The 128,519-nt window shown below is 47.2% G+C and overlaps 1 protein-coding gene and 1 long non-coding RNA gene across 4 annotated transcripts; one reads left to right on the top strand and one right to left on the bottom strand.

Moving 5' to 3' along the window:
• Positions 1–8,616: 8,616 nt before the first annotated feature.
• Positions 8,617–105,160, bottom strand: Gfod1 (Gfo/Idh/MocA-like oxidoreductase domain containing 1). Of its 3 annotated transcripts, none has more exons than XM_075969794.1 (2): positions 104,234–105,160; positions 8,617–14,786 (listed from the first exon to the last, which is right to left on the bottom strand). In XM_075969794.1, exons 1-2 carry the CDS (start codon positions 104,484–104,486, stop codon positions 13,867–13,869), a joined length of 1,173 nt encoding a protein of 390 aa, XP_075825909.1. In that variant the 5' UTR covers positions 104,487–105,160; the 3' UTR covers positions 8,617–13,866. The 3 variants fall into 3 exon arrangements, with proteins under 3 accessions (XP_075825909.1, XP_075825910.1, XP_075825911.1); XM_075969795.1 differs by lacking the exon at positions 104,234–105,160 and adding an exon at positions 103,818–104,204; XM_075969796.1 differs by lacking the exon at positions 104,234–105,160 and adding an exon at positions 102,636–102,704.
• On the top strand, positions 20,219–22,886 carry LOC142848148 (uncharacterized). Its single transcript, XR_012910379.1, has 3 exons — positions 20,219–20,458; positions 21,090–21,515; positions 22,766–22,886. It is a non-coding gene; the product is annotated as an uncharacterized LOC142848148 (long non-coding RNA).
• Positions 105,161–128,519: the final 23,359 nt, after the last annotated feature.

Raw genomic sequence — 128,519 nt, 5'->3', positions numbered from 1 at the left:
CCCTCTAATTGTCTGTATTTCACTAGAATCTGTAATAATCTGGAGGTTTTGGTCTCTAATTTTATTCATTTGGATCTTCTCTCTGTTTTTGTTAGACTAAGGATTTGTCAATCCTGTAAGGTGTGTATGTGTGTGTGTGTGTGTGTGTTTCTCCCCCCCCCCCAAAAAAATTACCAGCACTTTGGTCAATTCTTTTCATCTCCTTTTCATTCATCTCTGGCCGGAACTTTTCAGTTACCTTTTTGCCTCCTTCATGGGTGGCCAGAGTTCTTTTCTGTCCCTTTCTTTGGGACAGCTCTCATTTTTCTTACTCTGGCCCCATCCTTCACCAACTCACAGAAGCAGCCCCTAGTCCTCAGCCATCTTCCCTGGCGGTGTGGACATTTTAACAATGCCACTTCTCCCAACCCACTAACGCGAGATATCATTTTGGTTTTGTATGTGTGTACTTATCAGTGTTTGTCATTTTTATTGCCAAGATCATCAGTTGTTTGGTTAAATTGAGTCCTAGGTTGTCGGTTTGTTTCTTTAAAACTATCATGACTAGGGTTCTTTTCTGGATTTCTTTCTCAGCAATTTTGTCATTATTTTAAAAGTTACTGATTTGTGCTTGATTTTATGATGTTGGCTATGATTTGTCATATATAATGTATAGTGTATGTTCCTTCTAGTCCTAATTCTTTTCGTTTTGATCATTGTTAATTTTGATTGAATGCTTTTTTTGCATCTATTCAGATAATTGTGTGGTTCTTAGCAATCACTGTGTCAACATGATATATATGCATCTCTGTTCTCAATGTATAATATTTTTGATGTGCTATTGCTAATATTTTTAAAGTATTTATTAATGTGTTCATTTATATATGTATGTGTATGAATGTACACATGTGTGGGCATATGCATGCTGTGATTGTTCTGTGAAGGTCAGAGGACAACTTTCAGGAATGTTCTCTCCTTCCATCACAAACGTCCCAGAACTGAAGCTTAATGTTTTCACTGATGAAGTGAACTTCTCCCACTGGATCTTTTTAAAAATCCAGTCAGCAAGTCTGTACATTTTTTTCTTGAGATATTTAATTCATTCAGATGTAAGGTTGTTATTGAAAAGTATAGTCATACTCTCATCATTTTTGTTGTTGTTGTTTTGTTTTGTTTTTTTGGGAGACGTGGTTTCTCTGCGTGGCCCTGGCTGTCCTGGATTTGCTCTGTAGACCAGGCTGGCTGTGAACTCAGAGATCCACGTGTTTCTGACTCCCAAGAACTGGGATTGAAGGTGTGTGCCACCATTGTCTGCTCATCATTGTTTTTATTGGTTGTTTTTGCGTACGTTCCTTTCTTGCTTTATTGTCTTTGTAACTTGGTACTTTCCTTTCTTGATAAAGGTTGATTCTCTTAACTAATTAAACTTTTAAGGTAGACTTCTTTCAATAAAGCCATTCATAACAATGAGGTCAATCTAAATTCTGATTTGCCAAAATGTTAAGTAAGAGAAAACGAAGGGGCCACAGGGCAGTGTGTGCAGTGTACAGCATAAACATTTGTGCTTGTGCAGCTTTAGAAACAGAATACAAATCACCGAGGAGGGTTACCTATAGAAAACGGGAATGTGGGGCTGCAGAGAAACCTCAGAGGTGAAGAGCTTGCTGCTTTTCCAGGCGACCCAGGCTTGATTCCCATTGCCCACATGGTGGTTTGCCACCACCACCTGTAACTCCATCGCCAAGGGATCTGATGCCCTTTTCTGGCCTCCATGGGCACCTCTGCTCACTTGTGTGCACCTACCTACCCACAAACATATGTCTGTTTAGTTAAAGATAAAATTTAAAAAAATCACTAAAAAAAGAAAGTAGGATCACATTTCTGGGATAGAAAGGATTTTAACTTTATTATGTGTTTTGTGCTGACTGAATTTAATAAATCATTGTGTTATTTGCATTTAAAAATTTTAACTCTTGTAACTTTTAGTCTCCATTTTCTTTAATGTTTAATATTTCTACTAATTTCAAGTTTCATCTCTTTTAGTATTAAGTTCTTTATTTGAATTTTTTCTCATTTTTATATAAGCATGCAATGCCACAAACTTATTTCTTAGTATTAATTTTTTGCTATATCCCATAAGGTGGTATGTTGTACTTTGAAATTTATTTACAGAAATTTAAATTTTCTTTTGATTTCTTCATTGATTTATTAATCACTCAAGAGAATATGCCTAGTTCTGATGCGGTGTAATAACCAGGCTAGCTTAATATGAAATAGTAAACTTTAATGAGCTTACAACACCAGGGATCCAGCGATGAAACTGGAAGTACAAAAGGGGCCGGAGGGCCTCACGCCCACCAGATTTATACGTAAACATTAGCCCGAGGCGAACACGCCCCCCATTGGACTGGGCTTCCCCTACATAGTTCCTATACTTAAACAGTTTTCTAAAGTTCCCCTTGTTTAAGTTTTCTAGTATTATTATATTGCTAATAGAAGAGATACACATGATGGTTTTCATTTTAAATATTTTCATAAGTACATTATTATTTACACATTACTCAAATTATATATTATAAAATTATACATTTAATTTTGATAATTCATACATAAATATGCCATACTTTGGTCATAAAAAATTAATTTTTATTTTGTTTTTCGAGACTGGGTTTCCTGTGTAACAGCCTTGTATGTCATAGAACTCACTTTATACACCTGGATGTCCTTGAACTCACAGAGAAATAACTGCCTTTGTCTCCCCGACTAAAGGTATGTGCCACCATGCCCAACTTAGTTTTTAAATTTTTTTTAGACATAAAAGAACTTTATTTTTTCCATTTATTTATTTTTAATTAAAAATTTCCACCTCCTCCCCTTAGTTTTTAATTTTTAAAAATTTATTGAGACTCATTTTGTGACCTAAGATATATTCTATCCTGGGTAATATTCCTTGTGTAATGAGAAGAATATCTTTTCCACAACTGTTGGATGTCACATTCTGTACCATGTTTCATCTTAGCCAGGCTGAGAAGTGGCAGAAAGCCATGTTCTGTAAATGTCTGTTTGGTCTGTTTAGTCTGTAGTATAATTTAACTCTGATGTTCTTTGTTGACTTATGTAATCGTTTTGGGTTTTTCCTAAGTCCATTGATAAAAGTGGCTGCTTAAGTTTCCAATAGTTGTATTAATTAGCATCCATCTCTTCCTGTAGATCTAATCATGTGTTCAAGAGGACAGGGGCTAGGGAAAGAGGTGAGGTGAGGAACCAAAGAAGGCTGGGAAGGAGATCCATCAAAAGCAGGGAAGGGACCATGCTTACTTTGTTTCTCCATGTAAGATGAAGCGAGAGGGTACAGTTTGTGTCAGGTGAGCAGGAAACAAAAAAGGGACTTACTAAAACGAGCTCAGTTTATATGGGTGGATTAGATGCATGGCTGGATGGGTTAGATGCATGGATGGATACATGGTTGGATGGATTAAGTGCACAGCTGGATGGATTAGATGCATGGACAGATACATGACTGGATGGATTAGATGCATGTCTGGATACATGCTTGGATGGATTAGCTGCATTGCTGGACACATGGCTGGATGGATTAGATGCATGGACAGATACATGGCTAGATGGATTGGATGCATGGATGGATATATGGCTGGATAGATTAGTCGCACAGGTGGATGGATACATGGCTGGGTGGATTTAGATGTACAGCTGAATGTGTTGGCTGCATTGCTGGATTCATGGCTGGATGGAATAGCTGCATTGCTGGACACATGGCTGGATGGATTAGATGCATGGCTGGGTGGCTTAGCTGCATTGATGGATGCATAGTTGGATGGCTTAGCTGCATTGATGGATGCATGGTTGGATGGATTAGATGCATGGTCAGATACATGGCTAGATGGATTAGATGCATGGACAGATACATGGCTGGGTGGATTAGATGTATGGATGGATACATGACAGATGCATGGGTGAATGAATATGACCAAGTAAAATAGTCTTCTTGCAAATAAGGAAGATTCTGGATGTCACAGGAAATCTAGGAAGACAGGAGATCTAGACCTATCCAGGGACCAAGTTAGGGAGTCCACGAAAAGAAGCCAGAGACTCACCTGACAAGCTTCCGGTTTGAGGATCAGGCCCGCTGTGCTGGGAACTTCCCCAGAAATGTCTGGTGTAGGAAGAGAAGGGAGACGAGAGTGACAAGCTTGTGGGCAGGTTCTCTGAAAGCCGAGGAGGGCCAGGAAGCCCTGGGAATGCCAAAAGACCCAGAACCAGGGTGACAGGAGAGGGTGAAATGGCAGCCTTTGTGTCCTTGCCAAGTTTGGGGAATTCACAAATAGGAAAAGCAACAAGAAAGGCAGGAACACAAGAGACGTCACTTACTTAAAGCCCAGTGGGAGACACTGGACATTTTTCCGTAAATGCCAACAGCTTGATAGCTTCAGACAGCCAGATTTCATAGATTTCCTGCAGAAACTCCTCTGTCATTCCTTCTCATCGCCATCCTCCTCCTCATCCAAGCTGTTCTTAGAGCCTGCTGTCTGCAAGGGGCTCTTACTCCACATCTCGTGTGGCATTGGCTTATCTTCATAGCCTTCCATATCTTGAATGGCTCCTCTCTGGCCTTTAATCTGCTGTCTCCCTTCCCATCCATTTTTACCCTTGCCATGATACTATCATTTTGCTACGGCCCATCCCCCTGCTGTCCTGTTATTGCCATTCCTCCCCTCTCCCCCTCCCACACGATCTGAAGAGTGCTGTCCTTTCACAGGTGGATTCCCACGCAACTGCTATTTTGGGGTTAGTTCTGTCTCCTGCTTTGTACCAGAAACCTGAGTCTCAATCCCAGACTCCTCATCTTAGCACACAGAAGAGCCACCTCACCTGTTGGCAAACTTGTCCCAGATGGAGCCCAAAAACACAGTGGGTCTCTAGGCTTACTGTATTCCCCAGGGTGACCTAGATAATAGATATGCTTGGCCTTTTCTGGTGGGAGAGCTGAAGTGATTAACCCTTTCCCAAGAGAATTAGTGACCTAGAGGTGGTTTTGACTGAGCCTTGACTTTGGACGCAAGCTCTGTCCATCAGCTGATCCACACAGGGTCATCTGGTGGTTCCTCCTTCTTAGGGCGTCAATGGCCAATAAGAAATGGATGAAGATAATGGTATAGACACACTGTGGTTTTTATGAATGAGGCCCATTGATGATCAAGAAATGAATCCATCTGTACCCACTTGTTAAACTGTGAATTGACACTTCATGGGGTCACCTAACTGATTATGCTGGCCACCAAAACACAGCAACAGTAAAGGTTTATCAATGTGCTATCACCAAAACTCAATTCAAAACCAAGTCCAGGGGTTTTGAGAAGTACTTGCCCATGTAGTACCTTGTAACTTTATTGCCTTGGTTCTGAGCATACAACATGTGTACTTTATACAGAAAGTGCTGTCGTCATGCTACATGCTACTAAGGAATGCTGTTCAGAGCTCTCAGCTTGGAGCCAAGGTTGTCCCGTGTTCAGAACTGCAGTGCATCCACCGTGCAAACATTTCTGCTTATAGAAACAGTGGTTTAAGTACAGAAAAGGCGACTTTTAATGTCTCCTGCTATTATCATCCAGCAAGTAAATATCAAATTAGTTTATCTTTGGATTGGGTTGTAGTCGAATTCCAGATTGCAAAAATCAGTTTGAGTTGCTGACTGGAGTCTTGTTAAACATCATGAAATGTGGGCTGGCCATTACAGATTATCTCGTTGTTATTCCTTATGCAATAAGTCTTAATAGCTATTTGCATAGCATTGACATTGCCTTTGATATTTTAAAACATTTGAGGTGTGTGTTATGGGGTGTGTGTGTGTGTGTGTGTGTGTGTGTGTGTGTGTAAACATGCACACAGATTATGTACCATATCATGCATGTGGAGGTTTGAGAACAACCCTTGAAAGTTGGTTCTTCTTTTCTACTATCCACATGACCACTCAGGAATCAAACTCAGGTCACCAGGCTTAGCAGTGAGCACCTTCATCCACTGAGTCATCTCAGCGGACCCTGTGTTTGGTACATAAGTTACCCAGGAATGATTTAAAGTGTATGGGAGGCTAGTCTAGGTTCTGTGCAACACCATGCCATTTTACAGGAAGGACCCAAGCACCCGTGGGCTTGGGCATATGTAGGGATGCTGGACCAAATCCCCCTTGGACACTATGGGACACCTGTAACTGCCCTAGGCAATCTCCCTTTACGTTATTTCATCTTCTGTTTTCACGGATAACTGAAGGGGAAACGTGTGGTTTGATCCAAGGCAATCTGAATCTGTATGTAATTAGGAGATAAAGGTATTTCTGTAATTAGCACATTTTAGAGGAAGTCCAGACGCACCAGGTTAGAGTTTGTGGGGTTTATCTTGCAGACCTGTGGTTGGGTCTCAGTCTTGCCACAAAGGCAATAGCTCAAGTCACCTCTCAGGAATTTACCCAGCAGCTGCAGACTTCGAGATAAGAGTCAAAGGAAGCCCAGACTTGAATGAGCAGGCAAAGGCATTTGAAGGGTTTTCACTGGCACCACCTTTCTGGGAGCAAGGTTTGGTTCCAGAGAGCTTTAAAGCTGTGTTCGTGACTTGGCACAAACTCTGTGGAAGGATGCCTTTTTCATCTCATCTAGATGTCTTGAACAGCCTTTCAACAGGGGGTGGGACAGAGTCTGGGGAGACCCAGGCAAAGGGACCTTTTCTGCTCAGGCAAGAATAAGGCAGACATGATTCAGTAAGTGGGACCTTATTGCTTAGTGATTTTCCCATTTTAACACAGATTTCCACATATATGTAATGCACCATAAAATATGGCAATATGGTGTTCTTAAATGAAACCAAGCAGACTTGTCATAATAGATATTGAAATACGGGATGGTGATGATGATGATAATGTAGATTAATTAAAAGGCAAGCCTGGTCTACTTAGTGAGTTTCAGGACAGCTAGGGCTATGTAGAAAAACCCAGCCTCCAAAAAGTTAGGAAAGGAAACTAGAAGGTGAGGCTATTTGTAGGGCTGGGATGGGGTTGACAGACAGGGGAGGACACACGGAGTTCCCATTTGGCCTGTGGGGAACCTGGATGGGGTGCTGGAAAACTGGCTATGGCATAGGGCAGTAGTCAAGAGCCTGGAAGCAGTCCTAATGTGGTCTGTGGCTCAGCATGAGGCTTGGCCCTTGTGGACTGCAGATTCTAGGACGTGTTTCACTTGTTGGCTTTAGGTGGTTTTTTTGTTTTTATTTTTGTTTTGGTTGATGTTTGCGGATTTGGGAATACGCGAATACTGGTTGAACATCCCTAATCTGAAAATCCATAGCCAAAATGCTGTAGAGTTCATCACGCTGGCGCTCAAAAGGTTTCAGATTGTTCAGGTTAGGAACGCTCAGCCTCTATGATTCTGGTTTACAAAGCAAGAAATGATCCCAGTTTGGGAGCAGTGAGCATCACACAGAAAGCCCACAACCTGAGAAAGAATAATTTGCTCCTAGGCTGAAAATGTTTAGAAGTCCTTAGGTTTGCAATGTGCATTGAGTGCTGGTACCCAGGATAGTTCACTGGGAGAAGAGGGGAGGCTGGAGTCTGTCTCAACAAGCTCCACCATTTGGGCAAGTGGCCCTTTCCCTTTTCTGCATGGCCTTAATTAGGAGTGGCGAGGGTCACTAGAGAATCCTAAGGTGTGGTAATGTACCGTACTCGGGTGTGTGGATGCAGAAATTTGCTGAGGGAATGGGTGTGTGTGTGTGTGTGTGTGTGTGTGTGTGTGTGTGTGTGTGTGTGTTGGCATCTGTGAATAAGGAGGTTTTGGATTTTGTGGTCCTAATTATCTTTTTGAACTGTTCACGTAAAGGGAGGGTGCAGACCAGAAGAAATGATTGTGCTCTTTCTGCTAAGACACAGCAGAGGGAAGGCCAAGCCCATCATGAGACTCTGTGCCATGCAACATTTCCAGTTAAGATGAACTCAGTCCAAATGGCCACTCTCAAATGCTCCTAAAACACAAGGCAGACAAAGATGCTCTTAAGAAAGCTTGTCAGGAAGTGCCTTTTTTTTTTTTTTTTGGTTTGGGGGTTTTTGAGACAGCATTTCTTGTAACCCGGCTGGCCTCAAACTTGCTTTGTAGCTAAGGATGGACTTAAACTCTTGATTCTCCTGTCTATACTTCTGGAATACTGGGATTATAGGCATGTGTCACTAAACCAATTTCATGATATTGAATGAGAAAATTCTAAAATATGGTCCTCTGATGTAAAATCTGTGTTTTTATCTTCCCTGGTCGTCTCTCTCTCTCTCTCTCTCTCTCTCTCTCTCTCTCTCTCTCACACACACACACACACACACACACACACACACACACACAGCTATGCATACATGCCCAAATCCTAGTCTCTATTTCAACAATTTCAGAATAATTTGAAGCAGATTGATCCAGTACATATTCAACAATTCCCACACCTTTGTAGCTTCATGAATGCTAACAGAGCCTCACCCCCAAACCCCCATCTCAAATGTACCCCCTTTCTGTTTCAGAGCCCACACACTGAGCTGACGCCCAAGTCAAGAGCATCTGGGGTTAGAAAAACACGACCAGGCAGGAATCATCTCTTCTTTAAAGACTTTATTTGCCATGTTCATCCTTTTTCCCACCAATGCTCATCCCATCAACTCCATTCATGAACAGCTGAAAGCACTGTTGGCACAGCCCAGACAGCTGGCTGGCATGCCTACCCCAGACCAGAGCATCGTACAGACATCAGTGGGTACCATCGACTCAGGCCACCTCCATCTCCCTAAGGGTTTGCCTTGAAAACACTGAGCACTGTTGCATTTCCTCTCCTGTATCTTTTAAATACCTTTTAAAATTTTCTTTTTTTTCATTTAATAATAGAAAACAAAAAGTAAAACCTTCTATAATTTATAAGCTATCTTTTGCTATCTAACATTATATATAAAATATAGACTCTGTTTTACTTTATAACACACATCTTTTCCCTTTGATAAATAACTTTAAAATATCTAGTATACATGCCTTGACTTTTTATATATACGTTTGGTTTTATACATATACATACATATATACTCACATTTGTAAAACAATAAATATACCCTTGACAGTGACAACCAAACCAATGCAATTTTGGTTTTAGAAAAAGGAAATGACATACTATAAAAGCACCAGGCAGCAAACAAAGCCATAATTGCTAGAAAGTTCTCCCTCCCCTAAACAAGGGGCAGGGCAGAATAAAGAGGCAGGGTAGGTCATGGGCTTTTACTTCTTCGCCTAGGCTGTCACTCGGCACTACAAATAAGCCATTGCATTTCTTAGAAGCTATAGGGCTCATTGGACAGCCTAGCCCTTGTGGTGGCTGCAGGGGACAGCAGAGAGCTGAACAGGGCCCAGGAGACAAGAGTGGTGTGGTGACTCCATGGCCGTGATGGCTTCCCTGCTCCACTGGCCCAGGCAAGCTTTGATCGCTGCACTAAGCATCAAGCATTTCATCTATAACGTTCTCTTTATCACTCTGTTCTCTGCTGGTGTAAACAAAAGGTTGCAGCAGATTTGAGAGTATTCAGTAGTGCAACATGTCAGTAGCCTGGAGGAGAGCCAGAGGCTTCGTTGGCTCTCTCAAGAACTCCAGCAAATAAGACCCTGATGCAGGGGAGAAAAGGCCAGTGGGGTCGGCTACCTTCTCTTTACTGATGCCGCCATTCACATCGCCAAGCTCCAAGGAGACCACCAACCTCTCACTTTTACAGAAGTACAAGGCGGCATTAACAGCTCTGCAGAGAAGTTCTGGAAGCCGCAGCTAAACTCAGAACATGGCCCAGTGTGGGCCAGCAGAACATCCTAAGTGCCGAAGACCCTGGAGCCACCCTGCAGACTCCTGAAATGGTCCCTTCTTCACCCCCTTCCCTTGCCCAAAGGAAACGAACAGGATGGTCTGGCAGGTGTTAGTTTCTCCAGCTAGTTCCCCAGTGTCATCACCCTGTCCTGTAACCTTCAGGGATTTGGTGGGCAAAGGAAATCACCAGTGGGTGGAACAAGAGTCATAGGCTAGTCAGGGTCAAGCTTCATATCCACAGCAGGCAATGGTGGCAGAGTGGGCCTCAAGTCCTCCTCCAGGAGTGCATCTGACTCTGTGTCCCCTAGCCTCCATAAAGGCGCAAATTTAGAGATGACCCTGCCGCTATAGTCACAAGGTTTTTGAATACTTTCAAGACACAGCTGAGGACGGGTGGCAGAGAACGTGCCTAGTATTCACAAAGCCTTGGCTTCTGTCCCTAACACACACACAGTCTTGTAGCATATTTTGTAAAATACGGGCGTATCTGTCACAGCTCAGTGAATACTGTCCGGTGCGGGTCTGTGCTCTCACCCTGGCCTCTCTATACCTAGCCAGACTGTCGGGATGCGCCTCCCTTCCCTGTGTGTGGTAGCCCTAAAGGGGCAGTTCAGTCAGGAAGAAACTGAGGCTCGGGAAAATGGGCTTTTCAACCCTGAGTCTACCACGAAAGAAGGAGACAATCTTGGCCATTACATTTCTCTCTGGGATTTCAAAGGAAGAACCTGACAGCTGCCACCCTGATGTCCTCTCATGTGTATTGGGTTGACTTTCTCCTCAGGGCATCCTTAACAAAGTCTAGTTCCTCCAGTACACACTGGGAAAAGAGACCAGATCAGAAACCTAATTTATAGCCACAGGTCAAGTTCAATAGCTTCAGTCACTGGACAAGACGAATAAGAGAGTGTTTAATGGAACGACACACACAGCTTCAACCCAAGTCCCAAATAAACCCCGAAGCCCTGCTTCCTGGGAAAAGACGTCTTCCTATGTTACACTCAGCACCCCCAGCAACAAAACCCAAGGCCAGCTATCATAGCCAACAATGCTTAGAAAGTTCCCAGTGCCCAGGGTGGCTGAGTCATTCACAATTAAAAATCAACATAGGAAATCCATCTTAAAAGAAGCTGAGTGACATTTCCACTTGGGAAGTGGAAGACCAACCAGCTGCTTCTGTTGGCAGCTGTAATTGTCAACCTGCTGGCAGGACATCACATTTGCATCCTGCTCAAGAAGGAGAGTGCTGTGGATCTCAGACCATGTCTCTTACAGTTGCTCCTTGGGGTGGGAGCACGCCCCCTACAGGGCTTCATGAGAAATGCTTTTCCTGGCAAGAACAACAGAGGTACACATTGTGTTTGCTCACTCATGTGGCTTTGGGCATGTTACATCTTCGAATATACAGAGAGGGAGTGAGGCAGTACCCAATACTATTTTATAGATAATAAGATGATGCACCTTCAATACTCTGCATTCGGTGGGAAGGCCAGGTGACGCTGTACCTTGAGTGTCACAGGACCTGACACTGGGGGATGTGCTGCCAAGTAGACAAAGGAGCTTTGAAGGAACCCCAAGATGCAATTTTACCAATGAGGGGAGAAGTCTTAGAGGAACTGATAGTAGCCACAGAGGAGTTCTAGACTCCAAACTTTGCAGCTAAACCTGGGGCATTCCCAAACCCTTGCTTTAAAATCTCTGGGAGTCCAAACTTTCATATATATCAAGAAGGAAAGGGGGAAGTGAATAAAAAAGCCCCAAACAGCTTCCATTCCACCAAGCCTTTAAACCATGTAAAAGAAATTAGGAGTGCCTGGGTTGCTGCCAAGACTTAGATCAAAGTCTATTTGCAGAATGTTGTCAAAAGCTTGGGATTCCAGCCTCACATTGCTGCAGCTAATCAAGAATCTGCACGTGGGACCCCAAGGGCTGAAGGAACACTTCAGAAGCCCCTGAAACCATCTGTTGTCGTTCTGACATTCAGAGAAGCCCCTGCCTGCCTCTCCCTCCTGTCTCTACCTCTACCCCATGCCTTCCAATAGATATAGTTTCAGTCCGCTTCCTCTTTCCCATGCTGCTTTCGAAGAATGCATACTTTCTGCAGCCCCTAGCCTCAAATGAGAGCTTTGGTTTTAGACCCGGCATGTTTATCACAGAGATCAGGGGCCTCTGGAGGGAAAGCCCCCAATATCATGGGTGAAGGAGAGAAACAAATTGAACTCTCAAGAACATCTACTTAGATAAATGACTTGGAGAAACGAACCCCATGGAGTCATCTACCATGCCCCGATTTTACCTTCAGTCACAGCTGTTCAGGGTAGCTAAGGGGGATTACTCCCTAGAGAGCAATTTATGAGAGAAAGAACCCCCCCCCCAAAGTCTATGATGTGGCCCTGTGCACAGACTCCCAGTTTCAGCTGACTGACTTTACCATATTGCAGGAGGGTTCCTAGCAAGGCAACACCCGCTAGAAACCTCCTTCCTGCTGGAAAATGACTGCCACTCCACTGGTGTGTGGCTTCCAGTATGGCGGTGCCCAGGAATTACCAGGGAGGAGCACTGGCTGTTCCGGGCAGACAGCTTCCAAGGACTAGTCTATGTATCCAGCCTCAAAACTACCACACCGGGTGAACATTGGCGAGGTCAACCGAGAAAAAGAGAAGTCCCTGTTTTCAAACTGGATGTGATTGACCAGGCTTGAATTTTAAAGACTGTTTTAGTGATGTTTGAGGATAGCGAACATTTACAAGGGTGCATCTGTAGACTTGGTCTAAGCTAGTACTTGGCCATCTCTAGTTTCACACAGAGAGTAAAATGACAAGGGATCAGGAGAGGAAGTAAAAGATGCCCCCCCCCCCAATGTGAACCTTCTCCACCTATATATACCCCCTCCTGGGGATCTCAAGCCCCATTTTAGAAACACTGAGAATATAATCCCTGTTGGCTTTTTTTTAATACCTAGTCAAGTTTCCAGCTATTGGAATCCTGAAAATCAAGGCCAAGGGTAAGGGAAAGAGCCTGACTCTTCTTAAGAGAAAAGGAGTCTATGGGCATGAAGCGAATGGCTTCCTATCTAAACTCACAAATGTCTAATGTCTTTCCTCCTAAATGTGTTTCTTCTGCTTGGCAGCTGGGCTTACAGCAACTCTGGGGCTGGGCTCGTGTTCCCTTCTTTTGGGGCACTCATACTGCGACACCCAGGAATGTAGCTGTCCTGACCCAGGCAGGCAGCTACAGTCAAGCCCACGCTATGTGTGGCATTCTTAGCACTGCTTAGACAGCCTTGTGGCAGGACGGTTTGATTGCCACTCGTGCTGGTTCCACCCCCTTCTGTCTGTCATCTGGGGTCACCTCAGGCGTACAGATTACCACTTGTTTGCTCTCCATTACAGACGCCGCTTACCAAGTAAACAGCATTGAGCCAGTTAGGCCCTAATGCTTCCTAGGACACAAAGCAAGCAAGGAAGCTGAGCACTTTGCTACCAAGTACTTTTCCTTCATATCCTTAAAGTAAAACACACAGTGGCTTCCCCAATGACAACTTTCTCACCAGCCCCACCCACCTCCTCTACCTCCCTCCACCAAAAAAAAAAAAAAAAGCAAAACCAAAAACCCCTTTGAAGACATTTGATGAAGTGCCCTCTCCTGCCAGTGGGGGGCGCTGAAAGAGCCTAGCTCCCACTGAGCTTATCAGATAAACAGCCTTGGTTTGCAAAGACGGCCACGGCGGGTGGATGAGGTAGGGCGGGGGCGGCCCCTCCTTGCTTCTCACAGTAATGGACTACAGAGGTGCTAGTTATACCCCCTTCCTTTCACACGTCTTCCTGAATACGAAATCTCGGGCTCACCACCACCTTTGATGGGGCCCTCTACCTAGGATGGGGACTACCTTCTTACGTGCCGCGCATTCATGCTGCCCCTCCCACAATCCCCACCCACGGCTCCCCTCTCCACAGTGCATTTCCCCCTAACTGGCACCATGCAGCAGGTCGAGTCCACCAGGTCCCAGTGCTAACAGTAGAGGGACATCCTGCTTCTGCGCATGGCCTCGCTGATCAGGTAGGCGGGGCTCAGCTCTGGCTCCTCGGTCATGATGGCAATGTTCTGCCACTCTCCAGTCTGGCTGGACCTCTTAATGGTGTCTACCACGCAGAGAGCATACAGGCAGTCGTCGAAGGTGGCGGCCATGGTGAGAGGCCGACCGTCCCACGTGCGCCGGTCATCCTGATCCTGGAAAGCCTGGCGCACTGCCTGCATCATCTTCATGGTGCCCCGCAGGTAGGGCGAGGGGATGTCGCTGAATGCCTTCTCGGGCAGCAGGGAGTTGCTCACGGATGTAGTGTCCTGCAACAGCAGCTCCTGCTCCGGGGCGCTATTGCGCTGCCCGTAGAGGTCGGTGCCCACTGCCAAGAGCCGCCCTGCAGAGCCCACCACGGTCACGTCCTGCTTGAACTCTCCAGGAACGTTGAAGTTCAGGGTAACTGTGCAGCAGACGCCACCCTCCAGGACCATCTGGAAGGTGCAGAAGTCGTCGCTGGTGATCTGACGGATGCCCTTGATGTGGTCCGTCTGCTTTACAAAGGTCTTGAGCAGCCCATGGACTTTAACTGCCTTCTGGCCAGTGAGGAAGGTAAGCAGGTCGATGATGTAGGTGCCCACGGAGTGCAGGCCGCCACCGCCCATCAGGTCGTCGCAGCTCCAGTTGTACTTCTTGCCCAGCAGGCTCCCGCTGTGCACCTGCACCTCACACACCAGCAGCTCGCCCACATAGCCCTCCTCGATCAGCTGCTTCATGCGGACGAAAGCTGGCAGGAAGCGCAGCACGTTGCCCATGATGCTCATGAGCTTGGGGTAGTAGTGGGCTGCTGACATCATGCGAAAGGCGTCCAGCGGCGTCGCGGTGCGGTCACAAATGACATTCTTGCCTATGCCTGAGGAGAGCAAAAAACGGTAGATCAGTATGCTGTAGAAGAGAGAGCCACCCCAGGGGAGTAGAACCCTGTGTCCGTTTTCACACTCTTTCCTAACATATAAAAGTAATTCATCCTATGGCCTAGCATGTACAAGGTCCTGGGTTCAATCACCGGCACCACACACACAAATCCATCCTACATATTTCAATGTTACTTGAATTCTTACCATTAAGCTATTGACATTGATCTAAAGAGTAATGCTTAATATACTATATCGCCTGCCTGCATTTAAAAATATACTGAATTTCGAAATACGTAAAATGCCTTATTTGATAGTTTTACAAATGTGTAAAGAATAAGAAATGTTTATTTGCAGCTGGGCGATGGTGGCGCACACCTTTACCCAGCACTTGGGAGGCAGAGGCAGGTGGGTCTGCTAGTTTAAGGCCAGCTTGGTCTACAGAGAAAGACCTGGGACAGCCAGGACTGCACAGAGAAACCCTGCCTCGAAAAAAAAAAAATTCATTGCTTACAAACTGCTTTTGAAATCTTTAGTTACACAGTATCTTTTTCTGTGTAAAATATATTTCACTAAAATTATCTCATAGGTAAAAGTTATCAAGTTTATATGTTACATGAAGCTTTAATAAAGCTATGTTGATAAAAAAAATAGCCTTTTCTAGAGAGGAAAGAGAATAATAGTATAGAACCAGGGTATGTAAGTTCAGGTCCTAGACAGAGAAGGCGAGTCCCAACGTGAGGATGCGCTTCCTTGGGAGGAGAGAAGGCTGACATTGGGGTTCACGCTGTAGCCCAAGCCTGGCCTGGACACAGCAACCTTCCTGCTTCAGCCCCCGGGTCTGAGATACCAGGCACGAGCCTCCAGACTCAACCAAATGTGTCTTAATGATACTCTGAAAGCTTTGTGGCTGTTCCTCCCCCACCCCACCCAGGATTCTATTCAGAGTTTAATTTGCATTCTGTTGGAATGGTTGGACTTGGTCACTGGCAATGCTTAGTTGAATATTTTTCTCATGCCATCAAGAGCCCGGCATTCATTTCACTTTAGGGGTGGGTAGTACCTGCTTCCTCTTCCATCCCTATCTGTCTCTGGATGGTCTTATTGCTTTCAGCCAGCAGAGCTTGGCCAAGTAAGAATGGGCATCCCACCATGTCAGTAGCACGATGCCTCTTGGAGCCCTTTAGAGACTAACTGCTTCTGGGTCTGGAGAAGAAACAGATCAAAGGAAGAGAGAACCACAGAGACTGACACGGGGTTTATTCTGCAGAAGCCAGGAGCCTGAGAGGAGGAAAAACTCTGCTGGACCTGGAGAAATGGCAACCGGAGTGTAAGCACACAGACCTGCTAACCAGCCAGGTAAGATGTAGAGGGAGCTACCAAGCCGATGCATGGCCTGATGTATGTAGACCCTCCGCTGGAGATGTGGTCACTCAAGCTGCAGAAGAGAGAGGGACCCCAGGGCAAGGGGACTCTGATGAATCATAAACCCCAAACTCACTTGTCCAGACTATGGGTTGGACAAAATCTTTGAACTCCTTAAATAAGCTGAGTTTGTGGCAGCCCTGTAATTATAGATGCCTGAATAGGGGGTTTCCAGGACCAGAAGTCCTCTCATTTCCCCACTGGACAAGTTAGCCAAACAGAAGTGATTGGCACAAGGGGGGAAAAAACCACACAACAGATAGCCATGGTTGTAGTGTGAATTCTAATTGGTTTTAATAATAAAATCCAGAGTCAGATATTAGGGGGATAAAACTGAAAGATAGAGAAGCAGAGCATCCAGCTGCTAGAGTTCTTTTTACCTCTACCAAATCCTCAGACGGAAGAGGGCGAGATTCTGTCTCCCTGAATCCTCAGATTGAATGCCATGAGCTCCTGTTTCTCCTGCCTTATATTCCTCTCTTTGTCTAACCATATCCCTTCCTGTCTCCACCTCCTTAGTGCTGGGATCAAAGGAGAGTGACTCTCAAGTACTGGGATTAAGGGTGTGAGCCACCACCACCTGGCTCTGTTTCTCTTTTAGACTGAATCAATATTGTGTAGCCCATGGTGGCCTTGAACTCACAGAGATCTATCTGCCTCTGCCTTAGGATTAAAGTGTGTGCCACCACTGACTGGCCTCTATGGCTAACTAGTGGCTAGCTCCACACTCTGAAATTTAGGCAAGTTTTATTTGTTAGATCACAAACAAAATATCACCACACATGATCTTTCACACGCACACCGAGTTGTAGCCCTCAGTCCCAGCATTAAGCATAGAGTGCCTGACTCTGCTTGCCAGTTCCATCTGGCAGTTTGGCTGTTCCTTCTCTGAGGATGGAGGCTCCGGCAGTGGGGTGAGGTAATGATGGCTTGCATCACCAGCTGCCATCTCCATATATCACACAGTGTTCTGACAACAGGTTCGTGTTGCCAAAGGACAGATGTGCATGTAAACAGATTATCCCTACGATGATGGTGACAAATACTGCCAACATCTATATTACTCCTGTGGAGCATGGGTTCTGGCAGATGCTAGACCCTACCGCAAGTTCCCCTGAATCAAACAATCTCTCTTGCACGTGTGAATGACACTTTTGGAAATGTTTTCTAGTATGAAAACGAAACCAATCCACTTCACCACATATACCCCAAATGAGCCATGAAAGGGCAGCTGTGTAGATGAAAGGATCCCGAGGAGTGTTCTGGAAAACGGAGGATGAATATACACAGAATAATATCCCATCCCCAAATCTGTAGATAGATCCTCATGGGTACAGCATCCTTCCCATTGGGCTATCGCTGCATGCCGTGGGTTCCCACATCCAGTAAGATCCTCAAGAATATAAACTTGATGTTGTCAATGGTATGGTCATAGCCAGAGTGTCCTGCACGCATCATACCCAGCCCTTGGCCTGCAGTCTGTGACAGCCGTGCTTTGCAGATGGGGTTTTGGTAACACCTTTGTATAGTCTATCCTTGAACATTGTAAGCAACTTCTAGAAATCAAAGAAAAAAAAAATCCAAAACACAAACAGTTGCTGCTCCAAAGGTGCTTTGTACATTTTATTTATAGAGCAAAAACCTGGGAACTGCATAGGTGACCAAGAATGGATAAGGAAACTGGACTGCAGCCTTCCAACAGAATAGCGAGCACCCGCAAACCACAAAGACTGTTCAAGGACACACAAGATGACTACGAGGCAGTGGTGTGTGAACAGGCTGCATTCAATATGCTATGACGCCATCGCCCTTGAAGGAGACAGAAGCATGCATTGGCGGGGAACCCTCACAGTGGTTTACTCTTAACTCTGGTCACTAGAGTTTTGCAGTCTAGAGGCTGAATGAGGGCTTGACACAATCATCGTGGGTACTCTCTCACTGAGCTGAAGTACTTCCAATTTTATCTGTTCTTTTTTGCCTGCAATGATCAGGGGGAAAAATGCCCCTTTTTTTGGTTTTGTTTTCTACTCTTGAAGGGGACAGAGAGACTCAGAGTTATGGGAAAGAACCCTTATCTCTTGGACTCCTTGAATTTGCTAAGTTTCAGAGGCTCAGGCTCTGCACATGCTCCCCCCCCCCCCCACTCCAGCTGTTAGACTCTCTTTGCATGTGGTGCTGGGGGGTGAAATACAAGGTCTCTTGGCATGCTAGGAAAGACCTCTGCCAGCAACCAATGCCCTACCTCCCTTCATTTTTTTTGAGGCAGGGTTTGGCTAGGTTACCCAGGCAGAACTTTAATAGCCCCGTTAGCCCACTGAGATGGAAACTGTGATCCTCCTGCCTCAACTTCTCAAGTAGCTGGGATGAGAGAGCTGCATCACCAGAGAAAAAGCTGTTTTGGACTCACCATATGCAGTCAGACTGTGCCTTCTCTAAGGAAAAAAATGGGAGAGCCATTGCCACCACCCCATATTCTTGTGGCAGTATACGCATAAGGTGTAATAGCACACCTCATAGCGAATGCATCTTCCCTCAAGGGCAGAGGACCCCGACCCTGGGAACTTCCAACAATCTCCCAGAATATTCACACGGCAGTGAACTCAACAAAGGCCCTTGGAACACATGGATTCCATCTCTCTGCACACACAGGAAGGGCAAAGCGGATGAAAGGCAAAAGAAGTGGCCAAGAAAGAGGCATTTGTGGTTTTGCAAACCCCAAACATTTTGCAAACACTGGGAGAATTCCATCAAAGTCCTCTGGTGTTCCCAGCAATGGGATCCGGCAGACATTCTGCATGCCCACTGCAGCTGGGACCAATACTAGCCACCCCGTGACTTCACCCCAGTGGCTGGGGACTGCTCTCACAGCTCCAAACTCAGCTGGCTCACTGAGAGACCTGTGCCCATGCCCAGAAATAAGTAGCTTGGGATACTGCCACTTCTGTCCATGTGGTTCTGTGTGACCAAGAGTTAGTGGTAGAGAAGACATCTTGGTCTTCTGGGGAAGGCTTCTTAACTGTCCTTTTCATGGGCTTCTGTCCTTTGTAGAATGATGCAGACCTTAAGACAGGTCTTTGGAGACTTCTGTATCTAACCTAACTTCATTTATAGGACTGGAACCCCCACCAACAAATAAAGTGAGAGCTACATGATCATTAAGGAGAAAAATAGGAACCTCCCCCTGTAGGCATGGGGCTGAAACTGGGAGCCTAAAGGATGGTAAACAAACTCTTGGCAGGAGGCAGGGGTGGGGGGGTGGGGGGTGGAGGAGTTTTTCATCAAAAGCAGAAGCTTGATGCCCTCCTAAGGTCCCTCACACTTTCTTCCAGCCTGCTGAGTGTGTTTCCTGTCACTGGGCTAAATGCCCATGGCCTTCACAAGGAATCGATGCTACAGATGGAAGACGTTTCCAACTGTACGATACTAAAGCCTTCTGTAAACAGCTGTTTCCCTCATCTCCTTCATGCTCAGAATCTCCAAGTTGTGACTGAGTTCTGACTCAGGTCTTGACCACCAAAAGACCAGAACTTCTGTGGGTCATCCTCCATGCAAATAGTGCCTACACAGCCTGGGAACCTAGGCGAGGAGTTTCCCATGGACACTCTGGGAAGAGACACCTACATTCTGAGCTCCTGGGGAGCAGGCAGAGGGTGGTGGCCACCCAGGAACCAGAGTCATCCAGGCAAAAGCAGCCGGGATCTTTAAAGTACCCCAACCCCACAGCTACTGCCACTGGCATAGTTCCAGCTACGCACCCCCTTATCTAATCGGGTGGCATCTTCAAGACCAATGCCAGGTTCCCAAGCCTCTTCCTGGTCATCCCACTTGTGCTGACGGTCACTTATGATCTGGAAGTCCCAAGCAACTGTTTCAGCAGACTGGTAAAACCCCCAAAAGACATTCCACCACATGGGGTTTCCTCCCCTTGTCAGAGGATATAGAGAAGTTATTTCTGCAGCTAACTCCTTACCCTAACTTATACCCTGACTCTTGACCTTTTCTGCAGGAAACACCTTTTCCTAACTTATAGCTGGACCTCCAACACTCCCAGACCCTGGGACCAACAAGTGAGGAAGATGGACAAGAACTCCCAATCCAGTCAGTAGAGGAAAGAGGAAACCAACGAGGCAATGAGTGATTATTACAGGATGCAGGCCATCCAAGAGATGAGCAAGCAATGCAGTACAGCATGAAAGAGGGGCTGTCCAGCTGTTTTGGACAAGTGAGAAAGCTCTCTGTTCAAGAGGTAACATTTTATCTGGGTTCTGAAGCTTGTGTAGGAGTTTACCTATTTGACCTTAAGATGATGTCCCCTTTAGAAATGATCTAAAACAGAGGTTCTTACTTGAGATCCTAGTAGCCATCAAATCTGGATTGTTTACAAAAACACTGTGCCTATTGTGAAGTGCAATTTTCTCAAGGTTAGACTCATTAGATTCCTAAAAGAACCTGTCATTCAAAAATGATTGTGTTGGGGGTCTAGAGAAATGGTTCAGTGGTTAAGAACATGGATTTCTCTTCCAGAGGACCTGAGCTCAGTTCTCAGCACTCCGTGTCAGATGGCTCACAACAGCCTGTAACTGCAGTCAACCCCGGGGGCGGGGGGGGGGGGGGATTTGACACCTCTGAATTCCATATATACAAATTTTTGTTGTGTTTTTTTTTTCTGGTTTTTGTTTTGTTTATTTTGAGACAAGGTCTTACTATGTAGCTCTGGCTGGTCTGGAATTCATGATGTAGATCAGGCTAGCCTCAAACTCACAGAGCCTCACCTGCCTCTGCCTGCTGAATGCTGGGACTGGAGGCATGCATCGCCACACCCAGCCCTAATTATTTTTTTTTTAAATAAAGTCTTTTTGTTGTTTTTTTTTTAAAAGGTGAAGCAGAACCAGGTCTTGAAGTGAAGGAGACAGTGAGGAGCGAGAGCCAAAGTCCTGGACACCACAGATGCCAACCTCTCACTGTCTGTCACCCAGAGGTGGGACAGGTGGCCAGCTCCCGCTCACAGCAGTTCGCCCTTTAGTCTAGCCCAGTCTCCATCCATCCTTTCTCCCTTCTCCCAACTCTTCGCTGGCCCTGCTCCACCCCCACCTTCAACCCTCCAGCCCCCCCCCCCCCGCCTCCCCCACATACTTTAAGAAGTCAAAACCTCAACACAGATGGCTCGTCCAGTCCCCCTCCCTGCCCCGACCCCCTCCCTACACAAACTCCACTCCTCATCTGCCTGAGCATCTGACAGAAGCAACTTCCCAATTCAGAAGACTCATCTGATCCTGAAAAAGAATTGACACTGCCTACAAATAGTAAGTACAAGGGACTGGAGAGATGGCTCAGTGATTGAGAGCACATACCGTTCTGGCAAAGGACCTGAGTGAGGTCTATCCGTAGCACCTGCATGGGGCAACTCACAACTGCCTGTAACTAACTGTGGGGTCTCTGATGCCTCTTGACCTCTGCAGGCATCTGTAGCCACGTGCACATACCCTAACCCCTGACACACACGTAATTTAAAATATTTTTAAAAATAGCAGCCACAGCCTTGAGTTAAGCATTCACTTTCTGCCAGAGGAGCGTCCACGCTTTTCCTGCACTTCTACTGTCCAGCCTGTACCAATCCCAGGAGGCAGACACAAATACCATCCCCTTCTTACAGATGGGACCTCTGGAGGTCACCAGTCAGATCTAGGATTTGAACTGGAGCCCATCTGATCTTGTACACAACCCCTGTCTCTGAGCACCCCAGTTTAAGACTGGTGTGGTGGTTCTTTGCAAGTTGTACACCCTGCTATGTGTTCCCCATCATCACTGGTTATATGGAGGGGGTGTCTATGCGTACAAGCAATGTCTGCAGCATGCAGCCCCAAAGGACGCTGGGAAGAGAGTGTGTGACTGTAGTGAGTGAGCATGGGAAATCAGGACAGAGGGGGCTGGGGAGCCTCATGCAGAGCTCGGTGGCATTGCAAGTCTCAGAGCGACTTAAGTTTCCACCCTAATTCTGAACTTGAGATGGAAATGGGTCAGGGTGACCCATATTCAGCTCCTTTGTCACAGCCCTGGGTGCCCTCACTGGGCTCGGAAAGAGGGTCACCACTAATGAAAGGAAATGAGCGTGGCTGACAGTGATGGGGTTTGGAACTGAACTGAAGTAGCCGTGTAGACTTGTCTACACTGGACGCACCCCAAGTCCAGAGTATGTGTGTGTGTGTCCCCACCCCTCCCCCCTGTATCCATTACAAACCCCCCTCCATGGAGGCAGGATGGAAAGATGATGGAAAATTCCAGGGACATGGGAAGGGCAAGGGGCCCTCTACTCTGGAGTCTGCTTGGAGCCCCTCACCAGCACAATTCACAACGGTTGCCTGCACACAAAGAATACTTATGTAGAAATCCTGATAAATAAGAATGCTAAAATATCAATAAACCCAGCTCAAGGCCTTAGTGGAGGTAACCTGAGGAAGGGCTTCACACCTTGCAAACAAGCTTATTAATGTGTTGATAGTGGAGAGGCTTTAGCTTCCTGCACCCCGGTGATCCAGAGTTCACCCTCTTACAGCCCCTCAGGTGCCGGCACCTCAGGAACCAATCTGCGATTCCTAACCAGAAATAACTGAAATTCCACATATAACTGTTGTAAAGACAGTGACCTGTGCCTCCTTCCAGAAGCCCACACCTGGGTAAGTCGCCTTCATTCCCTAACACCTTCCTGTTGACTTGGCTTCTGGCATTTACTAAAAAATGCCTTTTAATAACTCTAGCTGGGCTTCTTACTGGCTCATCCTGAAATTCTTTTCTTCAACAAAGCCAAGGATGGGGCTTAGCCCAAGCTAAGATCTCTAAAGGCAGACTCCTCAGGACTCGTTGGCGGCAGCACAGAGCGGTGTCTCCGTGCCCAACAATGCCATGACTCCAGTCCGTTGCCCCAGTTCCCCTTTGTACAGTTTCCCCTGTGAGAAATAGAAATTTCCTATGCTGTTTCATGGACATTACCATAGCAGAATGAGTAGCAGGGATCATACCCCAAACGCCAAGCATCTCCACGAGGCTACGGTAACACTGAAAATGTGCTGTTGAAAATCTCCAGACAGCTCCTCCCAGCCTGGACATCCTTCCAGCCTGGACATTCCCAGATGTTTCGTTTTCGATGTGAAATCTCTCCCTTCCTCTGTGGGCTCACATGTTTGCTTGGAAGGTTGTGGAACTTTGGGAAGTGGGACCGAGCGAGAGGAAGCAGGTCATGGAAGGCCTTGAGGTTTATAGTGCACTTCCGCTTCCTGTCTCATCTCTGTTTCCTGCTTCTTGGAGTTCTGCTTGCATGCTCCCTACTGCTATGCATTCCTTTCCTTAATGGACGGAATCCCCTCAGACTGCTAACCAAGATAAACCTCTCCTCCCTTAAGTGGCTTCTGTCAGGGATTTGGTGGCAGCAACTAGATGCTGCTTCTGGCCTAGGGGCGGTGTGAGAGAGGTGTGGAGACAGCAGGGGAGTCTGCCAGAACCAAGCTCTGAGTAGTGGCCAGGTCCCCAGGTAGGCGGATCTGGGGAAGAATTCCATGCCATCAGGTTACATATGTGGACCCGCCTAGAAGGGCAGAAAGATGGAGGGGTGGGATATGGAGCCAGCCAGGACTGTGAACGCTCAGCAGTCCTGCTAAGTAACCAGATGATGCCTGCTGAGCCTGAGTGGCCATGATGCTGGGAGCAGCCACTCATGAGTCTTGACCACCATCCCCCACTCAGACAGGACAGAGTCCAAGGCACCAGCTGGATCCCAGAAACAGAGAAAAGAAAAGTGATGACAGCCATAATTTCCTCTATCAAAGAAGTCACTCGGGGCAGTGATGAAAGGTGGGACAAAAGAGAACAGAAATGGTTGGATTCCATGAGGGTACCAGGTCCAACAACAATTTCATTCCCCTGCCACGGGTGGAGGGTGAATTCTCACCGCAACTCCTGGTGTCTCCAGAGGCCCTCACAGCCTTTAACACAAACTACCTGCTGCTTGAAGCCAGTGTTGTCAAGAGAAACACTATCCTCCCTGTAGGTAAGAAAGACCATAGACTTCAAATTAGGCGACATCTCAAAAAAGGGAGGCTGGGGTAGAGCAGCTGCTTAGCATGGCCTTCGCTTAGCACGGCCTGGCCTTCGTTCCATCCCCAGGACTGAAACAAAAGCAGTAATAAGCCAGGAGTGGCCAATGGCTCGTACCCATAACCCCAGCACTCAGGAGGCAGAGTCCTCACAAATCTGAGGCCAACCAGGCCTACATTACAGAGTTAAGACCCTGTCTCACAAAAATAAAGAAGAGGAGAAAGGAGGGAGGCTGTGGCAACCTTCTAAGGATCGTGCTTTAGACAGGAAATCTGCGTATATTTATCCCCAAAGGTGTTTGGTTTTGTTGCTGTTTTAAAAATGAGACATGTTATACAGCCCAATTGACGGGGGATGCTTCTCTGTAGGCTGTGAATATGTTTTACTAACATTGCTTAATAAAGAAGCTGCTTTGGTCAATAGCGAGGCAGAACAGAGCCGGGCCAGGTGGGAAATCCAAGCAGAGATACAGGGAGAAAGAAGGGGGGAGTCTGGGAGAGGTCAGCAGCTGCCAGAGAAGCAAGATGTGAGGTAACAAGCCACAAGCCTCATGGTAAAATATAAACTAATAGAAATGGGGTAATTTCAGTTGGAAGAGCTAGTTAATAATAAGCCTGAGCTAATAGGCCAAACAGTTTGTAATTCATATTAAGCTTCAGAGTGGTTACTTTAAAAGCAACTGCGGGACTAGGTGGGATGAGAAACTTCTGGTTTACACCCAAGTTTCTGGCCTCTCTTAAAAAGTGCAGTGCTCTGGAAATACTGCTCTTCTTCCCCAGAGCCCCCAGCATAACATGGCAGATGGCACATGCATCATTAGTTCTGCCCAGTCCCCCTGCATGGCTTTTCCTATTGAGGTACTGCTCTGCACGATGCTCCTTAGCTAGCACTCACTTCTCTAGATCAAAAGTTCAAGTGGGCGAATGGGGTCCCTCATAGGGGTCCAGTAGGCTATCTGGGGAAGAATCTGCCTCTGAGCATAGTTAGCTGTTGGCTAAATTTGGTTCCTTGCAATGATCAGACTTCCTGTTTTCTTACTAGTGGTGTAGCTTCATCTGGATCCAACATCCCTGCCACATGCCCACATCCATCTGCCCAATGCAGATTCTGGAGGCTAACTCCTCCTCCTCCTGGCCATCTGACTTCCTCTGGAGCTCTGGCTAGTTGGAACATTCTGCCTTAGACGCTTCAGTCAGATCAGCGATCGCCACCCATGGTCTCCTTTCTGCCGCTGAGCTGGTCAAGGGAGTGCTACCGAGGGGCAGAGGTCATCCTAGAATGCTGTCTTCCAGTGACTCCCAGCAGTCTGCTCATTTGCACCTCCTGCTGGGAGCTCTAGACAGCTTTGGCAGCTGCCAGCGTGGTACCCCTCCCTGTGTCTGTCTTGCACGCCTTTCCCAATGCTAGCTCTTGCGGGAGCTGTTACTCCATCAGAGAGACGCGGTGAGGTACTCCAGGGTTTTAAAAAGAACCTATTATTAACCTATTATTAGTCTCCTTGTTACCAAGGTGACTGTGTCCCCACTCTGGCTCGCTCCATACAGCATGAGCAGGTGCGGGGTGGGGCAGCAGGAGGAAGGAAAAGAGGACTCGAGCTCCTCTGTGCCCGCAAAGCACCACACGAGTGTTATGCGACCTGTTTCTGGCAGAATGGGGGGAAGATGAGGTTTTGCAGATTGTGACTAAGACCAGCAATACACACCAAGTCCATGCTGCGTGGCAGGGTTATGATCTCCGAGCCCTATGCTTCTCATTAATTTTTAAAAAGAATTTTGTTTACATTCATCATTTACTGGGTGCATATGTACCATGGCATAGTTGTGGAGGTCAGAAGACAACTAGGGGGAGTTGGTTCTCTCCTCCCGACTGCCAGTCAACCCAGGTAGTTAGGCTTGGTGGTAGGTGTCTTTACCTGCTGACCTATCTTGTCAGCCCCAATGGCTCCCATTTTCTGGCTAGACAGTGGCTGCCTGAGGGAAGGATTTGTACCTCGGGGCTGCCAGAAGCATTCAGGAAGAAGTTCCCAGCTCATGAGATGGGGGTGAGGGGCCACAGAAGTGGGAAAGTAAGAAGAGGACAGAGCTTGCCCACAGCACAAGAGGGCCGTTGCTCTCTCTTCCTGAGGTCAACTGTCTGATTACTCCACATCTGAGGCAATAAACTGGCCAGATGAACTGAAAGATTACTCTCAGGGAGGAGGGTGGCTGAGGAAACCGGCCATGGTGGTGACAGGGCTTCACAACAAACACACACCAAGGCTCTGCCTTCTACAAGTCAGCACTCACTCTCTTGGCCAAAGGTGCTATGTGACTTGGTCCTTGCCCGAGGCTTTACCTCAAGGCTAGGTACCACAGAGTGGGGGCATTGCTGGGTCATGCTCATAACACCTAGGGCAGCAAGACTCATAATATTGCAGGCCCTTGCAAGAACCAAAGTACCTCAGGTGGTCAAATCCTACCCAAGGAAGTGAAGAACCCTCATTCTCGTTCCTCAGTCAGGGGAGACAGGTGACATACACGGTGAGGACCCTGCTGGCCTTACACCCTCTGACCCAAAAAGATCAGCGTAGCTAGGAGATGGCCACAATCCCCTCCCATAGCCCCAGGCAAACCAGAGCCCGAGCCACTCATGACAGCTGGGGATAATTATCAACAAGCCACCTCCTAGAACACCTTCACCTACATTGTCCAGTCTGTGACCAAGCTCAAAGACAGTCATCCAAGGGTGTGTGTGCATGTTTGGAGACCCAGGAAGAGTCATTTGGGGAGTGTGCCCTACCCCTCTATCTTTTTGGAGACCCAGGAAGAGTCAATTGGGGAGTCTGCCCAGCCCCTCTATCTCCTTAGTGTGTTGGGATGTACCCACCTAAGGTTCTTGGTAAAAGGCACAGTTTCTATATGTTAGGTCTCACAAGAGGTCCGAATATCCAGAAATGAGCTCAAGCTGGACTGCAGAAGGATTTCTGTTTTAGATAAACGCCAGCCTTCCTCAGGAACTTGTGAAACAGGTTTTTTGTTCCTCCCAAAGGAGCCAGTTCCCTTACTTCTGGCAGAGGGGACATATGACCCTCCAGCTGACATATACCTGTGGCACTTAACAGTATGTCAAAGCCCATGCTGGCCTCCGGGCTCCCTCAGCATCACAAGTACCTGGTCCACAGCAGCATCCTGGCCTTTGAGCCTCTGGCAGCTACTCCTCCTCTGTCTAATCCACAGGATTTGCCCGCCCACACTCCTTCTATAGCTCTTCTTGGTCTATCTCTTGCTATTCTCTCTCTCTCCGCCCACTCTTGTTCTCTCACCGTGCCCCATTCTCTAGCTCTTGTTATCTTTCTGTCACCATTACTCTCTCCCACAGCCTATGTTCAACCTGCTTTCCTTTCTCTCTGCTCTGGACTCTTCCAGATGCCCCTGAATATTTTCTCTCTCCTTGTCACAGTAAAAATCTGCCCCCTCAAAATGGAGTGGTCATGTCAGCAGTTTCTTTACCGTTCCCTCTCTCACACGCTGTACCCTGTATTGAAGCCAAGCCAATGGCTTTCTTCCCCAGTAGCCTTTGCTGTGAAAGCGTGGGCACACCCATGGGTTTGCCCAATCACGGATCTCACCTGAGCCGGATACATGAGGAGAGAGGGAGAAAGGTGGAGACCATGCTGACCGGGGGCAGTCATAGTGCCTCATTTGCAGGCTATGGTGGCAGGGATGCTAACAAGGGCTTTGGATGCTCTGTGCAAGCACCACTACGTGACACAAATTCTATCCATATTAGTTGAGGTTCTTGGTGGGTTGGGGACTGTCATTCTAGCCATTCTCCTGCCTCCTGGAGATGTCTGTAAAAGAACCACCCCCTCTTTAAAAATCCCAGTCAGCTAAGTTCAGCCCTCTGGCCTCTGTGTGGTCAACTAAAACACTCAAATACCACGTTTCCTAACTTTCTAGAGCCATCTGGGATTGGTCAGGGGAAGCACTGCACACCCACTAAGAACCCAACATGTGCCGAGCAGTGTTGGCACACGCCTTTAATACTAGCACTAGGGAGGCAGAGGCAGGCAGATCTCGGTGAGTTCGAGGCCAGCCTGGTCTACAGAACAAGTTCCAGGACAGGTTCCAATGCCACACAGAGAAACCCTCTTGAATCCCCCTCCTAAAAAAGAACCCAACATGCAGAAGACAGAATAGAGAAAAATGGGGCCACATAATACAGGCTCTAGTTTGCAAATGCTGTAAGCACAGCCACTGGACACAGAAGAAGCTTGCTTGGTTGCTACGTGTATAAAGTTAAAGTTATCACACCCATTCCTAAGGGCTGCAGTGAGCACAGGGCAGGGGCAACCGACCCGAGGCACAGAAAGGCTCCTAATGGCCTGCTGAGGTCAATAACGGATGCAAATAAAAACTGCACAAGTCAGCGTTTACTGCTGGAATTCAAAACAAGTCATTGGCTGAGCGCTAAGGGAGTGACAGTGCAGAGGATGGGGGGGGGTAGGTCTGTAAATCCCAGGAGCTCCTGGGCCCGCCTGGCTGCAAAGACAATAACAGGTGGCCTGCAAGCTCCCTAAGAGGCCAAAGAGGGTGAAGTGAACCACGTATAAGAATTACACACGGTAACCAATGCCAAGTTCACTTTACGCTCTGCAGAGCCCAAGCAGAGGCTTTGAAAGCTTTACTATCTGTCTGGAGTAGCCACGGGGAGGCCAGGCTGGCCAAATGTAGGGCAAAGGTTGCCCATTAGCTGCTTCTGGTAAATAAAGGAGGCTTGGCTAGCTATGAGAGAGGCTGCTGCTTAAAATTGCTCTGGCTAAATCATAAAACTCAGCTTGGGTTGCTGCTCATGATTCGATCTGTTTTGAGGTGGGGTCTCCGGCAACTCAGGCTGGCCTGGAGCTCCCTGTGTAGGGAGACCTTCCCATCCTCCTGCCTCTACCTCCCATGCGCTGGGATTATGGGCACACACCCACAAGCTGTGTTTGTACTGCGGTGCAGACTGAGCCACATCTCCAGCCTGAGATTTGGGTAGGGATGTGCTACTGTCCTCTGTGGGCAATAATTATATTCTGCCAGCCAAGCTCAGAGCCTGAAAAACTGAAGGTGCGGAATGGCTTGAGAGGGTTTTCACAAAGTACTTGACTCCTGGCAGCCAGGAAGCCAGTTGATATCTTCACTCCTGTAGCCTTTATCTCTTAAAGGGACAGCACTTAATTTTCCCCCTGAGGTGAGGGTTTGGGCAACCCTAATCATCCAAAGGAAGGCAGAGCACCTGAGGGAGCTGAGATGAGACTCATTGCCCTGGTGGCACTGGCCAGAAAGAGGCCTGGCTGTTTTCTTTTGCAAGCATTTCCAAGCACAGCAGGCTGTGTGATGTAATAGTCCCTAAAACACGATGTGCCTGGGCTTACATGGCCCCAGCAAGTCTCCTTCAGAGCTAGAGCAGCCTGCAGCCCTCATGTGACTTGTCAGGTACAGAGGACCTTACCTGCAGTTGAGGAAATGGGGTAGGAATAGACTTTTTAAAACTCATTCTCTCTCTCTCTCTCTCTCTCTCTCTCTCTCTCTCTCTCTCTCTCTCTCTCTCTCTCTCTGTGTGTGTGTGTGTGTGTGTGTACACATGGATGCATGCCATGACACACATGAAAGTCAGAAGATACCTTGTAGGTTCCATTCTATCCTGCCACCATCTGGGTTCTGGATATGGAACTCAGATCCTCAGGCTTGGTGACAGTCATCTTGCTGGCTCTGAAATGCCATTTTTGTTTATTTATTTTTATTGTGCTTGTTTGTTTGTTTGTTTGTTTGTGACAGGCTCTCTTTGCATAGCACTGGCTGTCTTGGAACTCATTCTGTAGACCAGGCTGCTCTGGAATTCAGATCCACCTACCTCTGCCTTCCCTGAGTGCTGGCAGTAAAGGTGTGTGCCACCACACCAGGTCTGGAGTGACATTTTAATACTTTTTGATCCTTATGATGCCCTGAGGCCCTTTAAAAGAGGTCAGAATGAGAAAAAGACAGGCTCCATCCCCAGAGTCCCAACAAGGCTGTAATGCTCTCTTGCATATTAAAAGGCACAGTAAATAGGGACTAGAAACCTGTATTCTAGAACATTCGCTGTCACAGCACCTACCCATCAATCAAGGCACAACAGCAATTTTTTTTTTTTTAGAAAGGAGGTCATTTTATGCCAGTCAGTACTTCAGTTTACCCCTACCGTGATATTTGAGTTTTACAGAGGCTCTTTAATACTTACTGGTAATTTATAATAAAACTGGGAACTTGGCTATGAGAAGCTTAGCAATGAGTAGAGCTCCAAGGAGGTGTGAAAAAGACGTAAAACAATGACTGTGTAATGCATGGGCCCCTGAGGTGGGAGTCTGATGGGGTTAGTGCCTTCTTGACCTCCAAAATAAAGTTTCCTGAGCTGTCTGGTACAAAGTAAAATAACCAGCTACCCCTTGGGTGGGTTTTTAATATAAAGGAAGATAGAGAATTTTGTTGTAAAACATCTTGAATTCCTCTAGAATTAGTAAACTTCTTGGCCCATATAGTTAAAGTTTGATCATAACTCTAGAATTTCCCACCATAGCAAAAGGCAGACCCAAGCCCCAAGAAGAAGAAGCCCCTAGGAGCTGTTTAGATGCAGCAGAGTTTACATTCCAGCCCCTGGGGTATCTCACAGCTAGAAGTCTCAGATAGGAATTGTGGTATTGGTCTTGTCTTCTGCATCTGCTAACCAACCAGGCACTGCTACAGATAAGCTGTTGCTTAGCAACTGCTGCAACCCAATGCCAGGGGAGAGCAGAGAAGGTGAGTGTTGGATGTAAGGTTGATGGTCTGATGTCAGGCATGCGTTATCTCAAGATAGGACAGTCAAGAAAAATTCCACACAGATACCTGCTCCCATGAGCGTACCGTAGAAGAGATCAGGCAGCTAAGAGTGTCCCTGGAAACCTTCGTCCTCAGTACTGTCCTTCACAATGGGAAGAGTAGCTGTGATGGGAAAGGCCCTTGAAGATCATCCTACCTTCATGATGAACATGGAGTCCACAAAGGACTCTTACCCTGCGCTTGAGCTTAGAAAGAGAAGCATTGCTCTGCTTTTATCAGTGGTTTTGTGAGAACTGACAGGATCGTCCAGTTGGTTCACTGAATAGTCATGTGCTTGCTATGTGCGTGCTCAGACTCTACAGGTCTTAAACAGTGCTGTAGGTGGGGCATGCAGTGGGCAAATCAAAGTACCTGAAATAAAGCCAATCCAAGCCCCCTCCCATCCTACCTCCACCCCTACGTCTAGGACTTAGGTCCTACAACAATTCCGGGTATGATGCTATACACCTGTAGTCCCAGCATGTGGGAGACAGGTCTAAAGTTGAAGGTCACCCTCAGCACAAAGCGGGGTTTCATGGCTAGCCTGGACTATGCAAAACTGTCTTAAGCCTCTTCTACCAAAATCAAATAAACAAAATTCTAAAGAACACTGGCTGAAAATTGAAGCACTGTTCCAGAGAAGAATAAGATCTAACAGTCGGTACGAACAGCACCATGTTGGCAGCTTTCTGTTTCCGTAACAGAGAGCTGAGATGAGCGACTCATAAAGAGAAATGTTTGCTTTGGCTCCAGCTTGAAGGTTTCAGCTCACGATCAGTTGGTTCCGTTCTCGAAGCCTGTGGGGTACATGATGCCAGGGATACATGGAGATGTAAGGCTGCTAATCTCATGACTGGGAAGCAAAAGAATCAGGGAGAGGAAAGGCCTGGAGACTATCCCATTATCCTCCTCAAGAGCATATGTCCCAGTGACTAGGCCCACCCCATGAGCCAAACGTTATACACTGCCCAGTTCCGGGTATTGTGTTATAGCAACACAAAATGGACCAAGATGGGGCCTGTGTTTTTAGAGGGAATTGTTAAAAATGGATTAAATAGGAAAAGGGCATATCCATCTGATGACAGGCATGGTCTTCAGCGCTGTCCTCAAACAGGAAGCGCAGGGTAGGAAATGAAGAGTCCATAAACCCCGATAAATTATTACAGCCTTGCCATAGAGACAAAGGGGGGCAAAACTAAAGGCAGAAGTTCCCACACCTTAACAACCAGACCCTGACTATCTGGAGCCTGACCTCAATGCCTCGAGATGTTTACACAACTCTTTAGAGCCTAGCTCCGAGACCCATGACCCTTACCCCAATCAGCCAATCTTAGTAGAAAATGGGAGCTGAAAAATTAATTATGTGATAACATTGCACACTTCTCTATCCGGATAAGGACCCCATAGAATCATGAGACAAGATCGAGTACTTTCTCTTAACTGTGGCAAAAGAAGGCCTATTCCTTCCCAGAATCAGTCACTACCGCCCTGTCGCTCTGCCCACCAGCTATAGCTCTGTCTCTCCAAGTGGTATATTTTCTTTAATAAATTTTCTCCAACTAATCTTTCCTATACTTTTCTCCAACTAATCTTTCCTATACTTGTTCTTGTCTGGTGAGATCCCTCCCCCATCCCCAATGGCATTTGTCTCCTACAGGGGTATCTTGTTTTTCCTTTCTTGTAATGTAACACGAGGTTCCTGGCTTAGGCTGGCATTCAGGTACTAGAGAAGCCACACTTGGCCCTGGGAAGGCAGATAAGGAAGTCAGTCTCTTCCTCAGCTTCTAGCTTCCTCTAGATAAGCATAGAGAGTAACATCCTGATTAGCAAAGCCAGCTTACCTAACTCTGACGCAGAAATGGCAGCCCCCTTCCACTCGCCCTAAAGAATCCAAAAGGACGCGGTTTGGAGACCTTGCGACCTCCTTCCCCTTCCTTCCCACCAAAGAACCCCCCCCCCCCCACAAATGTTTCTGTCCAATGGACAAACCCCGGGGAGCATAAGCAATCATGTCTGCTATCTGCCAAACACCGTCCACCAGCCACTGTGCCAAATGCTTCATCTTTGATCGTCCCTGCAGTTAGATCGTTGTCTCCATTTTATGCGATGAAGACAGAGGTCATATCTTTTACCCTGTGCCACATCACAGAACCCAATACAGTAGCCAGGTCAGAATCTGAACTTGAGCAATGGGGTCAAGGCGTGGGGGTGGTAATAACATAGCAGTACCATGACCTGCAGGGATAGGGACCTGTTCGTGGGAGCTGGAGCCACCCTCAGTCCTACTGAGCGTGAGAAAAAGATACCTCCCTGACAGGATGGCTGGCATGATAGCTACCTCTGAATCCAAAGCCTTCCTATCTCCCATCTTCCCTTGATACCGGAGACACACACACACACACACACACACACACACACGAGAGAGAGCTTCTGGGATAGGAATCGGCTTTCTTCAAAGCTTCCTTATCTGCCTGACTTCAGGCTTCTTACTGGAAAGCTAGAGACCACAGAAGACTGGACCCAACTACAGACTCATCCACACACCTGGACAGAGTCCTGCCACTCACTATGATCCTCAATTCCTCTTCTGCAGGAAGAAAACAACACACTGTCTCTGGTCACCGAATGATCTTCAAGTGCATTGAGTTCCCCTAAAACCCACTAACTCTTATCCTAAAAGTTACCGACGTTTCTCACTCCCTCCCTGACAGAAAGGGTGTATAGTTTTCCAAGAGATGTTGGACCAAAAACACTTAACGGTCTACCCTGCCCCCGTGCATGTAATACATTTGTGAGTCTTCTGTGTCTCTTTTTCTCGCTCTGACAGTTTATTGTAAAAATCTTTCAGACTGGAGGGGACAATTCCTTTTTGTCCCTACAGTCTTGAGGTAGTGTATGTTTCAGAGTGTCAATATCTTAATAATCCTAGAACCTGTGAACATTCTTTTGTGTGGGGGGGAGAAAGGGGACTTTGCAGATGTGATTAAGGCAAGGGTCATGAGAAAGTAACAAGCCCAGATTACCCAGGTGGCCCACTGTAATCACGGTGCCCTCCCCAAGAAGGAGGGGAGAGATGAGCAAGAGTAACCAGAGGTTATAGAGCAAGATGCTGGGATGAGCTCACACGGAGGTCATAAGTCAAGATGGGTAGGCAGCTGCTTGAAGCTCCCAGAGCAAGCCCAGTCTGCCGCCATGCTAAACCTAGACTTCTTACCTCTGGAATGGTTAGAGAGCACATCTTTACTGTTTCAAGGACACCACACCTGCAAGAGCAGCCGGAGGAGAGTCAGAGGTAGATATGGGGATGTGTTGTATCAGGGGAGGGGTGCTCACCTCACAGGAATGGAGAGGGAGCTGAATGGTACCAACCACAAGTGTGCATGGTGGCCCTCAAAGACCCACACCTGCAGAGTCACGGAGAGGACAGGTGTCAGAGAACACTCCAGGGAAGGGACAAGGGTACCTGAGACAGGCAGCTACCTGGACAGGGGCTAGAAATAGGTCAGGGAGCAGGCTTCCAGAACCATGGTCTCTGCACCTGAGGACAGCAGCCTGCTGTGAGAAATTGCCCCAGACTTCCCAGGTGACCTTTTGCTGCTTCTTTCACTTTCAGTCCTTGGCATGATCCTGAAAGGCTGGAAGCTATATCAAATCGTAAATCAGAGAGACGGCTGGGGAAGGCCTGAGGCCCTAGTACCAAGTGGTGAACAAGCATCTGGCTTCATCTGATTCTTGGCTAGACACTAAGCCAAAATAAGAGGGCAGGGTGGGAACAGGAAACACATCTGGCCAAGGGCCAACAAAGGCTCGGGAATCCTGAAATGGCAGTGGTGGCCTGCAGCAGAGGTGGCAGGAAAGACACATGGCCACTGGCATCCCTCCAGAGTGCCCTTTGATGAGTCTGATGAGTTTCAGGACAGAAGAGTGGGCTTTGGCTTTTTCCCCCTTTAATACAATGTATTTTATATGAAAAGGAACCAAATGCATTTGGAACTAAATCTAAACTCTGCACTGATTATTGCTATTGGGTTTTGGAGCTAGGATCCCATTATGTTCCTCGGGTTGCCCTGGAACCGCAATGCAGCCCAGACTGGCCTGCAAATCTAATTTCCCATGCCTCAGCCTCCTGAGTGCCGGGATTACAGGCCTTTGATATCACCCCAGTGTTGTATTTATTATATTCTCAGTGGTGTAGTGAGGGGAGGGGCATGAGACAGGCCCTAATGTACAGCTTAGACTGACTTCAAACCCACAGCAAACTTCTTGTTTCAGCCTCCTGAATACTAAACTTTGTATTAATCTCATTTTTATTGTGTATGTATGTGTACCTGTGTGTGTGTGTTAGAGGCTGATGTCCGGTATCTGCCTTCATCACTCTCCATCTTTTCCTTTTATTGCACTTATTTATTTAGAGTGGGCGGGTGATACACGCCACAGCACGTGTGTAAGACGTGAGAGGACAGCCTGTAGGAGCTGGTTCTCTCCAGCCATCATGCGGGTGCTGGAAATCGAACTCAGGTTGCCAGAATCAGCCACAAGCACCCTTACCCATCAAATCATCTCACAGGCCCTTATGCTTACATTTTATAGTTTATTTGTATGTGTGGACATGTATGCACACATGGAGGTCAGAAAAGGACAACCGGGTCCCTCAGAACTAGAGTACAGAGGCCCTCGTGGAATGCCAGCCTATTGCACAGGTGCCAGGACTTCAGTCTTCATGATTGAGCAGTAAGGGTCCTGAACCGCTGACTCACCTCTTAGTCCTACCAGCTTGGTTTTTGAGGCAGGGTCTCTCAATCGAACCTAGAGCTCACTGATTAGGCCAGACTGACTGGGCTGCAGACTCCATCACTGCCTGGCTGACCTAAGCCCTGAAGGCCCACACCATGGCACCTGCTCTTTATGTGGGCACTAAGACTGAACTCAGGTCTTCATGCTTGCACAACTAGGCTGTCAGTGACTGAGCCATTTCCTCAACCCCCGCATTCAAATTTAAAAAACGGAAATGTTTGGGGGCTGGAGAATGGCTCAGCAGTTAAAAGCACTGGCTACTCTTCCAGAGGACCCAGATTCAATTCCCAGCACTCACATGGCAGCTCACAACGGTAAGTCCAGTTTCAGGGGCTCTAACACCCTCACACAGACATGCACACAGGCAAAATACCAATACACATAAAATAAAAATCAATTATTTAAAAAAAAACACAAGTTGTTTGTTTAGAGAGAGAAGTCAGAATCTAAGTCACATCCTCAGACACTCTGTCCTTCAAAGGACACATTCCCTTTTCTCCGTCCTCAACAACATTGCAAAAGAAAGCAAAAAGCAGCTGGGTGGAGGCACAGAGGGCAGAAGCTGGGTGCTCCGCAGGGGACGAGCCCTGCCACGCTGGCTACTGCCCTGTGTGTGTGTTCACTGGTCCAGTTTGCTCTGTTCTGTTTCCACGACTACAGAGGAGAAACGGAACTCTGACCTCACGGGCCTTGTCTGAGCACTGAAGGACAAGTATGCCCTGTGCTGTCCCCAGGCACTTGGTTCCTATCAGTCGGAGGTTTGTGGCAACTCTAAATTGGCTGAATCTATGCCTGGCATTTCCCCAATAACTCACATGGCCAGGAGCAACTATATATTTTTTTAAATTTACACTTATTTATTGTGTGTGTGTGTATACCGGTGTCTGTGTGCATGCATGCCATAGTATTAATGAAGGCCAGAGGACACCTACGGGGAGTTGTTTTTCTCTATCACATGCACACTAGGAATCAAACACAAACCAGCACACTTGGTGGCAAGTGCCTGTACCCTTCCTGAGACATCTCTCCTGTCCTCAGGAGGATTCTCTCTCTCTCTCTTTCTTTTTAAGCAATAAAATATTTTTAAGTTAAGGTACAAACAGGTTTTGAAATTCTGCTAATATGATGTCTCTTTTCCTTCGTGTATGTGTGCATGCACACCCATCAGTGTCTGTTCGTGTCCATATCAACGTGTGTGCTCACAGGCCAGAGGCTAGCTAACCTCAGGTGATCTTCCGCAGAAGCTGCCTCCTCCCTTAGTCTCTTCCTCCTGTCCTTCCTGAAACAGAGTCTCTCACTAAGTCCCAGGCTCTCTGACTAGCCTTGGCTGACTGGCCAACAAGCTCCAGGGACCCGCTCTTGTCTCTCTGTCGATGGGATCACAAGCATGTGTCACCGTATCTGGCTTTGTAAGTAGGTGTGAGGGATTGAACTCAGGTCCTCGTGCTTGTACAGCCCAGCAAGCCCTTTATTGACGAAGCCACCACCCCAGTATGTTCATTTGGTAATGACATCAGGTCATTGCTTGACAGACTGCAATAGACTATAAATAAAACTCTGATAAGCCCTAGGAAACAAAAACAAACCAAAATCTTACTATGTAACTTGCTTTATGGTCATAAACAGTTTACTGCACTTCCTGGAGCAGAGCCCTAAGTATCCCCGAGATAGGCCTATCCTAGACAGTTGTCCCATGCTCCTGGCATTAACTAACACCTGAGTCAGATCTGTCATAAGACTCACTTCCCCTTTCAGTCCTGGGCTGGCGATGCAGGAATCAGGAAAGTGCCTGGCCCCGGAAGTCTACGTGTGTTCTCCTTTTCAAACATATCCCTTTGGCATATTAATATGACTTTTATTTGCTTGCTTGTTTGTGAGATAAAAATTCAAACTATGGCCCAGGCAGGCTTGGAACTCAATCTTGCTGACTCAGCCCCCCAAATATTAGGATTGCATATACCAATCACCTTGTATAGTTATAGATCTGTTCACATCTTGACTGGAGTTGTTATTTGAATGCATGTTTATAAAAATTCTTAAACTGTCCACTTACTACCTTATATTTACCTGCATGCAAATTTGCCTCAATAAAATTATTTTAATGTTCCTTTGTTCTCAAGCATGCACTTGGCATGTTTAGCACAGGATATTCCCTGTCACTGCACAAATTCAGCATCCAAGGAGTTCATATCAGGCGTCAAGTTTTGATTAATGGGCTTTCCCTGAACTCATAAAGGAAAGTCATTTAGAATCTCAGTGCCTGGAGGCAGAGCAAGGTTCTGTGGAACAATCACACGCACACTCATGTACACATGAAATATACATGCATGCAAGCACAGGCAACAGATTCTCCTACTCTTATTGGCCATTACCAAGAGTAACACCCAGGTGGGACCCAGGCGCAACATCCAGAGACCTAGGGCTGTTTCTCTGTTTAAACCACCACGAATGTACCTGAATCCAGTCCTCTCTATTCCTAGCATAAGACAGGAGAGTTAGTTCCAGGACCCCTGCATATTTGGAAGAGATGCGCTAGCCAGGTGTGGTGGTTACACACCTGCAATCCCAGCATTCAAGAACCTGAGACAGGAGAATTGCCATGAGTACTGAAAGCCAGCCTGGGCTAATGAGTGAGTACCACATCAGGCAGGATATAATATGTGGACCTGTCTTAAGAAAAAAACTAAAAAATAAAGTAAGGCCGGGCAAATAGCTCAGTGGATAAAGTGTTTGCCACACAATCCTGAGGACTAGAGTTCAGAATCCCAGAATTCACATAAAGACTGGATAAGACACCCTAGCCACCCGCTATCTCAGCACTGGGGATTAAGACAGGAGGTCCCAGGGCAAGCAGGCTAGCTGAAGCAACCAGAATTGATGAACTCCAGTTTCAGAGGGAGATCTTGATGCAATAGGATAAAGTGAAAGGCAATGGACGAAAACACCTGCTATCGACTCCGGGTCTCCACATACGTGAACAGCACATACATGTGAACATAAACACACAGAGAGATAGGTAGGCTGTACAACCACTTTGGCAACTAGACACAGTTTCCACCAGGAATACCGAGTATCTATTCAAAAGCTCAACAATTTCACTCCCAGGACTTCACTAATGGAAATGAACGCATCCAGCCACCGAAATGTGCACAGAATGAAGCTGGACCTGCGCCCCCCCCATCATGTGCCAAAGGGATAAATTTATATAAGAAGAAGAAAGCATGAAGGGGATGGCTGATATCTTTGACAGTTGCTCTTTCAGAGAGGCCAAAATGATATGCTGTCAACAAGGAAAAGCAGCAATAAAAGTAGGAAGCAAACTCTTCGATTTCTCTATTCCTGAGCCCTGCTTTGGTCTTAACTGCAGACTACTGTCTCTCTCTTAGATTTTAAGGAAAGAGTCTTGGAGGACCGGGGAAAGGCAATGTCTGGAGTTAGAGGAAGCAGAAAGCATGGACGCGGAGGCCTTGAATGAATAACTCTTTCCATAGGGCCGGGTGGGTGGGGAGTATGGTTCTAAACACACCCTATGAGCACCCCATTAAAGACCATGAGATGACTGAGGTTTCTCTCCATCACTCTGTATAACAGTTCCTCATTGATTCAAATGCCGGGGGTGGAGAAGGAGAGACAAGAGGATTCTATCCAATGCCTTCAGCAAGGATTATGTTTCCCTAGCAGGTGTCAAAGCGGTGGGGGTGTCAATCACAGCACCATCCACTTAAGTAGCCAAGTACTAGGAGAGAAAATAATTCCATGTGTTGAGTTTCTTCCTGTGAAGTGAACGGGGAAAGAGCCAAGATCTCAGACTATAGATGTTAGACTTTGTGAACACATGGGCCCACTGTGCCCAAATAACAGGCATTTAAATAGGTAAAGCACAACAAAGGAAAGAAAAATAAAAGACTACCAGAGAAGGGAGGTGAGATGAGCTGTGTTGTTCTGGAGTATAAGACAAGGACTAATTTAGACCCTAACTGGGGAAAAACAGCCATACATATACCGCATCTCCAGCACAAATCAGAGAAATGAGAAAAGATAAAGAAAGGGAACAAAGTCTATACTCCGAAAACTAAAGTCATTGTTGAAAGAAACTAATAGTGTTAATTGGGATGCATAGTGAATAACTATAATGATATCCTATGTCAATGAATCAGAAGACTTAGTAATGTTTCCTGAGCTGATTGACACATTCACCGTGGTTCTTACCTACCAACTTGCTTTGTGCAGAAATTGATTAAAATGGCTCTAAAATTCACATGAAAATATGAAAGATGTAGCAAAAAATAATCTTGACAGAGAATTAAGGAGAGCTGGGTTTTGTGATTTTATAACTTACTACAGAGCTGCAGCCAAAAGATGAATAATAGATCCATAAAAGAGAACTAAGTCTATAAATGAATCCTAGCTTTTATGCCCCCCCCATTTCTTTCATCATTTCGTGTGTATACGCATGTGGGTAAGAACAATCGATTGTGTGTGTGTGTGTGTGTGTGTGTGTGTAAGGCCAAAGGGCAACCAGTGCAAGTCCATTCTCTCTTTCCACCATGTGGGTAGGGTCTCAGGATACCACTCAGGGGTTACCAGGCTTGGTGGCAGAAGCCTTTACTAATTGAGCCATCTCTCCAGCACCCAGCAACTGATTTTTAATAAGGGTGCAAAGAAAACTCAGTGGAAAAAGAATAGTCTTTTCAATATATAGTTCCGGTAAAACTGGGTATCTACATGCAGAGGAACAGCCCGATTCCTTCCTTACACCGTATGCAGAAAAGTACTTAAGACGGACCAACAGCCTCCATATAAGAGCTGATGCTCCAAACTCTTGGAGGAAAACGTAGTAGTAAAATTTGAAACCATGGGTAAGGGAAACCCTTTTTAGACTTGACACCAAATACAAAGGAGAGGGAGAGGGAGGGAAGGGAAACTGGGCTTTTTCAACACAGGAAGTTTGTACTTGGAAGGACAGCATCAGGAAAACAAAGCAACAGGAGACAATATTCCCAAGTTATACATCTGAAATGGAAATAGTGTTCATAATATACAAATCCTTCTATAATTTAATAATAGTAAGAAAAACCAGATAAAAACTGATTGAGTAAAGGGCCCAAGTAGATGTCTCCAAGAAACACCTAAAAACAACCAACTCATTTGTGAAAAGATGCTCAACCTTCCTAGTCCTTAGGAGAATGCAAATCAAAACACAATGAGGTACCAACTCACGTCGACTAAGGTGACCAAAGCCACAACCACAACCAAAGTAACAAGAGTTGGCCTGGCTATCACTAGAATATCCAAACCCTGCTGGCAGGAATGGATGATGGTGTACTTACTTGGGAAACATTCCAGCAGTCTCTCCAAAGGTTAATCATACTATGGCTCTCTGGCCCATTCATTGCATTCCTGGGTGTATATCAAAAAAGAACCGAAGGCTACACTCGAGCACATACTTGCATGCTAAGTGTTCATAGCCACACTATTTATTGTAGCCAGCATTTGAAACCACCCTGATGTCTACCAGCCAAGGAATGCATAAACAAGACAGTTTATCTATGCGGCAGAATTCGATCAGCCACAGAGAGGAATGAGGTGCTGATGTATGCTACACCATGGATCAATCTTGGAAATGTTATGACATGTCCAAGGCTGTGCACACTCAAAAACCCACATGTTATGGGATGATTTCATTTATGTGAATTTTCCAGAGCTGGCAAACCTGTACAAACAGAAAAAACTAGGGTTTCCTAGGATTTCAATAGAGGGAAGTTGAGAAAGTAGTTGACAATGGCTATAGGGTTTTATTTGGAGAGGATAAAATGTTCTAAAGTTAATTATAGTGATGGTTATAAACTGAAAACTGATTGGGGTATGGCACGGAAAAGTGGAAAGTAAAAGATAAAACACATATAGCAAAATATTTGAGATTTTTCACATCTGTTAAGATCTATTTTTATTTTATGAGTGTTTTGCTTGTGTATATGTATCATGTGCATGCAATGCCCACAGAGGCCAGAAGAGGGCGTTGGATACTCTGGAACTGGAGTTAGAAATATTTGTGAGTGGCCATGTGGGTGGTGGGAACTGAACCTGGTCCTCTGGAAGAGTACCCAGTTCTCTTAACTGGAGCCATCTGTCCAGGCCCCATGTTTTCATGATTTTTCTAAAAATTGTAGGATGCTAAACAAAATAGTTGGAAATCAAAATCTAATTCTAAGTGAAAGTTGAAATAAATTTCTATGAAGTGAGAGATGCTGACTACCGTATAATGCACAGGAGAGGGCTCTGTGAGTACCATATAAACAAGCTGAGGGGCTCCCAGGGGAAGGATCTCCTCCAAGTGCAACTTTTTTTTTTTTAGGGGTAAGGATGTGAACATGAGGCTATGAATCCCAGGTTGATTTCAAAGTCACCATCCCCCTAACTCAACCTCCCAAGCGCCGGGGCGGGGCAACATGTGTGCACACCACCAGGCTAGCCCTTTCTTCTACCTCGGAAGTCACAAAGTTACTAGTTTAGCACACATGTAAGTCTGTCCCCTTCTTGGAATGGGGGGAAATCACAGACAGACCATGAGAGAGCGGGACTGGCCTGAGCCTTTCACAAGGGCATCTGTAAGGATCCGTGAGACCCTGTATGATGAAGCTTTTTAAATCCTTGTGATTAGGGCGCTGGCATCTAAAATATGAAGGCCTCAATCCTGGGTCTACTTTCTCGCAATGACCAAATAAGAGATTTTAGTTTCCTGAGCCCCAAAGGGTAGCCAATTGGATTTTTATGAGCATGTAATCATATAAACATGTGAGATATATGTGTGGCATTCAGACTATCCCTTGGAAATCTGGTGCCTATTTTACACGTATTGTGTGTGTGAAGGTGGCCCACTCAAGGGCTCAGGAACCACATGTGGCTCCCAAACTGCACAGCACAGATGAGGACACAGGCCTGTGCTATGTGGCCTTGGAGGAGGCGATAAAGCGGTTCAGGGAAAAGACCACCACCCCAGAAGTTGCTCACACATCATCTCTGTGGTGACTAAGGGTGCCGTATCTCCCTATTCTAGAAAGGGAGTAGTGAGAAGGGGGAAGGTTGTGCCCAGGCTTTTGTGGGTTTTTTGTTTGTTTTTGCTTTTCTTGCTGCAATCCCTCCTTCTGTCATTACTTTTCTCCAAGTAACCAGGGTGTAGAGGTCAGGGATGAAGATGAAGGTAGATGGTAGGCATAAGCTCACCATCCCCAGTCTACCTTCACTTCAAGCCCTGTCATCAGAGGCCTGAAGGATTCTGGGAGGCCTGAGAAGGCTGCTTCCTGTCACTTCCACCCCCTGCCCCCAGCTTCTGAGGCAGCATCCTGTATCTCCAAAGAACAGGCCTCCTGTTCTGCTATTCGTGGCATTCTCTGTTCTCCCAACTGTGATATTTTGGGTCCTTTCAGCAGGAGGTGGGGACGGGCAGGGGTGGAAAGAACCCCCGAATGTTCTCGCACGGACATCTGGTGCTTGGATTTTGCTGGCTCCAGGGACAGCATCATAAACCCACTAACAGTAATTGCTTTCCTGTCTGCCTCCGTTTCTAGTGGAAATAAAATGCCTCTCTAGCTAATGGAAAATGAAACGCCCGTGCACTGATTTACCTCCTTATGTAAGGGCCCTCGGCATCTGTTCGCTCCCCTCCCCCGCCCCCGTGCCCCCATCACCCTGCCCCTGTCTTATTCAAAGCCCTTAAGGCCTCTACATGAACAGCGGAACAGGGATCCAGAAGGGCACCCTTGTGCCTCCAAGGACTGTAGAACCCACCCTAACCTGTGTGGGTGGCAAGGGAAGAAGAGGCAGGCAAAGGGGGAAGGGAAAAGCGAGGCAAAAGCCCCTCTTTGTTCTAAACTCATGCTTCCAGGAATATTTTGTCTATCCTGATTTGATGTTAATATACAAAGACATAAAAAACTTTACTGGCTGTTCTCCTCCAAGTTCAGCTGCCTGGTAAACGGGTAAATAACAGAAATCACTGACACTGAGGTTCAAGAAAAGGTCCTGATGTTAGGTTTAATACTATGGTCACGGAGCCAGGTGGTGATGGCGCACACCTTTAATCTCTGCACTCGGGAGGCAGGGGCAAGAGGATCTCTGTGAGTTCAAGGCCAGCCTGGTCTACAAAAGTGAGTTCCAGGACAGCTAGGACTGTCGCACAGCAAAACCTTATCTTGAAAAACAAACAAACAAGTTCCAGTGACTGCCCTGTTTTAGGTCTCACCACAAAAAGTGGTGGCCAGTGAAGAGACACCCCCATCCCTCCTACCCTTGGCTATCTATCCCCTACCCGCAATAAGCTGCTTCCTGCTCTACTAACAAAACTGCGCATTTTTTTTAAGCTGTCAACAATAAGAACTACACTTCCCAGTTTCCCTTGCAATAAAGAATGACTGTGTGACTAAATCTGGCCAGTAGGGTGTGCCAAGGCTGACATATAATTGTCCCATGGGGCAACCCTCCAGCTCCCCTTTTCCTGTTATGAATTCTACCAGGAGTGAGGCCATATTGGACCCCAGAAGGCAAGGCAACACAGTATGATTGTGGAGCAACAAGACAGAATCCTGATCACCAATGCTATGGAGCTGCTTGCCATACTGCTCACAGAGGGACAGTGATGTGCAAGAAAAAGTGGGTTTGGGTCTGGATTATGGGAGCTGGAATCGTATCCTTGGGTTTTTGTCTGCTGAAGAGAATAAGGGAGGACACTGTTGAAATGGATGATCCCCCACCCGATTTGGCTTCCTCCCTCCAGCCAGCATCTGGCTCTTGCTACCTTCTATCCTGAATGAAGAGTCTTTCTTTTCCTGACTCCTGAGATGCAGAGACTCTCATCATCCTCACGGCCTTCTTCATCCCCATCTCCCTCTGCTCACGAGAGCATCCCTCTTTGACCAGCCCAGCTCTGGCATTTGGAATAAAGGTTCTCATTAAAAACAAAGCCCTTTGTCAATGTCTCTCTGGCCTGCCTTTGAGGCACTCAGTTAAAATGACCCAGACAATAAGTTTATCTTGAAAGCTAAACCTTCAGAGCCAACACTGGGTTTTTGTTTAAACACCACTTTCTGCGCATCTCTGAAGTCAGAGCAAGCGTGGAGGGAAATTGAGATCAAATGGGTGCAGGGAATTGGCTATAACAACAGGACTCACTGGGTACCTTTGTCCGAGTCACTGGGTTTCGTCAGCAGAGAATTGCAAGCACAAGCCCTTTGTTTAATGGAGCTGGCGATGAAGTAAGAGGGCAACTCCAGCCCCACCACCCCTCTCGCCAGCGCACCCAACTGACTTTTGGAGACTGATCAACCAATGAACACAAGTTCACCGAATCTCCTCTTGGGTCAGCTCCCAAAGGATAGGAATGTTTGGCTCGGCTCCCAGAAAAAAAATAAATAAAATAATTATAAAAAACAAAACAAAACGCTGAGGCTGCCGAAGGTATGTAAGAAATGGCTCCTTCCCCACTGAGCACGGCAGAAGAGAGTGGCCTGCAGCCCTGTCAAGTGGCATTTGTCCTCCACGTGGGGAGTGCCTGTATGAAATGACAAGTTCTCTCTCCCAGCTCCGGAAATAGCCGCCTGATCAGGACACAATTGAATGCAACCTTGGGCCAGGCTGTGGCGGGCAGAGGTTAATGTCCCTTCCGTCTGAGGGCAGGCCCCAGTTCCAGTTGTTTTGTTTTGACTAATTAAATTTGCTGCACAGCATAGCAAGTGCTTTAGCTCGGGTGCGGAGGCCAAGGGCTTTCCCCCCACCCCATCTTCGCTGTGATATCAGGTGCAGGTGAGACGGTGGGCACATTTGGCCTCACAACCAACATTAATTTCAAACAGCGAGCGGCTTTTGTCTGCTGTGCTGCTGGCCTCTCAACGTTGGTGTTGGCCTGTAAGGACCTCCCAGGTGGCAGACAGAAGAACAGCCCTGTAAAGGAGCTGAGGTGAACCACTCAGGCCCCAAAGGAAAGTAGGCCAGTGGGTCGAAATAAGATCCAACCAGAAGCAAACAAAAGAGCTAGTACACATAGGTGCTAATCAGATGCCCAGCACAGCCCTCAGGCCTCTGCCCTCCGTGATCACGGCTGACCCACTCGCAGGGCCAGAATAGTTCTTTGTTTTTAAATTTGTTTATCTTGGAATGGCTTGATTGTTTTTAGAGAAATGGCATCGCCTCCTTTTTCTCCTCCTCTTCCTTCCTCTTCTTCTTCTTCTTCTTCATTAAAGCAATGCAAGCACATTTGAAGAAAATTAAGATAGTCCCCAGCACCCAATCTAGAATCTAGCACTAGGTTTCTTAGCCACTGATCCATCTCTCCAGCTTAGCATCAGTTTTCTTAAACTGTGATTTCAGTTACTTCTTCCTCCATGGACACCTGGGAAGTTGGAGACATTTATGGGCAGAAACAATCTTAAAAGGGCAATACTACATTTTTTTCCCTAATAAAGAAAGAGGAGTCTGTTATTGGAACTTAGGTAAGTAAGAAACCGACGGAAGAATCCGCAGGATTTCTGTAACCATATAGAGATAGACATGTCCAACCAGTCTATCCCAGGATAGCTGTGAATGGGGCCCAACACATGGTGGATAACAACACCATATCACAGTGTCACAAGGCTGAACAACCTCCCCTAACGCCACCCTGAGATGTCTAGCTTTCTCTGAACTGACAGGATCCTGAAGGCGGCGGGGTACAGGTCACAGTCAACTGAGGTCATCAGAAAGGCTGGTAACAGGAGAAATAAAGCCCCCAAGCCCCAGGGGTTTGAAAATATTTTCCTTGGCATTCTAGCGAGATGCCTGAACTTCAGATAAACGTCACAAGCGGTGTTGGAATCTGCTCTCCAACAATGCAGCGGGCTCACCCTCTGTGCTTAACTGGGTTATCAGACTTTTTCAGGAAAGAGTGTACCTCTCATATTTAGGAAATCCTTACAACAACAACAACGGTTGGAAAGAAAAGGCATCCATCACCCTGTCGGCTGGCAGGAAAACAGTGGAGGCCGATTTACAAGCTCGGGTCAACATCACCAGGCTCCTGGGATAGACCTGGGTAGGCTTGACCAGAAGAGAAGCAAACGAGGAAAAAGAAGCAGAGACCCACTCTAAACATTGACCCTGAGAACCAAAAGCATCCTCTGCCCCACTCTTCCCAACTTCCCCGTGGCCATTGGCTGTGACAGCAAAGCAAGACTCAAGGACACCACAAAGAACCCTGACAAAATTTCGTGGTGACGCCGTAAGTTCATTCTAGAAGAGTGAAAAAAAAAAGCTACAGACAGCCTAGCATGGATGTAGCCCTCATGTTCACTGTCAGTGCTTCCCAGAACAACTTGCACCAACAGAAGCAGGGTGAAAAGGAGGAGAGCCCAGGCAGAGCAGCCAACTCTAATCCTGACAGGATCCGCCCGAGGCAGCCGGGCCTGCCTCCTCTGTGTGAACATGAATGGACACATCATGGTCATTCTCATCCAGCTGCAGTCACCATCAGAGAGACTCCTACTTTCAAGACTGCTGGCATCACAGAGGAATCAGCTGAGGCCACAACAAGAACGAGGTAGCGGCATGGAAGTGCAGCTCAATAGGCCCTTCTTCTCACCAAGGGGCTGGGGCCAGGCCTTTCTACGGCTAGCACCGGCAGGGTACCTGTGAGAGACCCGGGTGAAGCGCCAACTTCAGAGGCCACATGGCAATCTCAGGGCACTAGCTGTACAGTGTGTGTGTGGCTCCGTGAGCACGGCCATCCTCAGACCCTGATCTGGGAAGCCGTTGAGAGTCCTGTCTGCTTCAGAGAGCGTGTGCTTTGAGCACTATGACAGGGTCACAACAATGATAGCTATGGTCGTGTTTGCTCAGCATTGCTCATGCTTGAAAGGCCCCAGTGACACTCACTGTCTTCACAGGAAGTGCAAAGGTGCACCCCTCCCCGGGAAAGCCCCTCACCCAGACCATCACATGAACCCAGGCGGACAATGGAACGGGTATTTCTGCCACTAGACAGAGCCTTGCCAACACATCCCCTCAAATGTCTGCATCTAAGATATATGCCCCTCGTGCCTGATATCCCCCCTCATTTTGTCCAGCACAGTATTTGGTGGACATCTGCCGACAGTATTCCAAACTTCCATGGTTTTCTGGGGAGCAGGAAAAAAGGAAGAGAGAGGATGTTTGTCTTACACATCTGCCTGGGGACAGACACCATGGACTAGGTACCCACTGCTTGTCTCTGGCCCACAGTTCTCTCTCCTCTCTCTCCTGCCACTCAGCACTCGAGCACAGCCAGAGCTGGCACTCATGATGACAACCAATAAGCGTATGTTCCCCATTCAAGGGTAATCAAAAGACAAGGCCTGATCTAAGAAAAGCCAAAAAAAAAAAAAAAAAAAAAACCCTTGCTAAGGGATAGGACCCATAGGGCTATTTGGCTCCAGCAGGATTAAAAGGGCTCCCCTACTGGGTACGGCTCAGTCCTTTACTCTCCTCCAGTAAGGTAAGCCCAGGATGGTACAAGCAGAAAAGACAGGGTATTCCTTACCAAAACAGGTGTAGAGACCACCCCCCTCCATGGAAGCAGTGACCCATCCCTTCAAGGCTGCACCTGTTACTAGCTCCGGGGCCATTAGACAGCCTGGCTGCCATGTTAGACAAGCCTGTGTACAAAGCAACACAGTACAGCCAAAGGACAACCTGGTAGATGTGACACACCCCCTGGGGGGTTTGACCAAGCAAACCAGGTTCATCTGTGGAGCGCCCTCTGGTTCTGTCCTTGGCACAGAGTAGCAGGAGCAGCAGCCCGCTCGGATACAACACAGCACCAAGATGCCTGCTAGAAAGCGTGCAACACAAACTGCACACAGAACGGTCAGGCCCCTGCAATTCACACAGAAACCAGGGCTGGTGTTTTCTATCTGCCGGGCAGTTGCTGAAACAACCTTCTCTGTTCTCAGAGGAGATAAGAACGTGCTCTTCCCAGACACTTTCCAGGCAGGCTTTTATCTACCACCACAGAGCTGGCACTTCAGAGCAGGCCAGTCCATTTCCCAGCCGAGCTAAGTAGCATGAAAATATTTCTAGGGACTAGGACATGTACGTGCATGCATGTGCATATGTGTGCACACACACGGGGAGGGGGGGAAGCTTTAATCCCAGCACTCGGGAGGCAGAGGCAGGCGGATCTCTGAGTTCCAGACCAACATTGTTTACAGAGTGAGTTCCAGCACAGCCAGGGCTACATAGAGAAGCCCTGTCTTGAAAAGCATATAAAATAAAATAAAATAAAATTTTCTCATGTCCTCTTAAAGCCAGTCCTTTCCCCCTCCCATCTTTTCCGGGACTTGAGCACACACATGGTTATAGAACATGCTTCACTATGAGAAACTTGGGCTTTCTCCGCCACCCTGCTTGCCCTGGCTTTCATCCCCTGAGCCCCTCATCTGAGGCAGGGGGGCCAGCTCAGCCTTCTCAGTGGGTGCCTGAGACCAAGATAGCACTAAACCTACACATGCCCTCCTTTTGCCTACATACATATATTGCATCCACGACAAAGCTTCATTTGTAAGTTATCATATGAGATGGCTAGACGGGACATGTCACACCCAGAGTGGTACAGAGTCAGATGGTGTGAGTTTCCATCACATTGCTCAGAATGGCACACAATTTAAGACACGGTTTATTCCTGGAATTTTCCATGCAATATTTTTGAACTGCAGCTGACTGTAAATAATTCAAAGTCTAGATTCGGGGGGCCTGGAGTGAGGGGCCTACAGTACTGGAGAGCTCCCTAGCACTCTGCTTGGAGATTTGTTACCCACTTCTGGTGGCTGAGCCAAGCAAAACTGTTCCTAAAGAACGTGACAGCTGTTCAATGGCCCAATTGATTAGACTTGGCTCTGAAGACAAACAGACACTTCGGCTCAAGACACAAGTACTAGTGTTGTCGGCCGACAGGGATGGTGCCATGGGTACAGCCGGCAGAACTGAAGGTGGCGGGGCACTCACTGCCTCACACACCTGTCATACAAACACCCGGGACAATGACAGGCTCCAAACAGGAACAAAACCAGGGACACTTCTCATAATTACAGCAGGAGAAGAATTGCCGGAACAGGGCCCTTTCAGCCACGGCCTGAATAGCCATGTCAGTTGTCACGTCATTGTTTAGACAATAATAGACATTTGCATTCGGAGCCTGCTGGGAAAAGATTAAGCTAAAAGAGAATAGCACGCCTCAGTGTAGAGCCGCACGTGGACACACACCCCCAAAGACACGTACTTAGGTAGGAATCCATTCTGAAAGACGTTGTCCCTTTAACACACGGGAGGATTTCACAGCAACATTTATCAGTCCTAGTAGGAAACCAAAGCAAAGTGCGAGGAGAAAGAGACCTAAGGCTCAATTCCCCTGTCTCTCCTCCTGCTAGACCGGGGAGGAAGGTGTTAGTGTCCAGGTAAGATGAAAGGTATCTGGCTTACCAGACCAAACTCAGCCCCAGGCTGGACTACGGCTCTCATTTTGGAAGCTAGCCATTTTCCTACTTCAACTTTATACATCTAAGCACCTGCAGGGGACAAACAAGACCAACAGATAGGACGAGGTGTGAACCAAAAGTGCAATCTCGAAGGCTGGTGCTGATGGGAGCAGACCTGTTGGGGGGAGGGTGGGGTTAATTGTGCCATTTTCATTCATCATTGCCCTCAAAGGTGAACTGGCAACCCAGACTGGCAAGACCAGGATCGGACGCAGAGCACATAGCTACCAGGAATGTCTCCTTTCGTGGAGGCTCACTTGCTTTTTCCAGCCGTGGGTTTGCTCATCTTTTCAACAGAATATACTCAGTTGTACAGAATTAATATCACAAAAAGGAGGGGATAAATGTGGAGGATTAATGGATACCGAGGAGCTGCTCGGAATTCAAACCTGGGCCACCACTGTCAGGAACCTCCCAAGGGAGTGTGTTGGTTTCATCTGCCACCTCTGTTCCTTATTTCTTATTTATACTTGTCACTTAGAATTGTAAGATGTTAAAGCTGGCAGCATCTTAGAAATTTAGCTGCTGGGACTCATGTTCAAGTTGAAGATGAAGTCCCAAAAGGGATCCGTGTCCCCAACCACACACCTGGCCAACTAGCAGGACAGCAGTGAGAATCCAGACTCCTGAGCAGGGCTCTAGTTAGGGCTGTCGTCACCCTGGGAAACGGCTCCGGTCTTAGTTACTTTTTTGTTGCCATGAAAGAATGTTGTGTTTCCTGGCTGGACTCTTCAATATGGGCACCCCTGCAGGTGGTTCCTGGCTTTGTGACTTTTCGAAGTTCCTGTCCAACAGAAGGTTTGACACGGAGGACAAACAAGCCCTGACTACCATGTCAGGCACCCACCACAATTGCTCATAAAGAAAGAACTTGGTAAGAAAGACATGCACGCATTTGAAATGGTGACCTTCTCTCCAGAATGGCTGAGATGGGAGGGTTGTCGAAAACTGTGATTGGAGACCTGGAGTCAAGATTTCAAGGAGAAAGCTGACAATTACACAAGCCATTACTCCTCCCTAGGGAGGGAGGCTGCCCAAGAAGGCTGCCATGCCTACTCCTAGCTAGAGCTCTCCCACAGCATGTCTGAATGGGCCACTTTGCACACTCCACAGCTACCACTGCCTCTCCTCTACAAGCTAGCAAGAACCAACACCCCCTTTCTGCCATTTCTGCCAACTATTAAGGTAGAGCCAGACCCAACCTTTTCAAACAACCTCTTATTTACCATCAGCCTCCTGAGTCAGTGTATTGTAGAATATAGAACCCCAAGTTCTCATATCGGCCTCCACTCCTCTTCCTTCTCCTTCTAGCCTCCTTGCTAGGATGGGAAATCCTCCTGTACTCTGGTGGCCTTTGAGCTTCTATCACTTCCATCTGGAACCTGCTGTCCCCAAACACTCATGCCTCATGACTCGACTCCCTTCCCACTTCCACCTGCCAGTGTTGCCCCAACACCTCAACCCTGTTGTTCCCTATGACCCTCTTAACTGCATGACTTTTGGTCCCAAGATTAGCTTCAGCAGAGGGAGACAAGCCTCTCTTTAGTGTGTATCTTCATCCTTCTAGAAGATGAGCAAGCATCATGTGGTCAAGACATGGCCTGTCTGTTTCAGGGTTCAATGTGTGGTTCAGAGAAGACATTCAGAACATGCTTCCTGGCCGTGTGGTTCAGAGAAGACACTCAGAACATGCTTCCTGGCCGTGTGGTTCAGAGAAGACTCTCAGAACATGCTTCCTGGCATGTGTGCAACCCCTTTCGTGCTTTGAAACTAGATTTGCCCAGGAGAAAGTTCCTTCCAGGGGGAACCCAAGGCTAACAGGCCCCAAGCTTCTTTGTACACACACAGCTTCAAGTCTGAATGCACATCCTCCTGCCTTTCAAAGGTGACAACAAGCCGGGCAGTGGTGGCTCACGCCTTTAATCCCAGCACTCGGGAGGCAGAGGCAGGCGGATCTCTGTGAGTTCAAGACCAGCCTGGTCTACAAGAGCTAGTTCAAGGAAAGGCTCCAAAGCTACAGAGAAACCCTGTCTCGAAAAAACAAACAAACAAAAAAACAACAGTGACAACAAGCCTGGGTTGTACAGCAGAGGAGGCTGGCAGGGGCCTAAGAACATAGAAGCAGCCATTTACTTTGGGGATGGGGGTGTTGGAAGGTTAGGGGAAACATCTAGGTTCCTGGATATCTCCTTAAGGGAGGAGCTCATATTTCAGGCCTTCCAGATACAGCCAGCTGAAAGGGCGACATGCTAGGCATCTGGACGAGAGAGAAGAGTGGAGGAGAGGCAGGAATGAACTTGGAGCAGTGCACTTCCTCTTTTCCCTGAGATACCTTGAACTTGCAGCTGAAAAGAATCCAATCAGAGGGCAGCTCTTTCTAGTCCTAAGTCTCTAGAGCAGTGGTTCTCAATCTTGGGTTCACAACTCCCTTAGAGTTAACTGACCCTGTCACAGGGGTCACCTAAGACCATCGGAAAACACAAATACTAACATTACAACTCATAACCGTAGCAAAAATGCAGTTATGAAGTAGCAACAAAAATAACTTTATGGTTGGGGGTCACCATAGCATAAGGAACTGTCTTAAAGGGGTCGCAGCACTAGGAAGGTTGAGAACCGCTGCTGTAGAATAAACGCAGCTGGGTTTTGGCTTAAATTACCAAGACGTTGAGTCATACAGCTGGCTGATGGCTCACTGTCAACAAAGGGCTGGTTTCTCTAAGTCTTTGAGAGGAAGTAGGCATGGGTGTGCTCTTTTGGTGGGACTGTAATGTCACACTGAAGAAAGCCTACAATGCATTTCAAGGTTTTTTTTTTAATTCCATGCCCAGTAACTGTGTTTGAAAGAATCAATTCTAAACAGGATGCTGTAAATCACACAATTATATGAAAATCTATTCATATATGTACTACATAAAGTCAGAAAAAAAAACCTGAAAACAACCTAAGTATCTAAAAATAGGGATGATGATGTACGTAAAAATCCTAGCCCAATGCCTGGCCAGATATCACATTTGCATTTTGAACCATTAGAGGACATTTTTACCACCATCTCTACTTGCATTTTCAGAAGGTCCTCATCAGTCTCCCCATCAATTTTCTCAACCTCTGTGTTTGACAATTGCACAAGAACCACGGACCACCATGGACCTTTCTCTCCACACATCTACTGCAGTCTTTGTGAGTCTTCACCATGAAAAAAAATCCCTAATTTAAATGGCATTTGTTTTATTGTTATTGTCATTTTAGCATCTGTGGAGAATGTATATATGTACATATGCAGGTATGTATGCATGTGTGTATTGTGTATGTATGTATGCATGCATGCATGAATGTTTGGACTTAAACTTCTGATCTTCCTGCCTCTACCTTAGCGTATATGTGCTACTATGCACTATGCCCAGTTTACAAAGTGCTGGAGATCAAGCACAAGGCTTCTTGTATATTAGGGCTCAACCCTGGGATCAAACCCAGGGCTTCTAGCATACAGCTGAGCTCATCCTAGCTCATCTACAGTATTCTGCAGAGATAAACATTAACAGAAGCAACTGCTTGGGCTATTGGGCTGGAAGCCAGATCCGTCAACAGAGGTTTCCCAATGGAGGAGGGGGATGCAAAGGAGTTTTCTGGGAAACCATGGCCTTCTTCCAGAGCTGTCAGTCAAGCACATCTCAATTTGTAATGGAAAAGACAAGCGATAGTTTCTCCCCTAGGAGGCACAGTGAGCTCAAACATGAAATCGGGGGCGATACTTCCTTTAAGGAGAAATATATCCAGTGAAGGAGGGAAAGAAATCAATAGAAAACTACAGTTGGTTAGGATTTATTCCCTTTTCACCTACACACACACACACACACACACACACACATGCACACATGAGCATGCACACGTGTGCCCTCGAACACGCCACGCACTGATACACAGATGCACATACATAAACACATGTACATATGCTCTCCATCCCTTTTCATCAGGCCTTTCTTTCATTTAGGCTGCCATTCGGTCTTTAGAATCTGGTGACGATAAAATGAACAAGAAGCTCCTTCGGATGGCAAAGTAAACATCCCCAAATGATCAAGAGGTCCATGGTATACAAGTCGCCAGGCTAGACTTTTAAGAGAGATAAGATAAGCCAGGCATCTTTAATATCAGCCCTGGGGAGGCAAAGATGGGGAAATCTCTGTAACTGTGAGACCAGGCTGCTCTATCTAACAAGTTCAAGGCTAGCTAATAAGACCCTGTCTCAAAACATAAAAAAGCAAGAAAGAAAGACTGAGCCAAGAGGATAACCCTAAAGATGCAGAATGACGTGGCCGGAAGGGACAAGAGACCACACACCCTGACAAGGAGCAAACTGAGGTTCATTGAACAATTTCAGTGTCCCCAAACTGCTATACGGACACCTCTCTTCCCTCCTCATCCACAGCCCCACTCATCCCTTCCCTGTATACTCCACATCCCTACTTGCTCATAATTTATTTTAAATAATGCCTTGAGAGCACAGGTGCAGACACTGCCCAATGGTAGAGATGCCTGTGTTTCTACACCACGACCCTTCACAGAGAACCACTAGTGCTCAGAGGTGGACGAGGCAAAGGAAGAGGAAAGGAAGGAGAAAAGACTCAGGTCGTTTCTATCTGGGTGGGAAGCCTGTGCGAATCCAGATACCCAGGACTGGTTTCTTTGTCAAACAATAGACTCCCCTCTCCCTCCTCCCACCAAGGCTGTGGGAACCAGGGGCAGGACTTCCCAGCACAAAGTTTCTCTTGGGGAAAGAGCCTGGTGGGATGTCTTTGCCTGGTTTGGCGATGCTGGAGTTGGGGCTTCAGGAAAGCTTTGAGTGACTGTGTGTGCTGAGCAGGCACATTGGAAGCAACACTTGCAAACCCGTGTGCCTTAACTGACAAGTCTCAACTGGCAAGCCCATGTCATTTTAGGTACACATCCTCAAGGTGGAAGATCACAGTCGGCAATGAGCACGGTGTACAGACAGTGCCTCATGCCCAAGGGTGTCAGAGATACCCCTGCAGCTGGATTGCTGGACACTTAACCAAGGGAAAATGAACGTCTGTTCTCCTTACAAGATAAATGATGGAAAGAAACCCCACGTAGCACTATATATGAGATTAAATAAGGTATTTGACACAGAGCCTGATATGGAGAAAATAACATGCAAATACTAGGGCCAGGGTGTGGTTCAGTGGTAGAGCACCTGCCTAGAACACAGAGAAAGGCTGGGAGGTATGGCTCAGTGGTAAAGAGCTTGCCTAGAACCCACCAAGGAGGGGTTTGGGGGCACGGGTCTACAATGGAGAACTTGCTTAGCATGCACAAGCCCCAAGGTCCCTATCCTACCACTTCAACAAGCAAACCAACTCCAGAACCTTGTCCTCCAGCACTGAGATTGGAGTCCTATTGCCTGCTGAAACTGCTCACAGAGTTACACAGACCTGGACATGCCCGGGGAACAGAATAATTGATTCGGGTATTGAACACTGAGGAGGTAGATATAAGACTTGCAGGTGGCCAGCCACCTCCCATGGGTATCACACGTCACCCTGAGGATGTCCTCAGAGCCAATCCATCACATGGGGGGTGGGGGGTATTCCAAGGGCACCCAGATGCGGAGCCATGGATATTCAGAAACTAAGAACACATTGAGGCCAGCTCTACTGCTGTCTGGAGTGTACACTCTTCCATACCTTGCACCATCTCCCGTGAAGGGACTTCATGAAGTATCTCAGAGATGAGCCCTTCCTTTGAGGCCTGCCTGCTACCCGAAGTAAAACCATCTCCACAGATGGCCATTCATGTTATCCTGAAATAATGAGCGATGGTGGGCTCAGACAGTCAACACTCCATCACTGAGCTGAGATCTAGGAGCCATTCGTAGACATGGATGAGAACACAAAAGCCAGACAAGGTCACTTTCCCAAGGCCCTAGAACGGACCAGAGGCAAGACTTAAACCTGGGTAGTCTGGGCACAAGAGGCCATGTTTGAGCTACTGATTAGGGATGATTTTCTCCAGGACTGAGCTAAAACGGGCAGAAGTCAGAAGGGCAGGAAACGGCTCCAGACCCCATCTGGAAGCTGTGAGTTTGTTAAAGTTCTTTCTGGAGCAGCTGGAGAGAAAAAGCATAGTCAGCAGCCCTCATTCAGACCTGAAAGCTTTAAGCTCTCCATTCCACACTGCTTCCTGACGGCCAGATATTATCTAATTCCCCAACCCCAGCCCCAGAAAACCAAGCGCTGAGTGGTCTCCATGTAACTCTCAAAAGAATTAAATTTAAGGTGACAGCGTGTTCACCAGTTGTTCCTTGAAGGAGGAAAAAGACTTAGACCTTCCAGCTCTCGTACAGCAGGGACAACCCAAGGTTTTGGCTGAGGTTTGGGCCTCTGTTATGTGGCCTCACCTCAAATCTGCAGGACACAAGAAACACCTTCCTGAAGCCCAGGAGGCAGGTTGAGGCAGTCTCTCTCCTGCTCTCTTGCCTTCTTTTTGGTTCAGTGGGGCCTCTAGGAATGTTCTGGATAAAGAAAGCCACTTGCCCAAGGCTATACACACAGAATGGTGGGACCAGGCTTGACCTACAGTGAAGAGAAACAATTGCCAGGAAGCCAGAGAAACAGCTGTCAGTGGGGATTGGTGTCCCCAACACAACACCCATTGATCCTACTGTTGCTGCTCTTCTATGTCATGTAGACTACCACAAGAAAGTGTGAAGAGATCTCAAGCCTGGCCTGTTCCTGTCACTGATGGTGGCATCTCCTCCATCCTTGGGCAGCCTGGCAGGATACCAGTTCCCACCCATAGTTATGACTTTGTGGTCCAGGGGGGATGGATGGACGGGTGGACAGATGGACGGATGGACAGATGAAAGGTTCTCAAGGGTGAACTCTGTAAATCACAGTAGTTATGTCAAAAGTTGAAACTTAGTAGGATGGTGCCTCCAGTCACCCTCAAAACGGACAGGGTTATAGCAGAAAGAGAAATCCCTCTGAGAACCCAGAAGCAGAGATCTGGGTCGCTGGAGGGGGCAATCACTTGAGCTGGGCACAGAGTTTTCAGGCAGAATGGAGACCAAGAGAGAAGCCTGGTAACAGAGCCATTTGCCAACTGCTTCCGAGTCTCCTCGAGTTTCTTTTGCTCTGGCAAAGGCTGGCTGTGTCTACTGGGAAGAGCACGCTGTCCGAGTGGCAGCAGACAGACTCTGTTTCACTGTCTCTGTCTTGGGACACATCCCTCACTTCTCTGCCCTCCCATCTTTGCCTCTGTGAAGCCCTGTCTATGTCATAGCTGTGATAAACAAAAATGCACGGCAGAGCATCTTTCTGCAAACCAAGAGGAAGTTGGCAATGCCATAATGCGTTCTGACGACCCGCTGGACACGGCAGAGCAGCAGAGGTGACAGGGGACCATAATACGCCGGTCACCTCCAAGTCACACTTTCGAGGCCACACACTCTTCCCAGAAGTCAAGACATGTTTACCCCAAGCCTCTGAGAGAGGACATGCCTGCAGAAGGGCTTGGCTCTCAGAAAATCCAACACCTTTGCAAACATTTGACAAGTGGGAGGGGTAAGTGAGAAGATGGGAGGGAACCAGAAGAGTTTAAAACATAATGATAAAAAAAAAAGCAAAACAAAATAAACCTACCACGGTTGCAAGCTTTTCCTGTGTCTTTCTGAACTCTGTTTGCATTTTTTATGGCTCCATTCATGAATGTCACAGCCCATGGGCTAATAAAAGCTTTACCCCACCCTCTGCCAGGCCTGGTGCTTCCTTGGACTTGTGCATCCAGACTCCAAGCATCCCTGGCTGGTACCTTTCTAGAGTCCAAGGAATCTTTAACAGGCCCCAAGTCACCAGGATAAGCCTAGTGACACTGTGTCCACCAAATGTGGGAGAGAAGACTATGTTTTGAGAATAGCTCGACCAACACAGAACATGACCAATCCCGATGGGAAGCTATCCATGACACCCTTTCCAGAGGCTGCTACCCCTTGAATGAGAATTGAGGCCTGAAAACTCTCCCAAGCTATTTGCACATGATCAACATCTAAAGATTGGTAGGGCTGGGTACTAGTTGGCTTTCTCAACTTGGCACAAACCTAAACATAGCCAAAGAGGGGATCCTAACAGTGAAAGTGCCTCCATAGGACTATCCTATAGGCAAGTCTGTGGGAGTGTCATCTTGCTTAGTGATTAACATGAGAGGGCCCAGCTCTCTATGGGCAATGCCAGCAGGCTGAGAAATCCAGTAATCAACGTGCCTCCATGGGCCTGCTTCAGTTCCTGCCTTGAGTTTCTGCGCTGACTTCCCTGGATGATGGATTGTTATCTGGATGTGTAACCCTTTCCTCCCTGAGGGGCGTTTGATCAGGGTGCTTTACCATAGCACTAGAAACCTAAGATAGACTGCGTACCTTGGAGATACAAAGTGCTGATGGAAACAAGTGGATCTCTCTCTCTCTCTCTCTCTCTCTCTCTCTCTCTCTCTCTCTCTCTCTCTCTCTCTCTCAATGCCTTACATATTTTGGGCAGGCATGCTACCTCAGGGCTGTATCCCCAGCCCCAAAGCAGCCTTTTCCTATGGGCTGCATTTGAGTTCTGAAAACAACTTCAGAAAAGAAAGGGGATGGCCGCTCTAGTCTCAAGTGGTCCTTAGGAGGCCAAAGTCCTTTCTGTGCCTCTCAGGCTCACATCGATCGTCCCCTGCTCTGGTCCTATTGACAAGATGTGAGTTTCCCTCAGCCTGGAGAGACACTAGGCACAGTGTGAGGACCAGGGGCGGAAATGAGGAGAGGAGTCCACCCGAGGCCCTTGGGGCTAGCAGTGGAAACACCAACTTGACATTTACATCTTCCTGAGGGCTGATCTCAGGCGCCAGGGCGGGTATATGTGAGCTGCTCACTGCCTGCGCCCTTCACACCTCGACTGCTAATGAGGGCTGAGAGCCAAAGTCTTAAAATCTGAAGCCAGCACACAGCTCCTCTCTCAGGAATTCCCAGCGGTCACCTGACCTGTGGGTGGCGATGGTGGAATACTGAGCTCTCATTTTTAAAAATGTTTTCCCACTTACATGCATAATCTCATTTATCATCTTTGTGTTTTCTTATATTTACCCTGTCACTCTTTTGTGTGACCGTCCATGTATGTGTATATGCATTTGTGGACAACCTCAGCTGGGAGATGTCGGTCACCTTGGTTTTGGAGACAAGTCTCTCCTTGGCCTGGTACTCACCAAGTAAACTACACTGACTGCAAGTCCCCAGGGATGTATCTGTATCTACTGGGATTACAAGCCCATACCATTGTGCCTGGCATAGCTATGTGGGTTCTGGGGGATCAAACTCAGGTCCTCCCGCGTGTACAGCAAACACTTTACCGCCTGAGCCATCACTCAGCCCTTGTTCATTACATCTCGGGTTCATTAAGCATTTACACTTCTAATAATGGATTTTTGTGACCAACACTTCTATAGCACAGTTCGCCATTCTCTTTCTGAATGCCAGAGCCTGCTGAGTTCCTGCTGGTCCTCCCTCTGGAGGAGGGGACTTGCTGATTACTCACACATTCTGGTAACAACCCATGAAGTACCTTAAGATGGATGGAGGGCTGCTGGTCTGATTTTGTTCTGAACTGGTTAAAATGCACTGTGTTGAGCATTCGTCCTCTTAGGCACATGAAAAAAAAATGGTACCAAACATTTTCATTGACACCAGGGTCCCTGAACATGTACCAACTTGCTGGAAACTCATATAAAGTCCTAACAATGTGGACCCGAGTCATCTCTCTTTTTTAATTTTCATTTTTTCTGAGGATAGACCAGGCCTCACCCATGCTAAGCAGGCACCCTTCCACTGAGCTGCATTCCACTCTCTCAAGCTGTGTTTATGAAGCAGCGTTCAGGGAAGGGGCAACCAAATGAAACATTAAGAAAAGGTGCCAACGAAAACTTAAACACAGAGATCTGTCTGTAGAAGACAAAAATTAGGGCTCTCCCTCACCCCCACAACAGCAAAGCCAGGGAGATGGGAAGGTGGAGTTGAGAAATGTAGGAAAGGGGAGATAGGATAAGTAAAGACTTCCTAGGGTCTCTTCCATCAAGACAGGCTTTCAATAACTCACACAACCTTGGACTTATTAATAGGTCTTAAAAATCACGTAACCCTAATCCACCTTGTAAGATGGAACATCAGAGAGGAGACAGTTGAAGTGGCCCCCATGTAACCGAGCAGGGGACCCAAATCCAGTGCACCAGCTCCCATGTCGGCCCTTCTTGCCCCACACCACCCACAATTAGTGTCATGGACCCAAACAATTCCCTTCTGAAATAAACGACACAACCCCAGTGCCGGATGTTGGCCATCAAGGAGTCATCTTTCGGGTCACACAGTTTATGTACCAGTCCAGCCTGGTGAGGGACCCAGACTTTCTTCCACCTGGACCTTCCCAGGCCTAGCTAGGGTGAAGCAGCTTGTGAAACAGCTCAGCCACATGTCTGCCCCAGATCCCTGCATGCCTGCAGAGTCCATCCTGACACTCCCAAAAGCCTGGCTCAAGTCTCACAGCCCGTTCCCACAGCTTCACCTACTATGACCATTCCCCTGGTACACCCAGACCCTCTCTTCCTGTAGGTGCAGGAGGAGCTCCCTGGCTTCTAGGTCAGTCATTCCCAGCGGGGCTGGCACTGCACCGTAGTTTCTGAGCCACCACACAGTCGGATGGCCAGAAGTCAAAACAATGAGCCCAGGTGAACCGTGTGGATCTGTCTAGAGGCAGAAAACAGTCATTGCCTGCCCTTGTCACTGGATTTTAACCCTGGTTACACGGTGTCTGTTCTAAAGAAGCGAGTGACTTTGGAATAGAGCAGAAGAGAAGGCAATACAAAAGACCCATTTCTGCATCAGCCAATGGTGATGCTTCTGCTAATGTACTCTTTCAGGGAAGAAAGAGAAAATAGTAAAAAGAATATCCTGCCCACCTTCCTCTCACCAGCACCTCTTCTATCCTGAGATCGCCCCCAGCTTCTCATCAGCACCCCTTCTATCTTGGTTTCTCCCCCTACCTTCCTCTCACCAGCTCCCCTTCTGTCCTGGGCTCTCCCCCCATCTTCCTCTCACCAGCACCCCTTCTATCCTAGGCTCTCCCCCTACCTTCCTCTCACCAGCACCCCTTCTATCCTGAGATCTCCCCCACCTTCTCTTCAGCACCCCTTCTATCATGGGCTCCCCCCACCTTCCTCTCACCAGCACCCCTCCCATCTTGGGCTCTCCCCCCACCTTCTTCTCACCAGCACCCCTTCTATCCTGAGATCTCCCCCACCTTCTCTTCAGCACCCCTTCTATCATGGGCTCCCCCCACCTTCCTCTCACCAGCACCCCTCCCATCTTGGGCTCTCCCCACCTTCTTCTCACCAGCACCCCTTCTATCTTGAGGTCTCCCCCTTAAGGCTCCAGCCTATCACGTCCCACCCAGCACCACTGCTCTTGCTGGAGGGGCAGCAACAGGAGGCTGCAGCCTGTCCTCACACCCTGCTCTGCCATCGCAGCGTCTTCTCTCACACTCTGACCACATCTTCCACCAAAGTGAGGCCACCGGGGAGGGAAGGCCGGCAACACAAGCAAAACAGCACCTCTGCCGCCACCCACTTCCTCTCCTTGTGTCTGGTCAGAAAATGCTCCCCAGAGAGTGCCATCAGTCACACACGGGCATGTGTTGGCTCGAAACATTCCACACAGCAGCCCTGTCTATGTGGATCCTACATTGCTGGTCTCTCCTCAGCAGCACACAGCAGCCCAGCTGTGCGGCTAGGATGATGACCCTTGCCTGGGGTGCTCTTCGGGAACTGGAGGCCACAGACCAGTGGATGTCCAATAGGGTGGGTGCAACAGGATAAAAAGGCCTGAAATCTGTCTCCAAACAGGGCACGTTTTGTTTGCAGACTTAACCATTGAGCTAAAGATACCTACCAACACACACACACACACACCATAAACACACCAATGAGTAAATGGCTCAAATAGTGGCACAGGTCTGTCGTCCCAGTCAATAGAATTACAAGTTCAAGGCCTACCTGGGCTACAGAGTGAGTGAGTACAAGGCCATCCTGGACAATTTAGTGAGATTTTTTTTTTGTCTCAAAAAGAAAAATAGGGGGCAAGTCGATGGTGACTCAAGCTTTTAATTCCAGCACTGAGGAGGCAGAGGCAGGCAGACGTCTGCGAGTTCAAGGCCAGCCTGTTCTGTAGAGCTAATTCAGAGGTAAGGTTGTCCTAGAAACCAAGAAAACCCTGTGTTAAAAGGAAAGATGAGAGAGAGAGAGAGAGAGAGAGAGAGAGAGAGAGAGAGAGAGAGAGAGAGAGAGAGAAGAAAGGAAAAGAAAAAAATAGAACTGGGCATAGAGTTCAGTTGTCAGTAGTAAAGTGTCATCCAGCATATATGAGGTTCAATTCCAGGAACTGAGAATAAGCATCATCTACCTATTTGAAATTTCAGATCTTAAGTTTCATATGCCTTAAATACTGTCTTAGTAATTTTTCTATTGCCATGACCAAAACACCATGACCAAGGCAACTTATAAAAGAAAGAGTTTAATTTGAGGTTCATGGCTCCAGAGAGTTCGAGTCCATGACTGTCACGGTGGGGAGCACGGCAGCAGGCAGGCGTGGTACTGGGGCAGTAGCTGAGAGCTCACATCTTGATCCACAAAACACAGGCAGAGAGAACTAACTGGGAATGGTGTGGGCTTTTAAAACCTCCAAGTCCCCCACCAATGACACACCTCCTCCAACAAGGCCACACTGCGTATTTATTCTCAAACAGTCCCACCAGCTGGGGACCAAACATTCAACCCTAAGCACCTATAGGGGCCGTTCTTATTCCGACCACCACAGACACCCTTTCATGTCAGGATATGCAAATCTAAATTCTAGTTTTCTGGCCTCTGTAATCTTATACACAGGTCACTTAACCCACTCTCCCACACATAGACACAGCTTCAATTATTCAATATCATAACCAATGTTGCAATAAACAACTCTGCTCGAGCAGCTAAGTAAATTCCCAGAAGTCGATTTGCAGTGGTGGAGGGCAGTGTGATTTCCACCTCTGACAACTATTCCTACTGCCCACTTGCCAGGCACCTACTTCATTATTCTGTGGCTTTATCTTCTCCATTTGTAAATGAGGGAAAGTATTGACTGGCTCTCCAGTTACCCCTATAAATGTCTGGTGAGCCTAAGAAATAGGAGGACGATATTCCTGTGGGATGTTGTGTCAAAGACGTTGTGTTAGTGCAAAACCCCAGCTCAAGAACCCTGCCCGGGTCCGCTCACACTGATAGCCAGAGGGAAGACTTCTGATCCCATCAGTCTCAGGAGTTCAGTGTGGGTAAGCCTTGTGCGTCCAGAATCCTAGAGGACCCCACATTTACTCCTTCCAGACCTGTTCTGTGAAAACCGTGCAGTCATGAGATAAGAAGAAGAATGAGGCCACCCCGAAGGACAGGTCGAGCAGGGAGGATAGGTCAATAGCCCGCCTTCAGCTCCCAAGTTTGCCCCGGATTTCTGCTGCTCTCTCCTTGTCCCTGCACTGGGACATATCTTGACACACCCTTGCTCCTCTGCAGGAGACTGGTGTGCAGAACAGTCTGCAGACTGGAGCTGTTTTCTATCTTTATGGCCCACCTGGGAGCCTCCAGCCCACATAAACACTGAGCCCTAGGAAGGCCACTACTCGGAATGAGGCAGAGAAGCTGAATTTTTCACCCTAGTTTCTTTTGATTAATCACAACGTAAATGGCTATAATGACAATCTGTGGCTAGCAGCTCCTGCTGGGCAGAGCCATTTTACAGGTTCCTAGAGTGTAGGTGGCTTTTCAGTCTAGATAAATCAAGGTACCTAAAAGAAGAACTCAATTAGCAACCCCACCCTTTATTGGGTGACAAGATCTTATCCCAGGCTGTCCTTGAACTCACTAAGCCCAGGATGCTCTTCAAATTCTCCCCCCCACACACGCAAACCAAAAATCATAAAAGCACACATACACAGGGAGATTAAAGAGAAAGGAAGAAAGGAGTGAACAAAAAAACAAAATGAATAAAGATCACCTGCCATTTCAAATAGACCGTGGTGTGCTACAGGCCTGAGAAAGCCTGGCAGCAGCAGGTGATTGTCCTCGGGAGGCCGAGTTCATAGACACTCAAAAATTCAGCTCTTTGATTCAACTTCTCTACAACATCAGCACAGGCTTAGAGTCTGTTTGTCTGTCTGCCAGTCCCAAATAAACCTCCACGCCTTCCTTTAGTAGACATGAGACACCCTGTTTGCAATTCCGAAGTTCCATTTGAACTTAAGAGATTCCAAGTGAGTGACGTAGGTTAGGCTTTGCCAAGCATTTTCCACGTGCTCGGAGGTGGATGAAGTACCACGCATGGACTGTCTCCTCCAGTCTTCACAGAACCATCTGTATTAGACAACAGATTCCCTCTTTCCAGCGAGCACTGAGCTGTGAAGTGTCATTGTCTAACAGAACCAGGGTTTCTCAAGGCATCAGCCCCCCACCCAGAGGTCCCCATAGTCCTGGCTGTAGGATGCAGACTGGGCAGCAGTCGGGGTAGGAGTTCTCAGGGTGACTTTTAAGTTAATCCGTGGTAAGGAGAGGGGCTATGACTAACCAACCAGAAAAGGTTCCCAGTGCCAGACTGGCTCAGAAAGTGTCCCCAAAACAGAAAACAAGACAAACAAAAAGACTATCAAAAAACAAACACGGCTGGGTTCCAACCAAGCAGTCGAGTATCAAATGGTGAGGCCAAAGAAAAGGAGCCACAGCTCTGTGCATCATACAGCTGCCCACATCTGCAGGGCAGTAACTGCACAGTGAGACATCACAAGCATAGTGGCTTACCCTAAGAACCGCAGAGGACAGAACACCAACCAATGAAAGCTGCCTTCACTGACGTGGCAGGAATTACTGCTGGAAAATTAATGCAACCAACCAACATGGACTCCTCCAAGATGGACGCCTCCCTGCCCTGCCCACTATCGTATGTCTGAGGCTTTCCTGAACTGTGTACTAATTGAGCTTAGTTTCTCTCTACTGTGGTTTCACCAATCACTAGAATCCCTCCATCTGAATAAACTCCAGCTCGCCTAGCATTTGCAAGGCCCTGGCTTCCATCCCCAACATCACAATGTAAAGACCGAGAGTCTCTCCACAGGACCAAGCCTGTGTGGGCAGAACTCAGAGCCATTCCACAGGACCAGGTCTGGACAGGCAGTACTGTTTGCACCCAGGTCTTTCCAGTCCCCGTCCGAGACCATTACTGCTGGCCAGACATTGCCCTCCAGGCTGAAATGAAAAGACTCTGGGTTCTAGAAATCAATGAAAATCGTTCCAAGGAAGGTAAGGCCACCACCACCACCCCAGGTTACCTGGCATTCCTGTGTAGTTGAAGCCCATACCACAATTACCTTAAATCCTTTACTATTAGAGCACCCTCCTCCCGGCCCATCGCTCCATGGATCCTGGATGATCCTGGATGATCACAGGCGTGCTCCATGGCTGCCCACAGAGCTCTCTGACCAGCTGTCCCCATCTCCAGAAGACTCTGAGTTCAGACTGCTCCTTTCCTAGGGCTGGCCCGGTCTGCTGGAAGCAAGTTTGCTAACAGATGTTTTCGGAAGTCAAAACCGGACATGTTTCCTATTAAATCAGAGAACAGCTTTCAATGTAAACAGTGCTGGGGCTTTTATCCAAGCCTGGCTGGCTTGTTTCAAGACACGCAGAACCCTTGAAACACTTCAGAATAGATGCTTCTGCTGTTATCTCTTACCCACATCACCCTGGTATGTGTCTGTTTTGCGCCTGACACATTCTCCAGTCTTCTGAGCCTCCTCACAGGAAGACAGGAGCCCTGGCAACTATTGAAGGTCAGGGTGAAGAAGAAGAGCTGGGCCTGATACAGCTCAGCTGCTGAACGTACTCCAGTCATAGGACCCGTTCTACAGTCCCTACCTGCTCGGGCTGGTTTCATGGTGTCACTAGCCTTTACTGCTAAGCTCTTCTGAACGCTCTCTCCATAGGCTGGCCTAGTAGGACTTGCTTCCTCATGGACTCTAAGATACATTCCCTCTTTCAGCTCTGAAGTGCTATAAGATCCACTATGACGTCAGCTCTTCATCTCTGCAGCCATGCTACCTCTATAGACCTCGAGATCTGGACCTTCCTTGTTTCTGAGCTGCTGAGATTTGGGATGAAAATGTCCTGTAGGAGCAAGAAATCTGATATTCTTGCAAATGGCAAACCTCATTCAAATGACATAAAGCACACAGTACTACATGTCCCACAGATAAACACCTAGCCTGTAGAAAAGAAGGAAATATCTGAGTTTAGAGTTCTTTCCGATTTCATGCTTTATGTATAAAAAGTCTGCTATTTTATGAAAACTGCTGAGAGTTCTTGAAAGACACAGGAGCCGGGGAGGGAGAGGATAGAGGGAGAAGGAGAGGAAGAGAAAGGGAGCAATGAGGCATAGTACATGTATTCCACAATCATGACACACACATACATATGAGAGAGAGAGAGAGAGAGAGAGAGAGAGAGAGAGAGAGAGAGAGAGAGAGAGAGAGAAGTAAGGTAGAGTATTCCACAATGGATGCATATTTCAAAGCAATACAGCATGGCCCAGCAACCCCCATTTCTAGTCACATGCTAAAGAATCTCAGTCATCAGTCTGGAGACCTCTGAACAGTGCTGAAATGAAATGCAGAGTGCACAGTCAAGACATGAAATTAGTGTGGATGAACGAGTCCACAAAATGAGGTATAAATAACGGGATGCTGTGTGGCTTGCTTCCTTGCTCTTTTGGAGGGTTGGTTTATTGTTGTTGTTGTGGTGGTGGTGGGTGTTTTGTGTTTTTTTTTTTTTTTATTTTGCTGGCTCTGGTTGGCCTCAGACTCACAGAGATCCACCTACCTCTGCCTCCCACATGCCGGGATTAAAGGCATATGCCATTACATCTGTTCACATAGTCTTTAAAAGAACATTTTTGGTGGGATTGGAGAGATTGCTCAGCAGTTGAGGACCTAATGCTCTTGTAGAGGACCCAAGTTTGGCTTCCAGTATCCAGTTTTACAACAAGAATGGATACCATAGGCACCTGTATTTATATGCATACACACACATACACACATACACCCTACTAGACAGACAACCATACACAAAATTTTTAAAAACAAATCTTTTTTTAGGGACCTCTTGATACTCAAGACAATGAGTGGACAAATTGGGGGACCTGAAGCTAAGTGACACAGGTCAAACCCCAAAAGACAGGTACCATACTTAAAGGTGGGGTTACAAGTCAGTGTCGTAGAAAGACTGTTTCCAGAGGTGGGGAGTGGGGGGGGGCAAGAGGCAGGGCAGAACAAAGGGGAGAGGCTGCTCAAAGAAAGCAAAGTCCCCACTAGACTGGAAGAAGCTGCTTATGTCTTTAACATAAAGAAGCAGTCTTTAACGTTCTCACCACAAAGGTGAGAACATCAGGTGATGGAGACACTAATTAGCTTGACTGACTTTTTCGATAACGTATACAAAGATCAAAACCATGCATTGTAGCCCATAACAAAAAAAAATCTTAGAAATAACTTTATCAGTAGGAAGAGGTGTTATAATATGTGTGTGTATGTATGTATGTATGATTTGGATACACACACACACACACACCAACCAATCCTGCTATGGCAGCACTGATGTCAGTAATAGGATGACATAGGGACATCTGCATCCATGAACTAAGACTAAACACAGTAAAGACAACAGGCTTAGTAGCTGCCACAGGGGGCACGGGTGAGTAAGGGGTAGTGGGTAGCATTCCAGTGTCCAGGGCTGGCAGCCTTAGGATCTTACAGACACTCAGTAGACCCTGTCTTACTAGGGGGCCAGACTCCCTGATGCTTTTAAGTTTCTCATGCTTCCTGTTGGGCAAGGAGGAAATAATATGCATCTAAATGAGATCTCCAAGTCACCCTGACTGTGAGCTTCCTCAATGGTAGTATTAATATTCTGTCCTTACACTGTGTCCATAATCTGAAGAGACTGAAATCCTGTCTAATGCATCTCTATATCCAAATAGCCACAGAATTAAAACAATCTAAGGCTGTTGTTGCTGCAGACTTCCTAGAGCCAAGAGCATATATCTCCTGTCCTTTGGCAACACCCTGGCTTCTGTACAGCCAAGGAGCAGAAGGGAGAGTGAGCAGGGTCTAGACTCCCGCTAACAGACCTGCTTTGCATTGCCCTTAATTTTGTAGAATCAAGGTTTAGTCTACACCAAGGACTCCACGTGCCTCTTAGACTCCTATACCCTGGACACACATCTAAGCTTAAAGAGACCAGCAATGTCAGGCCACATGGGGCACAGCTTTGCCGATGTGCCCAACAGCAGACCATCTGAACCTCTGGATTGTGACACTCATGTGTAGATCTGATCGCACAAGACAGCACCCCTAGAGAGTGGCAGAGCATAGAAGCCATGGAGAGATGTGTGCCAGTCAAGGGGGAGAAGCAGGAGGAACGGGAGTTCAAAGCAATCAACTACATAATGAGTTCAAGGCCAGTGTGTATTACATGAGATCTTAACTGAAGAGGGGGAGGAGGAAGAGGAGGAAAGAAAGGAAGGCCGGGTATCCATTTGTTCAGCTATATAAAGCCGAAAATTATGTGGGCAGTGACATAGGACAGACAAAAAAAGAGGGGCTCAAAGCCACCATGCTGGAGCTGGCATCTACAGTATTGTCTGTCCACTTTGCTGACAAGGCCAGCTGTGTTCGTGGCCCAACCTGGCCAAGAACCAGAAGCTAATGATGCCACAGCCTGACTCCAGTCTAGCAGGGGCAGGCCTTTCAAAGACCTGAATTGTTACATTCAAAATGCTCAAGCATAGGTCAAGAGTGGTGGAACACACCTTCAATTCCAGCACTCAGGAGGCAAAGGCAAGTGGATCTCTAGGAGTTCCAAGTCAGTCTGAACTACAGAGAAAGTTTCAGCCCAGCTGAAACAACATAGCAAGACCCTGTCCCTAAAATGCATAGACAGATAAATAAATCAATTAAATAAATAGCTCAAACACGTATCTGTTTACCATAGCTTCCAAAACTGTGCCCTCGAACTAACATGCCAGCTGCCCCTGCAGGACCAGAACAAAGCAAACACAGAAGTGAAGTGTGAGCTTGGGGGTCACGTGGGGAGCTGACTGGGATCACACAGTGGCCCTGGGCTTTAAGCTGGAAGCAACGCAGTGCAGGAACACAGGCTTTCTGAGAAAGTCATTCAGCGCAGAAGAACCTGGAGTGCATGTACAACCAGACCAGGCCTAGAAAGTGGGGAGAACAGTAGCCAAAGGTCACACCACACTGGTGTGGCCATCTATGAGTCTCAGAGTGACCTTCATGTGGGCATGCATGCATAGTCATGTGGGTACATGTATGTCCAAACATGTGTGTACATGTATATGTCCATGTCTATAGAGGCCAGATGGTAAGCTTTGGTGACATTCCTCAGGTACCTTTGCTTTTTGAGACAAGGACTCTCGCTGGTGTGGATCTCACTCAGTGAGCTGGCTGATAAGCCAGCCAGCCCCAAGATCCACCTTTTTCTGCTTCCCTGGCATTGGGCATTACAAGTGTGTGAGTCACCGTGCCTAACTTTACATGGGTTCGGGGATCAAACACAGGTCTTCATACTTCTTCCACAAGCACTTTAGAAATGAGCCATCTCCCCAGTCATCATGGTGGCCTACTTAAACAGTGTTATCCGTCAGACACACCCCCACCATGGGCCATCGAATCCCATCGACCCCACAAGTGCACACGTCTGTGAGTGGCAAGGAAGCCCTGTGTGTAAGTCACTCTTGGTCTAACCCAAACACCTACAGCATTCACTCTCCAGAGATTTATTTATTTAGGCTCATGGCTTCAGGGGATTTTCATCCAGTATGGTAGAGAGAACATGGCAGAGAGGCTTGTCTGTGGCATCACGTAGTATGGCGGAGTACCTGACTGACACTGTTCAGATGGTAACTAACCAGGCAGCAGAAATCGTGACAGAGCCAAGTGTAAGGTTGGCTCCCCCTAATGACCTGTTTCTGCCACCCAGATTCCACCCACCCCCAACTATCACAGCCTCCTAAATATAGTGCCACCAGCTGGGAGAACAAGCATTCAAAACATGAGCCTGTCGGGGGCATTTCAGATCCAAGCCAGAACAAGGAAACGGGATCCTGAGAGGCAGGAGAAGTCTGACATGACATCACTTGTCTGTCTTGCCAATCGGGGTAAGGGATTTCAGAAACACATGTGCAAGCCAAGCCTTTCATTTCACCACTGGCCACTGCCACATCCCCTCTTCTCACCAGACTCTTCTCTGCCCACATTCCTGCTGCCCAAAGCTGAAGCCACTTCCAGAATTCTGGGGCCACCCAGCTTTAGGTGGCAAAGCTAGATTTGTCCATCTGAAAGGAGGATTTTTGGAACCCGTGTGCTAGGACTTGAAGCCTAATGCTAAAGCAAGCAGTTTGCTGATTTGTCCACCATTGTAAAAGAGCAGAGAAGATTCGAGGTAGAAGACATGTTAGTTGGCAAGGGCTCCTGGGACAAAACACCACAGTCTCAAGTGCCTGGAAAGCCTAGCAGCGTGGGCCCATCTGACTCCTCCTGGGAGATCTGAAGGGAAATCTGTCCCGCATCTCTCCACAGCTGGAAGGTTTTTCACTTCTCTTCTTTTTTCTTGTGGAATTGAATTTAGGACTTTGTGCACGCCAGGTAAGCACTTTACCACCAAGCCACACCCCAGCCCAAGCCAGCTTTCTTCGTTTTCACACATTTGGTCATGTGGTGGATGTCTTTCTGGGCCTGGCATATTCCACTGGCCCTATTGTCAGGCCTGCTGTCCATGTCTCCACACATGAAGGGAGATTATTCCTTATGGCTGAACACATTCTAGCCAGTGTATGTGAGTTTCCCAGGCAAAGTCACTAGGAAGAAATGAAATAGGTGAGCAGAACAGGGGCATGCAGCAGTACACATCTGGGGCATACCACAAGCTAAGGACCATCCATGATGGCAACAGACAAGGTCCATGTGGGAGGAGGGGTCAGCCAGCTGAAGAAGCACAGAGGACCTGAGACAAGGGGATAAATGGGTGAGTTCCTTCTTGAGGAAGGAGATACAGAAACATGTATCTGTATTGTAATAGCCTTTCCTGTCCCTTTAAGAGACAAGCCCTTCCTACTCCCTCCCCTGTCCACCGGGGCAAAAGGATCTTCCTTCTGCTTCCAGCCTGACTCCTTTCTTTTCTGCCTCTCTCCCTTTCCCCTCTTCTCTCCTCCTCTCTTCTCTCTCTCTCTCTCTCTCTCTGTTTCTCTCTCTGCTCTTCTCCCTTCTGCCCTCCCCCCTTTCCCTTTCCTCTCTAAAACCCGTTAAATAAATACCCACTTTCTCTGCATGGTGTGCCTATCTGTCTCTGTCTCTCACCCGCCTTGTGGCTCCCTGCCTGGGACCTGCTGCCCCTCGTGGCCTGCGGGACCTTCAGGAAACGGTGCTGTTTTAGTTTAACCATTACACGTACCTTATCTGAACTTGGTTTCTGCAGTTTCAATATTCATGGCTAACCACAGTCCAAAGATATTACATGGAAAATTCCAGAAATAAACAATTTGTGTGAGTTTTAAACTGTGAGCTGTGATAGAACCTCACAGCATCCCACTCCATCCCACCCAGGATGTGAGTCATGCCTCTGACCGGCAAACCCACTCTGTCTTCACCACCTGCACCTGCTTGTCACTTATAGAAAAGGGGCGCCTCGAGTCCCCACCCCCTCACAGCTTTTGCTCTTACTGGTCTTCCACCAAATAAGGATATTGAGAACAATTCTAAAAAGGAAATGGAAGTTTCCAAATGCCATAGCAACATGCAGCCTTCCTCACAAATGCCAAGAGGGGCAGTCTCTGCCGCCTCCTTGTATGTTCCTACTAATTGCTTTGATTATGATTTCACCACTTTCTCAGAGCACTTATAGGTAAACTCAGTGACTTCTGCCATTCAGCTGTCCTGTAATATACAAACTCTCAGTGCAACCTTGGAGGGCAGGCGACACTTCTACCTGGGGTTAGGGATGGCAGCCTGGCTGTCCCTCTGATGCATTCTGGATAAAGAAGATAGCCAGCCCCGCCTGTGGAGACTGAGCCAAGGCCTCTCTACAGCAGGGCTAATTTTAAATGCTGGAATACAAAGCCTCCTGGAATGACTCCTTCTGACCTTGGAGAGTCAATCATCAGGGCAACCTGGGACAACTTGGACCAACTGCAAGCAAAAAAGGGATTGCCTAAAGAATCAACCTGACATTCCTCAGCTTACAGTGTGCTGACGTCCTGCCCTGCAACATCGCTGCAAACTGAAAATATCCCAAGGTGAAAAGTGCACCATTTATTATGCCTAGCCTGTGGAATGTTCTAGCTTAGACCCTCAGAAGATATCCTGCAGTATTATGACCGTGGGGCTGGCCAAGAGCTTGGTTTGCTACCACCACTCTGGAGGGTCAAAAATGTGAGCCTACTTCTACCTTGTCTGATGGTTAGAGAGTTTGCAGGTTGCTCAAAATGGTTGACAAGCATAGCTACATGTTGTGACTCAGGATGTGATTATTCGGTTCTTTTGACATAAGATGGCTCATACAAGTAGATCCATTCCATCCTGACAGATGGTCAGGATGTACAGTGTATTCCGCTCCTTCTTTTGTAATATGAGGTTACTTGGGGAATGGCTGCCTTCAAAATACTTAGTCCAGAGTGGTGTCACTGCCTAAGCAAAAGAATGCTAAGGACTTGATGTCTCAAAGTTTTGAAGCAATTGACTGTTCGAGTTGTCCTTTGTATCACGTTAAAGAAGTCTTTTGTTGCCTTCTTTCCCCTTTTGTATTGGGTATAAAAGTGTATGGAAAAATACATGCAGATGATTTCAGTACTCACTGGTACTATCCTGCGGTTTCTGTTTGATTATTTTTCATGTGCCTTAGTATTCTTTACTTATATTTCTAAATCCCCACACCCCTACCCTGGCAAGAAGTGTTTTTGTCCAGGTTGGGTCCTGGCACACCACCCAACATCACAGGAGAGGCCTGGAGTGCTTATCACTGCCTGGGAAAGACCTCAAGCCAAAATTCCATGTCAGCGTCTTACTAAATGTGTGCTGCTTTCCCACCATAGTAAAGTTAAAAAAAAAATTCATTAGGCGGGACCATTAAGCCATCTGCCTGTACTGAAACTTGGCTTCTTGTGGTCCACAAAGGATAAAGCAGCCAAATGTGAGAGTTTGAATTTTCCTCAACAGTTCCTGTCACTCTAGGCACAAATCTTACCCTTCCCCCACCGCACTCTCACCGGTACCTAGAATTGAGGAGCAGGTATGTGATTTAGTCAAAAGTCATAGCCGCTGCCTGCTTAACGGTGACACCACACTTGCTCCCACTGGTCTTCCGGCAATAATACTTCCTGACTTACAGGAGGCTGGGCTCCGGGACATAGACAGTCGCTGCGCTGCTAAACAATCCTGGGGTGGTTTGAAAGTCATCACCAGAGTGAAGCAGGAAAAAAGGCAGGTGAGAGCGCGAGCGCATGTGCGCGCGCACACACACACAATCACCACAACCCCCACCCAATTCTGTTCCAGACACATCCCTCCACGGTCTAGAACGTCCAGCTGGGCCATGACTTCCTTACTGATTTTCCCCAGGCATTTCCCCGCCCAGTGTGGAGGCTAGGGATGGAACCCAGAGCATCATGCATTCTAGGCAAGGACTCTCCCAACTGAGCTGCGTCTCCAGCCACACCAGCACACCCTTCAACAAAGCTGAAGTTCCTGTGAGAACAGGCCATGACCATGAATCCACTCCCAACACTCACACCAGATGGCTTAGCTCTCCCAGCACTCAGAGGTGACCAAGAGTGAGGGGCTGTCTACTGGCAAGCTTGTCAAGAATCCAGCTCTCATCACAGACTCAGTTGCTGGGGTCTTAACATGTATGTGTCTGCTGTGCTTGTACCAGCCCTGGATTCCAGACTCCCTGATGGAAAGCGAGTGTCCAGCAGACTGCTTGCAGGATGTAGGCACAGGGAGCTCTGAATATTGTTTAGCAAAGGGAACCGCTCATCAGTAGCCAGGTCTCATGCCTCCAAGCAGGTCCTTCCACAGTGTATTACTTAGGTTTAGATGATGAACCCGGTGGGTGAAGTCCAAACACCAGGTCGTGTGATCATCTTGCCACACCTTGACATTAGCATGGTTCTCACCTGTGGCTGGTTCAATCTGATGCGATGCTGGGATGATGCTCACTCTAGGGACCACTTTTGGCAATCCTGACCATCCTGGCAAGTTGTTAATAGACATTAAAGCTTCTCAGAACCAGAGGGCCCTGAAAGGAACTCAGGGTCATTCCCCTGGGAACACAAAGGAGGAACAAATCCAGGTGGGTCTAGTATTGGAAATCTTTCCCCTTTGCCAGATGCTTCCAGCCCTCGACATGGGATGGGCTTTGTGTGAGTGGGTTAGTCTGTGTGCCCTGTATCCATGTGTAAAAACACATATGTGCATGTGGAGTCCAGATGCTGACTTCAAGTGTCTTCTACCACTCTCTACCTTCACCGCTGAGATGGAGTCACTTACTGACCCTGGGGCTCACTGTTTGGACCATATTGGCTAACCAGTACATTCCAGGGATCCTCCTGTCTCTGCCGCCATCTCAATCCCTTCCCCTAGTGCCGGAATAACAGACGAAAGTTGCCAAGGCCAACTTGATATGGGTTCCTGGGATCTGAACTCAGGCTCTCATGCTGGAGTGGCAAGGAATTTACTCACCTCCCCTACCTTGGAAGGGATTTTGATGCTGTCTAAACCCTAATCCATGGCCCTCAGCATGACCCAAAAGATCTAGGGAGAAAGGAACAGATACATACCACAGAGGTCTGGTTGGGCAGTAGACTGGCTATGCAACTAACTGGGCCTGGTGAGGTCAGGGAGCAGGGCTGGGAGTTCAGCCATAGGAACAAGAGGCCAGAAAGAAAAAAGGCTCTGTCAAGGTCACTCCATCCTGCAAAACACAGAGCCCCAGGAGGTGGCTTGGGACTTGCTGGGAGAAGACCTCCCAGAAGACTAAGGGATGAAGACAATCAAAGGCCAAACTTTCTTGTCGTGGACCAAGAGCACAGTCTTCACTACTGTGGCAGTTTGAATGTCATTGGCCCCCATAATATCATAGGGAGTGGCACTATTAGGAGGTGTGGCTTTGTTAGAATGGGTATGGCCTTGTTGGAGGAGGTATGTCACTGTGGGGGTGGGCTGTAAGGTTTCCTATGCTCAGGATATCGCCCAATGTATCTCAGTTGACTTCCTGTCGCCTGTAAGGTGTAGAACTCTCAGCTCCAGCACCACATATGCCTACACGCTGCCATGCTCCTGACCATGATGATAAAATGAACTGAACCCATGACACTGTAAGTGAGCCACCCCAAATAAATCTTTTCTTTATAGGAGTTGCCATGGTCATGGTGTCTCTTCACAGAAATAAAAACTATAAGACAACTGCCATTTCTGGGGATGATGGTACAAGGCTAACAAGGGACCCAACGGCATCAGAAAAAGCAGTGAGAACCAAGGGCAGGAATGTTCACTCCAAAGATACTGGACACTGCGCTAAGGTCAGCAGGTTACACTCCCCCCAGGAGTGAGGGTACTACATGGAGACCCATGCGGCGTGTTCTGTCCACTAAACCATACCCAGAACCTCTATTTTCACCCTCTCAAGTGAGAGAAACAGGCATGTATCATCCCAGTTTCACCACAGGGAAATTCCTGAACATTCTATGTCATGCAGGAAACAGTAAAACAATACCCTGCCTCCTACTGGAGTTCACAGTCTTGTGAGCATGTGTTTGCATCAAAACTACCAAATAAAAACATTCCATTTCCAGGTGGCTTTTTGTCACGTTTTTAAAATGCAGGTTGAGGAGAAGGGACTGAATTGCCCTCCATGAGGTTGTTTCAAAGACTGTCTTGATTGAGACGGAGCCGCAGGGGGCAGACAGCCTTTCCCCTTTGTTCCCCACCTAGCATTGTGTCTCCTTCACTCGCTACAGACATCTCAAACCCAGAGACAATAATATCTTTGCTATTCTGTAGTCACCTCAGCACTGAGCAAAGTGGTTTGCGCATAGCAACGCTTGAATAAATGTTTGTTAGATGAATGGAGCAAGTTATAAAAAGTAATCTTTTTCAATATCCAAAATACAATGGGTCCTTGCAGACTCCCTGCAGGGACAATTACTGAATCATTTGATGATGTCTAGATCTAGACACACAGGCAGCAGTGTCCTAACTTCTTTCAAATCACCACTTCTTAAGGTTTCCCCAATAATAGTATGTTTTCATAACTTCAAACAAACAAGAGGACTAGCTAGGGGAGTGGGGGAATCCCAACAGGAAGCCAGGCATCCCTCCGGGTGCATGCTGCAATTCTGCCCTTGGGAGACTGAAGCAGGAGGATCATGAATTCAAGGGCAGCCTAAGAGCCACAGTGAGACCCTATAACCATGGGTGGCAGCCTGTGGGTCTCGACCCCTTATGGGGAAGGGCCTTCCATAAAGGCTGCCTAAGACCATTGGAAAACACAGATATTTACATTACAATTCCGAACAGTAGCAAAATGACAGTTATGAAGTTGGGGTGCCCACAACATGAAGAACTGTATTAAAGGGTTGCAGCATGAGGAAGGTTGGGAAGCACTGCCCTATGCCAAAGAGTAAAAATAAGGTAGCTGATGTAGGAGGGTCATCTATCTATGTGTTACTTTCATCGGTTAATAAAGAGACTGCCTTGGCCAAATTAAAAACAGGCATAAGTGGATGCTGGCATGTACCAAGATCCCCCACAGAACCCCCTGGAGAGGACCACCCTTCAAAGCTCCTAGATTTCCCTGGCTCCTGCCTTGCAAATTTACACCTCTGTTGGTCAAGCACAATCAGTCCCTCTACATTTTGTTACATTGGCTCTTGGAAATGAACACAAGTCCATCAAGTGGCTAAAACCTTCCAGAGCAATGTGTAATCTCACAGACAGCCCACGCAGAGGGTAATCCTTCCACCCTGTCACCCTAAAGGAAAAGAGATGGGATACTATCAGAGCCCTCCCTGTCCTGCCCCCTAAGCTACTCTCTAGCCTTTCTGGGATACCTCTTTTAAACCAAAACACTGCTGAGTCCGCTGGTACAGCCCCGTGAGCTTAGCCAATTTAGGAGGCTGAGACAGGAGGATTACACATTTCAGACCAGCCTTGAACTACTTAGTGAGAGAGCCCATCTTAAAATGAAAACGGTAAAAACAAGGACCAGGGATACACAGGGCTCAGTGGCAGAACGCATGCCTAGTGCGTGAGGGCTTAGGTTCAGTCAATCCCCAGTATCTCACAAACGAAAACAAGAAACAATTTTAAAAAATAGATAACAAGCGCACCCCAGTTTCTCTGAATGAAAAAAGTACCTCTGTGATCACATGGGTCCCCACACTCACATGTCACAGAGCAGACACCTCCCACTCTCCAGTCCACTAACAGTGTTCTCCACCCGCCCACGTGCCACCCAGGTGGATAGCTGGCAGCCAGGAATGGATGTCAACACTGCCCAGTCCTTTGTAGGCTGCAGAGGGGGAAGGAAGAGGTGGTGTAGCTCTACAAGGGACGCTAGGGAAGGAACTCACTGAAGCTCCTCAGACCCCAGGGCCTTGACTTCACCTTTAACTACCACTGGCAGGAAAGCTCTGGTTGTGTGGAGATGAAAACCCTCAAATACACGATGAAGGCATTTAGGGGAGACTTTGTGCCATCTGATTCTGGGGCTCTCACTGGAGTTGGGGACTGAATCATCGGAGGTGCTCAGACCTGGATCCCTCCCTCTGCACATGCGTGATACACACGTGCACTCATGGCCCCCAGCTCTTGTCCTTGCAAGCATCTAGCAGGAGTGTATGCCTCCCGAACAATTCCAGAAGCTTGACATTGAGTAGATGAGTGTAGAGGGGTGTGTGTGGTGGTGGGGGGGTCAAGTTTCTGACCCAGTTGAACTGAAGGCACACCCACAATTGCTTCTCTCAGAAGTCCCTATCACTGAATCACCTCAGTAATTCCAGACGCCACCCTTTGCCCTTCTCAGGTTTGGTTTCCTGAAAGGGAAAGCCAACCCCAGGCTCAGAGAAACCCAGAAGCTCCTTGTGAGTAGGAAAGCCACCTTGTCACTGTCTTTGCAGGCAGGCACCAGGGACCACAGCAGTGCTATTTTAAAGAGGAAACCCCACCCTAGCTCACCACTGCTGTGACAGTTTGACAGGGGTGACAGAGATGAGAAGGGCTGTCATTAAGCCATAGCCATTGTAAACACCAAGTCTCCCCTCTGATGCCTGCCGACTGTCAACGCGTCACCTGACGTCCTGTCTGAACTCAAGAAGCCTGTAAGAAACAAACAGTTCTGCCCAATGAAGCTCAGACACCCACACACAGAGCTAGATAGGAAACACTCAAAGGTCAAATCGTGGTGTCACCTGCCTACACTACCTGTCCCCTACTCCCACACACTAGACTCTACCCTATCCAGCACCGCCTGCATTCCTAGCCAGTCAGCCGTTGGGGGGCGGGGGGGGCATAGGAAAAGACTCAGTTTCTCCCTCTCTAACTGCAGAATCATGACGTCAGGCGTGGGTGGGGTTTCCCCCCACCCATAACCAGGCCACAGCTGCAGCAGCAAATGCCAGCTGGGGGTCCTCTGACATGATTTCATTTTGACAGGGTGAGCCTGGAATTGGTGGCAGGTCCCATAGGTCGAGGGTTGAGCCCCAGGACTTTCTCCGCATACGAACACACGTGGTTTAGATGTTAACTACAAGCCCAAGCTAACCTGTCTGCCTCTGGCTCACCTGCTTTAAGTTAGGGCTCTATTAAAAACAGTACAAATAAAATAAATAGGCTATGAAATAGCTTAATGGTGGCGTACACAAACAGTCCTGGGCTCAATCTCCAGCATCACTTAAAACACAAACAAACAAAACCAAATGAATGAATGAGTCCCGATTCTATATCTGAGAGTGATCGTGCACACACAGTAAATCCCAGCATTTGAAGAATACCAGGATTGCATGTTTAAGGCCAGCCTGAGCTGTGTAGGGAGAGTGAGGCTCAAAATTAAATTAATTATTCAAACCAGGATTAGTTAATTAATTAAACCAAGGTTCCTGTCACCTCTTCCTCTGGTTCAATTAATATGCTTGAACAGTTCAGAGAACCCTGGGAAATGCATCTAGTGGTTTATCAGAAAGGGTTGCAGGGCTAAGTGGCAAAGTACTTGCTTCATGTGAATGAGGTCCTAAATTCAATTCACACACACACACACACAGAAATTACAAAGGACACTAATCCTGGGGAAGGGGGGCCTTGGGGCTCCTCCATGCCTTTCTGGAAGTGCCACTCCCTCAATGTGCTCTCCCCAGAAAAATGGGGGTTTATAGATACTTCATTACAAAGACTTGGTGATAAAAGCCATCTGCAGTCAACTTGAGCTTCACCCTTTCTCTCTTCCTGGAGGCAGTGGGTAGAGCTGAGCGCCTCACCTCTAACCCTGCCAGTCTTTGCTATGACGGTCCCTCAGCCTGAAGCTGTGCAGGTGCTGCCAGTCTTTGGTCCATTCATTCACTTTCAAAAGCCACTCAGCACTGTGTGATTCTAAGGATCTTAGGACGTGTGCCAGGAAAAAAGAAGCGATATCAGATATCTGTGATCTACACTACCCCAGGATCCTTCGGCAGGACTTCCAAACAAGACAGGACTTGGCTCAATGACTCCTCTAGCTTGCCTACTATTCGGATCCGTGAGTGTATATTGCTGGACATGATCTGGGCACAGCTGCCCGGGGCTGGGAGTTCTCTGCACACTGGGCCCAGTTCCCACCCAAGACCATCCTCGGCTCAGCACTGCTTGTCCCAGTGTGGATGTGGGGTGCAGGAGAACACTGACAGCAGGGCCTCCACCTTGCAGTGAAAGCCCACAGGGTAAACGCAATGTGAGGTTTCTGGACTAGAGTGTAGCTCAGTCGTCTTTCACTGGACTGGAATGCACAAGGCTCTATTCCCTAGCACTGCAAAAGAAAGTGGAGATTTTATCTGGGTGGGCATGGTGGTGCACACCTTTAATCCTAGTACTCAGGAGGCCAAGGCAGGTAGGTCTCTGAGTTCAAGGCCAACCTAGTCTACAAGAAAAGAAAGACAGAAAAAAAGGATGAAAAAAATGGAGTTTTAAAGACAATGCTCTAAGCTTTCATATATATACCAAATGTGGTTGTACACACCTGCCATTCCAGCATTCAAAAGGCTTGAGCAGGCAGAAACACACACACACACACACACACACACACACACACACACACACACACGAGGGGGTAAGGAAGGAGAGGGATGGGGAGGGATGGGGAGGGATGGGGAGGGAGGGGGAGGGAGGGGGAAGGAGAGAAAGACCCTGTCCTGCTCCCCACCCACTTCTCCATCAAATTTTTGTTTATCAATATTGCCATGGATACAAATGCAGGCTTGTTCCACTTGTTTTTCATCCACTGGGCACAGGTTAACTTTTTAACTACCCATTGAAGCAAGAACTGAAATACAGATACAGGCAGCATTTGACTGTTCTTTTGCTACAGATGGTTAATGCTGAGCAGCTGTTGACTCTTGACCTATGACCTCATGGGCTTTATAGACTGTGATACCCTTACCATTCCAGAGTAGGCCTTAGAAGCCAGGACAGACTCCAGGGGTAAAAGCTGCCCCATTCAGTTCCCCAGGTACTAGTAAGGGAAAGGAAAAAAAAAGATTCCCAGATAAAATCAGGAGACTCAGAAGCAGACAAGGCTAACCCTGCAGGAAGTTGAGCTATGTCCTGCCCTACTCAGGGATCCAAGAGCAGGAAATGGGGAGCCCATCCAGAGCATTCTGTTGAAATATGGGGAACACTGCAGCCCCTCCCTGCTCCCATTAACTAACAGGTAGGTTAGCAGGCACGGGGAAATCAAAGATGGAGTTTTCTGTCACAAATAAGAAACGCATGGCCAGGGCTGCTCTGCCCACAGCTCTGCGGAGCCCAGCCTCAGGGCCCGGCTGAGAAGCAGGGAAGTGGCAAGGACAGCGCAACCTTCCCAGGCACACATTCCCCACTGTGCATCCTGACTCAGACTTAGCCAGAAGCAAATGGGCACTTGCCAGGGATCTGAGCCATGGCCTGGAATTTTCCATGGCCTAAAATGGAAGAACGATGGCTAGAAAGACTCATGACACCCAGAACTGGAGTCTGCGGACAGCAGGTGCTTGGTAACTATGCGTGGGTGAGGGTAAATTGGCCTTTCCTTGAGCCAGGAGTCAAGGAGAGAGGGCTTGACGGCTTAGGGGCCAGAAGCCCCCAATATTCTGGTGGAGGGGTGGAGAGTCACCATCACACCCTCAGCCTAAGGCCTCATGAGGTGGCTTGGGGTACATCTGAGAAGCCCCTGAGCATGAGGGAGCCTGGTCTGGTTATGCTTGGTTTTCTTCTTAGAACCATAAAAATGACTGGTTATCAATGGAGCCAGGGCGTCACGGCTACCTCTAACCTATAGTCGAATGTGACTCAGCAAGCAGCTGATCCTCCATGCATAGACAACCCCAGGACTGATGTTCTCCACAGCTTAGGCAGAGCCAGTTCTCGCAAGAAAAACTGAACCTGGGGCCTTCCCCTGGCTTGGTTCTGGGTGTCCTCCATCATTTTCTTGACTGTTGGAAGGACGGTGAAGCTGGTCTCTGGGCGCTTCTCACCCTTTCCCTTAGGCGTCTCTTTCTCTTAACTCCCATGCTAAATAAACTATTACAGTCTCTCCTCCAACTCCGACTTAGCCCCCTAGGGTTCATCCTGAAATCCTGTTCTGCAGCAAAGTCAAGAATCCAGGCTTCACTCGAGTGCTGGTCTCAGACAGGAACCTCATTCCAGGCTCATCCCTTCCCAGCAAACACACACGCCAGACTCAGCCTTTGCCGAGCAAGCGACAGCTCAGAAGACCAGCAGCCCACCTCTCAGAATGGCGGTTACTGTGACTGTCACACTGTCACATGGGTGTAACAGGGAAAGAGAATCAGGGAATGTTCATCAGTGCTCCAGGCAGTCTTCAGAGAGTCAAGACAACATTTCAAAATCCTCAGCAAACAGGTCTGAATTCCAACTGCCCTGGGGTCTAGAACACCAGGTGTCTAAATAAAACACTGGCCAAAAGCAACTTGGGGAGGAAAGGGTTAGTTACAGTACCACATCGCAGTTCACCTCTGAGAGAAGTCAGGGTAGGAACTTGGGCAGAAACCACCAAGCTTTATGGCTGTGTTTCTAACTCTCCCATAACCACCTGCCTAGGAATAGCATCACTCACAGTGAGCAAGGCGCTCCCATCAACAAATGTCTACAAAGTTGGGTGGTGGTAGCTCACATGCCTTTATCCAGCACTCGGGAGGCGGAGGCAGAGGCAGAGGCAGTGGCAGAGGCAGAGGCAGAGGCAGAGGCAGATGGATCTCTGAGTTTGAGGCAAGCCTGGTCTACAGAGAGAGTTCCAAGACAGCCAAAGTTACACAAAGAACCTTGTCTCAACAAAACAAACACAAAGGAAAGCCTACAGACACGCCCCAGGCCAATCTGATAGAGGTGATTCTTCACTCGGGGGTTCTATCCTCCCAGGTGACTCTGGATTGTGAATGGGTAACATAAAAGTAAACAGTACTGAAAGCAAAATTCTAGAGCCCCAGGTCCTCCCATCCCAGGGGATCTACTTCTCCCTGAAGGGTCCAGTCTGTTTAACAAAGTGACAATAGGTAGATTAGCTGGAGAAAGGACCGAGCTTCACTAACACGAGTGGGGACATCACCCAGGTGATTGCCCAAGAAGCAGTGAGATCCAGAAACCACCCTTCCCCATAAGCAGAGGGAGAGATGTGACATCCTTCATAAGAGCCAATCTCATGTCACTTCTGGCCTGGATGAATATTATGACTTCACACCACTTGCCAATTCATCTTCAGTCAGGTCAAACATGAGGGCTGGGAGCAGAACCCGCACAAGCTCTGCCAAAACCAAGCCTTGTCTTGGTACATGGGAACTTTTTTTTTCTAATGGGGACAATCCCTCATTTCCCCAACAAGATTCCGGAATCATTGGGAAACCTGGCCAGGCTGGAATTTAAACAAACTCAAGTTCAAGCTGAACCACTGGCTTACAAACGTCATGGGACACCTACAAACAAGTGACTCAACAAGGCCCCCCGGTTCCCACCGTCATCCTCCTGTCAGCCAGCCCCAGTCCGGCCAGTAGGCTTTCTCCACTAGATCAGGAAGTAATTGATGGGCTGCTGGAGGTGTGGCTCAGTGTAGGGAGTGCTTGAATCTGAAGGGAGCTCAGTCTCAGGAAGGGAGAACACACACACACACACACACACACACACACACACACACACACACACACACACACCACTGTAATCCTAGCATCCAGGAGGCAAAAGTAGGAAAATCGGAAGTTCAAAGTCATTCTTAGCTATATAGTGAGTATGAAGCCACGCTGGGCTACCTGAGACCTTGCCACAAAAGGAGCAATCAATCAGAGCAAACCGTCTCCAGCATCTACCACAAGTGCCCCGGCAGAGTCCAGCAAGTCAGTGCCCAGGAGCTGCCGAGATCTCATTAGGTGGAGAGCACCCATCTTGAATGGAGGAAGGAAAAAGTTTGGAGCATTTAAAGAGGCAAAGCAAAGTTACCTGCAAACACAGCCCTGTATACTTCCTTAACTGTATCCCAGCACAAACATCTCCAGCAGGGTTTTTCAGAGACCCGGCAAGGAGTTTTGCTTAGAGGTTTTGTATGGACTTGGGCACTATTGCCATTTTGCTAGGCAGTACCCTGAACCTTGCCACAGGAGCCACAGTTTAGTCTAAGTGAAACAATCTTTAAATAATTTAGAGGAACGAAAATTTACATTTAAATGAACTAAAACTTAAATCCAGTTCATCATTTGCACTAACTATAACTGGGGGGTCTGGGGCGGGGCTCCTCTGCACAGAACTGTCCGTCATCACAGGAGCATCCGCTGGGCAGCACTGTTTCCGTTCCTACAGCCCTGTCTCAGGACTTGGCTCTCTTATCTCCCAGCAGGTACCCACACACTTGGCACTGTGAAAGTGGTTCAATAGGTCATGGCCAGGGCTGGAGAGATGGCTCAGTGGTTAAGAGCACTGCCTGCTCTACCAAAGGTCCTGAGTTCAATTCCCAGCAACCACATGGTGGCTCACAGCCACCTGTAATGAGATCTGGTGCCCTCTTCTGGCCTGTATACTTAATAAATAAATAAATCTTAAAAAAAAAAAAAATAGGTCATGGCCAGTCCCTCTACTTCTTAGTAACTAGGATGTTCCACCATATGTCAGTGGAAGAAGGGTGCATGTCATGAGACCTAGATTCCTCCTTATTCATCTATTAGATATAAGTATCCTATAGATCATATACGTGTGTGTAGCTATAGCATCAACTCACTCCCCAGCGCAGGCTGCCTTGCCCTGGTGTCTGAGTGATTCTGTGCTTACTCATTTTCCCCTTTCCGTATGACTGATCCGGAGCACAAGTTCTTCTCCATAAGTGATCATCCATGTGCTTCCCCTAGAATCCATTTCCTCTTGGCATAGACCCGGGCAACTGGACAGCTTCATATACTCATCAGGGCTCCTGTCTCCACAGGTAGGAGGTGGCACACACTCTCAGCGGAGCCCATGCCCACTCTGGGGTGTGTGAAGCCAGCCTCCTTAGTATGTAAGAGCAGAACAAAGGCTCACCATAGCATCCACAGCAAAGACCATGAGGTACTCAGAAATGAGTCTTGCTCCCCTAGATCATAGGTCTTCCCTTGCCAGCTATGGTTATATAGTACTGTAATGCATGTACGCGCGCACGCACACGCACACACACACACACCATAGAGGACTTGTTCCCCCACTATGATGATTCTGTGTCTACATGGACAAGCCACAATATTCAGCATTTAGTCAAACCTATTTCTAAGTGTTTTGATCTTTTTTTTAATGTGTGATTCTTCTTTAAATCTGAGTAAAGTAGATTCTCTGAACCCCGTGGGTGGGCCTCATCCAATCCTTAACTCAAAACGTTTTTAAAAGGCTGACCTGTGAAGAGGAGTTCTGTCAGCAGACAGTCTGTGGACCAGCAGGACAATTCTTCCCTAGAGCTAGAGTGACCCGCTCCACTCCCGAGCCGCCCACTGGCTGGAGTTCTCTTTCCCCAGTTCTCTCTGTCCTTTTCCCTTCCTACTTTGACTCTGTTTTCCCCCTGGAGAACCCAGGTTCCTTTGACTTCTTTCTTCATCATTCAATGCTCTCTCAAATGCCTCCTCCTCTTGGTAACCACCCCTGATATCCTCCACCAGAATTAAGGATTCTTCCTCCTGGGATCATTCTGGTATTTTATTGCTGGTATCCCTTCTGTGAATGCACACCTGCATGCTAGTGGGTGTGCATGCCTGTATGTGTGCATATATGAAGTGCATGCCTGCATGTTAGTGGGTGTTCATGCCTGTATGTGTGCATGTATGAAGTGCATGCCTGCATGTTAGTGGGTGTTCATGCCAGTATGTGTGCATGATGCACATACACAAGTTTACGGGTACATATGCCTGTATGTGTGCATGTATAAAGTGCATGCCTGCATGCTTGTGCATGCGTATGCCTTCATGTATAAATATATGATGCATATACCTACATATTTGGGGATGTGCATACCTGCATGTGTGCATGTTGATATGTATACCTGCAAGCTTGAGAGTACGCATGCCTGCATGTGTGCATTATGAGGCTGGTGATTGAACCCAGGCCATCTGGTGTGCTAGGCAAGCAATTTAACACCAGCTACACTCCAGTCCCTATGTCATATTTTCACAAGCAGCACTGTGCCTCATATTACTGTTAACCAATCTATGCTTATTTTAAACCCAAGTCTTCAAAAGCTTGGTTCACGAATCAGCTACATCCGTCTCTATGATGCAGGCCAGAGATGCTTCTTGGGCCACCTTGGACCTACAGAGCTTGACTCTACAGGGGGTGCCTCTGTATGTCATACTTTGTAACTCTGTAAAGTATGGCATGTGCCACTTGCAAGTGAGTGCTTCTTGACTCAGAGAGAGAGAGAGAGAGAGAGAGAGAGAGAGAGAGAGAGAGAGAGAGAGAGAAATCCACACCTTCAGCCCTACCCTGAAAGACTAGGATCCTATCCCAGGATCATATCAACATACCAAGTATCTCACAGGTCAAGAAGCAGCATCAGGGTTCACTAACATAAAAAGAATGGCTCCATTTAGAATGGATTGTAGGAAGCCAGGTCGTACATAAAAACTGTCAAACACTGAAACAATGTGTAAAGTGAGTCCTGGGAAAGATCCCTGCCACCCCTGGGGTAGGGTGACCCACATGTGACCTGCGTGGCAGCAGATGAGCTTCCATTGGCTCCTCAGGTCTCTGCTGAGGCTCATGACTCACGGTTACATAACATTTTTGGAAGCTACGAGGCAATACTGTGCCTTCTGTGGGTGGCCATATGGCCTGCGTTTTCATCTCAGTCAGGAGAAGGCAGATGTAAAAAAAAAAAACAAGAGGAATAAACCTGATTGCTTTCCCTTCAAATGAACTGAGTGATTCCTCTGGAGGGGTCTGAATCAGTAGAACAGGCTTCTCATGCCCCAAGCTGAGCAAGAGAATGTCCTCTGGCTTTTAGAACAGTGAGGGCATTCCTGAGAGCCAGTTGCAGCAAAGGGTGCTGGGACAGCACCTACTGGCTGCAAGCACCTCTCTGACTACAGCTGTTATCAGCTATCTGACCCCGGCTTGGCCAGCACCAATAGCCCTTGCTCTGCTCAGGATGTGCCAAGAGCACATTGTTCCCTAGTCTAGTGGAGCCCATACTTAAGAAGGCTCTAACAGAAGATACTAACACATCTCCAACACCTACTGGGCTGAGAAATTTGTGCCCAGAAATTTTGCAGAACCCCCACTGAACTGTCAGCTTGGCAGTTGGTGGGAGCAGCTACCCACATGGATGCATTCTCAGCAGTGTGCTTAAAGAAATTCTACAAAAACACCATCGAGGGCACAACACACATGGGCTGGTGTACTATGTCCACATGTATGCTTCTACCACACAGGTGCATGCATGCACACACACACACACATGCATGGACAAGCGTGCGCGCGCGCGCGCACACACACACACACACACACACACACACCACAGACACACGCACACAGTACTAACGAGCAGCCTTTCCACTAAGCCTCATCAGCCCTGTGACTTTGCCCTGGGAATTCATCTCCTCCCTCGCAGAGAGAGGGAAGGTCGGTACAAGTTATTCGAATTGGTATTCAAAGTGGGAACTAGAGAGGTGGTTTTAAAATCTACTCTAGCACCTTCCTGTTACAGAAAGAAAAAAAAACTCAGTTGCAAGAAGGCCACCTGCCCAAGGTGTGGGAAAGAGCACGACCACCACCCTTCCAGCCTCCCGCACCACCCTCTCTGTCCTTGGCTTGCTACCCAGGACTGTCTTGGCTTGAGGCTCTCATTCTATGGTTTTTGGTTTTATTGCTTTTGTTTTAATGTTTTAATTGTTTAATGGTCTCACGCATCCACAGAATGACTCTTAGCCATCTTCACCACACTCTTCCTCTTACTCCCCACCTTCTCCCCCTGGAATTCTTCTTCTCAATTTCCTACTCTCATGTCTTCTTTCTGTGTGTGGTCCACAGAATTTAGTTAAGAGTACGTCCCCAAGTGTGGGTGGGAGGGGAGTCAGTGAATCAAAGGCAGTTTGGTTGTGGCTACATCATTGAAGAGAATGGCACCCATCCCCTCAAAACCACTAATAGCCAATGGGAGAAATGGGACTTCATGAGCCCCTTCCCCAGCAATGATGAAGACATGATGGCCCAGGCCCAGCAATTAACCACCTGCTGGTATTGTCAGTGTCTCATGATGCCCAGGATGACACTGAATTTACAATGTGGCTGAGCATGGCCTTGATCTCCTGATGCTCCTGTCTGCACCTCCTCAGAGGTAAGATTACAGAAGTACACCATGCCCCCTTTTCCTATATCCCTTGAAGGCAGAAGCTAACGAAAACTTCATTTTTCTTACAAGTTCAAACAGCAAAAGAAAGGCTGAAAACAGAGCAATTCCCTCCATCTGTGCTCAGGTTTGGGCCGTGCAAAGTTAGGGTTCTAAGCAGTCACCCTTCAGCCAGGAGCCTATGCCTCTCCCCAAAGTGGGGGGCAGGTACACCTAAACACCGCAGGCCCGTAGTCAACGATTCATCCCCTTGTGCTTTGGCAGGTCTGTCTACGCCTTTAAGCTAGATCCACTTTCCTGTGTTAAACACACGTGTGTGAGGGTCGCCCAGCCAGCTAACCCAAGCCCAAAGGGTACAGAATCAGCCAGGAGGTCCCAGCACTGGGCAGGCAGAAGCAGGTAGATATCAGTAAATTCGAGGCCAGCCACAGAGTGCATTCCAGGACAGTCAAAGCTACATAGAGGAACTCTTTCTCAAAAAAAACAAAAAACAAAACAGAAGGGGGGGGTAGAGAATCAAAGAGCTAGGAAGGGAGTCACTCATTGTCACCCGCCCTGGTTTCTGGGCTTTGTTTTGTGGAGCAGTGAGCACTGAGTCACATCCCTGCTTTTCTCTCCCTGGGAAAAAATGTATTTCTCCCGTTATTTCTGTCCTACTTAGGTTTCTACTGCTGAGATCATGACCAAAAGCTGGGGAGGAAAGGGTTGATTTGGCTTGTACTTCTGCATCACAGTCTTTCCTTGAGAGAGGTCAAGGCAGGAACTCAAGCAGGGCAGGAACCTGGAGGTCGGAACTGAAACAGAGGCCATGCAGGAATGCAGCTTACTGGGCTGTTCCTCATTTCTTGCTAGGCCTGGTTTCTCAGGACCACCTGCCCAGGGATGATTTCACCAACATTGAGTGAGCTGGCCTTTCCATAGCAACTGTCAATCAAGAAGGAGCCCCAAAAGCCAATCCGATGAGAGCATTTTCTCATTGGGGTTCTCTCTTCCCAGAAATCGACAAAAAGCTAACTAGGGCAATGGCCTAATAAATTCAAAACCATCCCCAGGATTTGGGCTGATCACCTACCAGGCTTTCCTTGTATATTGGTTAAGAGTATGTATTGGTTAAGTATGTGGGGTTGGGGGAATTAAACAAGGTTATCACTGTCTGGTCCAAAGGAAGCTCCATTTCCCCCCAAATTCCAAAAGGCAGAAGGCACAAATGGCTGTGGCGCCTCTTAGCAAATCCGAGTGCATGCTGGCCTCCAGGACCCCTCAGAAGCGCAAGTACCCTTTACACATCCCAAAGTCCACCCTGGCTCTTCTCACCTTCTCCCTTATTCTAAACTGCCCCCACCTGCTCAGAAGCTGCCCCCACCCTTAGCTCTCCATTCGCCTCATAACTGCTATTTCTCAAAACCCCTCTCTGCTCTCCCACGCTCTCCCTCTCTCTGTGCTTCTTGCTCTCTCTCTGGTCCAGTTTACTGGCCATGCTCAGCCTATTACTTTCTCTCTCTCTCTCTGCTCTGGGTTTTCCAGAAGCCTCTGGCTCTTCTCTCTTGCTCATCCACAACAAAAACCTTCCCCTTAACCATGCCATAGTGCAGACAAGTCAGCTTATTCAATCATCGATATATGCAAATATCTGTATCCTTTTTCTTTTCCTATAATTATAAAGTGTTTCATTTTTGCTACCATCTTCCCAATATAGAATTCCAATGGCTACATGTAGCATATAATCCATGCATTCCCCATGTTTAAATAAGTGTCCCCACCACAAACCCTACGTTTCTAGAGATCTACTAATTATAAACAAGACTTCACTGAGGTGAAGTACTGACTGGGGAGATGTCTTTTGTGACTGTTACTTTATTACATCCTTAGAAGAGCTTCCTAGAAGTCAGCTCCTCATTTTCCTCCTTGTTAGAGAAGCACACGTGCCAACTGACAAACTAATCCCATAGCGTACGAGACTCCTCTCAGGAGACCTGGGTTTGGTCCTAACGTGGTTGTTAGCGATTAGGTCTAAGAACACTGGCAAGCCACTCAACTCTTCTGAGACTTGGTTTCCTGAGGCATTAGTTAAGAGACAGGTATGACAGCACCCCTCCCCCAGCCCCCAGGACCTGCCTGAGGTGTCTTGGCTGTCAGCAGGCTTCTCTTTCCACTATTCCACGGGGTCTCCTGTCTGAGGCCCCAGATCTCATATCCACTCTCCCTTCTTTGCTTTTCCTATAGCTGTCCAGGAAAATGACTTAGTCAAAGCCCACGGTAGGACTGCTAATGTAAGCAGGGACCTGCAAATCGAGTCAAGGGTGTACAAAACCCAGGGGTGGGACTGGCTGTTCCTCCTCTCACAGCCTCCTAGCTGCTGCCTCCTTAACCCAGGATGGCTCTGGATTTCCACAAACTTCCATCTGTCTGTAAGAGATGACCCCAGCGCACTGTGGCAATAAACATATTCAGGCCTTCACTTGGAAACTTCCCAGAATTCAACGTGCAAGGAAGGGAGTTGCCTGTGTCCCTTCTCATGGCTGTGTGCCCCATAGCTCTGTGTTCCACCTTGGTCCTCAGGGACACTGAGGCAGCACTAGCCATATCCCTGATAAACCCAACTAATAAAATCCCAGACCTTCCCCCAGAACCCAGTGCAAAGGGAGGTAAACATCAAGAGGCTCCGTTTGTACTTTACACAAATATTGGCCATTTAATTGGGCTTCTTTAAAAGTGGGGGGGAGCTGGGTTCAGTTCCCAGCACCCACATCCTCAGCTCATGGCTGCCTATAACTCCAGGAGATCCGCTGGTCTCTTCTAGCCTCTACAGGCTCCTACACATGCCCATACACACACACACACACACACACACACACACACACACAAATAAAAAAAATCAAGAAATAAAAACTGACAAGCACCCAAGCCAGGGACCAGGAAATTCAATGTAGGTCTCCCCAGAACCCGAAGGAGCCAGTATAATCACACTAGAGGCCAAAAGGCTGGAAAGAGCCAATAAGGGCTCAGGATACAGATGACTCTGGAATCCCCCAAGCCCTGGGCTGTGGATGGAGGCAGCTGCATTCGGTCAGGAAGGAGTGGCTAAATCTCACTTCCACAGACAAACATAGCATTGTGGTACCCATGGGCCTTAGGGGGAAAGCCAGGCTCTCTGTACTCTGGACGTGAATAGCCCTGCATATTAAATCAGACAAGCGCATCCCCTAGGGCTCCAACCATGTCTCCCAGGACTCTCTGAGAGCGACATCACGATGGGGTGTAAACAATCGTCCCTCTCACTGGAGCTGGAGGGAACAGAAGCCTTTGCAAACACACCGTGCAGCATCTCCCTCCTGTTTTTGTGGCTACTGCTCTTTTCCCCTCTGATGCCCGAGCTCTAAGAGCAGAGAAGCACAGCTCACTTTCTACCACCTGGTTATTCACATTCGTGTCAGAGATGAGCAGAGTTCCCTCCAAATAGCCAGCAATCCAAACTGAGTGCTGCGCACTTGGCTTCAGTGGAGAGCCACTCTGCAGACACTCAACTCTGTCACGTGTGTTCACGCTCTCAGATGCACACTCCTCTCCTTCACCACCCCTACTCACCCCGCACCCCCACGTGCAGGCTCTCTCCTCTCTGCTCTTCTCTTCTACCCCCTCCCAAGCTCTGACAAGCTGGGATGCAACCGCCCAGGCGCCCTAAGGAATGTTCACACCAATGGCTGCCTATCAGTAACAGGACTTAAAGGGGGAGCGGGGAAGGGGAAGCCATAGTAATCAGCAAAATAGTGATGACCCTTCCTTCCGTTGAGGCTTTGTGTGCTAGATTGTTAAAGCCTCTCCCCTCAGATGAAGGAAGGGGGGATGGGGAGAGGAAGAATGAAGATAGAAGCCATGCTTTTCCTGGCATCTTCCAGTATGTCGGCAGGAGGTAGGGATGAAGTTACTGTGAAGTCTAACTCCCCTCAGCCCAGATCCCAGGACTTGGCTGCCAAATATGCTCACAGATTCTTTCCGGATCAAGAGGCCTGGCACTAACTGGGCGGTGGTGGCACACGCCTTTATTCCCAACACTCAGGGGGCAGAGACAGGCAGATCTCTGGTCTACAGAGTGAGCTCCAGGACAGCCAGGGCTACACAGAGAAACCCCAACTCAAAACAAAACAACAACAACAACAAAAACCCACCAGCAACAACAAAGAGGCCTGGCAATGAGCTGGTGCTTCATAGCTAAGTGAGGCACTTAGTGTGCAAGCACGAGGACCCGAGTTCGATCCTCAGAAGCCACTTAAATAGTCCCATGCCATGGTGCACTTGTAATCCTGTCATTGGGGGAGGTGGAGACAGGCAGATCTCTAGGGGCCCACTAGCCACTAGCCAGCCTAGCCTAGGGTGCCAGGTCAAGTGAGAGACCTTGTCTCAAAAACACGACGTGGACAAGAATGTGAAAGTTAAACTCTGACCTCCACATGCCCACTGGGTGGGTGGGGGGGGGTGGCACTGGCATCTGCCCTCCTGCACGTGAAGTTCCCTAGTTCCTCTGCTTCTCTCTCTAGTGACTAGAAAGCCCAGTCCTTACAGGTTTACTAAAGGTTCCCAACATGGCAGCCTTCCTTGGGTACCCTTACTACCTAAAGTCCTATGGTGTTCAGCGAGGGTGGAAGAATCTATTTTTGTGTTCATTTCCAATATCTCAGGGTGAATTTAGGAAAACTCTCCAGAACATGTTTCCTTCTGATTAATAATAGAGTCCTTGCTAATAAACTGAGGGCTGCACCCAGACCTTGTAAAACCTCCACTAATTAGTTCTGGGACACACAAATCCCCCAATGTGTACACTCCCTACCACCCTGCCCCTTGGAGACAGGGAAGCACACATGACTGGATTAATTTCGCATGAAGGCAGGGCCCCACTTCTCTCTTAAAGATCCCACATGGTCCAGCTTCTTACACTCCTATTATGGGGATTAAATTTCAGGGTGCATTCCCAAGAAGATGCTAAACCTCTGCAAAGCTCCACGCAACAGCACGGGCCGGGACCGAGACCCTCCATAGCACCCTCTCTTCCCCGTCTTGCACCCCTAACTCTGCCCCACATGGAGCATCCTCTTGAAGCCTTTCGGGGTGAATTCATTTTTGCAGGGCTTTTCACACTAGCTAAGGCAGCCACTTGGGCTCCTCCCAACCCGGTTCCTTCCAACGCTCCCGCGAGCTGTCACCCTCGCTGACCCTAGAGAGCTGTCACTAGCTCCCATCACTAACTGGAGCCTGAGCAGAGAGAATGATGCAAGTAGCATTGACAGTAGCTCTAAATTTTTTTTTAATTTTGGATATTCTTTAAAATTTTATGATTATTAGCAAATGACATGAATATTTAGGAGGGGTAATTTGACACACGTCTACATATGAGATGCTCAAGTCAGGGTAATTCGCACTTCGGTTGCCTCAACTCCCAACCATTCTGCAGGTGGGGAACCTTCAAACTCTTCACTTCTGACTTTTTTTTTTTTGACAAAGCTGGACATTCTCAATCCACTGTTTCCTGGATGGTGGGGACCATACAGAGGGAGCTCAGCGGAGTTGGACAGGTCCTCTGGGTGACTCTACTCATGGGGCCTTGTCTTTCTTAAATGCATTTTTGTTTTCTTTGTTTACTCATTTGGGGTTTTTTAGTATGTTTGTCTATATGTGTGCATGTGTATCGTGCACACAGTGCCTGTGAGGCCAGAAGGCATCAGATACCCTGGAAGAGGGAGTACAGGTGGATGTGAGCTGCTATAGAGGTGCTAGGAACTAGATCTTCTATAGGAGCAGTAAGTGCTCTTAACTGCGGAGCTATCTGTACAGCCCCTCATGTATATATTTATTCATTTATTTAGAGAGAAGGGTCTCAGCATGTAGACCTATGATTCTCAACCTGTGGGTCGTAACCCCTTGAGGGGGACCAAAGGCCCTTTCACAGAGGTCATCTAAGAGCATCAAAAACCACAGATATTTACACTACAATTTATAACAGTAACAACATTATACATATGAAATAGCAATGAAATAATTTTATGATTGGTGGTCACCACAACACAAGGAACTGTTATTAAAGGGTCGCAGCATTAGGAAGGTTGAGAACCACTGGTGTAGACCAAACTGACTTTGACCCTCTTGCCTCAGCCTCCTAAATCCTAGAATTACAGGCAAGCATACCTTTCTTTTAAATTATTTAAGTCCTGTCCTCTCTTCTTAGTCAAGGGGAAGCCCAAACTCATCCCAAGCCCTCACAAACTAGGCCCAGTCTTCCATTCTCTCTACTCCAATTAAAGAGATAAGCAGCAGTGAGAAGCAGAGAAAGGGGGTCCAGGAGCTGGAGAGAGAGCAATAGGCAAGAGCACTGGCTGCCCTTGCAAAGGGGTCAGTGCCCAGCACTCACATGGGGGTTCACAACCAGTTCTAGGGGCTCCAATGCCCTCTGACTTCTGTGGGTACCAGGTACACCCTGAGTATACACACATACACGTAGGCACACCCTCATACACACAAAATAAAAATAAACCTTGAGAGAGAGAGAGAGAGAGAGAGAGAGAGAGAGAGAGAGAGAGAGAGAGAGAGAGAGATTGGTCTATTCAAATGGCCAGATGAGGAAGAGGAACAGAAAAAGGTCCAGTGACAGCCACCCCACCCCTGCACATCCTTATTCCAGGTTCTGAGGTGAGTATTCGGTTTAAATACAAAGCAAGAGGCATGCATAACTAAGCAGTCCTGGCCAGGTGTGGTCATGCCCATCACTAACAAGGCAGCATCTGGCTCCAGCTTCTCTTGCAAGGTGGTCGGACAGGTTTTCACAACTGTGTGAAATCCCTTCGTGGGAGACAAGTTCCCACTCTGGCTGACTAGATGGCAGCCTTTTCCTTCTTCCAACACGAATTCCTGGAGATATGCTAATTCTCGGCAGGCCATTGTTTGAGTGCACAGATAGCTGAAGGCATAAGCAGCTTCCTTTAGATTATCCCCCAGGACAATTACACTGGATTAGAGTGCTTAAATCCTGGGTCTCAGCCTCAGTACAGTATCTATGTGTGCGTCTATGTTATATATGTGCATATATAAGACATATACATGACCTTATATTAGCAATAAGCGGTCTCGCTGGACCTCACATACATCAGTTCTTTTTACTCTTTGGCTGTGATCAACTAGAAAGGCAATGCCACGATGCATTTCATTAAGTAAATAAAGGTTGAGAACCACTTCGCTATCCAAACACTAAAGGTAACCATAGAAATGACAGCCAGGAGACAGCACCAGACAGAAGAAGCAGGGAGAACTGGGAAGAGGGGAGGGGCTGCATTTCCCAGGTGGCTGAACCTGTAATGTGTGTAGCAGGAAGCCAGACAGCTTTCGTCTACCACATTGGAAGCTGAGGAAGCTGCTGGGAGCAGAGATGAATGACAGTGTTGACGCACGGAGAGAAGCAAAATTAACTCTAGGAATGCACAGCCAAGGTGCCTAAGATCAGCTCTTGGTTTCCGTGAGATGCCCCACGGCCCTGTCACAAGGGACGGTCAGAATGAGGATGTGGTAATTTCTGTGCCTCCTGCTGATCACCGTGAAGCTACTATGGCAGTCCCTCAGATCTTCAGAGCGGGTTGACTGTCCTGGAAAATGCCAAAGTCTTTGCTCAAACCCCCTTTGTGAAAAGAAACATTGTTTGCACAGAACCTACACATATTCCTTATGCACCCGAATCTCATCCAGATGTAAGCACCGTTTAAACTGGGGGATAATGACAAGAAACGGTTTGTGTGTTCGGTACAGATGCAGTTTCTTTTTATGGATAATTTCCACTTGTAATTTATTGATCTGAGAGTGTGGAATCTGTAGACCTTGAATGCTGACTGTGCTGAGTTTGTAACAAACAAAATGAAAGAAAAGCTCGGCTTAGAGACCTTCCCTTTGGGGAAGGGAGGAAGGGAAGGAGGGAGGGAGGAAGGGAGGGAGGGAAGAAAACTTGAAAATGTTGTTTTCTGAATCTGGCAGAAAATAATAAAAAAAAAATTTCAAAAGCGCCATGGGGCTTGGCAGAGTACCCACCTGGCATGTACAAAGACCTGTGTTCTATCCCCTGCACTGCATAAAAACTAGGCATGGTAGTGCATGTCTGCAATCTAGTACAGGAGGTAGAGACAAATCTCAGAAGGTCAAAGTCATCTGCAGCTACATTGTGAGTTCAAGTCCCACCTGGGATGCACATGATGAGCTCTCAAAAAGAGATGTTTTTAATTGAAAAATAGGAACCATTCACTCTAGGCACGGATGATGATGACTGACACCTGTAATCCCTGTACCCAGGAGGCTGAAGCAAGGGGACTGCCCCAAGTTCAAGGTCAGCCTGCACTATAAGGTGAGACACTATCTCAACACATACCCCTCCCCACAAAAAAAAAAGCATCACATATATAAGCCATCTAGAGAGTTGATCACATGTGACAAAAAGAAATGAATATTTGTTGAGCCCATACATATAACCAAATGGGGACAACCGGCCAGGTCATGACATAATCCTCCTCATTTTAAATGTCTCACGTGGTAGTGTCATTTGCTCCATCTCACTGGGGAGACTAAGGGAGGCTCAAGAGCAATGGATACTGGGCGGGGCTGATGAGAAGGCTCAGCAGGTGAAATTCCTTACTGACTTGGATCCTTAGAACTCAGGTGGAAGGGAGAGAACTGATACCAACAGTTGTCCTCTGACCGCCACACGACTATCATGACACATGGACACCCACATAATAATAATAATTTCCAAAGGGCTGGTGAGATGGCTCCATGCATAAAAGGGCTTACTGCGCAAGCCTAGAAACCTGAATTCGATCCCCAGAGCCCACGTGACAAGTAGAAAGGGAGACCAACTCGAAGTTGTCCTCAGACCTGCACATACACGCTATAATAACAATATTTTTTGAATTTTTAGTAATCATTTTGAAGACAACTACCGCCCCAAAATCACACAGGAATGGCCCACCAACCGTTTCTATAACTAGTTACTTTAACCATACACGACCTGTTAAGTGGCAAGGCGCCTTCCTAGGTCACAGCTAGCAAACGTGTCACAACTTTGCTTGCATATTAAACACGCCTTTTCATTTCCTCTTTCATGCCATTCTCCCAGGTCAGGTATCAAAATGCTCAACTTCTTCATTTACTTTCTCCTTCCATGATACACTGCAGAATCATCCATCTCCAAAGTCCAACACATCCAGCAAATGATCACTCAAGTGCACCTAATACCGGTTAGATGCAATGAGCCTGGTCACGCCTGGGTTTTCCTAACCATAAACAGAGTAATTTCTCTCATTTACATAATACCCAAGGGCTTCCTCAATTCTGCACCAAACTGATAGACCGAAAATCATTTCCTGCTGTGCACAGGGGTAGGAACCCAGAGAATACAATCACTTCTTTTTTTTTTTCCTCCCAGTGTTGAGATAGGAAGAGATCCAAAAGAAACTCCAGGGAAGAACTGGAAATTCAGGGGCTGCTAGAATTTCAGAACGGCTCCCCTGAGTCCAAGTCCACCCTTGCCATTATCTGCAGCCCGAATGATCACTGGTGTGGCAACAACAGCCTGAGACCGTCAGTTCCCACCTCTCTCCCCCCAGTCCTCCTTAGTGCTAAGGTCTCCACTGCTCCAGGTCCTTACTGCCAAATGCCAAACAAGTTGGGGCAAGATTCAGGCGCAGGAAGATCAGAGCTCAAGGAAAGCCTGCAGCTTTACTTGCCACCCTGGGGAAGCCTTCCATTCCTGTGGGTCTTCACAGCCACCTCCAACCGTGAGGACAGAGAGCATGGCAGCAAGTGTCCTCGCATGCCACACAAGGGAGCAGGTATTTCTGGCACAGTCCTGCGTGGTAATTACTCAGGGAGGGAGGCCTCCTTCAGTTCCCCAAGGCCGAGAGCTTTAGCAACTCCAGTGTCCAGCTGGTCCAGTATTGCAACCATGAGCTAGGCAGAAATGGTTCATCTGTTACCACCCAGGAATCTATATTGTGAAGGACTCCCCAGGTAACACCAGTGAACCTTGAAGTTAGAAGGGGAAAGAATACCACACAGGGCACAAAAAATTCTGTTGATAGGTGTCGCCTGTTCCTAACCTGTGACTCCTGAGGTCACATGTCCACACAATGAAAACTGTCCGCATTCACTGGTCATTTAACAGGCATTTGCAGCCTGTGTGCGAGATGGCTGGGTATATGGTGCGGTCTAGAGGGTAAAGAGTTATACAGGGAGCAAGACAGACAAAAGCTCAGCCCTCAAAGAGCTGCCTTCCAGCAGAGGGACAAAGAGCGGTTAAGACGACACCCGTGAGGCTCCCCAGCTGTGAGAATGTCACCAAGAACAGCAAAAAGACAGCAGGGACAGAGATGAACCCAGAGGTGGAAGGGGAGGCCCGAAAAGTCACTCCCTCAAAATATAGATCTGTAGAGAGTTAGCCATTCACAGGCAGGGGAGAGAGTCGTCCAGCCATTCACAGGCAGGGAAGTGAGCCATCTAGACAATCTTCAGAGCCAGTACAATGATCCAGAGAGTCAGATAAGTGACTGGGGAATTCCAGGAACACAACAGAGGCCTTAGTACTGGCGGGTGGTGCATCCAGGATGAGCCCCAATTACTTAAGAAGTAAAAGGCAGAGAGGAGGCAGGGCAACTTGAATCCAAATACCTCCTCAGTATGAGTGTTAGCCCAACGTCCAAGAGAACCACGGGCATACCATTTGTGGGTGTGATTATGTCCAGACTCCTACACATTCGCCTCTCCCATGGTACAGAGAATCCCCTGGGCCTACGTGGGCAGCCAGAGAGCTTGCCGCATTACCTAAGGGAAGAGGACTTCTGCAGGGGGACAATGTTTTGACAGGCTCAGACTGACCCAGGGCTAGCTAGAAGGTGGTAATGGCCTATGGTACTGGCCCGAGCTAGTAGTCTGTCTGGACTGAACAGTGTGAGCCAAACTATACTATACTCCAGGGATGTGTAAGTCCAGGGCCTTTTTGGGAAAAGCTCAGGAGACTGACAAAATGCAAAATGTCAGATGCCGGCTAATCTGGCAATATCTATGTCACATGAAATGAGACTATGCCCCCCTGGCCGGCTCTCAGCTTGCGTATACAAAATGGCAGTGCCTCACGATGACTCATTCCACGCTTGTGTAAGACAGGAAAACAACCTAAATGTTGAATAACAGGGAACAGGTCAAATACGCTTTCATTTCACCCCTGCCATGAAACCCTATATAGCCCAAAACATGACAAGGATGGATTCACATTCTAAATATATGTATGTGTATGTATATATGTGTGTATAACATAAATATATTACATACACAGACATATGTATTCAGTTACCCCTATCTCCGGGTATTGGTTCCAGAATCCCCATGGGTACACAAAGGCTCCTGGATGCTCAAGTCCCTCAGTACAGCCTAGTATTTGTGTGTAACCTATGTGTATGCTCCCTGCTTTGGCCCTCTCTAGATTGCCTAGAATAGCTATTAGGGTAGAAAGACAGTATGTACTGGTCTTGCTAGGTTGTTCAGGGGGAGATGACAAGACAAACATTTGTAGTTGTTCCATGCAGGTACAATTTCTTTTGGTTTTTGAGTATTTTTGATTGCTGGTTGGTTGAATTCACATATGAGCTAATAATGTCATGATAGCAAGCAGGTTTCCAGTAGCACGAATGAGACTTTACCAGTCACCCGAAAGGGGACATGAAAACTCTTAAAACTTTGTTGTTGTTGTTTCAAGACAGGGTTTCTCTGTAGGTTCAGAGCCGGTCCTGGAACTCACTCTGTAGACCAGGTCTCAAACTTACCTGTCTCTGCCTCCTGAGTGCTGGGATTAAAGGCATATGCCACCACCGCCCATCCAATATGAAAATTCTTACATATATATATTTACTACTGTAGCCAGAAAATCTTGACTAGAAGACATTGAAAGAAGTAGTAAGGTTGATTGCCTCAGAATGGGGTGCACTTACTCTAATGTAGTATGTACATTTATAGTATTTGAAATTTATACCATGTAAATATATAACCTATTCAAACTAACTGAACACAATTTGGATTTTAAACAAACACATTCAAATGGTTATAGAAAGTACAAGGGTTCCTGGTACTGAGAGTTTAGAAGGGTACGCAGGGGAAGAGGTGGGATCGAGAAGCAGAAGCACAACACTCAGGAGGTGCCAACAGATGATCGGTTTTGAAGACTGCACAACTCTTAGTCCAGCTACAGGGACAATAGAGAGCCTGGCGGAAGCTTGAGCAGATGAATGAACCAAGAGTCTCTCCAAGAAATCCCCACTGGTAACTTAACTGTGACTCGTGGAGTTCTAGTGTGTGTGTGTGTGTGTGTGTGTAATGAGTTCTAAGATATTAGGGTGAAACCTGATAAAGCAAAGCAATAGCAGAGGAGCAACCAGCCAGTCCTCTCTCCATACTTCCCAGATCAAAAAGGACTGGAAATCCTTTTCAAGCTCCTCCCTACTTTTTCCTGTGCCTCTCTATCATATCCTGGGTCCTCCAAAATCTCTATGGTCAATTCTTGTCAACTAGTCACTGGCTTTGCCCTGCTGATCCAAATTTAACTTTATTAACACAGGCTCAGAGTGTCACAGTGTGATCAAATATCCCTAAACACGTGTGTGTGTGTGTACTCAGGCTACAGTGCATATATGACAGTCAGAGTCAGAGGGCAATATCATGAAATCAGCTCTCCCACTCCATCTGCTTGTGGGTTCTAAGGATCACACTGAGGTCTCCAGACTTACACGGCAAGCCATCACTCCCAATGAGCCATCTCGATGGCCCAAGCTCACCAGATTCTGAATGCCTTGCAGGACATAAGCCTCAAGTCTCATCAGAGACCGGTTCTTATTTGTCATGCCATCGAGCTAAGGCTTTTCCTAAAAGCACTGACAATGGAGCAGTATCTATGGCTCTGTATGATAACTTGAAGCACTGTGAAGGTGACCCAGCAGGGGTGAGCCAGGACCGTCTGAAAAATTCAGAAACTAATTGAGAACCTTGATGTCTATTAGTGGGATGCAACTTGGCAAAAAAAAAGGGTAACAAAGACAGAAAGATTCAGGAGACAGCAGGGGACAGAATGTGGGGAACCGATTCCAGCGGTGGGGTAGAAAGCAACACAGGACCTCCCCAGCAATCTGTGACAGAAGAAACTGTAGTAATGGAGCAGGCTTCAGAAAGAACTGGAGAGGTTGGCTGGTGGGCGCAGCTATCTAGGAATATGGCCATGGGTAGCTCGGACTCAGCTCTCTGAATCAAGGTGGCCTCATTTGTAAAATCAGTCAGATGTCTACCTTAGAGACCCGTTTCATCACAGTGACATGTTTTATACACTGCAAACTACCCCCCAGGCCGGCCCACAAGAAGTTCTCGGTTATAGACTACAGCCCTGAATGGTGTACAAACTGTGTGTGGCAGAAAGATCTCTACAGCAGCTTCGCCACTGAGGCAATGTAACTGGCCTGTACAGAATGAAGCTGCTCTAAAGAGACAGCCTTCCCTTCAGCTACCACACTATTAAAACAATAAACCCCCAAGAAGCTGGAATTCCCCCTAGGAATCTCATGCTGAGAGAAGAGAAAGCCTAAAACCTGAGTCAGCCAGAGGGGAAACTTCTCAAGGAACAAGGTGAGGTTCGCAGCTTGCCAGTCCACCTGGCAGGAGGGTGGAGCCAAAACAATGGATAGACTAATTTGGGTGTTTTGATTGACTTAGGGAGGACAGGTGGTTGAACCTGGTTTGCTGGGGAAGGGTGTGACCCAAAGTCTGGCAGAGGTAGGGCTTTGGAGGAAGTTTCTGGAACTCAAAGGAGAATGTGTGTGATTCCACTAACCTCACTTGTCTGGTGCCCTCTCCTTATCGGGCCAGGACATGGACACACAGGTCTATCACCTTTGCTGGCTGTGGAAAAAGAAGCACAATTCACCGGGACTCGTTGAAGGGCTCATTCCAATTCCAGGTAAACGTTAGTATGTGTAAACCCCCCAACGGCCAAAGCCAGACTGACAACTGTCTGGGGTTTTCCACTTCCTGTGTTGTGTGTCCTAACCACGACTGTGAAGCCAGTCAAGAGCGGCCTCCAAGACACAAGTCAAGGCACCTCATGGGGCTTCCAGGGAAGTCGGCTAGCGCCTGTGTGGCCACTTCTAAATCTAGCGCCACTACATTTTTCATCATCATAGACTACCTCGAGCCACGGGAAAACGCGCTCACAAAGGAAAAGAAGAAAGCCTACAGCCCATCACGAAAGCATGAAGCCCTGGCTATCCCCCATCACACCGTAAACTCCGATAATAGCACCTCTGGTGCTTCGTTAAGAAAATGTAACTCACCTCGGTTTTGTCAATAACAAAAACTTATAAAATTCTTTTCTCCTTGCTGAGAAACCGAATGCCTTGTGCATGCCAGACAGGTGTTCTACCATAATGCAACGCCCCCAGTTCAGGAGATTTTACTCTTTCTTCACCAATTAAGACTCTAAAGTCCAAGGGTGAGCAATTAACGCCTGGGACTAGCCAACTGGGGTTGTTTTAGGTATGGAAGAGAGCTGTTGATGGACAGGCTTGCTCGAGACATTCCTCTGAGCCCAGCAGAGTCCCAACCTACTTGTAAACACAGCGTCTGGGAATATTCTGGAGGCAAAACACGGAGGTGCCATCGCACGTTTCCAAAGGAAATTGCAGCGTCTGGCCTGTTACCACACAAAGCATCCCTGCCTCTGAAACAGCAACGCCCATCTCCTAAGAATATAAGGTATATTATTCCCAATTGGAGCAGAAGACAACTCTGGGAGGCTCTGCCCAAAGGTTAAATTACAATCTTTACTAACCTCTGACACATCTGAAAATGTTCTAATAGACCCGCCCCCTCTCACTTCCACTGTCCTTCCTTGCTTGCTTCCAGAGCCTAAAAAGGTCATTCCGGCCAGCTGTCACGTCTCTCGTCTCACACTAAACTCACTTACAGTAGAAACAAATGACCCAAATAGGGTGCCACAGCTGCTGACAACAGGTACCTTGGGGAAAACCCCTGCCACGTGTGCGGTCCTTTATTCAAGGGTTCCTGGCCACACGCTCGCCTCTCCCAGGCGCGCACGCACCAACACACCGGAGCACTAACACATACAGCTGGGGACCGAGTTTCCTCTCCCGGAACAGCAACCCATCTTCAGATCTCTGCATCTGATCCACCTGGTTCCTATACCTGGAACCCAAGCCTATTCCAGCCTCCGCACCACACACGTGGGGATACGCTTCCAGGTGGTGCCAGGAGCGAAGCGTGGAGGTGGGGAAGGCCACGGACTGGGAATGGAAAAGCTGGGAGTAACATGCATGGGTTTGGAATCTCTGGGGTGTACGCTTCTGCCATTGGAGAGGGTGCGAAGCAAAGACCCGGGCTAATGAAGAGAGGGCTGGAGGAGGGGTCGCTCACCCAGGGTTTTGACAGCGATTTGCCTGGTTAGCGGCGGCGGCAGGTTGATGCACACCAAATCTACATCCTGATGCAGCAGCACCTCATCGATGCGGCTAGTGTAGAAAGGAACACTCATCTCCTTGGCCAGCTCCTCGGCTTCTTCCTGAGTGCGGCCCCACAGTGCCTTCACCGCGAAGCCCTCATCTTTCAGCAGCGGGATGATGACACGGGCCGTGAGGCTGGTGCCGAACACGCCCACCCCGGGAAGCATGGCTGCTCAGGTCCGTCCGGCTCTGCTTCTGCCGGGATCACCCGCGCGCACGCCTCTCTGGCTAGTCCCGCAGTCCCCGGCTCCTGCAGCCGACCTCGCTGAGCTGCGCCAGTCGCCGAGCCCCGGGCAAGGCGCCCGCGTGCGGCGGTGTGACAGCACACCGAACCGCAGACCCTGTAGGCTCCGGGAGCCTCAGTGCTGTGATCGCTGCAGTGTCCGCCACGCAGGTATCGTGTCCTTTCCAGAGACAGCGTCAGGGACTCCGCCGGGACGCACGAGGCCCCGAAGTCCCGTGGAGCCCGGGCTCAGGCAGCGGTCCCGCCGATGCGCCGGCCGTCTGCGTGCGCCCCGCCGAGACCGCCCCATGGCCGGCTCATCCCCGCAGAATCTCTCCCGGGTCGCGCTCCCGCCTCCTAGCTCCCTCTCTGGGCTACGGATCTCCTTTTTCCGCGATCCTTGGTGCGGAATGAAATAACCCGGAGGCCGACTAAGAATGCAGTTCGTGGCGTGCCAAGCGCCGATTGCGAGCTGCAGCACCGCAGCGGCGGTCACCACCCGGCGCAAGGCTCCTCATTCTGCTGCCATATTCGCTTGCTCGCAGCGCGCTTTGGGCGGCCTCAGCCCCGCTAGGGCTCGGGCTCCGGGATCCCGCGGGTACTAGGGCGGAGTTGGTTACTTTGACTGTCAGCGGCTGGGGTTCCTGCACCGCCCTTGCGGTAGCGCCGAGCACCATTGGCCTACAAGCGTCGTCCCCGCCCCCGTCTCCGCCGCCCGAGGCACTCGTTGAGCGCAGCGCCGTGCGGCTGGAACCCGGCTTGACTCCTCCCCAGCCCCGCCTGGCTAGCCTGCTGCCCCCGGGTGGCTTCCCTTTCTCTGTGCTCTCCGCCTCCGCCTCCTCCTTGTTGTGCTCCAAGCTCCGCCCAAGCAAGCAAATAAATATATCAAAGCGGGACTCGCCCTTAATGGCTAGGACCGGGTCCTTTGGAAAAGACTGGCTGTCGCCGGGACCCCGGGGAAGCCGGAGAACCCCACGAGGTGTGAGCAGCGTGGATCACTGCCTCCTTTCCCGAGTATTTTTCTATACGGGCGCTGCGCGGGGGGGGGGGGGGGGGGGAAGCTTTCCGGGCACTTAACCCTAGGGTTGTTGGAAACCCATTTCACTGATGAAGAAAATGAGGTCCGGGAAGGTTAAGAGATTTGCTCAAAGTAACAAACACAAACAACAGTCCTGGAATCGGAATGCACACACCAGCGTCTCAGCCCTGAATCCCTAGAGTTTTGACTCCTAAGTGTGCCCAGTCCCATCCCAACCAAGCCAATTCTGGCTGCACAAGCTCCACCGGTTTCCCATGTCATGCTTGTGCCTCATGTGGCACCGGCGACCTCACCCAGAACGGGGTCTTTGCACTTCCTGTGGAGTCTGGTTTCCAGAGACGTAGGTACTCACTGCCACTCCAGCCTCCCGCCCTCTGCTTCGGTTCCCAACCACTTATTTTCTTTACAGAATCTGAGGCCCAGAGGATGCTGGGGACCCTCAGACCGAACTGCATGGTAAATCCTAACAGTGGTGCTGACTGAGTGGGCCTCTTGTCTCCGGCCATATCCTCAGCATTTATCGCACGGCCTAACTAGTCGATACTAGGCGCTTAACTAAATGAATGAATGGATAGTCACCACCTGTCCCTCGTTGCCCACTTAGTGCTGGGAGGGCGGAGTTAGTGCCAAAGGGCAAGGGCACCTTCCCTCTAGCTCAATGTTTCTGGAAAGATCAGGTTACTACTGTCTGTCAAGTTCACCCCTGGCCTTCAGCTCTCAGCTAAAGAGGCATGTGGCCTGCTCCAACAGAAGCGTGGAGAATATGACACTCCATAGCGTTCAAAGCAACTTGTAACAAACGGCAGCAAGGCAGGGCTCGTGGAGAGAGCTGTACGCCATAAAAAGCTCATGTGTGGCAATGGGAGGAGGCAGAGCTGACCTCAGGACATTAGTGGAAAGGACAAAGTGCTCCAGGACTGGCAACAGCCTGAGCAGGGTTGAGACAAAAGAGCAAACAAGATCTGCTGACGACTGGCTGAGAAGCGTTAGGGGAAAAGAAAGGAGGGTGTGCCATAGCCCTGGCGGAGCAAGAACCACCGCAGGAGCACCTACTGGGTCGATGCTGGCATTGGCAGCACACAGTGTTCAACGTCCTGCGTCAGAGGGGGGAAGCTCACTCACTGTCTGGTGTGTGTGTCTTGAAAGTCAGAGGTGGAAGCTGCTTCTTGGCTCTGCCATTTACTAGCTGTGGAACCAAGGACAAATAACTTTGCTGTGATCCTCTGCAAAGGAAGAACAGGATTAACCATGGAGTACCATGTTACCTGACATTCGTAAAGTCCTAAAAAGGATACCCCCTAGGAAAGTGCTCTATGTGATATATATGCCCTCTATTTTGATATTCATTTCTATTTATTACGACTGCCCTATTTAAAAGTAACTATTAGCCTGTGTATATAACCTGTATGGATTCTGTTATGATTTTTTTGTTGTTTGGGGATTTTTGTTTGTTGGTTGGTTTGGTTTTCTTTCATTTTTTTTCATATGTATAGGTGTGGGTTTATACCACTTGAGTGCATATGCCCTCGGAGGTCAGAAGAGGGCATTGGAGCCCCTGGAGCTGGAGGTGAAAGGTAATTGTGGACCACCCTATATGAGTGTCAGGAACAGAACTCAAGTCCTCTGGGAGGACAGCGAGCACTTTTACTTGCTGAGCCATCTTTCCAGTTCCTGGTTTGGTTTTTTCAAGATAGGGTCTCATGTAGTCCAGCCTGGCATCCAATTTACTCTCTAGGGAAGGATGACCTTGAATGAACTTCTGGTCCTTCTGTCTCCATCTTCCATATTACAGCCTTGTGCATATAAACCTTCTCAGTCCCCTGTTACACCAGCAGTTCCTGGTGTCCACAAAGGAGATAACAGGGTCTTTTGTTGATGTCTTTTAAAAGAAGGCTAGGGCTGGCAAGATGGCCTAGTGGCTAAGGGTGTATGCCATTAAGTCTGATGACTTAACTCCAACCCCTGGAACTTCCATTGTAGACAGAGAAAACTGACCTCCATGAGTGTGCTATGGCATGTGTGTGCACACATATACACACAATAATTAATAAAATTTATTAATTAAAAAAGAGGTATAGTCAGGCCACGGTGGTGCATGCCTTTAATCCCAACACTCAGGAGGGAGAGGCAGACTGTGAGTTTGAGGCCAGGCTGGTCTACAGACTTGTTCCAGGACAGCCAGGGCTATACATAGAAACTGTGTCTCAAAAAAACCAAAACAATAATAATTAATAAATAAAAATTTAAAATGCTGTACAAAACTATCTCTCAAACTTACTGCCTTCAGGAATTTGGCTGGGTTTGCTAGAAAAATATCAGCATAGCTGGGCTTATTTCCTCATAGAAAGAATGGGTATTGGGGGGTCACTAGGGGTCACCTAAGTATACAGCCATTGCTGCCCTATTGCATATAATTCTACCCTAACTGAATGTAGCCTTGGGGCCTTTGGACTGGAGAACATTTAGGTGGGAACCAAAGAGAAGAGGAACCTCTGTCCACACAGTTAGGGGTCACCACCCATGCTGAGCACAGGCTGTCTGTCCAACGTGGCTATTTTAAGAATACCCACGCTCCTTCTGGTGACGCCTTGCCTATGGCTCTGCAAGTCAGCCTTATAAACTCATTGGTTCCCACCTTGGTTTGTCACTGGGACGACATCTGGCTACAGACTCTAGCCTAACATGTTGACCTGCTAGCTGCACACCCGGAAGGCAGAGTTTGCTCTTATCTCGGAGCCTTTACAGTAGCTGTTCCCCCCCCACCACCACACACACACACACACACACACACACACACACACACGGTGGGGGGAGGGGCTTGCTACTTACTCCACTCAGGTATGTGTTTGGATGCCCCCTCCTTAGATCAGCCCTTGCCTGACCACCTCATCTGAAATGATGTCCTTGTCACATTTCATCCTTTATCACTGCTTCCCACCACGTCATCTGCTTATCATCCCTTGCCTCACAGATTACAGACTCCCTGAGTTCAGAAGTGCATACGTCGTCGCCTTCTAAATGCCCGGTAGCTGCAGACAAAGTGTGGCCTTTGCGAGGTGACAAGGGTTTGATAAAGTCATCAGAAGAGAGTCTTACGATTGGATCCTGGAGACTTCATAAAAGGAGAGAGGCCAGGAGAGACAGACATATGTGTTGTCTGTCTCTTTTCCCAGTGATGCCTGGAACCATTCCGGGAAACTGCTAGAAGGCAGCCAGCATCCCCAGATGTGGCCCTCACCCTGGGATCAAACCCCTTCTCTTTATATTGACCTGTTACATAGCACTGTGTTATTAGCCGGAGAATACTATAGCTGAGGATATGTAAAATCTTTAGGACTAAGCCAAGCATGTGCACAAGAGTGACGTGGGCACTGGAAATGCCAGACCGCCTATTCCTCGGGTGCTAACATTGGGAGGCTTCTGGTTTAGGACACCAATTGAGACAACATAGGGCTGCAGGGGCTCACGGGGGTGGGAGCGGGTGGGAGTAGGTAAGGCCTTCAAAGTTGAAAACGAAAGACTGCGGACGTGTGCGGAAAGAAAAGAGAGCTGGACCTGGGTTCCAGGAGGCACGCTGGAGTTAGGAGAGAGAATTTTCTAGACTGGTGGAGGAGCCTGTGGAGTCCGGATAGGACCCGGAATTGCTGAAAGAGTTAAACCACATCTTTGAGCCTCCAGTATGGGTGGCTTGTGAGGGGCCTGAGACACAGCCCTGACAGGCACCCCTGCAGGCACCCAGGACTGAAGGGAAGAAAGGCCTGGGAGGGGATGGACGTGCTCAGGGAGTGAGAAGTGGTTAGATGATTTCTCAGAAGGGGATGTCATCTGGGCGTGCACTTGTGTACTACGGGTTTGGCAGGTCTTGCTTCATCCGCTCCAGTGCGGGATGACTCTGAGTATGCCCTCCACCCAGGCCGTGAATGGACCAAATGTCAAAGAATGAACAACATTAGCGCATGGGCAGCTTTAAAAGCCATCTGTGTGGTAATCTTTACTGGTCTTACGTGAAAGCCTTGCCCTGGATTCCACCCAATACAGCCTGACATTTAGACATTTCCAGACTGCCAACAGGGGCTGGAGAGGGAGCGCTTGTAGAGGACCTGAGTTTGGTGCCCAGTGACCATTTCAGGTGGCTCACAATCACCTATCCCTCTAGCTCCGGGGGATTCAATGCCCTCTTGTGGACTCAGTGGCTCTGTGCACATGCTCGGGCACATGCAGGCACACACACAGGCATGCATGTGCATGTGTGTGTTGAATGTCCTCCCCAAGTTCCATTGTGCTTAAGGCTCGTTCCCCAGAGTGGCATTGTGGGGAACACTGAAATCTTCAGGAGCTGCGACCTAATGGGAAGTCCTTACATCACTCGGGAGTGCTCATATAGGGACCTATGGAACCCTGGCCTCTCTCTCCCTCTCTTTTCACTTCGTGGTCTCAAGATGACCATTTTTGCTCTGTGGCATCTTCCCCTGCCACTCCACCAGTGGCTGAAGCAATGGATCTAGAGTCTCCAAAACCAAGAGCCTAGCTCAATCTTTATTTTTCTTGACGCATTACTTCAGGAATCTTAATATAGTAAAAAACAAAACAAAACACACACACAATTGCCTAAAAAAACCAAAAGGCTCCACCCCTTTCCCCAGGATTTGGCTCCCAACCTCTGTTCCTTTCATCTGGGTGAAGAGTTTAGCCCCCTTTGAGTGTAATTTAAAATAATATGGAGTTGGGGAGATAGTTGTGCTTCCCATATGAGCATGAGGACCGGAGTTCAGATAAAAACTGGCTGTAATCAGGGCTGTAACTGGTTGTGCTTGTCTGTAACCCCAGGGCTGGGGAGGGCAAGAGAGAAGATCTCTGGGACTAACTGGCCAACCAGTCTAGCCAAACTGGTGAGCTACCGGCTCAGTGAAAGACCTCGTCTGAAAAGGTAGAGGGTGCAGAGGCTGCTCAGGGAATAAGAGCGCTGGCTGCTCTTCCAGGGGTTCTGAGTTCAACTCCCAGCCACCACATGGCAGCTTGCAACCATCTATAATGAGAGTCAATGGCCTCTCTGGTGTGTAGATATGAATGCAGACAAAGCACCCATCCATAAACATAAATACAGAAATGGGTCTTTAAAAAAAATAATGACTGACCAAAACACTCCACTCTTGGGTGCATTGGGTTCTAGCCTGCACACACATGTGCATACACATGTATTCTACATAGGTACCCCCTACATGTTTACACACAAAACACATACACACATCACACAAAAGTAACTGTCACATGACTAAATTTCAGGACCTTTTACAATTTTAGAAATAAAAATGGAAAAACTGGAGCAATGGCTCAGTGGCTAAGAGCACTTGCTGCTCTTCTAGAAGATTCAATTTCAGTTCCCAGCACACATAGCCAACAGCTTACAACCACTTGTAACTCCAGTTCTAAGGGTCCGACACATCCTGGCCTGTGCAGGCACACGCATACACCCAAACACATAAAAAGGTTAATCCAAAAGGTTCAGTCATAAATTAACATACCTTTCAGTGTAAAAGACACATTTGTAAATATTATGGCAATTTCTGAAATGGAGATGTGATGGCCAGATAGGGTGATACACACCTATAATCCTCGCCTGCTCTGAGTGAAGGCAAGAGGGTCACAGGTCAACACAGGCCACACAGTGAGATCTTGTCTCAAAAGCAAAACCTGCTCCACCTCCAGAAGAGAGGGAAAACGGGACATGCCACTTCACACTGACGTAGCCACGATAAACAACTGGGTTTTTATGCTCGAGGATTTTAAGAAATATGTTAGTATTTTAATAAAACACAAAGGAAGAATGTCTTAGATATGGTTTTTGTTCCTTTTTGACACAGAATGAAAACAGGCTTCAGTTATTTTTAACCGAGTGGCCCCAAATAGGCAATAACTTCATAAATAGTATCTACTGCGTGACATGGCTTTGGCATTTGCAGAACTTAAGCTGTATCAGATTGAAAAGTGGGACTAAGTTATGACTCTGGAAGCCATACAGCAGATCTACCAAGCACTTTGCAAGCTCGGTCTTGAAGCTGAGTGCTAAGATGGCTTATAAACTCGGTCCTGAACTGAGTGCTAAGACAGTTCGCAGTAGCTGAGTCTTTTAAAGTACCCACTCATCTTTAACTTTCAACTCTTTTCCTCTAGGTTGAAAGCAACTGCCACTTGCCGAGGGCTTGCCATGTGTGGGACGCTAAGCTCAGCTGGCGGATGTGTTATTCCTCCTGGCTCCTTCAGGCGGGCACAGCTTTCTCCATCATTACACCCAAGAAACTGGTTTTGAGGTTTTAGTAGCTTGGGGGGCCGCCAATGTAGCTCAGTTGCTTTGCTTGCCTCGTATACACAGAATAAAGCCAGGAAGGGTAGAGACACACGCCTACAATCCCATCTCTCAGCAGATGGATATGGGACCAGGAGTTCAAGATCATCCTCATTCTTGGTTATGTGGTAAGCTGAAGGCTAACTTGGACTACAAGAGAGCACACAGGCAAGTGCACAAGCCTGGGTAGCAACCATCTTGCCTGCCCTGGACTCCTCATAGGACAGCCCTTCATGCTTTTTGCTCCACCAAACCACAGGTAATTTGAGAGCTTTACAAAGCTTACCTGGTTCTACCTCAGGGCCTTTGTACTTGATGCTCCCTGCTCTAGGAATACTCTTCCTTCTGCCCTTCATCTTTAGAATGGGTTCACTTTTAGCCACAGGACTTAGCTCAGTGTCTCCCCACCCATTGGTGGTAGCTGGCTGCTGTGGTTTGGACGTGAAATGTCTCCCGTAGCTTCCTATGTTTGTACACCACATGGCCAGCAGGTGACCCAGTCTTGGGAGCTTATAGAACACTTAAGAAAGGAGACTTCCTGCAGGAAGTGAGTCACTGGGGATAGACCTTCAGATGTCTTAGCATGGTTCTACTTTCTGTCTGTTCTCTGATAGCTTGCTGCTTGCTTGCTTGCTTTATTTTTATTTTTTTTCAGGTTGGAAGATGGTGTCTCAAAAACATGAACCAAAACCAGGACCTTACCTGGGGATCTTTAGGACTAAGCAGGCGCATCACATACCCCTCGTTATAGGCAAAGAAATATCCTGGGCCCATTGGTCCTTTTTGATGTCACCGCTCATTGGTACTCTAATGTCTTTTTTGTTTGTTTTTTGTTTTTCGAGACAGGGTTTCTCTGTGTAGCTTTGGAGCCTGTCCTGGCACTAGCTCTTGTAGACCAGGCTGGCCCCGAACTCACAGAGATCTGCCTGCCTCTGCCTCCCCAGTGCTGAGATTAAAGGCATGTGCCACCGCCACCCAGCTGGTATACTAATGTCTTAAGGAGTATCAAAGGTTCCTAGAAATAACTTCAGGGTGAGTAGGGCTGGACTAAACACAGTATCTAGGGAGACATCAAATCTGCAGAGGCCTTGAACCCAGAACTGGTCTGGGGTTGCAGGTGTTTGATGCGCATCATCTCCTTGGCAGGGGTCGGGGGGGAGGGGGTTACAGGTATGGACGGAGGCTGCAGCTCTGGTAGGACCTTGAGCTGCAGTTGGATCGACAAAGGGGGACAGAGTACTAGAGCTTATCACAGGAGCTGAGTCTGCTGTTTCTTCAAATGCTACAGATCGAACAGGTTCTGTGGCTTCTGTTGATGGAAATGAGCCTCAGGTTGCTCCAGCCCTGGCTTGAATGAAGTGCACAAGCCTGGGTAGCAACCATCTTGCCTGCCCTGGACTCCTCATAGGACAGCCCTTCATGCTTTTGCTCCACCAAACCACAGGTAATTTGAGAGCTTTACAAAGCATTGGGTAGTCGCTGACAGGTTTAAAGCCCCCTTTTCCCCATTGCAACCCATCCAAATCCCCCTACAGATGGAACAGGTTCTGTGAGCTGGTCCACCACTCTGATGAATACGAAGTACTTTTGCCCCATTGTCTCTTCTGCTCTTGTCATACCTACGCCCTTTGGTCCTTCAGGCTTACCTGGTTTGGGTTCTTTTGAGACAGGGCTTTTCTGTGTATCCCTGGCTATCCTGAAACTCGATCTTTAGGGCAGCCTCCAACTCAGAGATCTGCCTGCCTCTGCCTCACCCATTGAATGGCTCATTAAGGGTCTGTAACTTTAGCTCCTTGGGAAGCTCTCCTCTGACCTTGCAAAATACCTGCTCTCATGTGCACACATAAACACACGTGTGTGTGCACACACACAATTTTAAAATAAAATTTTATAATATATATACACACATTGTTTTAATACGTACATATTATATATAGATATATAGATATAAATTGTTTTTGAAGACTGTTTCTCTGTGTAGCATTGGCTGTTCTGGAATTCACTCTGTAGACCAGGTTGACTTTGAATGAAGACCTTAATTGATTTGTATTTGTAGTATAGCATGGATAATAAGAATCCACAGACAGAAATTGGGGTTCAACCTGAAAATTAGAAAAGCAAACCACTAGAGAAGTCACATTTACCAAGGCTGGGCATCTGCAGATTAAGCAGACTAAGCAGACAGCCTCTCTCTCCTCCCATTTTATATTCCCTCTAATACTGGGATTAAAGGTGTAGGCCACTACCACTTGGATTTATTTCTGCATTGATCTTGCTGACCTTGTGTAACCCAGGGTGGCCTTGAACTCACAAAGATCCATTTGACCCTATCTCTTAAATCCTGGGATTAAAGGTATGTACCACCACTGCCTGACCTCTAGTAGCTTTAGCTTTGCTCTGGTCTTCAGACAAGATTTATTTATCAAAATATAAATAATATACCACTGCATTGTGGTTCTATAATCAGGCAACTTATCCAATAGAATATACTCCATTAAGTCAGGCAAAGGAATCTGGTTTTACCGACAGAAAAAGGGCGAGAGAAAAAGGGGGGGGAGAGAGAGAGAGAGAGAGAGAGAGAGAGAGAGAGAGAGAGAGAGAGAGAGAGAGAGAGAGAAGCTGGTTACTTGAAAGCTAGTTTCCTTGTAAGGTTAAAGCAGAGAGGCATTCTCCCCTTCCTGCTGTCACTTCTGGAAAGGACACTTAAGCACCCTAACTTAGGCTTAAGGATGTTGGTTTGCTCTGTTTTCCTCTGTGTAACAGTCCTGGTTGTCCTGGAACTTGCTTGGTAGACGAGGCTGGCCTTGAACTCACTGAGATCCACCAGTCTCTGCCTCCCAAGTGCTGGGATTAACAGCGTGTGTGCCACCACCACCCTGCCAGGATGTTGGCTTGCTCTGTAGGGCCTAGGCAGAAACTTTGTCCAAATCAATGACTCCTATCATTTTATGTGTATTTGTGTATTTATTTTATGTGTGACAGTGCTGGAAACAGCCACTGAAGGAAGCTACAGTTCCATGGCAGTCTGTCTGTCAGGTTTATAGCCTTAGATGTCTGTCTGTGTCCCCTGGAGGAGTCTCTAGACTTCCTGGACAGATTATCCTTCAGGAGCTAACTCTGAAAGCCTTTTTCTGCTCCTGATAAGGCCAGGCTCCTAAAAGCTACATGTGTGTTCTTTCTTTCTTTCTTTCTTTCTTTCTTTCTTTCTTTCTTTCTTTCTTTCTTTCTTTCTTTCCAAACAACAATACTGTCTATTATAAAACTATGAATTTCAGAAAGGCTATTCGGAAAACAAGTAAGCAAGATACCTTTGAGAGATTAGGAGTTAGTTTCCTAGTAGCCAAATAGCTAGAAATAGCGGCCACAACTTGGTAATAAAGATAACGAACTTCCAATATGGCCGGCTTCTTTCTCCCCTTCTGACCCAAGAAAAAAGCTTGGCAGTTTAAAACAAAGGCTTAAAGGCTCTTTGTCAGGTCAGCAGAACTTCTGCTGATGAACTGTGCAAACAAGTTCAAGGCCAGATCAGGAAGTGTCACACAACAGTTGTGGGCCTATCAGCTAGCTTCTTTCTTCAAAGGGACTAACTCTAAATTAGGGGAGGAACACCTTCGGGAATTAAAAATCTCTGAACCTTAAATCGAGACGGGTCCTCCCTGCTTTGCTTTGCAGAGAGGGTCTTTATGTCTGTGTTTCTGCTGTGTGCATGCGTGCATGACTGTGTGCATGCGTGCATGTGTGTACGTGTCTGCCTGTGTGTGTGTGTGCATGTGTGTGTGTGAGTGCATGTGTCTGTGTTGTTCTCACCTTCAAGGCAATATACAGCAAGCCAACAGCCAACGTTGAACTAAATGGAGAGAAACTCAAAGCGATCTCACTGAACAAGACAGGGTTGGCCATCTCTCCATAAATAGTCAATATAGTACTTGAAGTTCTAGCTAAAGCAATAAGACAACAACAGGAGATCAAGGGAATACAAATCGGAAAAGAAGAGGTCAAACTCTGTTTGCTGATGGTATGATAGTTTACATAAGTGACCCCAAAAATTCTACCAAGGAACTTCTACAACTCATAAACACTTTCATTAATGTAGTAATGTAGCAGAATACAAGATTAACTCCAAAAAATGAGTAACCCTCCTGTACTCAAATGATAATAGGGCTGAGAAAGAAGTCAAAAAAACATCACCATTCACAATAGCCACAAATAACATACAATATCTTGGAGTAACTCTAACCAAAGTGGAAGACCTGTATGACAAGAACTTTTAATCTTTGAAGAAAGAAATTGAAGAAGACACAAGAAAATGAGAAGCTCTCCCATGCTCTTGGGTGGGTAGAATTAACATAGTAAAAATGGCAATCTTACCAAAAGCAATCTACAGATTCAATGCCATCCCCATCAAAATCCCAGCAAAATTCTTTACAGACCTTGAAAGAACAATAAAAGCCTTCTTTAAAAAACTGTCGTTCTCTCGGCTCCTGTCTGCTGTGTCTGAAATTTTTCTGACAATGCCCATTAAGCTTAAGATTTTTTTCTACCTTTTATTTCTTTAACAGGCAGAGGAAACACACCTGATCAAGACCCCTTGACAGGAACACCGTTTTCTAAATTGTTGCTGGCCATTGAACCCAGAGTCTTGCACCCACCTGCTCAGGGCATACTTAACCATGTGCTACAACCCAGGCCTTGGAGGATACCCAACCACAACATTCATACGCTTGGTCATTTATCGGACCACAGAGGAAATCACAAGACATTCCAAAGGAATGATGTCATTGGTTCGCGTTCTTTTACCACAGTACACTGGAAACAGAAACCAAGAATAGAAATGCATTCTTCTAGCCCGTGACTCTGACAATTAAAATTACCCCCTAGATAGTCTCTACACTGCAGAGAAAACTATGATGAAAAGAAATATTTAGCATGGAATGCAATGAAATCATGCATACAAAAATGTCCATGTGTCAGCTAAAAATTGTACCCAGTGAGAGATTTAGATCTTAAATACATTCTTTAGATACAAAATACACTTTAAATTTAATGAGTTAAATGTTCAAGTAACTCAGAAGGAGAAAATGAAAAAAAAATCTAGGAGAATAGAGAAATAAATATAAACACAAAAATAATAGACTAAAACCCAAGAATATAAAAATTGTCAATTATGCTAAAATATTGTTAGTTAAAAGGCTAGTGAGGTGGCTCAGTGGGTAGAAGTGTTTGATGTTCAAACCTGACCACCTGAATTGGTCCTCTGAACTCATATGAATAGAAGAGAGAACCGATCCTTACAAAACTGTCCTCTGACCTACACACACACATTGTGACATGCACCTCCCAACACACACACACACTGACATGCACCCCCAACACACACACATGCACACACAAATATACACTGTGATATATACACTCCAACACACGCACATGCTCAATAACAACACACAAAGGTAAATTTAAAATAAATTGCTATTAATTAGAACACAAAAATTTCTGGAGAAACGGCAAATTAAATATCAGGAATAAAAGACTGTAAATAAAGTCTAGCCTATAGTTTTGAACTTTAAATAAGTTGACCCCACGAAGAAACAGAAAGTCTGTATGTGACAGTGATTATTAAAATAATAGAATGGCCAATCAAACATCTCCAATAAAGGAAAATGGGCTTTACAATAATACCCCGCCTCACCACCACCACCACCATGATGAGGGTTTCTCTATGTAACAGCCCTGGCTGTCCTGGAACTCACTCTGTAGACCAGGCTATCCTCGAACTCACAGAGATCCACCTACCAATTGATGAGATCAAAGACGTGCGCCACCACCTCCCAGCTAACACAAAATTTTTTTAAAAATTATTTTGAGGCAGGGTCACTCTGTAGCTTAGGCTGGCCTGGAATCATCCCAGGTTGGCCTTAAACTCATGGTGAGTCTCCTGCCCCAGTCTTTCCAGTGCTGGGATTACAGGTAAATGGTACCTCATCCAATTGTTTAAGAAAGTTAAAGCCCATTTTAGCCAAATAGTTCCAGAGAAAAAAGAGAGAGAGAGAGAGAGAGAGAGAGAGAGAGAGAGAGAGAGAGAGAGAGAGAAATGCTACTTACTTGTTATGCTAATATAAGTAGAAAATGACAGTGTCTCCAAAGAAAATTAGAGGCCACTGCTATTTATGGATATATTCTAAATGTAAGGGCCAGCAAGGAGGCACACCAGATAAAAGTGCCCACCTGAGAGCCTGGGGACCAGCATCCCATCTCAAGAACCCATGTGGAGTTGGAAGGAGAGAACTAAGTCCACAGAGTAATCCTGTCTTCTGCAGCAGCATACTATGGCAAATTCCCACAACACATCCTACATACACAAATAATAAAATCTGCAAATCTACCTTAGCAACATATAAAAATAAGCCTAAACCAGTGAGATTTGTTCGATAATTTTTTATTTTTGTTTTTTTCAAGACAAGGTTTCTCTGTGCAACCTTAGTTGTCCTAAAACTCCCTCTGCAAACCAGGTTGGCCTCAAACTCAAAGAGATCCACCTGCCTCTGCTCCTGAGTACTGAGATTAAAGTGTAAACGGAGACTGCTTTTTTGTTTCAGGCTGCCCAGACCCAAATAATCACATGGAAACTATATTAATTAGAGCACTGTTTGGCCTATTAGCTCAGGCTTCTTATTAACTAACTCTTACATCTTAAATTAACCCATTTTTTTTTATTAATCTGTGTATCGCCACGAGGCTGTGGCCTACCAGTAAGGTTGCAGTATGTCCTCCTCCCTCAGCAACTACATGGCATCTGCCTCCTCTGGCAACTATATGGCATCTCCCTGACGCCTCCTACTCTCTCTATATATCTCTTCCAGCCTGGCTATATTCTGCCCTGCTATAGGCCAAAGCAGGTTTATTAATTAACTAATAAAAACAACACATATACAGAAGGACATCCCATATCATTAAAGGAATATACCACCACTGCCTGGCTCTATAAAAATGTTTATGGTTTAAGCTTAGAAAAAAAAATGTATAAATTTGTTCAAACATATGAGATGTTAGCAAAAGGAAACCCACATGATTAACTTAACAGATATTTTTAAAAAGGTAGAAGATGAAATTCAACATGTTCCATTGGGGCTCAGTGCTTAAGAACTGCTGACTGTTCTGGCAGGGGACCCAGGTTGGGTTTCCAGCACCAACATAGTGGCCCCCAACCACCTGTAACTACAGTCCCAGGGGATTCACCGCCCTCTTCTGGCCTCCTTGGGTACTGCACACACATTGTGCACAGATACACAGGCAAGTAGCACACCCATACATGTGAAATAAATTAAAATAAAAATAAGTATTTTTAAAAAGGAAATGTCCATCTCTGTCAGTGAAAAAAGGGTGGACTTTGAAAGCAAGCTGCGTAGGAGTGGGTTACATTGCTTTCTACCGGGGGCAGGTTGTAAGTAGCAGGGCTCTTTGCTGATCCTTCTTCCCCCACCCACTGAGTGTGGCTAGACAGTGACTCACCAAGTGAGTAGAAGGGCTATGTATGACTTTGGAAGCTATGTCACAAGCGGAACTGCAGCTTCCTGCTCACTCATCCTGACTGGGAAGCCAGCTACCATATCATGAGGACTCTCAGGTGGAGGGGGACCCTGGGGAAGAGAGGAGACCTCTAGACAACAGCCTGTGAGCACAAGTTCTTTGAAGCGGATCTCCTGTGGACTTCAGATGTGCCTCCATCAACTGGATCTTCTGAATAAAATGTCACAGCCCAGATGGTTAAACATCACACACACTCCTCAGAGCTCTGGAAGCTGAGCGTCTGAGATTAGACCCGGTGTCTGACGAAGACCTGTTTTTTGGTGTGGTGTGTAGGGAAAGGATCTCTTCCTGTCCTTCTGAGGGTGTTAATCCATCACATGGCCCACTCCCATGGCCTTATCTACACCTAATTACTTCCCAAAGATCCGACTTTCTAATACCATCATGTTATCTTCAATAAGTTGGGATGGTGGTTCGGTCTATAGAAGATAACTGATGTGTCATGAGCAATTTATAGCCTTGGGAGAGGAACCAAGTTGCCTTCAGATTGCTGCCTTCTGGAAGCTATGGGATAATAAATGTAGCTCTAAACTGTTGAATTTGGGGGCAATTTTTATGTAGCAGTGCATAACTGATATATCACTTCATATACCAATAAAGAAAAAAGAGTGGATTCTCTCTTCACATGGAGAACTTTAGATTTTTTATTTGCTTATTTTTTGATTTTTGTCTGTTTTTGTTTTTTATTGTTGCTGTTTGTTTTCTTTTGTTTTTCGAGATAGGGTTTCTCTGTGTAACAGCCCTGCCTGTTCTGGAACTTGCTCTGTAGACCAGCTGGCCTTGAACTTACAGAGATCACCTCCCAAGTGCTAGAATTAAAGGCATGGTGGTGGTGTTCACATCTGCCTAGCAACTTTAGACCTTTGTAAAAAAAAAAAAGACCAAATGGGCAAATTGCTATAGTCATAAAAATTCTGATACATATATAGACATAAAATATAGACATAAAAAGACCTCACACATTTTATTAGATTTTATTGTTGTAACAAAATGCTTGAGAAAACCAACTTAAATGAAGGAAGATGTATTTTGTTTTGTTTGGTTTTGGTTTTGGTTCATGGTCTTTTAATCTCTTTGCTTTGGGCCTGAACTGGGGTGTGCCTCATGGTGGGGGTTGTGTAGCAGAACAAAGATGTTTATCTCCTAGTGGACAGGAAATAGAGTCCAACTCTACTCTTCAAAGACACACTCCCAGTGATGCACTTCCTCTAATTATGACCCACTGCTAAAAGGCACATCAGGGTATGAGCTTATCAGTGGGTTAGTGTAATGGTGGCTGGATCATGACTTCTCAAAGGATGGATTCATGTGGCTGGAGCCTCTGTCGGGCTATCACCTCTGATGTTTGTTACTGGATGTTCATAGTTCTACCCCATGAATCTTGGGGGCGGGGTATTTCATATCCAACCCACAATACACAGGAATACCATAAAAGTAAACAAATCGAGGGGGCTGGAAAGATGGCTCTGTGGTTAAGAGCACTTGCTCCTCTTGTTTGAGTCCCAGCACCTATGTCACAACTACTCGTAACTGAGGCTCCAAGCTGATGCTTGATTCGGGTTCCATGGCATCTGCATACACATATGTGTATGTAAATGTATATGTATATGCTCACACAGAGACACATGATCAGGATGTGAGCAAAAGGAGCTCTCAAATACTGCTAGGGGAAGCACAAACCGTGACGGGCAGCGTGAAAGCCATTGGGTAGGACGCAGGAGAGCTGACTATGTACACACGCCATAATTGGACAATCTTGAGCAGTCCCAGCTCCTCCTCTGGGAATACTGAGATTTCCCATGAAAAGGCCCAGCTCACGATAGCTGTAGCTGAGCTGCCTGTAGCAGGGAAACGCCAATGGACTAGAGGAACGGACTAACAAAAGATGTTGTGGAAAGAGCAAAGGAATAACGAGCAATTTTGCCTATCAAGTTGGGTTGGTCTCAGGAAAGTAATTTTCCATGGACACTTCTTGAGGTTTATAATTGATGACTAAAAATTGTATGTGATATTGATTAAAATTAAAAATATGATTGTTTTTATGTTGTTTTAAAAACCATATGCTGTTGAGTGGTGGTGGTGGCTTATTCCTTTAATCCCAGCACTTAAGAGGCAGAGGCAGACAGAGCTCTGAGTTTTGAGGCCAGCCTGGCCTACAAAAACAACTCTAGAGCAGACAGGGCTACACAGAGAAACCCTCTCTTGAAAAACCAAAAACAGCAACAAAAACACAAAAACAAAAAAATGCGCTATAGGCTAACAGTTCTATGTTCTTTTGGGTATGTGATTTGTGTGTGTTTGAAAAATCTGGAAGAATTCCCAGGCCTGTGCATTTAAAACTGTGTGTAAATTGCTGGGCCCAGTGCCAAGGGTCTGTGGTCCCAGGGACTCTGGAGGATGATGTGGGAGGGCCCAGTGGATCTAGGAGTTTGAGACCAGTCTGGGCAACACAAAGAGACCTCGTCTCACAAAAGAAAGGAAGGGAGGGAAGATGAGAGAAGGGAAAAAGAAACAAATTAAACATTAATATTCACTGCTGGGAATTGTAGTTCAGTGGCAGAGACTTTGGCCAGAGTGCAGTAGTTTCTACATTTCAGTCCCTGGTAGTAGCAGATAAATCATCAACCTTAATATTTAATGTTTTAAAAAGACTGAGATGACCTTGGCAGTCAGCTTCTTACGCGCACTTGATTGGGCCACAGGGTGGCCAGGTATTTGGTCTAAATTTCTGGATGTTTCTTGTTTTTCTCGGGGTGTTTTGTTGTTGTTATTGAGACGGAGTCTGGTGTAGCTCAGGCTAGCCTTGAACTTACTTTTGGCTGAGGATGACCTTGAATTTCTGATCCTCCTGTCTCCAGCTCCCAGATGCTAGAATTACGGCTGTGTGTCATCATAATTTATGCCCTGCTGATAACCAAACTCATGACTTCATGCATACTGAGCAAGCCCTCTATCAACTGAGCTCTCCTCAGCTCCATCCTTGTGGTGATCTTAATATCCATCTATCACAGCAATATCTTCTCAGACTGGGTAATGTTTCAGAGAGTGCTTTGAGTTGAAAATATTTAACAAAACTCTTATTTTAACTTAAAATTATTGTGTGTGTGTGTGTGTGTGTGTGTGTGTGTGTGTGTGTGGCTAGCAATGGAAGCCAGAAAAGGGGGTATGTCATAGCCTCTGGAGCTAGAGTTACAAGCAGTTATGGGCTGCTCAATGTGGGCTCTGAGAACCAAATCTGGTCCTCCGCAGGAGCAGCCAGTGCTCTTAGTACTGAGCCGTCTCTCCAGCCCCAGCAAATCCCTTATTCATATGGCCGTAAGTTGTTTCCTGCTTTGTTAGTTTGGCTTTGAGTAAGCAGATACTGTTGCTCTGCAGAGGCAAATGGACGTCTGTGTGTTAAAGGCCAGCCTGGCTCACACGGTGAGTGATGCAATGACACTCTGTCTGAAATATTAAAGAGAAAACCTACAAACAATATCATAACGAAAAATTTTATACATCGTATTTATTTTTATTGCTCTCTGAAGCAGAATTGCTTGATCCAGAAACAGCTCCACTTGAGTAACTTTTGAAACACACTGCCAACCCCCGCTGCCCTCTGGGAAGCTGCACTGTTTTACACTTTCATTTCGCTCGGACGGCTTCAGACTGCTTGACCAACATCTCTGTGGCTTATCCATCACCTCCAGGGAGGGACCTGCTTCCTGGCTACTAATAAAACCCCAAGGTTTTCACCAATAACATAGACTTTCATTTATTTAAATTACTCTTTTAACCTTATGTGCAAAACTGGAGATTGGGACAGGCAAGCTTTCTAACTCCTACATAAACTTTTTATTTATAGCCATATCGATTTTTTTTTTAAAAAAACACACAAAAATGAGTTGTGTTATAGTTCAACAATGGATGGGTGTATATTGAGTCAATGTTGTGCTTGTTTCTTGGTGCTCTGAGTCCATTTCCTTCTAACAAATGGACTATCCTCCTGTTTAGGAGCAATGTATTTTCATTTCACATCTTCTTTGACGGTACCCAGCGTTGCTCAGCATATTCAGGCTCCTTTCTGAAACAAGACTGGCATTCATGGAGGACATAGCATGCCCAGTGTTCTGTGCCTACCTGGGCATCCTGTGAGGTCTGTAATCTCTGAGCACTTATAGGCAGGGGCTCACCCTGGATACGATTGCTACCCTGTGGACTGCAGAAATAGAACCGTCCATTTCATCATTAGTCAATTAGTCCTCCAGTGGCCCAGGATTCCTAACCCTCCCCTGACAAGTTTTGGCTTTGATCATTTTCAACCTTTGAAAGCCTCTTCTGTATCTGAGTCCTGAGCAGGCGGCCTAGCTTGTTTTGCCCAGTTCACAGAAATACAAACAGGGTTGTGTCTTTGTTGCATGGCACAAGAGGAATCGGTAGAACATGTGTGCAACCCAGCCCCGTGGAGAAGACAGGAAGACTCCAGGGGTCTCTGACCACACAGCCTAGACATTGTCTCAAAAATGAGTCAGAGGGCTGGGGAGATACCTTGGTCAGTAAAGTACATCACAAGCATGAGGTTCTGAGATTGGAACGGCAGAGATCAAATGGAAGGTCAGGCAGGGCAATGCATACTTGTAATCCGGCATAAAGGGGAGACAGGATGACCTAGGGCTTTCTGACCACCACCCAGTCTGGAATTGGGGAGCTCCAGGTTCAGTAAAAAAAAAAACCCTATCTCCAAAACATGAGGTGGACAGCAATCAAGGAATACACTGATACTAGTTTCTGATACTAATACAAACATATGCACACGCACACACATACATACATGCACTCACATGCACATGCTCTTGAGAAATGACACCCATGATTGTCTTCCAGCCTCTACATGCATGTGCGCCTGCTCACATATGTGTATACACACAAACACATCATACAGGACATTTGCTCTTGTTTTTATTTTTTATTTTTTGAGATAAGGTTTCTCTGTGTAGCCCTGGCTGTCCCGGAACTCACTCAATAGACCAGACTGACCTTGAACTCACAGAGACCCGCCTGCCTCTGCCTCCAGAGCACTGGGATCAAAGGCAGGCATGCAACACCACTGCCAGCAGTACAGAAATTTTATTGGTGACATTGTAAATTGTGGCTTCTGAGGCAAGCTTGAGAATGGAAGAGAAGCTTCTCAAGGCATCTTCTTTGTGCATAACTGGGCAGTGGAAACAAGGATGAAAAGGCCTGAGCCAGTTAGAACTCACTTCCTAAGCCCATAGGTACTCATTACTCACATGTCCACTGAGAACTGTCTGGGCACTATGCACACTGCTAAAGGAGAGAAACCAAGATCCTTGAACCAACTTTCCTTCCCAGTGCATCAGCTATCAACCCTACCCTACCCAGTACATCAGTCGGCAGCACTGCCCTACCAGAAGAAAATGGAAGCTGATCAGCCAAAGAAGGGCAGAGTATTTTCTCTCCATCTCTATGGCCAGTTATTGTTGACTCACCTGGCCTAAAGGCCCCTTAGCTGAGAGAAGAGGGGACTATGCTCGAGGGTGTCTATTCAGAGAGTGTTCATAAACTAGTAGCTATTATGCCACAAACAGCAAACCCTTTCCGGCATCGCAATGGACCATTTTGCAACTTCAAGCATCTTAGGAGAAGAGAGGAGCAGTGAAAGCCACTGAACCAATCCATTTTTAAAGAACATTTGCATACTGTGTGTGTGTGTGCTCACACGCGTGTGCGTGCACATGTGTGTGTGAATACTGCTGTGCATTTGAACACCTATGTGGAGGTCAGAAGACTATTCATGGGAGTTGATCCTCTCCTTCCACCAGGTGAGTTCTGAGGATCGCTAGGTCACTAGGCTTGGCGGCAAGCATGCTTGCCTGCTGAATCATCTCGCCAGCCCTGGACTTAAAAAAACAAAATACACACAAAAGTATAGTCTGTGGTAGACATCCAGATGGGCCCTGACCTCAGTGGAGAAGGCACCAGGCTGCCATTTCATTTGTTCCCTGTGGCTCCGTCTGGCCGTCAGATCTCTCTAACAGCTGTGTGTACACAGATTGGCTGCGGCGGAGCACACCTTGAGGGCTGGCTCCCAGGCACTGCCACCACCTCTTTCCTCTGAGAACAATGGAAGCACTTATTACTGTGTTCACCGAATAGAGAGCTAACCACACAAAGGCACCAGGACCAGACACAGTGCCAATATCATGAAGGCACGCTCTCCAAAGATTCTGGAACTTTGAAGGAAGACTCGAGTGCTTGGTTTTAAACCTCAAGAACTCAATAAACAGCCAGATGGTCGTGATGCACGCCTTTAATCCCAGCACTCGGGATGCAGAGGCAGGCAGATCTCTGTGAGTTTGAGGCCAGCCTGGTCTACAAGAACTAGTTCCAGGACAGGCTTTAAAGCTACAGAGAAACCCTGTCTCAAAAAACAAAACAAAACAAAACTTGATAAACACCCTCTTAGCAAGAGTGTGGCTCATCAGTAAGCAACTATCACACACAGGATTCAAAAGAAATCCTCCCTATCCGTAGGAGACTGGTTGCAAGGTCCCCCACACATTCCAAAATCTGTGGATGCTCAAGTCCCTTACATAGATTTATTTTTGGTACGAACACAAGTGCAGATGCTCATGGAGGCCAGGGCATCAGACCCTCCTGAAGCTGGAGCTACAAGAAGCTATGAACTGTGAAGTATGGGTACCTGGAATTGGGTTGAGGTTCTCTGAAAGCATGGTACATGTTCTTAATCACTGAGCCAGCTCTCCAGTCCCTCAAGTCCTTTACATAAAAATGCCATGGTGTGGGGCTGGAGAGGTGGCTCAGTGGTTAAGTGTACTTGCTGCTCTCACGGAGGACCTGGATTCAGCTCCCTGCACCTATGTGATGGTTCACAACCTTTCTTTTGTCCACAATTCCAGTTGTTGGAGATTTGGACACCAGTCTCTTTAGACACCAGTCATGTATGCAGTGCACATGCATATGTATATATTCAGGAAGCATAAAATAAAATAATCTTTTTTAAAATGGCATGGTATTTGCACTCAGCCCTCACACCTTTCCATACATTTAAGACTTCTCTAGGTTACTTACAGCTAGGTTACTTACATCTCTAGGTTACATTTCATACAATGGAAATGCTATGCAAACCTCTATTCTACTACATTGCTTAAGAAATAACGACAGGAAGCTGGCAGGTATTGGCACACACCTTTAACCCAAGCACTCAGGAGGCGGAGGCAGAGGCAGAGGCAGGCAGATATCTGTGAGTTCAAGGCCAGCCTGGTCTATAAAGTGAGTTCCAGGGGCTGTTAAACAGAGAAATCCTGTCTCAAAAAAGCAATAAATAAATAAACAATGACAAGGAAAATAATTATTCGCTAAAAATACAAACACCAACTACTGTAGGTCTAACTGTGGAGTGTAAGGCTGAGGAAATATTCAAACACAGGTAGAAGGGGAGTGTGGATTTGGAAAATGTATGAGAAGCATTCCTGCATACCACCTCACATTGTGGGTTCAGAGTGGGTGTCTTAGTAGAGTTTTTTATTGCTGGGAAGAGACACCATGGCCACGGCAAGTCTTACGAAGTAAAACATTTAATTGAGGTGGTGGCTTACGGTTTCAGAGGTTCAGTCCATTATTATCATGGTGGGGAGCATGTGGCATGCAGGCAGACTTGGTGCTGGAGAAACAGCTGTGAATCCTACATCTTGCAGGCAACAGGGCGTAGACTGACAGTCACACTGAGGGAAACTTGAGCAAAAGAGACCTTAAAGCCCGCCCACACAGTGACATGCTTCCTCCAACAAGGACACGCCTCCTAATAGTGCCAAAATCCTTTTGGGAGCCATTTTCTTTCCAACCACCACAGCTGTGCTCAGAGAACAGCAAATTCAAGTTTTACTTTCTGGTATTCTTCTTTCAACTGTTTTTGGTCCAAGGTTAGTCCAATTTGTAGCGTGGATTCTGAGGGATTGGCAGGTTGATTGTACCAATGTCATTGAAGATGCAGACCTTTTCTTTATATATATAACTTTATGGCAAGATTCAGAAAACTGTACTGCATGAGACAAGAGGCGAATTTTCTAAAGGTCAGTTCTTTTCAACTAAAAGAGAAAGAAGGGCTTTAATGAATTGTAAGAAAATCATCTCTGGGGCTGGAGAGATGGTTCAATGAATAAGAACACTGGCCGCTCTTCCAGAGGAACCAGGTTCAATTCCCAGCACACATAGAGTGACTCACAATCATCTGTTAACTCCAGTCCTATGGGACATGATGCTTTTTTTGAGTCTCTACTGACACAAGACATATACATGGTAGAAACATACATGGCCTACAAAAGCACACACATGTAAAATAAAAATAAAAACAAAGAATACATTCGCTAATAAAATCTGTGTCAAGAGCTGCAGTGGTCTTTAGCTACAACAATGATAGCCAGTCGATGAATTATTTTGTTCTAATCTAAGGTGAACACACTAAATTATTTATGTTTGAAACAAAAACCATATAAATACAGCTGTGTTCACTTCTGTGTATTCACATATAGTACAGTTATGTACTTTACAGTGAAGACTATTGTCTCTTAGATAAAGGGGATGGGACATGAAGAAAGAAATGGATTTTTCCAAACTTACATTTATCTCTAAAAATATTAATACTTATGATGTTTAATGAACTTTTTATTTTTACTATTAAGAATGCTTTTAAAATGCTATAAGTATTCTAGAGACATAACTGTTGGCAGAATGTATGTGTGCCTCCCACCATCTGATGGTTCAGTCCCCAGCGCCATATATAATGAGTATAATAGCACTCAAGAGGTGGAGGCGGGTAGGTCGGGGGCATCTGTGTCCATCCTACAACTTATTCATTCATCCTGTCATTCACAGAGATCTGGTTTCTTTGCAGTTCGAGATTGCTACAGTTTGTGCTTGCAGGGAGAATCAGACGCATGCCGTTTGGTGCATCTGGTGCTGCAGCTACTTCTGCTGAGGGTGTATAC

This window comes from Microtus pennsylvanicus, chromosome 4 (assembly GCF_037038515.1).
Source record: "Microtus pennsylvanicus isolate mMicPen1 chromosome 4, mMicPen1.hap1, whole genome shotgun sequence".
In the NCBI taxonomy this organism is placed as follows: Eukaryota; Metazoa; Chordata; class Mammalia; order Rodentia; family Cricetidae; genus Microtus; species Microtus pennsylvanicus.
Note: the sequence above shows the minus strand (reverse complement) of the source record. Positions and strands in the feature narration are given on the sequence as shown.

Bases quoted from the DNA above. Each gene is read 5' to 3' on its own strand.
- Gfod1 (XM_075969794.1), bottom strand. From the start codon at position 104,486: ATGCTTCCCGGGGTGGGCGTGTTCGGCACCAGCCTCACGGCCCGTGTC. The intron at 14,787-104,233 runs GTGAGCGACCCC...TGCTCTCCTCAG, and splicing joins AATCGCTGTCAAAACCCTGG to GCATAGGCAAGAATGTCATT.